We start from the raw sequence: 144,179 nt of genomic DNA, 5'->3' as shown, positions 1-144,179 counted from the left end.
TGTGCATGTTCCTGCTGCTAGACAACTCCCAGCTAAGTTGGACTTAGTCCTTGTTTGTTTTTGCATTTTGTTCCAGTTCACAGCTGTAGTTTCGTTTCTGTGTCTGGAAAGCTCTTGTGATCTGAAATTGCCACTCTGATGTTATGAGTTAATACTAGAGTCTTAAAGTAATTTCAGGATGGTATTTTGATAGGGTTTTCAGCTGACCATGAAAGTGCCCTTTCTGTCTTCCTGCTATTTAGTAAGCGGACCTCAATTTTGCTAAACCTATTTTCATACTACGTTTGTCATTTCATCTAAAATCACCGCCAATATTTGTGGGGGCCTCTGTCTGCCTTTCGGGGAAATTTCTCTAGAGGTGAGCCAGGACTATATTTTCCTCTGCCAGGATTAGTTAGTCCTCCGGCCGGCGCTGGGCGTCTAGGGATAAAACGCAGGCTACGCTACCCGGCTACTGTTAGTTGTGCGGCAGGTTTAGTTCATGGTCAGTTTAGTTTCCATCCTTCCAAGAGCTAGTTCGTATGTTTGCTGGGCTATGTTCTCTTGCCATTGAGAACCATAACAGTTTGACCGGCCTAAAAGGGTTAAATTAATTGACAGAGAAAGGAGAGGTAAGAGAAGTCTGCTGAAGATTTTTTATTTTTTTTTCCTCAGTTCTGAGTGTGCTTGTAATTGAATCTCTTGCAAGTCTGCCTATATTGCAACCTTTCTCTCTCTCTCTCCTTCTAATCCTGGAATGGCTCTGTGTTCACCTGTTTAAAATGGATATTCAGAGTTTAGCTGCAGGTTTGAATAATCTCACCACGAAAGTTCAAAACTTACAAGATTTTGTTGTTCATGTTCCTATATCTGAACCTAGAATTCCTTTGCCTGAATTTTTCTCGGGGAATAGATCTTGCTTTCAAAATTTCAAAAATAATTGCAAGTTGTTTTTGTCCCTGAAATCTCGCTCTGCTGGAGATCCTGCTCAGCAGGTCAGGATTGTGATTTCTTTGCTCCGGGGCGACCCTCAGGATTGGGCTTTTGCATTGGCTCCAGGGGATCCTGCGTTGCTCAATGTGGATGCGTTTTTTCTGGCCTTGGGGTTGCTTTATGAGGAACCTCAGTTAGAACTTCAGGCGGAAAAGGCCTTGATGTCCCTATCTCAGGGGCAAGACGAAGCTGAAATATACTGCCAGAAATTCCGTAAATGGGCTGTGCTTACTCAGTGGAATGAGTGCGCCCTGGCGGCGAATTTCAGAGAGGGTCTCTCTGATGCCATTAAGGATGTTATGGTGGGGTTCCCTGTGCCTGCGGGTCTGAATGAGTCCATGACAATGGCTATCCAGATCGATAGGCGTCTGCGGGAGCGCAAACCTGTGCACCATTTGGCGGTGTCTACTGAGAAGACGCCAGAGAATATGCAATGTGATAGAATTCTGTCCAGAAGTGAACGGCAGAATTTTAGACGAAAAAATGGGTTGTGCTTCTATTGCGGTGATTCAACTCATGTTATATCAGCATGCTCTAAGCGTACTAAGAAGCTTGATAAGTCTGTTTCAATTGGCACTTTACAGTCTAAGTTTATTCTATCTGTGACCCTGATTTGTTCTTTATCATCTATTACCGCGGATGCCTATGTCGACTCTGGCGCCGCTTTGAGTCTTATGGATTGGTCCTTTGCCAAACGCTGTGGGTATGATTTGGAGCCTCTTGAAACTCCTATACCCCTGAAGGGGATTGACTCCACCCCATTGGCTAGCAATAAACCACAATACTGGACACAAGTAACTATGCGGATTAATCCGGATCACCAGGAGATTATTCGCTTTCTTGTGCTGTATAACCTACATGATGTGTTGGTGCTTGGATTGCCATGGCTGCAATCTCATAACCCAGTCCTTGACTGGAAAGCTATGTCTGTGTTAAGCTGGGGATGTAAGGGGACGCATGGGGACGTACCTGTGGTTTCCATTTCATCATCTATTCCCTCTGAGATTCCTGAATTCTTGACTGAATATCGTGACGTTTTTGAAGAACCTAAGCTTGGTTCATTACCTCCGCACCGGGAGTGCGATTGTGCCATAGATTTGATTCCGGGTAGTAAATACCCTAAGGGTCGTTTATTTAATCTGTCTGTGCCTGAACATGCTGCTATGCGAGAATATATAAAGGAGTCCTTGGAAAAGGGACATATTCGTCCTTCGTCATCTCCCTTAGGAGCCGGTTTTTTCTTTGTGGCTAAGAAAGATGGCTCTTTGAGGCCGTGCATTGATTATCGGCTTTTGAATAAAATCATGGTTAAATATCAATATCCGTTGCCACTGCTGACTGATTTGTTTGCTCGCATAAAGGGGGCCAAGTGGTTCTCTAAGATAGATCTTCGTGGGGCGTATAATTTGGTGCGAATTAAGCAGGGGGATGAGTGGAAAACCGCATTTAATACGCCCGAGGGCCACTTTGAGTATTTGGTGATGCCTTTTGGTCTTTCAAATGCCCCTTCAGTCTTTCAGTCCTTTATGCATGACATTTTCCGTGATTATTTGGATAAATTTATGATTGTGTATCTGGATGATATTTTGATTTTTTCGGATGACTGGGACTCTCATGTCCAGCAGGTCAGGAGGGTTTTTCAGGTTTTGCGGTCTAATTCCTTGTGTGTGAAGGGTTCTAAGTGCGTTTTTGGGGTTCAAAAGATTTCCTTTTTGGGATATATTTTTTCCCCCTCTTCCATCGAGATGGATCCTGTCAAGGTTCAGGCTATTTGTGATTGGACGCAACCCTCTTCTCTTAAGAGTCTTCAGAAATTTTTGGGCTTTGCTAACTTTTATCGTCGATTTATTGCTGGTTTTTCTGATGTTGTTAAACCATTGACTGATTTGACTAAGAAGGGTGCTGATGTTGCTGATTGGTCCCCTGCTGCTGTGGAGGCCTTTCGGGAGCTTAAGCGCCGCTTTTCTTCCGCCCCTGTGTTGCGTCAGCCTGATGTTGCTCTTCCTTTTCAGGTTGAGGTCGACGCTTCTGAAATCGGAGCTGGGGCGGTTTTGTCGCAGAGAAGTTCCGATTGCTCCGTGATGAGACCTTGTGCTTTTTTCTCGCGTAAATTTTCGCCCGCCGAGCGGAATTATGATGTTGGGAATCGGGAGCTTTTGGCCATGAAGTGGGCTTTTGAGGAGTGGCGTCATTGGCTTGAGGGGGCTAGACATCAGGTGGTGGTATTGACTGACCACAAAAATCTAATTTATCTTGAGTCCGCCAGACGCCTGAATCCTAGACAGGCGCGCTGGTCGTTGTTTTTCTCTCGGTTTAATTTTGTGGTGTCCTACCTGCCGGGTTCTAAGAATGTTAAGGCGGATGCCCTTTCTAGGAGTTTTGAGCCTGACTCCCCTGGTAATTCTGAACCTACAGGTATCCTTAAGGATGGAGTGATATTGTCTGCCGTTTCTCCAGACCTGCGGCGGGCCTTGCAGGAGTTTCAGGCGGATAGACCTGATCGTTGCCCACCTGGTAGACTGTTTGTTCCTGATGATTGGACCAGTAAAGTCATTTCTGAGGTTCATTCTTCTGCATTGGCAGGTCATCCTGGAATCTTTGGTACCAGGGATTTGGTGGCAAGGTCCTTCTGGTGGCCTTCCCTGTCTCGAGATGTGCGAGGCTTCGTGCAGTCTTGTGACGTTTGTGCTCGGGCCAAGCCTTGTTGTTCTCGGGCTAGTGGATTGTTGTTGCCCTTGCCTATCCCGAAGAGGCCCTGGACGCACATCTCGATGGATTTTATTTCGGATCTTCCTGTTTCTCAGAAGATGTCTGTCATCTGGGTGGTGTGTGATCGTTTCTCTAAGATGGTCCATTTGGTTCCCCTGCCTAAGTTGCCTTCTTCTTCCGAGTTGGTTCCTCTGTTTTTTCAAAATGTGGTCCGTTTGCATGGTATTCCGGAGAATATCGTTTCTGACAGAGGTACCCAATTCGTGTCTAGATTTTGGCGAGCATTCTGTGCTAGGATGGGCATAGATTTGTCTTTCTCGTCTGCTTTCCATCCTCAGACTAATGGCCAGACCGAGCGGACGAATCAGACCTTGGAGACATATTTGAGGTGTTTTGTGTCTGCAGATCAGGATGATTGGGTTGCTTTTTTGCCTTTAGCGGAGTTTGCCCTCAATAATCGGGCCAGTTCTGCCACCTTGGTGTCTCCCTTTTTCTGTAATTCGGGGTTTCATCCTCGATTTTCTTCTGGTCAGGTGGAATCTTCGGATTGTCCTGGAGTGGATGCTGTGGTGGAGAGGTTGCATCAGATTTGGGGGCAGGTAGTGGACAATTTGAAGTTGTCCCAGGAGAAGACTCAGCTTTTTGCCAACCGCCGGCGTCGGGTTGGTCCTCGGCTTTGTGTTGGGGACTTGGTGTGGTTGTCTTCTCGTTTTGTCCCTATGAGGGTTTCTTCTCCCAAGTTTAAGCCTCGGTTCATCGGCCCGTACAAGATATTGGAGATTCTTAACCCTGTGTCCTTCCGTTTGGACCTCCCTGCATCTTTTTCTATTCATAATGTTTTTCATCGGTCATTATTGCGCAGGTATGAGGTACCGGTTGTGCCTTCCGTTGAGCCTCCTGCTCCGGTGTTGGTTGAGGGCGAGTTGGAGTACGTTGTGGAAAAAATCTTGGACTCCCGTGTTTCCAGACGGAAACTCCAGTATCTGGTCAAATGGAAGGGATACGGTCAGGAGGATAATTCTTGGGTGACTGCCTCTGATGTTCATGCCTCCGATTTGGTCCGTGCCTTTCATAGGGCTCATCCTGATCGCCCTGGTGGTTCTGGTGAGGGTTCGGTGCCCCCTCCTTGAGGGGGGGTACTGTTGTGAAATTGGATTTTGGGCTCCCCCGGTGGCCACTGGTGGAATTGAACTGGTGTGCATCATCCTCTCTGTTCACCTGTTTCCATCAGGATGTGGGAGTCGCTATTTAGCCTTGCTCCTCTGTCACTTCCATGCCGGTCAACATTGTAATCAGAAGCCTTTCTGTGCATGTTCCTGCTGCTAGACAACTCCCAGCTAAGTTGGACTTAGTCCTTGTTTGTTTTTGCATTTTGTTCCAGTTCACAGCTGTAGTTTCGTTTCTGTGTCTGGAAAGCTCTTGTGATCTGAAATTGCCACTCTGATGTTATGAGTTAATACTAGAGTCTTAAAGTAATTTCAGGATGGTATTTTGATAGGGTTTTCAGCTGACCATGAAAGTGCCCTTTCTGTCTTCCTGCTATTTAGTAAGCGGACCTCAATTTTGCTAAACCTATTTTCATACTACGTTTGTCATTTCATCTAAAATCACCGCCAATATTTGTGGGGGCCTCTGTCTGCCTTTCGGGGAAATTTCTCTAGAGGTGAGCCAGGACTATATTTTCCTCTGCCAGGATTAGTTAGTCCTCCGGCCGGCGCTGGGCGTCTAGGGATAAAACGCAGGCTACGCTACCCGGCTACTGTTAGTTGTGCGGCAGGTTTAGTTCATGGTCAGTTTAGTTTCCATCCTTCCAAGAGCTAGTTCGTATGTTTGCTGGGCTATGTTCTCTTGCCATTGAGAACCATAACACTTGTAGTCTTCTGCATCACTTTCCATTTCAGAATCAGAGTCAGCTAGTGAATGCATGTCAGATGACGGTGGGGATTTAGATGTAGAGGATTTTGCCCGCCTTTTGTTGAGAAATTTGTTCATGTCTATTTGAGTGAGAGAGGCATTGGTTCTAGGGGTTGCCCCTGAAGCTTTGTTGGCAATTTTGACCATTCTGAGGTGTTCAAGTTTAGCTTTAGAGGATAATTGTTAAGACACCAGATCTGCTCCCCAATGCATGGAAAAAAAGGAGAGAAAAGAAAGTAGTTACATCTTAAGATAATTTGCAGTCAAGTAGTTCCTTTTCTTATTTAGCAAGACTTATGGATGTAGATTTTTCGTGAGATCACTAGGTGTCACCCTTGTCTTGTTAATATAATTTGTGGCATGAAACCTTATGAGGAGTTCTTATATCCCTGTTTTGATGACACTGATACTTGTGTGGAAGTCTCTGGTCCCAAACTTCTTTATAACATGCAGGGTCCTCTCTCCTTGGGGGCAACTCCCCTTCCCCACCAGCTAAGCACCATACCAGTCACACAGTAATGGTCGATGACCGTGTTCCTCACCAATCTCCGACTAGGAGCAGGTCCCAAGACCGCAGCTCCGAACTCTCCGAGTGCCTCCCGGCTCCGCCTCCAAAATGTCACCAGCCGCGAGCAGGGACTCCAGAACACTGCAGCGGCTATCCCCACGCAGCAAGTTCAATCCGCGCTCCCCGGGAGTAAACGGAGGGAGGCATGGTGCTCTGCCGCAGTGCGCCGGGCTGTCACAGCTCTCAGGAAGGGAGGTGACAGGAGACGGCGGCACAGCTAGGTGTAACCGCTAGGGTTGAGCGAAACGGGTCGATCATTTTCAAAAGTCGCCGACTTTTGGCTAAGTCGGCGTCTCATGAAACCCGATCCGACCCCTGTGCTTGTCGGCCATGCGGTACGCGACTTTCGCGCCAAAGTCGCGTTTCAATGACGCGAAAAGCGCCATTTCTCAGCCAATGAAGGTGAACGCAGAGTGTGGGCAGCGTGATGACATAGATCCTGGTCCCCACCATCTTAGAGAAGGGCATTGCAGTGATTGGCTTGCTGTCTGCGGCGTCACAGGGGCTATAAAGGGGCGTTCCCGCCGACCGCCATCTTACTGCTGCTGATCTGAGCTTAGGGACAGGTTGCTGCCGCTTCGTCAGAAGCAGGGAGAGCGTTAGGCAGGGTCCACTAACCACCAAACCGCTTGTGCTGCAGCGATTTCCACTGTCCAACACCACCTTCGGTGTGCAGGGACTGTGGAAGCTATTTTTTTTTTTTTTTCCCCTCAGCGCTGTAGCTCATTGGGCTGCCCTAGAAGGCTCCGTGATAGCTGTATTGCTGTGTGTACGCCACTGTGGAAACCAACTGCTTTTTTCAAAGCACATATCCTCTTGTTCCTTCCTTTCTGCACAGCTATCTTTTTTGTTTGTCCACACTTTTTATTTAATTTGTGCATCAGTCCACTCCTATTGCTGCCTGCCATACCTGGCTTACATTACTGCAGGGAGATAGTAATTGTAGGACAGTCCCTGTTTTTTTTTTGTTTTTTTTGTGGGAGATTAAGATTGGCATTTCTGCTACAGTGCCATCCCTGTGTGTGCCATCTCTCACTGAGTGGGCCATAGAAAGCCTATTTATTTTTTCCGTGATTTGTGTTCTAAATTCTACCTCAACACAAAAACACTACATCAATCAGTGGGAGAAAAATATTGGCCTCAGTCAGGGCTTGTGTGCCACTGCTGTGTGTGCTATCTCTCATTCAGTGGGCTATAGCAAGCCTATTTTTTTTTTTTTTTTTTTTTTAATATTATTTGGTTTCTAAAGTCTCCCTGAAAAAAAAAAAAATACCTAAAAAAACAGTGGGAGAGTAATATTGCCCTTTCAGCTTGTGTGCCAGTCTTGACTCCTGGGTGTGCCACCTCTCTCCCTCTCATTCAGTGGGCCATAGAAAGCCTATTTATTTTTTTTTTTAAATATTATTGGGTTTCTAAAGTCTCCCTTAAAAAACAAAAAATACATAAAAAAACAGTGGGAGAGTAATATTGCCCTTTCAGCTTGTGTGCCAGGCTTGACTCCTGGGTGTGCCACCTCTCTCCCTCTCATTCAGTGGGCCATAGAAAGCCTATTTATTTTTTTTTTTAAATATTATTGGGTTTCTAAAGTCTCCCTTAAAAAACAAAAAATACATAAAAAAACAGTGGGAGAGTAATATTGCCCTTTCAGCTTGTGTGCCAGTCTTGACTCCTGGGTGTGCCACCTCTCTCCCTCTCATTCAGTGGGCCATAGAAAGCCTATTTATTTATTTTTTTAAATATTATTGGGTTTCTAAAGTCTCCCTTAAAAAAAAAAAAACATAAAAAAACAGTGGGAGAGTAATATTGCCCTTTCAGCTTGTGTGCCAGTCTTGACTCCTGGGTGTGCCACCTCTCTCTCATTCAGTGGGCCATAGAAAGCATTTTTTTTTTTTTTTCCTTGATTTGTGTTCTAAAATCTACCTCAACACAAAAACACTACATCAATCAGTGGGAGAAAAATATTGGCCTCAGTCAGGGCTTGTGTGCCACTGCTGTGTGTGCTATCTCTCATTCAGTGGGCTATAGAAAGCCTATTTTTTTTTTTTTTTTTTAATATTATTTGGTTTCTAAAGTCTCCCTGAAAAAAAAAAAAAACCTAAAAAAAAAAAACAGTGGGAGAGTAATATTGCCCTTTCAGCTTGTGTGCCAGTCTTGACTCCTGGGTGTGCCACCTCTCTCCCTCTCATTCAGTGGGCCATAGAAAGCCTATTTATTTATTTTTTAAAATATTATTGGGTTTCTAAAGTCTCCCTTAAAAAACAAAAAATACATAAAAAAACAGTGGGAGAGTAATATTGCCCTTTCAGCTTGTGTGCCAGGCTTGACTCCTGGGTGTGCCACCTCTCTCCCTCTCATTCAGTGGGCCATAGAAAGCCTATTTATTTTTTTTTTTAAATATTATTGGGTTTCTAAAGTCTCCCTTAAAAAACAAAAAATACATAAAAAAACAGTGGGAGAGTAATATTGCCCTTTCAGCTTGTGTGCCAGGCTTGACTCCTGGGTGTGCCACCTCTCTCCCTCTCATTCAGTGGGCCATAGAAAGCCTATTTATTTATTTTTTTAAATATTATTGGGTTTCTAAAGTCTCCCTGAAAAAAAAAAATACATAAAAAAACAGTGGGAGAGTAATATTGCCCTTTCAGCTTGTGTGCCAGTCTTGACTCCTGGGTGTGCCACCTCTCTCCCTCTCATTCAGTGGGCCATAGAAAGCCTATTTATTTTATTTTTTTAAATATTATTGGGTTTCTAAAGTCTCCCTGAAAAAAAAAAAATACATAAAAAAACAGTGGGAGAGTAATATTGCCCTTTCAGCTTGTGTGCCAGTCTTGACTCCTGGGTGTGCCACCTCTCTCCCTCTCATTCAGTGGGCCATAGAAAGCCTATTTATTTATTTTTTTAAAATATTATTGGGTTTCTAAAGTCTCCCTTAAAAAACAAAAAATACATAAAAAAACAGTGGGAGAGTAATATTGCCCTTTCAGCTTGTGTGCCAGTCTTGACTCCTGGGTGTGCCACCTCTCTCTCATTCAGTGGGCCATAGAAAGCATTTTTTTTTTTTTCCTTGATTTGTGTTCTAAAATCTACCTCAACACAAAAACACTACATCAATCAGTGGGAGAAAAATATTGGCCTCAGTCAGGGCTTGTGTGCCACTGCTGTGTGTGCTATCTCTCATTCAGTGGGCTATAGAAAGCCTATTTATTTATTTATTTTTTTTCTTATTATTTGGTTTCTAAAGTCTCCCTGAAAAAAAAAAAAAAAACATAAAAAAACAGTGGGAGAGTAATATTGCCCTTTCAGCTTGTGTGCCAGTCTTGACTCCTGGGTGTGCCACCTCTCTCTCTCATTCAGTGGGCTATAGAAAGCCTATATTTTTTTTTTTTATATTATTTGGTTTCTAAAGTCTCCCTGAAATAAAAAAAAAAACTTAAAAAAACAGTGGGAGAGTAATATTGCCCTTTCAGCTTGTGCGCCAGTCTTGACTCCTGGGTGTGCCACCTCTCTCTCTCTAATTGTGGGCCATAGAAAGCCTTTTTTTTTTTTTTTTTTTTTAATATTATTTGGTTTCTAAAGTCTCCCTGAGAAAAAAAAAAAAATAAATTAGGTGGGAGATTAATATTGACATTAGTGCTTGAGTGACAGTCCTGCGTGTGTGTCATCTCTGTGATTTTGTGCCACAGAAAACAGAGTGTGTAACATTGTGCCTGATTTTCCTTGTGGTCTCACCAACCTGTTAAGGGATATTGAAATCATACTGAAGTTATAGCTCACCGTGTAAGTTGTTTGACAGCAACAAATAAAGTTACTTTGGTTAAGATTTTAAAACAATGAGGAAGTCTGGTGCAAGAGGTCGTCGTGGGCGTTCATTGTCAGCTGGTAATGATGGTAGTGGTAGTGGAGCATCAGGTGGTCGTGGGGATAAAAATATTCCACCTAAGTCTGGAGCTGTGGAGCCAGTTTCGTCGTCAGGCTACACAAGGCCTCGAACGCTCTCTTTTCTGGGAGTAGGAAAACCGCTTTTAAAGGCGGAGCAGCAACAGCAAGTTTTGGCTTACATTGCAGACTCAGCCTCTAGCTCTTTTGCCTCCTCTTCCGAAACTGGTAAATGTAAAAGCAGCGCGTCGCTTGTGGATGTTCACGGTCAGGGACAAGTCGCTTCCTTGTCCTCCTCAGCAAAAACTACAACAAGAGAGAAGGATGCAGCAGGCGACACAACGGGTCACTCCATGGAGCTCTTTACACATACCGTCCCTGGCTTAGAAAGTGAAACATTTAACAGGCCATGCCCATTACAAGTATATTCTGACATGGAGTGCACTGATGCACAGCCACAGCCAGAGTACTATGCTGCTCCTTTGACTCAGACCACCACATTGCCCTCTCAGGGTACAGATCCACAATCAGACCCTGATGAGACTATGTTGCCCCGCCACGAACGCTATACCACCGACCGACACAGTGACACAGACGAAGTTGCACACGAGCTCGAAGAGGAGGTAATAGATGACCCAGTTATTGACCCCGATTGGCAGCCATTGGGGGAACAGGGTGCAGGCGGCAGTAGTTCAGAAGCGGAGGTGGAGGAGGGGCCGCAGCAGGAATCAACATCGCAACAGGTTCCATCTGCCGGGCCCGTATCTGGCCCAAAACGCGTGTCAAAGCCAAAACCTGTTGGAGCACAGCGTTGCCATCCGGTTAAAGCTCAGTCTGCAATCCCTGAAAAGGGATCCGAGTCTAGGAAGAGTGCAGTCTGGCATTTTTTTAAACAACATCCAACTGATCAGCGCAAAGTCATCTGTCAAAAATGTTCAACTAGCTTAAGCAGAGGTCAGAATCTGAAAAGTCTAAATACTAGTTGCATGCATAGACACTTAACCACCATGCATTTTCAAGCCTGGACTAACTACCAAACGTCCCTCAAGGTTGTAGCACCCTCGGCCAATGAAGCTAGTCAGCAACGCAACATCCCTTCCGTCACTGTAAGGCCACCATTTTCCGCACCACCGGCAGTATCTGTGCAGGTTTCTTTGCCAGCCAAAAGCAGTCAGGGTCAGGGAATCACCAGTTTTGTAGGAGGAAATATTGCATCTAGGGCACCGGCGGAAACAATACCGTCTCCAACCGTCTCTCAGTCTGCCATGTACACCGGCACACCCGAAAGTTCCACGATCTCCAGCTCTCCAGTCCAGCTCACCCTACATGAGACTCTGGTTAGAAAAAGGAAGTACTTATCCTCGCATCCGCGTACACAGTGTTTTAACGCCCACATAGCTAGACTAATCTCGTTAGAGATGATGCCCTACCGGTTAGTTGAAAGCGAAGCTTTCAAAGCCCTGATGGAGTACGCTGAACCACGATACGAGCTACCCAGTCGACACTTTTTTTCCAGAAAAGCCATCCCAGCCCTGCACCAGCATGTTAAACAGCGCATCGTCCATGCACTCAGGCAATCTGTGAGTACAAAGGTGCACCTGACTACAGATGCATGGACCAGTAGGCATGGCCAGGGACGTTATGTGTCCATCACGGCACACTGGGTGAATGTGGTGGATGCAGGGTCCACAGGCGACATCAATTTAGGGACAGTTGTGCCTAGCCCACGGTCTAGGAAACAGTTGGCTGTAGGCGTTCGCACCCCCTCCTCCTCCTCCTCCTCGTCCTCCTGCAGAAGCTACAGCTCTTCCACAGAACGCAGTCTGCCAACCACTCCATCGGCAGATGACACTGTTGCACACCAGTTGTCCCATTATGGGCCAGCTACTGCCAAGCGTCAGCAGGCTGTATTGGCTATGAAGTGCTTGGGCGACAACAGACACACCGCGGAAGTTCTGTCCGAGTTCTTGCAACAAGAAACACAGTCGTGGCTGGGCACAGTAGATCTTGAGGCAGGCAAGGTAGTGAGTGATAACGGAAGGAATTTCATGGCTGCCATCTCCCTTTCCCAACTGAAACACATTCCTTGCCTGGCTCACACCTTAAACCTGGTGGTGCAGTGCTTATTGAAAACTTATCCTGGGTTCTCCGACCTGCTCCTCAAAGTGCGTGCACTTTGCTCACATATCCGACGTTCGCCTGTACACGCCAGCCGTATGCAGACCTATCAGCGGTCTTTGAACCTTCCCCAGCATCGCCTAATCATAGACGTTGCAACAAGGTGGAACTCAACACTGCACATGCTTCAGAGACTGTGCGAACAGAGGCGTGCTGTTATTTATTTGTGGGAGGATACACGGGCAGGCAGTAGGATGGCAGACATGGAGTTGTCAGGTGTGCAGTGGTCTAAGATACAAGACATGTGTCAAGTCCTTCAGTGTTTTGAGGAATGCACACGGCTGGTTAGTGCAGACAACGCCGTAATAAGCATGAGCATCCCCCTAATGCGTCTGCTGATGCAAAGTTTGACGCACATAAAGGAGCAGGCGTCTGCACCAGAGGAAGAGGAAAGCCTTGATGACAGTCAGCCATTGTCTGGTCAGGGCAGTGTACAGGACGAGGTAGCGGGCGAAGAGGAGGTGGAGGACGAGGAGGATGATGGGGATGAGTATATTTTTAATGCCGAACCTTTCCCGGGGGCACAGGAAATTGGTTGCGTGTCACGGCCGGGTTCTGGTTTTTTGAGGGACACAAGTGACGTAGATTTGCCTGCAACTGCCCCTCAACCAATCACAACCGGAGATTTTACAACTGGAACTTTGGCCCACATGGCGGATTATGCCTTACGTATCCTAAAAAGGGACACACGCATTACGAAAATGATGAACGATGACGATTACTGGTTGGCCTGCCTCCTTGATCCACGCTATAAAGGCAAATTGCAAAATATTATGCCACATGAGAACTTGGAACTAATATTAGCAACCAAACAATCAACTCTTGTTGACCGTTTGCTTCAGGCATTCCCAGCACACAGCGCACGTGATCGTTCTCACACGAGCTCCAGGGGGCAGCAGACTAGGAGTGTTAGGGGTGCACACATCAGAAGTGGCGTTGGACAGAGGGGTTTTCTGACCAGGTTGTGGAGTGATTTTGCTATGACCGCAGACAGGACAGGTACTGCTGCATCAATTGAAAGTGACAGGAGACAACATTTGTCCAGTATGGTTACTAACTATTTTTCATCCCTTATCGATGTTCTCCCTCAACCGTCATTCCCATTTGATTACTGGGCCTCCAAATTAGACACCTGGCCAGAATTGGCAGAATATGCATTGCAGGAGCTTGCTTGCCCGGCAGCAAGTGTCCTATCAGAAAGAGTATTCAGTGCTGCAGGTTCAATATTAACCGAAAAAAGGACTCGTCTGGCTACCCAAAATGTTGACGATCTAACATTCATTAAAATGAACCACAACTGGATTTCGAAATCTTTTGCCCCACCTTGCCCGGCCGACACCTAGCTTTCCTATGAAAGGCTCTTGCCTGTGAATTACTTTTCTAATGTCTAATTTGCTGCAGCTGATTGTACAGCATACGACATGTTTACACCTCCCTAAATGGCCAAACTCCCCACACGGGGCCGTGGTATCGCGACTTGGCGCAAGCACCCGTGAGACTGCTGTTTGTCTGAAGAGGTGGGTGTGCTCGCTTTTGGTTGACGGCATTGCTACTGGGTCCCTCATAGTACAATGTAGTGTCTCTGGCGGTGGTGGTGCACACCCAACGTCAGACACACCGTTGTAACATGAGGGGCCCTGGGGCGGTCCCGCCGGCCTCTAGAGAGTTCCCCCCTACCCCAGCTCAAAATGTGCTCTACCACATGCAAAATTATGTCGCACAGCTCCACCAATCTTTAGTCTATTCGCTGACATCATTCAATGTCTGGCACTGACAATACAAATTTGTAGACATCTACGATGCAACTTAAAGTAGTCTGTGTCTGTGTCCTATATTGGCACCATTAAATAGTTACTGCCAAATTACTATGTCAGAAACTCAGCAGATGAGCCCACCCCTGTACCTAAGTATGCCACCTTTTTTTTTGTTTTGGTTGTTTTGCGAGACATTAACATCTATTTATATTTTGGGAGTACTGGGACAGACACTCCTTGCACTACTCCTCCACTCACCACCAAGCTGCCCGTGTATCCATGTAACCGCTGTAAAACTGCCATGAGCCTATTGTTTGTTATTTTAGGCCTTTGAAGCCTGTCTGCGGTCCCTCCTTCCACTAGTCCTCCACTGACCAGACCACTGCTGCCCGTGTACCCCTGGAACCAATTATAAAGTGCCTACAGCCAGCCCATTTTCTTATGTTAGGCCTTTGAAGCCTGTCTGCGGTCCCTCCTTCCACTAGTCCTCCACTGGCCAGACCACTGCTGCCCGTGTACCCCTGGAACCAATTATAAAGTGCCTACAGCCAGCCCATTTTCTTATGTTAGGCCTTTGAAGCCTGTCTGCGGTCCCTACTTTAAATACTCCTCCACTGACCACCAAGCTGCCTGCCCGTGTATCCATGTAACCGCTGTAAAACTGCAATGAGCCTATTGTTTGTTATTTTAGGCCTTTGATAGCCTGTCTGCGGCCCCTACTTGCAATACTCCTCCACTGACCACAATGCTGCCTGGAGTGCCTGCCTGTGTATCCATGTAACCGATGTAAAACTGCCATGACTGCCTACTGTTTGTTATTTTAGGCCTTTGATAGCCTGTCTGCAGCCCCTACTTGCAATACTCCTCCACTGACCACACCAATGCTGCCCGTGTACCCCTGGAACCTATTTAAAAGTTCATAGAGCCTAGTTATATATTTTATTTACTATTAATAAGGCCATGATGGACTACGCTGTACCACGGTACAAGCTAACCAGTCGACACTTCTTTTGCGAGAAAAGCCATCCCAACCCTCCACCAGCATGTAGAAGACCGCATTGTCCATGCACTCTGGCAATCTGTGAGTACAAAGGTGCACCTGACAACAGACGCATGGACCTGTAGGCATGGCCACGGAAGATTACGTGTCCATTACGGCGCAATGGGTTAATGTGGTGGATGCATGGTCCACAGGGGACAGCCTACTAAGTCTGTCTGCAGTCCCTAATTCAAATTGTCCTCCACTGTCTAAATCGGAGCTTCCACCTTCTGGCTTTCGGCCTATAGTATCAGAAATTAAACTGCATTTGGCCTTCAACTTTGGTTAGGGCCTACTAACGGCTTCTGCCCCTCCCTGGTGTTGCCCTCAACTAAATAAAGCTGAGCTTCAACCTTCCGGCTCTCATTAAGTGGTTTTAAAAAAAAAAAATGGTGGTTAGGGCCTACTAACGGCTTCTGCCCCTCCCTGGTGTTGCCCTCAACTAAATAAAGCTGAGCTTCAACCTTCTGCTCCAAATTACCATTTTAAAAAATGCAATAGGCTTTTCCGGCCTACTAAAGGTGTCTGTCTGTGTGCCCCTGCCTGGTGTTGTCCTCAACTAAATAAAGCTGAGCTTCAACCTTCTGCTCCAAATTACCATTTTAAAAAATGCAATAGGCTTTTCCGGCCTACTAAAGGTGTCTGTCTGTGTGCCCCTGCCTGGTGTTGTCCTCAACTAAATAAAGCTGAGCATCAACCTTCCGGCTCTCATTAAGTGGTTTAAAAAAAAAAAAATGGTGGTTAGGGCCTACTAACGGCTTCTGCCCCTCCCTGGTGTTGCCCTCAACTAAATAAAGCTGAGCTTCAACCTTCTGCTCCAAATTACCATTTTAAAAAATGCAATAGGCTTTTCCGGCCTACTAAAGGTGTCTGTCTGTGTGCCCCTGCCTGGTGTTGTCCTCAACTAAATAAAGCTGAGCTTCAACCTTCCGGCTCTCATTAAGTGGTTTTAAAAAAAAAAAAGGGTGGTTAGGGCCTACTAACGGCTTCTGCCCCTCCCTGGTGTTGCCCTAAACTAAATAAAGCTGAGCTTCAACCTTCTGCTCCAAATTACCATTTTAAAAAATGCAATAGGCTTTTCCGGCCTACTAAAGGTGTCTGTCTGTGTGCCCCTGCCTGGTGTTGTCCTCAACTAAATAAAGCTGAGCTTCAACCTTCCGGCTCTCATTAAGTGGTTTTAAAAAAAAAAAATGGTGGTTAGGGCCTACTAACGGCTTCTGCCCCTCCCTGGTGTTGCCCTCAACTAAATAAAGCTGAGCTTCAACCTTCTGCTCCAAATTACCATTTTAAAAAATGCAATAGGCTTTTCCGGCCTACTAAAGGTGTCTGTCTGTGTGCCCCTGCCTGGTGTTGTCCTCAACTAAATAAAGCTGAGCTTCAACCTTCTGCTCCAAATTACCATTTTAAAAAATGCAATAGGCTTTTCCGGCCTACTAAAGGTGTCTGTCTGTGTGCCCCTGCCTGGTGTTGTCCTCAACTAAATAAAGCTGAGCTTCAACCTTCCGGCTCTCATTAAGTGGTTTTAAAAAAAAAAAATGGTGGTTAGGGCCTACTAACGGCTTCTGCCCCTCCCTGGTGTTGCCCTCAACTAAATAAAGCTGAGTTTCAACCTTCTGCTCCAAATTACCATTTTAAAAAATGCAATAGGCTTTTCCGGCCTACTAAAGGTGTCTGTCTGTGTGCCCCTGCCTGGTGTTGTCCTCAACTAAATAAAGCTGAGCTTCAACCTTCTGCTCCAAATTACCATTTTAAAAAATGCAATAGGCTTTTCCGGCCTACTAAAGGTGTCTGTCTGTGTGCCCCTGCCTGGTGTTGTCCTCAACTAAATAAAGCTGAGCTTCAACCTTCTGCTCCAAATTACCATTTTAAAAAATGCAATAGGCTTTTCCGGCCTACTAAAGGTGTCTGTCTGTGTGCCCCTGCCTGGTGTTGTCCTCAACTAAATAAAGCTGAGCTTCAACCTTCTGCTCCAAATTACCATTTTAAAAAATGCAATAGGCTTTTCCGGCCTACTAAAGGTGTCTGTCTGTGTGCCCCTGCCTGGTGTTGTCCTCAACTAAATAAAGCTGAGCTTCAACCTTCTGCTCCAAATTACCATTTTAAAAAATGCAATAGGCTTTTCCGGCCTACTAAAGGTGTCTGTCTGTGTGCCCCTGCCTGGTGTTGTCCTCAACTAAATAAAGCTGAGCTTCAACCTTCTGCTCCAAATTACCATTTTAAAAAATGCAATAGGCTTTTCCGGCCTACTAAAGGTGTCTGTCTGTGTGCCCCTGCCTGGTGTTGTCCTCAACTAAATAAAGCTGAGCTTCAACCTTCTGCTCCAAATTACCATTTTAAAAAATGCAATAGGCTTTTCCGGCCTACTAAAGGTGTCTGTCTGTGTGCCCCTGCCTGGTGTTGTCCTCAACTAAATAAAGCTGAGCTTCAACCTTCCGGCTCTCATTAAGTGGTTTTAAAAAAAAAAAATGGTGGTTAGGGCCTACTAACGGCTTCTGCCCCTCCCTGGTGTTGCCCTCAACTAAATAAAGCTGAGCTTCAACCTTCTGCTCCAAATTACCATTTTAAAAAATGCAATAGGCTTTTCCGGCCTACTAAAGGTGTCTGTCTGTGTGCCCCTGCCTGGTGTTGTCCTCAACTAAATAAAGCTGAGCTTCAACCTTCTGCTCCAAATTACCATTTTAAAAAATGCAATAGGCTTTTCCGGCCTACTAAAGGTGTCTGTCTGTGTGCCCCTGCCTGGTGTTGTCCTCAACTAAATAAAGCTGAGCTTCAACCTTCCGGCTCTCATTAAGTGGTTTTAAAAAAAAAAAATGGTGGTTAGGGCCTACTAACGGCTTCTGCCCCTCCCTGGTGTTGCCCTCAACTAAATAAAGCTGAGCTTCAACCTTCTGCTCCAAATTACCATTTTAAAAAATGCAATAGGCTTTTCCGGCCTACTAAAGGTGTCTGTCTGTGTGCCCCTGCCTGGTGTTGTCCTCAACTAAATAAAGCTGAGCTTCAACCTTCTGCTCCAAATTACCATTTTAAAAAATGCAATAGGCTTTTCCGGCCTACTAAAGGTGTCTGTCTGTGTGCCCCTGCCTGGTGTTGTCCTCAACTAAATAAAGCTGAGCTTCAACCTTCCGGCTCTCATTAAGTGGTTTTAAAAAAAAAAAATGGTGGTTAGGGCCTACTAACGGCTTCTGCCCCTCCCTGGTGTTGCCCTCAACTAAATAAAGCTGAGCTTCAACCTTCTGCTCCAAATTACCATTTTAAAAAATGCAATAGGCTTTTCCGGCCTACTAAAGGTGTCTGTCTGTGTGCCCCTGCCTGGTGTTGTCCTCAACTAAATAAAGCTGAGCTTCAACCTTCCGGCTCTCATTAAGTGGTTTTAAAAAAAAAAAATGGTGGTTAGGGCCTACTAACGGCTTCTGCCCCTCCCTGGTGTTGCCCTCAACTAAATAAAGCTGAGCTTCAACCTTCTGCCCCAAATTACCATTTTAAAAAATGCAATAGGCTTTTCCGGCCTACTAAAGGTGTCTGTCTGTGTGCCCCTGCCTGGTGTTGTCCTCAACTAAATAAAGCTGAGCTTCAACCTTCCGGCTCTCATTAAGTGGTTTTAAAAAAAAAAAATGGTGGTTAGGGCCTACTAACGGCTTCTGCCCCTCCCTGGTGTTGCCCTCAACTAAATAAAGCTGAGCTTCAACCTTCTGCTCCAAATTACCATTTTAAAAAATGCAATAGGCTTTTCCGGCCTACTAAAGGTGTCTGCCCCTCCCTGGTGTTGTCCTCAACTGAACAAAGCTGAGCTTCCACATTCTGGCTTTCGCCCTATACTATCAGATATTAAACTGCATTTGGCCTACTAGTGTGGTTAGGCCCTTGAAACAGTGTCTGCTGCTCTTGGGTTTGCTACTCCACTGAACAAAGCAATGCCGCCTGTTTAGTCCTGTTACCAATTTTGAACTGCATGTAGCCTACTTTATTCTTTGGCCCTATATCTGTTTCCTCCTCATCCTGCCCATTGCCCAGCCACTGCTAAATGAGTCTGCTGGTACATTGACCTAGACCACTACATTCCCCTTGTACTCTACACAGCCAGAATCTGACCCTGCTGAAAGTAAGGTTCCCCTTCCCGCATGTTATACCACCTTACACAGGGACAAAGAGGAAGGTGCAGATGAAAGTGCAGGTTCCTTCATCAGGTGGGGGGGCATACTCGTTGGCGACGTCACTGGCACAGGGCCCCTCAGAGTACGCAAAAGTGTCGCTGCTGGTGGGAGGCGCCCCCGCCATGCAAACACACCGCCGTACTTTGAGGGGCCCTGTGCCAGTGGCAATGCGAACGAGTGGGCCCCCCCCTGCTTGCTCAGGATCACAGCACTTGCAACTTTTAAATACTTACCTTTCCCTGCAACACCGCCGTGACGTAGTCCGCATTTCCTGGGCCCACGAAAAACTTGAGCCAGCCCTACTCCCCCCACAACTTTCCCCCAATTCCCTATGCCCAACTATTATTATACAGTTAATTAAGATTGGCAAGCTTCAGAAACAAGAATGGATGTTTTTGGCATTAAAATGGGCACTGTAGGTGTTTTCCTGGCCTCCACTCACTGCCGACTATGCTTCCCCATTGACTTGCATTGGGTTTCGTGTTTCGGTCGATCCCCGACTTTTAGCGATAATCGGCCGACTGCACTCGACTCGACTCTGGACAAAATCGGGTTTCCCAAAACCCTACTCGATCTTAAAAAAATGAAAGTCGCTCAACCCTAGTAACCGCCGCAGCCACAGGAGCCCGTGGGTGGAAGGTGTGAGGAATACAGCCTGTCAGGAGCAGCGGGGGTCCAGGTTCCGCAAGGTAAACGAGTCCCCTGTACCTCAAGGTGATACAAGGCTGCAGCAGCGTCGACCTCTCAGGGAAGGTCAGGGCGGGAAGATAGCGTCTCTCTTCCTCGCTGGTTTCCCAGGATTTTGTGAGAGTGTTAGTTGTTACCCCTTTAACGCAAAAGATCAACCGGGTCACCCCCAGGGTGCCAGAGGGTCCACCAAGCCACTCCAGGTGAATATTTTATATAAAAGGGGCTTTTTCCTCCAGTTTTTTCCAAGTTAGGCAGGAGCCTCCAGGGCACATGTCCTCTCTCCACAGCAGTGAGGCCAAGCCCCAAACCTGCATCATTTACACTGCTCTTTTTAAGGGTTTGGACATCATCTATATTATTCTCATGTCACCCAATGATATACAGTTTATATCTAGAATTAGTCTACATGAAAAGTTAAACAGTTTTGTACATATATTGTTTCAATCATCGATTAATGTGCGTTCAAGGGTGGTCAGATCCAAAGCAAAAGCCATGGAAATGTCCCAGAAATATATTTGATTAATACGTATGTAATATGCAGCGCCCCAGAGTCCTGGTCGTTGCAGTACTGTGGCTCCGCCACTAAAGGGAGCCATGGTACGTCTGATGGCACTGAAGGAGTTCATCTGACCAGGTATCACAGACACCAATACATTTCACAGTCGGGCCTCCAGGGGGAGCTAAGGGTTCTATTCACTAGGCCACTCCTCACATACTGGTAAAACTGGGGGTCAGGCAGGAAGTTAGATTAGAAAGCTGACTGGGTTGGAACCAGGCAACACCTTGTGGCAGAGGGTGTTGTGGGGGAAGATTCGGTAGGGTCCCTGTCAGGGGTGGGATCCTGACAGAGGCCTGGCAACTTGAGAGAACGTCAAGGGACCGTGCCTGCTCAGCATAGCGGTGGTGCCCAAGGAAGGATTAGAAGCGAGATATATTGTGCTGAGTGAGAAACGAGATCAAAGCAACAAGAAGAATACCAGTAGGAGTCGTGCTGTGAGACCGAGGCAACATCCTACTGAGGCGTACAACCGGCGGCCGGAACGCCGAGGAAGTATTTATAAATCTAGCTTCAAGCAATACTTCAAACCAACGGCAGGACAGTCAGTCATAGGCGGGCTGTCTCACCTAAATCACCTACGAAGACATAGGGGGCAACCTGTGGAGAGGGGCGACTCTAGGGTCCCGGAAGAGCTCCGAGCCTACCCGTCATACGGGTGCGTCCCAACCGTAACATCAGGGAGGGACGAAAGATTAGCAGAACATCACCTAATCGAGTTGTGAGGGAACTTAAGAAACAGACACAACAGTTGTGGGGACTTTCCGTAAGCACAGCAGGGAAGGACCGCAACACATAGCGCTAGCAGGAAGGCACAGATTTCCACCTGCAACGAGAACTCTGGAGGTGCCATTGGACCGGCCGGACTTGCGCAGCCTGGTTATCCAGATTCCGGACTGAGGACCCAGAGATCTTCAGTAAAGAGGTAAAGAGACTGCAACCTGGTGTCCTCGTTATTTACTGTGACCGGCACTTCACAACTACATCATCATTCACCACTCTTTCACCGGACATCTCCCACTGACTGGCAGGGCCACGGACCGGGCCTAGCCACCCTAACCACATACCCCCAGAACAGAGACTCTGAGGCCCGGTACCGGGTACCCCTCGGCCCTGCGGCAGTGGGGGCGCTCCAACTTGGCGTCACGAACAGGATCTACTTAAGCCTGAAGAATCGGGTCATGTGTGCCTTGGAACTGTGATTTACTGTGCTTGGACTGTGCTTTATTGAGAGACTGTGTACTACTGCTTGCCGCCAGAAGTTACCGCCAAAACCGCCGCCATTGCAGCGCTGAGGAGAAGCGCAGAAGAAGAAGAGGGACGTGGAGTAGGTGTAGACAAGCTGGAAAGCGCGAAAGACAATGACCGCCCAGTCTAAATATTGCTGTGTCCTGAGGACGTGTCCGTCAGCAGTCGAGACCCGCCTTCTGATTTTCTATGCTGGGCGGAAACCGAAGAAACGAAACTATGACTCAGATGAGGTGGAACTGGAGACCAGGGAAGGCCTGCAGAAAAGAATGGCCCCGCATCGACCCCCGTCACCAGCGGATTATTCCGATATGCCCCCGCTGGAAGATTGGGATCCGTGGGAGCATCCTTTGCCTGCGCGGTCCTCAGTCCGTGTGCCTCCCCCAGGAGAATGGAGTGACGCCGGAGGAGCCACCCCAGGTAGGGGTACTGAGAGCTGCGACCCCCAGGGAGACCGCCTCACCTCTGCACCAGCCCCGGCCGCCGCTGCGGCCACTGGTGCCCGTGCATTCCCGCCGCCTGGTCCCAAAGAACCGGGGGGGCCGGACATGGGGCCCTTCCCCTGGGGAGAATACAGGAACCACCTGATTGCGGAGTTCCAGCGGGAAGTGGAGCGGGAGGCGCGAGGCGAGCTGCTAGAGGGCTCCCTGCCGAAGTGGGGCGTTGTCATCGTTTACCAGCCCCAGGAAGGGAAAGACTTTGTGCAGGAGATTGGAACAGCCCTGAGGGTCCGCATCACCCGGGAAGAAGTGGAGCCCTGCCTGTGTGGAGACGGCGCCAAGTCCTTCCTGAAACCGGGGTATGTGGTAACATATCGCCGGCACCTAAAGGGGAGCAGTTGGTGGGCCCGGGATATGCAGCGCTGCACAGCCGTTCTGGTGGTATCCCGAACCGAGGGGGAGGAGCTGGCCGCTGAAGCCGCTGCTGCTGCTGCCGCCGCTGCCAGCATCATCCATCGACCCACGCAGACACTCATCGCAGCGCACGACCTGGTCGTGCAGGAGACCCGAACCCACGGGGTGCACCTGGCCGCGGGAGTGAACTTGGAGTCCGACCTGCCTGGGCCGCAGAGGGCCACCTGCCAGGTGAAGCCTCGGTGGGGGCTACCAAAAAATGAGTAAGATACTGCATTATTTGTAAATAGTTCTTCAAACTGTTTGTTTCCTGATCTTTGCTGCTAAACCCGTTCAGGGTTAACTCTTAAAGGGATCCCTTTGTTGACCCGGGATCCCTATTGTTTTTGGTTATATTCTATTTTCTCCTTCGTTATCAAGAACTGCCGCAATCATGAACAGTGCATGATACAAACTTCTTGTAAATAGTTTGCACCTTCTTAAAGGTGCTCCCTACTGGTTTTACTTAAAGAAGGACTCTTTGCGAAGATACCGCACCGGAGCCTTTGCTGAGTACGGACTGGTAGCCTGAGAAGATATGCTACCTCATAAAGACTTGGTCCCCTCTTAAAGGGGATGTTCACGTGTTGCACTTAAAAAGTGGTATTGCTTTAAGACAGATAGCAATAATGTCTTGACAAAGAGAAAGTGATGATAACGCTTACATGTAAGAGTTATATGTATCCAACTAGTTGATTGTAAGAAATGTTTGATAATGTTGATAGAAGCATGAGGACGGAAAGTGGACCCATACGGGGTTAGTCAGTGAGTCCTCCTAAGAGTCATATGGGGATGGCTCAGTGATTTCAAAACTGAAAGTAATGTTATGTTCTATACTGTGTATAGTAGTTGAAAAGGCAGTAGGCCCGGGCTGAAAGGGGCGGTCCTGTAAAGAAAGGAGAGGCAGCAGGCCTGGAGCAGTTAGGACAGGCGGTCCTGCAGATTCAACGAAGGAGAATGAAAGAGAGAGAGTTAATTGATATTATAATGTTTTATAAGTAAGTCTTTAGTGGATAGGAAGTGTACGTCCTTAAAGACAATGCTAACTTATTGTTCAAAAGTTTGCATTAAGTAGAATACCCGGTTGGGTAACAGGAGTTATGTATGGCCTGTAATTTATAATGTTTAACCATGTTTGTAACGTTCAAGTGTCCTCACCTCCCATAAAGGGAAGCTCTGTTCAAGCTTACTTATTGCTATTGCATTTTCAAAATTGTATGTCTTTTGCTAACCTGTATTGTTGTTTTCTTCCCAGTCCAGGAGTACTGGATTTAACCGGGGGGGAGTGCAGCGCCCCAGAGTCCTGGTCGTTGCAGTACTGTGGCTCCGCCACTAAGAGGAGCCATGGTACGTCTGATGGCACTGAAGGAGTTCATCTGGCCAGGTATCACAGACACCAATACATTTCACAGTCGGGCCTCCAGGGGGAGTTAAGGGTTCTATTCACTAGGCCACTCCTCACATACTGGTAAAACTGGGGGTCAGGCAGGAAGTTAGATTAGAAAGCTGACTGGGTTGGAACCAGGCAACACCCTGTGGCAGAGGGTGTTGTGGGGGAAGATTCGGTAGGGTCCCTGTCAGGGGTGGGATCCTGACAGAGGCGTGGCAACTTGAGAGAACGTCAAGGGACCGTGCCTGCTCAGCATAGCGGCGGTGCCCAAGGAAGGATTAGAAGCGAGATATATTGTGCTGAGTGAGAAAAGAGATCAAAGCAACAAGGAGAATACCAGTAGGAGTCGTGCTGTGAGACCGAGGCAACATCCTACTGAGGCGCAGAACCGGCGGCCGGAACACCGAGGAAGTATTTATAAATCTAGCTTCAAGCAATACTTCAAACCAACGGCAGGACAGTCAGTCATAGGCGGGCTGTCTCACCTAAATCACCTACGAAGACATAGGGGGCAACCTGTGGAGAGGGGCGACTCTAGGGTCCCGGAAGAGCTCCGAGCCTACCCGTCATACGGGTGCCGTCCTAACCGTAACATCAGGGAGGGACGGAAGATTAGCAGAACATCACCTAATCGAGTTGTGAGGGAACTTAAGAAACAGACACAACAGTTGTGGGGACTTTCCGTAAGCACAGCAGGGAAGGACCGCAACACATAGCGCTAGCAGGAAGGCACAGATTTCCACCTGCAACGAGAACTCTGGAGGTGCCATTGGACCGGCCGGACTTGCGCAGCCTGGTTATCCGGACTGAGGACCCAGAGATCTTCAGTAAAGAGGTAAAGAGACTGCAACCTGGTGTCCTCGTTATTTACTGCGACCGGCACTTCACAACTACATCATCATTCACCACTCTTTCACCGGACGTCTCCCACTGACTGGCAGGGCCACGGACCGGGCCTAGCCACCATGACCACATACCCCCAGAACAGAGACTCTGAGGCCCGGTACCGGGTACCCCTCGGCCCTGCGGCAGTGGGGGCGCTCCAACTGCAAATATATCTTTTTATATGTTCTGATTCTCATTTATTCATTAAACTGTAACATAAATTCATCTAATAGTTTGTATCACTTCTTGGCCACTAGATGGCAGTACAGGAACAAGGTGTTGCAATATGTTAAGTGTCCACTAGACGGCAGAAAGTAGAAACTGGATTATTTACCATTTTAGGGCTTTGTCAGGACTCTGAACATTTTTTACCTTTTGTGCATTACTGCCCTTTTCCAACATGGCGTCTTTGGTCTCATGTGCACTTGTCTTCCTGCTATAAAACTCCACCCCAGACTTCAGTCTGTGCTAGATTATTCTGCTTTGCATCCAGCTCCTGATTACTCCCTGGCCTTGCATCTGCTCCTGTGAACCTGTGTTGGAGCTCCTGCCACTCTGCTCTGAGTTCCTGCTGCATACACCAGTGTTCAGTAATCCTCCTTCATCTGCTGCTCGTGTTACTTCCGTCTGCATTTGCTGGACATGTAAGCTGTTTCTGCTCTGCAAAACCTGAGACTATTAACCAGGCCTCCCTGGTTGAGCTAAGATATGATTTGAACTGCCTAATAGCATATCTATCTGTGTCTGGACTAAGTCAAGGATCTATTCGTGTCAAGTTTCCTCAAGAATAACTGTGCTTCATAGACTTTCTATTTGTTTGCATCTACCTCTGAAGTTTCCTATTGACTGCTAAGCTGCGTTTATTATTTGCACCAAGTATTGTGGACTTGAGTTTCTCTCTACACCTGCTTGAATCACCGTGTGATAATATAAACTTTACCACTTATAAAACTGTGTCCTGTTGTCTTGTTCCACGCAAAGAGTCTCCTGAATTATCCCCTATAATTATTACAGGCTTGTTCACACTGGCAGATAACATGGACAAGTGCTATCTGATGTTTTATCGGATTGCACTCAGCCCAATGTTATACTATGTGAAATGGGTGTGGTCAGAGGCGTGGCATAAAATTGGCTGCGGCGTACACCCTTTTTGCCTTCTTCATAAGTTGGGAGGTATGCCCATTGGACTCCAGTTACACCACTGTAAAAACATATCACACATTCTCAGCAAGAACACAAGGTGGTACAAGTGACAGAATCTCACTTTTCTGCGGTGCCTTCTGGGCTTCCAGGACCAGGTATCACTGCCAGCAGCACCCTGCTTTTGGTGGGCTCCCACTGAGATGATAATGTATTAGATGTGACCTGCAGTCCCATGTAACTCCACAGATAGTACAGTGATCCTTTTGTGAGCACTGGTAGCAGTGATGGCTCCTCGGCGGCCTCAAACGGGGTAGCGGGAGTTTGGGAGACGCAGACTGAGGAAAGATTAGGAGAGGATGGACCCCCGGGTGACGATGAGGTGACCTGAGGGGAGGCTAATGAGATGTGAGAGGGCACAGTTAACTTGGTTCTTTTTTAGCTTTTTACTCGCTATTTTTAAAAACTTTCCTGGGTCAGTCATTGTGGAGAGATAAGATTCCTCCTTGTATTGCCTCCCGGTACATCGGAGGATGTGTGCTTTATGGTAGCTTAAGGTACCTTCACACGAAGCGACGCTGCAGCGATAGCGACAACGATGCCAATCGCTGCAGCGTCGCTGTTTGATCGCTGGAGAGCTGTCACACAGACCGCTCTCCAGCGACCAACGATGCCGAGGTCCCCGGGTAACCAGGGTAAACATCGGGTTGCTAAGCGCAGGGCCGCGCATAGTAACCCGATGTTTACCCTGGTTACCAGCGTAAAAGTAAAAAAAACAAACAGTACATACTCACCTGCGCATCCCCCAGCGTCCGCTTCCTGACACTGACTGAGCTCCGGCCCTAACAGCACAGCGGTGACGTCACCGCTGTGCTTTTACTTTCACTTTAGGGCCGGCGCTCAGTAAGTGTCAGGAAGCAGACACTGGGGGACGCGCAGGTGAGTATGTACTGTTTGTTTTTTTTACTTTTATGCTGGTAACCAGGGTAAACATCGGGTTACTAAGCGCGGCCCTGCGCTTGGTAACCCGATGTTTACCCTGGTTACCAGTGTAAAACATCGCTGTTATCGTTGCTTTTGCTGTCAAACACAACGATACACGGCGATCGGATGACCAAATAAAGTTCTGAACTTTATTCAGCGACCAGCGACATCACAGCAGGATCCTGATCGCTGCTGCGTGTCAAACTAAACGATATAGCAGGACGCTGCAACGTCACGGATCGCTAGCAATATCGTTACAAAGTCGTTTCGTGTGAAGGTACCTTTAGATCGATGGCATCTCTTGTTTGGGAAGATCTCATATTCCAAAACACACAAAAAAACTTTAGGAACAGTTTTATTCTTCTCCCCTCCCTGGATCTTCTGGCAGACTGGGGTGGTCAAAGCCAAACCCTGCTCCCTATCACTGTGTTGTTTTAGAAGTGACAAGTAATGGAAAAACTCCAGCCATGATTAAAAATGTAAATGTAGCCTAGCTATGCTGTTTACTTAAATTCCTACCTCTTTTAGAGGATCTTAATTTATTTCTGTTAGGAAAACATATGATCACCTAAATACACAGACACCAGGTCAAACCATCTTTTTAGGACATATTGCACGTATCATAAGCAAGTATTTTGTGTTACATTTTTTCTATTTGCCACGACAGCTCCCACTGAGAGAGGGGATCCACCCCTAGGAGCAGGAAACCTACATTGAGATAAAAGGGGCGGCCCCCCTCGCTCCTCAGTTGGTTTCCTGTTCCTAGAAGGGAACCTACATTGAAGACTCTCTGAAGATTTTGTGAAGAGTAATACCCGCCTGGATTGCCGCCTGTGCAGTTTCTGGTGGAGCGGCAGGGGCTCCAGTGCGGGTGACAGGGTTGGGAGAATGTTCCTGCTGGCTCCCCCCTCCTCTGTGGTGCTGGAAGGATGTCCATATAATATAAAACAGTCTCCCTGCTGGGTCACTGTTTAGAGAAGCGCCTCTCCATTATGACCGAAACCTGCAGCGCTGGGAGGTAAGATCCTCCTGTGTCCATGCCACCGTCTGTGACTGCAGGTCTGGCTCTGGTGAACGCAGCCGCCTACCTGGATCAGAAGTCCAGTGAGAGACGCGGCCGTACAACGCTGAGGAAACAGCGTGGATGCACGCACGTGCGCAGTGATGGGAGCACCCCGGAAGTTGATGAGTATACGTCCGGGAGCACTGTGAGGAGTAAATGACGTACCTGCCGCAGCCGCTATTCTATAGGACAGAGCGCGGCGGTACCACAGAGAGCCTATCCGGTGAGCATTTCCATTAAAAAATAAAAGGGGAAATGGGGTGTGTATGTGTGGGTGTACGGATAAGCCTCCTCCGCTATATAAGTCAATAGGAAGCAGATGTGCGCCAAGATGTCATCCCCAAGTGATAATACTGTGTGCCCACTGGAGGAGCTAATGTCACCGATACGTGATAATAGCAAAAAGAGTTGTGGACACTCAAAATTGAGTGATTCCACAGAAAAATCGGGAAAGGACAGAAGATCAACCCGGTCCACACCCCAAGCTAAGCAGACGTCCCTATGTGACAGAAATATATATCATATAGACCTCACTTGCGTATATACTCCTATATAATCTATATATATAATTGTCTAAGGGTTTTTCCGTCTGTCTGTCTGTCTGTCTGTCCTGGAAATCCCACGTCTGATTAGTCGAGGCCGCCTGGGCCTCGACCAATCAGCGACGGGCACAGCATGGCAACGATGATGTCATAATGCAAATCCCGCGTCTCTGATTGGTCGAGGCCGCCAGGCCTCGACCAATCAGTGACGGGCACAGTATCGATGTAGATGTCATAATGGTTGCCATGGCGACGATGATGTCATAAAGGTTGCCTCGACCAATCAGCGACGGGCACGAATTCTGGAATCATCATTGTCCATATACCACGGGGACATGCATATTCTAGAATACCCGATGCATTAGAATCGGGCCACAGTCTAGTTATATATATTCATGTATACTCATATATCCACAGCTAATATATACACTATAATCAATTGCTTAAAATGGCTGACATAAACTGATATAAGCCAGACAGACTGTTTGGGGCTTTCCAGAGAAAAGCGAAACAGCACCAGATGTACTAAATGGTGATCAGATGTCTCAACTTTGTCCTAGATGCAGAAAGATGCAGACTGACATCACCATCTGCTGATAATGTACAACTTCAGCACTGGTCAGAGCTGCCTACATTCACACCAACATAGAACTATAAGCCTATGCTTCAGCAAGGGGGAGACATCCTCACACAAAAAGGCAACTTCCAAGTCCAAAATCAGCCAGTGTATGACCCCAGCACACGCTATCACAACTATTCCTCTGATGAAGATGAAGAGGGAACATCATACATGCTGCCCAGTACTAGGAAAAGAAACCCAGAGGCACCAAGAATGCAGGGGCAGATAGAAGCACCATCATTACACTATGTACACTTCACCCCAAGTCAGGTGACCAGCATTCTCAACAATCTTCCAGACCCAGAGATGCACCCCATGCCATTTTACCGAAGAACGTAGCAGAACCAGCGAACATATGCAGCCACCTGGAATGATCTCTGGGCCATAAATGGAAATAAAAGCAGGTGATGCACTCTGGCCAATCATGAAGGAACCATTCAGACTTCCGGCAGAATTAGATGCACATGCTTGGGAGTTAGGGCCACAGCTAATTGAACAGCTCAGACAGTGGGCCAAAGGCAGATTGGTAGGACAAGCCCTCAGCTTACATGACATGAGCCAAGACAAGACAGAGTCTGTAAAGAAGTTTCATGGCAGAGTAATGCAAGTATTCCAAGACTTGGGCTTCACCACTCATTACCAGATACACAGGCAAATGTTGGCACAGGCCTTTGTGCATGGACTGAGACAGCCAATCAGGAAACCACAGATAGTGACTAGGCCCGAGAACAGGTCAATAGCAGTGGACTGACCAAGCAAAACGGGTCATGTGCGCCTAAGAGACTGTTTATTGCCTATTGCCGCCAAAACTGCTGCCATTATAGCACCACGAAGAGCGCGAGGGAAGAAGAGGCTTACCTTCATGGGCGGAGCCAGCAGGAAAGAGCGTGAAGAAAGAAAAGGGTGCCACGCTGCTGAGAACGCCGGAAGGGGAGCCAGAAGTGAAGACACTGCAAAGTGCCGAGCGACACACCGGAAGAACCGATGCAGACTCCGGAGAGGATACACCGACCTCAATAAGGTTAGCAAAGGGGAGAAGCTATGTCAGACCAGGGGGAAGAAGTGGTGGCAGATGCAGCCGCAGCCCCTGTAATGCCGAAAGACCTCGGGTTGGATGCAGCTGCCGGTCTCATGGCACCCCCGGGCCTCGCCACGGACGCACCTGCAGGCCCCATCTTACCACAAGGTCCTGCAGCTTCAATCAGAAGGCTTGACCCCGCTGCCGCTACAGTGCCCATCATGTCGTTGTCCACAGTAGCCAAAGGGATTGAGTCCCAACTAGGAGTGCAGAAGATGGCCCCTCTCATGGTGACCACTGACCTTGAAGCGCAACCATCCTACAAAGACAGAAGAAGTGTCAAGTGTTACAACTGTCGCGAGTTTGGCCATTTCCGGAATCAGTGCAGAGCACCCATGCAACCCAAGAGTTGGTCCAGAGAAACAGGTCAAGGAAGAAGTACCCCGTCCATAGGACAGGGGCAAGCCAGGTCCGCAAGACACTACGCTCCTGACATGTAAAACCCCATCTGCAGGACCAATACCTCAAATTACCCTGAAAGTGGATGGAGTTGTCAGATCTTTTCTTCTGCACACCGGCGCAGCCAGAAGTGTGATGAGACATATGGAACTCCCCGATCCCACCTGGCTATCAGAATCCTCTGTGTCTTGCATGGGCATTGATGGACAAGTCAGACATTCTCAGCTTACAAAGCCTCTGAGCGTGTGCACTCAGCCAGGGCACTCTATCCTGTCCCAGTTTGCGGTGTCAGGGACCTGCCACTCAATCTGCTGGGAGCGGACCTACTGCAGAAGCTGAATGCGACCACAGTGTTCCAGGAAGATGGGATTGTGACACTTTCTTCATCCCTGACCCAGGAAGAATCATGCTGACGGCCCTACAAGAACCTCAAACAACCGACGGAGGCCTACCTAAGGAGGTACTGGACGTAGTACCAGAAAGTCTATGGTCTAAAGGACCCCAGGACATGGGAAAACCTCAAGTTGCCCCGGTATGGGTGTCACTCAAGCCAGGTACCCCGTAACCTCCTAGGGCCCAGTATCCCCTGTCCATCGCCTAGAGTCAAGCTGTCTCTGACCAACTGAAGGTCTACGTGGAAATAGGAATCATTGTTCCTTGCACATCGCCTTGCAATACCCTGCTTTTTCTTGTGTAAAAGGAGAGCCAGTCAAGTTCAGAATGCCACATGACCTGAGAGCTGTGAATGATTCCACAGTGTTTGAAACTCCAATTGTGCCGAATCCGCACACTCTGCTCTCAAATGTGCCTGCCACAGCAAAAGTGTTCACAGTGACCGACCTAGCAAATGTTTTCTTCAGTGTTCCCCTTCACCCAGATGACCAGTACTTGTTTGCCTTATTGCACCAGGGGGCACAGCACACATGGACAGTGATGCCACAGCGGGCCCAGAACAGCCCTTCACAGTTCACCAAAGCAATGTCCACAGTCCTCACCAACTGGGTCACAGAACATGCAGAAGTAACCCTGCTACAATATGTGGACGTTCTACTCCTTTGTGCAGTTGACTTTGACACGTGTAAAGCCCATTCCTTTTCTCTCCTACTCTACCTGGCGGAGCAGCACTGTAAAGTCTCAAAGAACAAAGTCCAGTGGTGTCTGCAGCGAGTTACGTTCCAGGGACACTGTATTGCTCACCAGATGAAACACCTGACAGATGACCGGAAGACTACAGTGGAAAAGATGGTTCCTCCAACAACTACAGGCCTTCCTTGGTCTAGATTCGAATTGCAGAGCCTGGATCCCTGATGCCTCAGTCCTAATGCAGCCTCTGTATGATTGCATCAACGTAACACCGTTCCTCCTGACAGATGCAGCCTTCAGCTCGTTCAAGAAGTTAAAAGACTCTGTAGTCTCAGCACCAGTACTAGGCCTACCTGACTACGAGAAGCCCTTCCGTCTTTACCTGATGGAAAAAGAAGGCCTTGCTACTGGAGTCCTGAAGCAGCTTCAGGGGGGAAAGCAGAGACCTTTAGGCTACTTTTCAGCTCGCATGGATCCAGTTGCAAGGAGAGCCCCCTCCTGCATGAGAGCAGCATTTGCAGCACACGCCCTCCTGGACAAGATTGCTGACATCATTCTTGGATATCCATTGGAAATCCTGGCTCCGCATGACATCTCAGCAATTCTCAACCAAACCCAGCCAAAACATCTCTCCACCGCCAGGCATCTTCGCCTCCAGTGCTCACTACTCCTGCCCGACAATGTCACCATCTAAAGATGCACAGTCCTCAACCCGTCCACTCTACTCCCACTCCCAAGGGGGATACAGATATGGACCCTCAGATCAAAATCTGCATGATACCTTCCGCAGGGATCTGGATTTGCTCCGGACGGATGACCATGATTGCTTCAGCATCATGCAACAGGAAACAGCAGGACTACCCAAGGTGGCAGAAGAGCCACTGACCAACCCAGAATTGATCCTCTACGTGGATGGTTCCAGATTTGCAGATGATGAAGGAAGATTCCTCACGGGATGTGCAGTGACCAGCAATCAAGAAATCCTGTGGTCCAGAAGTCTGCCGTCTAGCCTGTCAGCCCAGGAAGCAGAATTGATAGTGCTGACAAAGGCTTGCCAGATTGCAGAAGGCAAAACTACGAACATATACACTGATTCAAGGTACTCGCATGGCATAGCACACGACTTTGGACCCATCTGGGCTGCAAGGGACTTCAACACAGCAAGCGGAACAACCGTGAAGCATCATGGAGCCATCAAGGACCTGCTGGACGCACTCCAACTTCCAAAAATGGTGGCAGTACTAAAGGTCAAAGCACATGGAAAACTGAACACAGTAGAGGCACGGGGCAATAACATGGCGGATATGGCAGCCAAAGGAAGACAATATGGAGAAGTGGGCGAGGTCGTAGAGCTGGACGGCTACTACATGACGACTGAAGAGAAGAAACCAGATGACGTCCTGTCATCTGCTCAAAAAGTTGCAAGAGCAAGCCCCAAAGGACAAGGAGGAATGCTGGATGTGGAAGGGAGCAACACATGAAGAAGGAAGGGTATACGCAATGGACTACAAACCCTGTTTACCCCGAAGCATGTACCCTATGGTGGTCCAGTGGGCACATGGGCCCACACACAGATCAAAGACACAGATGAATGATCTGATTTGTGCTTACTGGTTTACTCCAGGGATCTCCACCTAACAGCCAAGTTCACTAGCAGCTGTTTGACCTGTGGCAAATGCAACCCTGGAAGAATGGAGAAAGTTCCCACACATCATCTTGCCAGACCACTGTTCCCCTTCCAGAGGATCCAGATGAACCACATCCAGACGTCGCCAAGTGGGGGATTCGAATATGCCCTGTTATGACCCCAATGGCGAGGGTCTCAGAAATATCAGCAAGTCTGCGAAGTACAAAAATCCAGCTCATAGGGCAGTGGTAACTGGGTTGACCATATATCTACTCCTAACGCCAACACTAGAAGTAGCCGGGGAACATGCCTACGTTGGTCGCTATATGTCTCGCGCCAGCCGGAGAGCTAACTACCCCTAGAAGAGGAAAACAAAGACCTCTCTTGCCTCCAGAGAAAGGACCCCAAAAGTAGGATACAAGCCCCCCACAAATAATAACGGTGAGGTAAGAGGAAATGACAAACACAGGGATGAACTAGGTTTAGCAAAGAGAGGCCCACTTACTAATAGCAGAATGTAGTAAGATAACTTATATGGTCAACAAAAACCCTATCAAAAATCCACACTGGAGATTCAAGAACCCTCGAACCGTCTAACGGCCCGGGGGGAGAACACCAGCCACCCTAGAGCTTCCAGCAAGGTCAGGATACAGATTATATACAAGCTGGACAGAAATGCAAACAAAAACAAAATAGCAAAAAGCAAGAAAGCGGACTTAGCTTAATAAACACAGGAACCAGGATCAGTAGACAAGAGCACTACAGATTAGCTCTGATATCAACGTTGCCAGGCATTGAACTGAAGGTCCAGGGAGCTTATATAGCAACACCCCTGACCTAACGACCCAGGTGAGCATACAAGGGATGAATGACATACCCAGAGTCAAATCACTAGTAGCCACTAGAGGGAGCCAAAAGGTAAATTCACAACAGTACCCCCCCCTTAGTGAGGGGTCACCGAACCCTCACCAAGACCACCAGGGCGATCAGGATGAGCGGCGTGAAAGGCACGAACTAAATCGGCCGCATGCACATCAGAGGCGACCACCCAGGAATTATCCTCCTGACCATAGCCCTTCCACTTGACCAGGTACTGAAGCCTCCGCCTGGAGAGACGAGAATCTAAGATCTTCTCCACCACGTACTCCAACTCGCCCTCAACCAACACCGGAGCAGGAGGCTCAGCAGAAGGAACCACAGGCACAACGTACCGCCGCAACAAGGACCTATGAAATACGTTGTGAATGGCAAACGACACCGGAAGATCCAGGCGAAAGGATACAGGATTAAGGATCTCCAATATCTTGTAAGGACCAATGAATCGAGGCTTAAATTTGGGAGAGGAGACCTTCATAGGAACAAATCGAGAAGACAGCCATACCAAATCCCCAACACGAAGTCGGGGACCCACACCGCGGCGGCGGTTGGCAAAACGCTGAGCCTTCTCCTGTGACAACTTCAGGTTGTCCACCACATGATTCCAGATCCGCTGCAACCTATCCACCACAGAATCCACTCCAGGACAGTCAGAAGGCTCCACATGTCCCGAGGAAAAACGAGGATGGAAACCAGAGTTGCAGAAAAATGGCGAAACCAAGGTGGCAGAACTAGCCCGGTTATTAAGGGCAAATTCAGCCAACGGCAAGAAGGTCACCCAATCATCCTGATCAGAAGAGACAAAACACCTCAAATACGCCTCCAGAGTCTGATTAGTTCGTTCCGTTTGTCCGTTAGTCTGTGGATGAAAAGCGGACGAAAACGACAAATCAATGCCCATCCTACCACAAAAGGATCGCCAGAACCTGGAAACAAACTGGGATCCTCTGTCCGACACAATATTCTCAGGAATGCCGTGCAAACGAACCACGTTCTGGAAGAACACAGGAACCAGATCAGAAGAGGAAGGCAGCTTAGGCAAAGGAACCAGATGGACCATCTTGGAGAAACGATCACATATCACCCAGATGACAGACATGCCCTGAGACACCGGAAGATCCGAAATGAAATCCATAGAGATGTGTGTCCAAGGTCTCTTCGGGACAGGCAAGGGCAAGAGCAACCCGCTGGCACGAGAACAGCAAGGCTTAGCTCGAGCACAAGTACCACAGGACTGCACAAATGACCGCACATCCCTTGACAAGGAAGGCCACCAAAAGGACCTGGCCACCAGATCTCTGGTGCCAAAAATTCCCGGGTGCCCTGCCAACACTGAGGAATGAACCTCGGAAATGACTCTGCTGGTCCATTTAGCAGGCACAAACAATCTGTCAGGTGGACAAGAGTCAGGCCTACCAGCCTGAAATCTCTGCAACACACGTCGCAGATCTGGAGAAATAGCTGACAAGATAACTCCTTCCTTAAGAATACCCACAGGTTCAGCGACTCCAGGAGCATCAGGCACAAAGCTCCTAGACAGAGCATCGGCCTTCACATTCTTAGAACCTGGTAAATACGAGACCACAAAGTCAAAACGGGAGAAAAACAATGACCAGCGGGCCTGTCTAGGATTAAGGCGTTTAGCAGACTCGAGATACATCAGATTTTTGTGATCAGTCAAGACCACCACACGATGCTTAGCACCCTCGAGCCAATGACGCCACTCCTCAAATGCCCACTTCATGGCCAACAACTCCCGATTGCCCACATCATAATTTCGCTCTGCCGGCGAAAACTTCCTAGAGAAAAAGGCACAAGGTCTCATAGGAGAGCAACCAGGGCCTCTCTGCGACAAAACGGCCCCTGCCCCAATCTCCGAAGCATCCACCTCAACCTGAAAGGGAAGTGAGACGTCAGGCTGGCACAAAACAGGCGCCGAAGTAAACCGGCGTTTCAACTCCTGGAAAGCCTCCACGGCAGCAGGAGCCCAGTTAGCTACATCAGAGCCTTTCTTGGTCATATCCGTCAGCGGTTTAACAACGCTAGAGAAATTTGCGATAAAACGACGGTAGAAGTTAGCAAAACCCAAGAACTTCTGAAGACTCTTAACTGACGAGGGTTGAGTCCAATCATGAATAGCTCGGACCTTGACTGGATCCATCTCCACAGCAGAAGGGGAAAAAATGAACCCCAAAAAGGGAACCTTCTGTACACCAAAGAGACACTTTGAGCCTTTTACAAACAAAGAATTTTCACGCAAAATCTCAAAAACCATCCTGACCTGCTCCACATGCGAGTCCCAATCATCAGAAAAAATCAGAATATCATCCAGATAAACAATCAAAAATTTATCCAGATACTTCCGGAAAATGTCATGCATGAAGGACTGAAAAACTGAAGGTGCATTAGAGAGCCCAAATGGCATCACCAAGTACTCAAAATGACCTTCGGGCGTATTGAATGCGGTTTTCCATTCATCGCCCTGCCTAATGCGCACAAGGTTGTACGCACCACGAAGGTCTATCTTGGTGAACCACTTGGCACCTTTAATCCGGGCAAATAAATCTGACAACAGCGGCAAAGGATACTGAAATTTGACAGTGATCTTATTTAAAAGCCGATAGTCAATACAAGGCCTCAAAGATCCGTCCTTTTTGGCCACAAAAAAGAATCCTGCACCAAGAGGGGAAGAAGAAGGACGGATATGCCCCTTCTCAAGAGACTCCTTGATATATGAACGCATCGCAGTATGTTCAGGTACCGACAGATTAAACAGTCTCCCCTTAGGAAACTTACTGCCAGGAATCAGATCAATTGCACAGTCACATTCTCTATGAGGAGGCAGTGCACTGGACTTAGACTCGCTGAAGACATCCTGATAATCAGACAAATACGCCGGAACTTCCGAAGGCGTAGAAGAAGCAATAGACAAGGGCAGGGAATCTCCATGAATTCCATGGCAGCCCCAACTAGACACTGACATAGCCTTCCAGTCCAAGACTGGATTATGGGTCTGTAACCATTGCAAACCCAAAACAACCAAATCATGCATTTTATGCAGAACAAGAAAACGTATTACCTCCCGATGTTCGGGAGTCATGCACATGGTAACCTGTGTCCAAAACTGCGGTTTATTTTTTGCCAATGGCGTAGAATCAATACCCCTAAGAGGGATAGGATTTTCCAATGGCTCAAGAACAAATCCGCAGCGCTTGGCAAATGACAGATCCATAAGGCTCAGGGCAGCACCTGAGTCCACAAACGCCATGACAGGATACGATGACAGTGAGCAAATCAAAGTTACAGATAGAATAAATTTAGGTTGCAAATTACCAATGGCGACCGGACTAACAACCATAGTAAGACGTTTAGAGCATGCTGAGATAACATGTGTAGAATCACCACAGTAGTAACACAAGCCATTCTGGCGTCTATGAATTTTCCGCTCACTTCTAGTCAGGATTCTATCACATTGCATTAAATCAGGTGCCTGTTCAGACAACACCATGAGGGAATTTGCGGTTTTGCGCTCCCGCAACCGCCGGTCAATTTGAATTGCCAGGGCCATGGAATCATTCAGACCTGTGGGAATGGGAAAACCCACCATCACATTCTTAATGGCTTCAGAAAGGCCATTTCTAAAATTTGCAGCCAATGCACACTCGTTCCACTGGGTCAGCACGGACCATTTCCGAAATTTTTGGCAATACACTTCAGCCTCGTCCTGGCCCTGAGACATAGCCAGCAAGGCTTTTTCTGCCTGAATCTCAAGATTGGGTTCCTCATAAAGCAAACCGAGCGCCAGAAAAAACGCATCAATATCAGCCAATGCCAGATCTCCTGGCGCCAGCGAGAAAGCCCAATCCTGAGGGTCGCCCCGTAAAAAAGAAATAACAATTTTCACTTGCTGAGCGGAGTCTCCAGAGGAACAGGGTCTCAGGGACAAAAACAATTTACAATTATTCCTGAAATTTCTAAACTTAAATCGGTCTCCGGAAAACAGTTCAGGAATCGGTATCTTAGGTTCTGACATAGGATTTCTGGTAACATAATCTTGTATGCCCTGCACACGAGCAGCAAGCTGGTCCACACTTGTAATCAAGGTCTGGACATTCATGTCTGCAGCAATCACAAGCCACTCAGAGGTAAAGGGGAAAAGAAAAAAAAATGAGAGAGAGAAAAAAAAACTCAGACCTTTCTTTCTTATAATCCCGCTTCTGCAATGCATTTAACATTTAATACTGGCCTGGCAAACTGTTATGCCCCCAATGGCGAGGGTCTCAGAAATATCAGCAAGTCTGCGAAGTACAAAAATCCAGCTCATAGGGCAGTGGTAACTGGGTTGACCATATATCTACTCCTAACGCCAACACTAGAAGTAGCCGGGGAACATGCCTACGTTGGTCGCTATATGTCTCGCGCCAGCCGGAGAGCTAACTACCCCTAGAAGAGGAAAACAAAGACCTCTCTTGCCTCCAGAGAAAGGACCCCAAAAGTAGGATACAAGCCCCCCACAAATAATAACGGTGAGGTAAGAGGAAATGACAAACACAGGGATGAACTAGGTTTAGCAAAGAGAGGCCCACTTACTAATAGCAGAATGTAGTAAGATAACTTATATGGTCAACAAAAACCCTATCAAAAATCCACACTGGAGATTCAAGAACCCCCGAACCGTCTAACGGCCCGGGGGGAGAACACCAGCCACCCTAGAGCTTCCAGCAAGGTCAGGATACAGATTATATACAAGCTGGACAGAAATGCAAACAAAAACAAAATAGCAAAAAGCAAGAAAGCGGACTTAGCTTAATAAACACAGGAACCAGGATCAGTAGACAAGAGCACTACAGATTAGCTCTGATATCAACGTTGCCAGGCATTGAACTGAAGGTCCAGGGAGCTTATATAGCAACACCCCTGACCTAACGACCCAGGTGAGCATACAAGGGATGAATGACATACCCAGAGTCAAATCACTAGTAGCCACTAGAGGGAGCCAAAAGGTAAATTCACAACAATGCCCTTGTGGTCATGGACATGTTCTCAGGATGGCCGGAAGTTTTCCCAGTGAGGAACCAGTCAGCAAAGACTACTGCAAAGAAGCTACTCTCAGAGATAGTATGCAGATATGGGGTCACAGAAGTGATAGTGACCAGGGACCCGCATTCACAGCAAATGTCACACGGGAGATCAGGTTAGCAGTAGGGTCAGATTTAGGCCTACGCACTCCCTACAATCCCCAGAGTAGCGACACTTAAGAACAGGATGTAGAAAGTTGCCCAAGAGACAAACAAACCATGGCAGGAGACACTCCCAATCACACTACTTAGTGTTTGACACACTCCCAGAGGCCCAGAATAGCTGTCACCATATGAAATATTGTTTGGGTCTAGTCCCAGGTTAGGGGTATTCTTCCCTCAGCAGCTGACTATGCAATATGATACTTTGCTTATGTAACTGAACTCACCAAGAAACTTGCTAATATCCATTCTCGAGTTTTTTCTTCTAGATCCAGATTCAGTGTCCAGTACGCACTCCTTGAAGACAGGAGACTGGGTGTTGGTGAAAGTTTGTAAGGAGAACACCACTCGATCCCAGATTTGATGGTCCTTTCCAAGTGCTGCTGATGACACCAACCTCTGTGAAGCTGGAGGGAAGACCCACTTGGATCCACACATCGCATGGCAAGAAAGCTCCCATACCAGAAGATACACCCAAGCCTGTTGTGAAATTGGATTTTGGGCTCCCCCGGTGGCCACTGGTGGAATTGAACTGGTGTGCATCATCCCCTCTGTTCACCTGTTTCCATCAGGATGTGGGAGTCGCTATTTAACCTTGCTCCTCTGTCACTTCCATGCCGGTCAACATTGTAATCAGAAGCCTTTCTGTGCATGTTCCTGCTGCTAGACAACTCCCAGCTAAGTTGGACTTTAGTCCTCGTTTGTTTTTGCATTTTGTTCCAGTTCACAGCTGTAGTTTCGTTTCTGTGTCTGGAAAGCTCTTGTGATCTGAAATTGCCACTCTGATGTTATGAGTTAATACTAGAGTCTTAAAGTAATTTCAGGATGGTATTTTGATAGGGTTTTCAGCTGACCATGAAAGTGCCCTTTCTGTCTTCCTGCTATCTAGTAAGCGGACCTCAATTTTGCTAAACCTATTTTCATACTACGTTTGTCATTTCATCTAAAATCACCGCCAATATATGTGGGGGCCTCTGTCTGCCTATCGGGGAAATTTCTCTAGAGGTGAGCCAGGACTATATTTTCCTCTGCCAGGATTAGTTAGTCCTCCGGCCGGCGCTGGGCGTCTAGGGATAAAAACGTAGGCAACGCTACCCGGCTACTGTTAGTTGTGCGGCAGGTTTAGTTCATGGTCAGTTTAGTTTCCATCCTTCCAAGAGCTAGTACTTATGTTTGCTGGGCTATGTTCTCTTGCCATTGAGAACCATAACAGTTTGACCGGCCCAAAAAGGGTTAAATTAATTGACAGAGAAAGGAGAGAAAAGAGAAGTCTGCTGAAGATTTTTTTTTTTTTTTTCCCCTTCCCTTCAGTTCTGAGTGTGCTTGTAATTGAATCTCTTGCAAGTCTGCCTATATTGCAGCCTTTCTCTCTCTCTCTCTCCTTCTAATCCTGGAATGGCTCTGTGTTCACCTGTTTAAAATGGATATTCAGAGTTTAGCTGCAGGTTTGAATAATCTCACCACGAAAGTTCAAAATTTACAAGATTTTGTTGTTCATGTTCCTATATCTGAACCTAGAATTCCTTTGCCTGAATTTTTCTCGGGGAATAGATCTTGCTTTCAAAATTTCAAAAATAATTGCAAGTTGTTTTTGTCCCTGAAATCTCGCTCTGCTGGAGATCCTGCTCAGCAGGTCAGGATTGTGATTTCCTTGCTCCGGGGCGACCCTCAGGATTGGGCTTTTGCATTGGCTCCAGGGGATCCTGCGTTGCTCAATGTGGATGCGTTTTTTCTGGCCTTGGGGTTGCTTTATGAGGAACCTTAGTTAGAGCTTCAGGCGGAAAAGGCCTTGATGTCCCTATCTCAGGGGCAAGACGAAGCTGAAATATACTGCCAGAAATTCCGTAAATGGGCTGTGCTTACTCAGTGGAATGAGTGCGCCCTGGCGGCGAATTTCAGAGAGGGTCTCTCTGATGCCATTAAGGATGTTATGGTGGGGTTCCCTGTGCCTGCGGGTCTGAATGAGTCCATGACAATGGCTATCCAGATCGATAGGCGTCTGCGGGAGCGCAAACCTGTGCACCATTTGGCGGTGTCTACTGAGAAGACGCCAGAGAATATGCAATGTGATAGAATTCTGTCCAGAAGTGAACGGCAGAATTTAAGACGAAAAAATGGGTTGTGCTTCTATTGCGGTGATTCAACTCATGTTATATCAGCATGCTCTAAGCGTACTAAGAAGCTTGATAAGTCTGTTTCAATTGGCACTTTACAGTCTAAGTTTATTCTGTCTGTGACCCTGATTTGTTCTTTATCATCTATTACCGCGGATGCCTATGTCGACTCTGGCGCCGCTTTGAGTCTTATGGATTGGTCCTTTGCCAAACGCTGTGGGTATGATTTGGAGCCTCTTGAAACTCCTATACCCCTGAAGGGGATTGACTCCACCCCATTGGCTAGTAATAAACCAAAATACTGGACACAAGTAACTATGCGGATTAATCCGGATCATCAGGAGATTATTCGCTTTCTTGTGCTGTATAACCTACATGATGTGTTGGTGCTTGGATTGCCATGGCTGCAATCTCATAACCCAGTCCTTGACTGGAAAGCTATGTCTGTGTTAAGCTGGGGATGTAAGGGGACGCATGGGGACGTACCTGTGGTTTCCATTTCATCATCTATTCCCTCTGAGATTCCTGAGTTCTTGGCTGAATATCGTGACGTTTTTGAAGAACCTAAGCTTGGTTCATTACCTCCGCACCGGGAGTGCGATTGTGCCATAGATTTGATTCCGGGTAGTAAATACCCTAAGGGTCGTTTATTTAATCTGTCTGTGCCTGAACATGCTGCTATGCGAGAATATATAAAGGAGTCCTTGGAAAAGGGACATATTCGTCCTTCGTCATCTCCCTTAGGAGCCGGTTTTTTCTTTGTGGCTAAGAAAGATGGCTCTTTGAGACCGTGTATTGATTATCGGCTTTTGAATAAAATCACGGTTAAATATCAATATCCGTTGCCACTGCTGACTGATTTGTTTGCTCGCATAAAGGGGGCCAAGTGGTTCTCTAAGATAGATCTCCGTGGGGCGTATAATTTGGTGCGAATTAAGCAGGGGGATGAGTGGAAGACCGCATTTAATACGCCCGAGGGCCACTTTGAGTATTTGGTGATGCCTTTTGGTCTTTCAAATGCCCCTTCAGTCTTTCAGTCCTTTATGCATGACATTTTCCGTGATTATTTGGATAGATTTATGATTGTGTATCTGGATGATATTTTGATTTTTTCGGATGACTGGGACTCTCATGTCCAGCAGGTCAGGAGGGTTTTTCAGGTTTTGCGGTCTAATTCCTTGTGTGTGAAGGGTTCTAAGTGCGTTTTTGGGGTTCAAAAGATTTCCTTTTTGGGATATATTTTTTCCCCCTCTTCCATCGAGATGGATCCTGTCAAGGTTCAGGCTATTTGTGATTGGACGCAACCCTCTTCTCTTAAGAGTCTTCAGAAATTTTTGGGCTTTGCTAACTTTTATCGTCGATTTATTGCTGGTTTTTCTGATGTTGTTAAACCATTGACTGATTTGACTAAGAAGGGTGCGGATGTTGCTGATTGGTCCCCTGCTGCTGTGGAGGCCTTTCGGGAGCTTAAGCGCCGCTTTTCTTCCGCCCCTGTGTTGCGTCAGCCTGATGTTGCTCTTCCTTTTCAGGTTGAGGTCGACGCTTCTGAAATCGGAGCTGGGGCAGTTTTGTCGCAGAGAAGTTCCGATTGTTCCGTGATGAGACCTTGTGCCTTTTTCTCGCGTAAATTTTCGCCCGCCGAGCGGAATTATGATGTTGGGAATCGGGAGCTTTTGGCCATGAAGTGGGCTTTTGAGGAGTGGCATCATTGGCTTGAGGGGGCTAGACATCAGGTGGTGGTATTGACTGACCACAAAAATCTAATTTATCTTGAGTCCGCCAGACGCCTGAATCCTAGACAGGCGCGCTGGTCGTTGTTTTTCTCTCGGTTTAATTTTGTGGTGTCCTACCTGCCGGGTTCTAAGAATGTTAAGGCGGATGCCCTTTCTAGGAGTTTTGAGCCTGACTCCCCTGGTAATTCTGAACCTACAGGTATCCTTAAGGATGGAGTGATATTGTCTGCCGTTTCTCCAGACCTGCGGCGGGCCTTGCAGGAGTTTCAGGCGGATAGACCTGATCGTTGCCCACCTGGTAGACTGTTTGTTCCTGATGATTGGACCAGTAAAGTCATTTCTGAGGTTCATTCTTCTGCGTTGACAGGTCATCCTGGAATCTTTGGTACCAGGGATTTGGTGGCAAGGTCCTTCTGGTGGCCTTCCCTGTCTCGAGATGTGCGAGCCTTTGTGCAGTCTTGTGACGTTTGTGCTCGGGCCAAGCCTTGTTGTTCTCGGGCTAGTGGATTGTTGTTGCCCTTGCCTATCCCGAAGAGGCCCTGGACGCACATCTCGATGGATTTTATTTCGGATCTTCCTGTTTCTCAGAAGATGTCTGTCATCTGGGTGGTGTGTGACCGTTTCTCTAAGATGGTCCATTTGGTTCCCCTGCCTAAGTTGCCTTCTTCTTCCGAGTTGGTTCCTCTGTTTTTTCAAAATGTGGTCCGTTTGCATGGTATTCCGGAGAATATCGTTTCTGACAGAGGAACCCAATTCGTGTCTAGATTTTGGCGAGCATTCTGTGCTAGGATGGGCATAGATTTGTCTTTCTCGTCTGCTTTCCATCCTCAGACAAATGGCCAGACCGAGCGGACGAATCAGACCTTGGAGACATATTTGAGGTGTTTTGTGTCTGCAGATCAGGATGATTGGGTTGCTTTTTTGCCTTTGGCGGAGTTTGCCCTCAATAATCGGGCCAGCTCTGCCACCTTGGTGTCTCCTTTTTTCTGTAATTCGGGGTTTCATCCTCGATTTTCTTCTGGTCAGGTGGAATCTTCGGATTGTCCTGGAGTGGATGCTGTGGTGGAGAGGTTGCATCAGATTTGGGGGCAGGTAGTGGACAATTTGAAGTTGTCCCAGGAGAAGACTCAGCTTTTTGCCAACCGCCGGCGTCGGGTTGGTCCTCGGCTTTGTGTTGGGGACTTGGTGTGGTTGTCTTCTCGTTTTGTCCCTATGAGGGTTTCTTCTCCTAAGTTTAAGCCTCGGTTCATCGGCCCATACAAGATATTGGAGATTCTTAACCCTGTGTCCTTCCGTTTGGACCTCCCTGCGTCTTTTTCTATTCATAATGTTTTTCATCGGTCATTGTTGCGCAGGTATGAGGTACCGGTTGTGCCTTCCGTTGAGCCTCCTGCTCCGGTGTTGGTTGAGGGCGAGTTGGAGTACGTTGTGGAAAAAATCTTGGACTCCCGTGTTTCCAGACGGAAACTCCAGTATCTGGTCAAATGGAAGGGATACGGTCAGGAGGATAATTCTTGGGTGACTGCCTCTGATGTTCATGCCTCCGATCTGGTCCGTGCCTTTCATAGGGCTCATCCTGATCGCCCTGGTGGTTCTGGTGAGGGTTCGGTGCCCCCTCCTTGAGGGGGGGGTACTGTTGTGAAATTGGATTTTGGGCTCCCCCGGTGGCCACTGGTGGAATTGAACTGGTGTGCATCATCCCCTCTGTTCACCTGTTTCCATCAGGATGTGGGAGTCGCTATTTAACCTTGCTCCTCTGTCACTTCCATGCCGGTCAACATTGTAATCAGAAGCCTTTCTGTGCATGTTCCTGCTGCTAGACAACTCCCAGCTAAGTTGGACTTTAGTCCTTGTTTGTTTTTGCATTTTGTTCCAGTTCACAGCTGTAGTTTCGTTTCTGTGTCTGGAAAGCTCTTGTGATCTGAAATTGCCACTCTGATGTTATGAGTTAATACTAGAGTCTTAAAGTAATTTCAGGATGGTATTTTGATAGGGTTTTCAGCTGACCATGAAAGTGCCCTTTCTGTCTTCCTGCTATCTAGTAAGCGGACCTCAATTTTGCTAAACCTATTTTCATACTACGTTTGTCATTTCATCTAAAATCACCGCCAATATATGTGGGGGCCTCTGTCTGCCTATCGGGGAAATTTCTCTAGAGGTGAGCCAGGACTATATTTTCCTCTGCCAGGATTAGTTAGTCCTCCGGCCGGCGCTGGGCGTCTAGGGATAAAAACGTAGGCAACGCTACCCGGCTACTGTTAGTTGTGCGGCAGGTTTAGTTCATGGTCAGTTTAGTTTCCATCCTTCCAAGAGCTAGTACTTATGTTTGCTGGGCTATGTTCTCTTGCCATTGAGAACCATAACACAAGCCAGAATGATGCTGTGGATGCCCTGCCTGACTGGATAGATGACACCGCTGACTACACATGCTGTTGACTAAGAGACTGATTGCAACGAACCCCCGTTAGGGACAGATCTCCTGACCGCCCATTTGCAAAAAGTCTGTACGGAGGGGGGTGTATGCGCTAGGCATGCATCAGCTCACCGGCAGCATAAAAGAGTTGCAGCGCTTTGGGACAGGAGGCTAGGATTAGGGCAAGTGGCATCTAAGGGGGGATTGTGATGGAAATATATATCATATAGATCTCAATTGCGTATATACTCCTGATAGGGAAATCAGGGACCACCTTAATGTGGTCTATAATTCACATATGGGATTCTTAGGCTGACAGAATATGTCTTGACATGTCTGAGGCTTTGCTAAGTCATACCTGCTGACTTCTGATTAAAGTTGTTGACGAGAGCTAGGTCTAATAAAGATAAGACTTAGACCCTTAGCCCCTGACATGGATAAACCTGAGTTACCCCTTATGTCATAGTCACCCTCTCAGAGATGTCCTTATTAGGAATTAGACCTGATAAATTATAGGATGATTTCATATGTAATAAACAGCTGATTGGTGGACATAATGTATACGCCTACTCAAACGTGTATATAACTGGATGTCCTTCCTGTAATAAATATGGCAATGTTCAGATACCACATCTGTCTATGTCCATCACTTTCTCCGGAGAATCGACTCATTTGGCAGCCATCCAATATTCCTGACTGGTCTGACTTGCAGACCACCCCAACACTCCTATATAATTATATATATTCATGTATACTCATATATCCACAGCTAATATATACACTATAATCAATTGCTTAACATGGCTGACATAAACTGATATACTTGCCAGAAACCAAGGAAAAAACGCGATCAAAAAACACCCAAAATAGTATATGTGTTATGATCTGGTGGCCTAGGAGCAGCATGGACGAGCTCTGGAGTAGGTGGCCTCTATACTGACCGCAGACCCTGAACTTAACACCGCAACTAGAAGTAGCCGTGGGATGTTCCTGTCACTCCCTAGACACCTCGTCACAGCCGGAGGACTAATTACGCCTAAAGAAAGAAACAGGAAAACTATCTTGCCTCAGAGAAAATTCCCAAAGGAAAGACAGCCCCCCACAAATATTGACTGTGAGAGGAGAGCGAAATTACAAACACAGACTGAAAACAGAATTTAGCAAAGGAGGCCACGCTACCTAGAAAGAAAAGACAGGACAGAGTACTGTGCGGTCAGTATTAAAATACTACAAAAAATCCACCACAGAGAATACAAAAATCTCCACACCTAACTAAAGGCATGGAGGGTAACTCTGCAACTCCAGAGCTTCCAGCTTGGCTGAATAAATCCTTACACAGACAAAGCTGGACAAGAAATTCATAGCAATTCACTGAACTATAAAGTCCACCGCATGTGGACTGCAAAAACAAAGCCAGGACTTATCTTTGATGATTTGGACAATCCAGCAGGAGAAACCAAGCAGAGATGTGAATTCTCCATAAAACAATGGACAACTGGCACTCACCAAAGGGTGAGGCCAGACTAAATAGCCCCGTCCAAAGTGGTCGCACATGATGACTGCTGTGAAGGACAAACAGCAGCACTACCACTTATAACCACAGGAGGGAGCCCAAGAGCAGAACCCACAACAGAATTCACAACAATATGTTATAAATATGAAAAAACTTTATTCAGATACTACCAGGGAAGGAAACATGGGAAAACAAGGTTCATGCCGTTAGACACATGTTGGAAACGCAAGGGTGCACAGCAGTGGGATGACAATGAATACATACATAAATTGTTCACCACCATCAAAATAATATTGGTGGTGTAGGTATAGCCATGTAACAAATATATACCGCCAATACCACACTATTAAGCATAGTCACAGGTACTGTTTTTTGTAATACCATCAATTATTTACAAGGGCCATCACGCCAAAACGCGCGTCGGGGAGGGTGCACGCTGTGGTGGTGTTGACTTTTCATCTGTCCAGGTAAACATTTATGGTGTACAATTTAGTTGCGATTATCCCAATATATTCCATGATATAGCCCATAATATAATGTGACATTTTTCTAAATATACTCTAATTTGATTGATTTGGGCATGTGTCTTGTGAAGCTGTTATGGTATAAACTGATATAAGCCAGACAAACTGTTTGGGGCTTTCCAGAGAAAAGCAGAACAGCACCAGATGTACTAAATGGTGATCAGATGTCTCAACTTTGTCTTAGATGCAGAAAGATGCAGACAGCTACATTTTAGTTGCTTAATCAGCTTTCATATGTGCATTACTCACAATATTCCATATATATTTAGATAACCAAAAACAGAGGAGCTAGACAATATGGTAATTAACTAACCACCTCCTTTCTATTTGCAATTATAAAACCATGTATGTACAATAAATCATCAGTATTGGTGGAATGTTTTTGTCACAATGGTGTGCAGTCTCATTCTTGAGCGCTCAAAATACTCAGTCTAATTGGGAATGGCTGCAGCACACACAGGGATATTTATCCAAACTAAATTTCCGTAACACCTACAGCCGGTATTTTCAGGGTCATTTGGCCGGGTGAGTTTTGTTTTTACACTGAGCTGATGGTCGCCTATTCTTTCTATTATTTTTATAGGCCAAAAAGACTGGGAAAACCAAGCATAAGCAGTGTGCGTTATGCTCTGAACCCCTGCCAGATACTTATACTATAAGATTATGCCAGTTTTGCATAGGTAGTACCTTACAGGAGGAGGGGTCAGTAAAGATGGAGGACATTCGCTTAATGATCCGGCAGGAACTACAGTCCTTTTGCGGACCTACTACTAATGTAGAAAGGAAATCCAGCAAGAAATTACCTTCACCCAGAGCAGACACATCTTCTGAGAGTGGGGAGACAGATTCAGATGTTTCACAGGCATCGGCATCCTCAGATGAGGAGGACTATGTATGCTTTCCAACAGATGGTGTTAATAATCTAATTAAATCTGTAAGGGACCCAATGGGTTTATCAGAATCCAAGGAGCCACAGACTCCGCAAGATGTCATGTTTGCGGGTCTCTCCCAGCGGAAGGGTCATGTGTTTCCGATAAATCAGACTATTCTGGTTAAAAAAGAGTGGAACAAATGGGCAAAAAGGGTTTGTGCCCATAGTTTGTAAAAGACGCTACCCATTTGATGATGAGGACCTAGCCACTTGGGCTAAAGTACCTAACGTAGATGCGGCTGTAGCCTCTACTTCTCGCCGCTCCTCCTTGCCAGTAGAAGATGCTGGAACCATGTCTGATCCAATGGATCGGAAATCGGATGCACTTTTGAAAGTCTTGGGAAGCTTGCATAACAGCATTCAAACCGGCAATTTCGGCCACATGCACAGGCAGATCCATGCTTGTGTGGCTAGATCAGCTGGACCAGAATATAAAAAATGGGATGTCTAGAGATAAATTACGTTCGGCTATTCCCTTGATTAAAGGTGCTGCGGCATTTTTGTCAGATGCCTCCATAGACTCTCCATTTAGCGGCCAGAATAGCAAATTTAACGAATACAGCTCGTAGAGCGTTATGGTTAAAAAATTGGAAAGGTGATGCCCAGTCAAGATATAAGCTTTGTGCAATACCCTGTCAGGGTGAGTACCTTTTTGGGTCTGTGCTAGATGATATTTTAACTAAAGGAGGTGAGAGTAAAAAAAAGGGTTCCCTTTGTGTTACTCTTCTCGAATTGTATATTATAAGGAAAAGTACTTTGATCATTGTCGTAGTTTTCGACTACTGTTTTTCTTGTAAAATTCTTTTCTCTTTAATAAAAATATATTTACCCCCCCCCAAAAAAAGGGTTCCCTAATCCATTCATTCCTACAGTAGGGCATTCAGGAAGCCGGAATTTGGCAGGAGGAAAGACTTTAAAGACCACTGGAACAATAAAGAAGTTAGGCAAAAGGGGAACCTATTTAACAGATGTCCCTTCAAACCGGCTGATAGATCCCGCTAGTTCTTCCCTGCCATTAAGGGGTAGATTGCTACATTTCTGTCACCAATGGAGGAAAATAACTACTAGTTCCGGGGCCATTAATATTGTAACATCGGGCCTGACTTTAGACCTTATCCGGAGACCTCTGGATACCTTTCTTTTGACTTCCTTAAGTTCTCGGTCACAGCAGGAAGCATTAGAACTGGAAATTAAGTCTCTTAGCTAAACAGGTGTTAATAGAAGTTCCGACATCCCAAAGAGGGAGAGGATTTTACTCTCCCTTTTTTCTCATTTCCAAACCTGATGGTTCATTCAGGATTATAATCAATGTAAGGAAATTAAATACCTTTTTAAAATCAAAAACCTTTAATGCGATGCGATAATGTCACTTCATATGAGCAGCAAAGTGTGAGCGCTTCCTCGGACTGTGCGGCGCTCGCTGATCCCGTGAGGCCCGGAGCTCACGCAGAATCCACGAGGAGCTGTGTGCAGAAGCCATGACGAGCAGCAGGATGAGGAGGCTCGGGGAGGCCGCGCTGGGGGTCGCGCTCATGTTCAGCATTTTCCAGTTTGGCAGCTGTGTATACTTTGATGTGAAGGATGACAGCACTAAAACCAGCTGTATATTGGCTGACCTGTCTGTTAACTTTACCGTTGATTATAAGCGTGGAGAAAAACAGGGTAAAGCGGAGTTTGTATTTCCTGACAATGCAATGACTGACCAGGCAAGTTCATGTAGCTAAAATGGCACACTGTTATGACCCCAATGGCAGAGGATCTCAGAGGTTACAACAAAGTCTGCAAACACAAAAAACCAGCTCATAGGGAAGTGGTAACTAGGCTGACCGTATACCTGATCCTTGCACAACAACTAGCAGTAGCCGGGGAACGTACCTACGTTGATTCTAGACGTCTCGCGCCAGCCGGAGAACTAACTAACCCTATAAGGGAAAATAAGACCTTTCTTGCCTCCAGAGAAAAGACCCCAAAGTTGGATACAAGCCCCCAACAAATAATAACGGTGAGGTAAGAAGAAAAGACAAACGTAAGAATGAACTAGGTTTTAGCAAAGAGAGGCCCACTGACTAATAGCAGAATATAGGAAGATGACTTATACGGTCAGCAAAAAACATTATCAAAATATCCACGCTGAATATTCAAGAACCCCCGAACCGACTAACGGTGTGGGGGGAGAATATCAGCCCCCTAGAGCGTCCAGCAATATCAGGAATCACATTTTGTACAAGCTGGACAAAAATAAGAACAATGCAAATAACCAAAAATAAGGAAGCAGGACTTAGTTTATCTTGCAAAGAACCAGGACCAGCAGACAGGAGCAAACAGAAATGAACTGATTACAACGATGCCAGGCACCAGACTGAGAATCCAGGAAGTTTAAATAGCAACACCCCTGGCCTAACGAACCAGGTGGGTACCAAGCTGGGGAAAGACAATCCCAGTGCCATACCACTAGTGACCACAAGAGAGAGCCAAGAAGTATAGTTCACAACAGCACACTACCTCTTTTGGTCGTTGCTTTTGGACTCGGCCACCACTCTCTCAGCATACAGTTTAATGAGTCTGACGCAGGATACCAAGTTGATAACCTTACATTTAGTTGCAATCTTTCCAATCCAGTTTATTTCCCAGATTCATCTGAAAATGCTACCAAGAAAGTGTCCTCAAACAAAGCGGAAATATCTGCAAAAACCAACCAGTTGTACCAGTGCTCCAATCCGCACCTTGTCGAAATGGACAATGTCAATGCATCATTTCATCATGTGAAGCCGCAGGCGTATCTAACCGGCAACAATTACAGCACCAATGCTGCTATTTGCAAAGAAGATGTTACTCCTACGGCTGCCCCCACTACTGCACTCACTAGTGCACCGCCAAACAACACAAAACTAGAGATTGGGAGTTATAATATTAATATTACTGGAAAGGCTGAGTATTGTTTGATGGCTAAGATGGGGTTGCGCCTAAATATCACCTACATGAAAAAGGATAACAAGACTACTTTTATGAGTTCAATATTGATCCAAAGAAAGTCATTCCTAGTGGAAACTGCTCTAATGATTCTGCAACCCTGATTCTTTCCTCTGTTCAAGCCAACATCTTGTTCAACTTTGTACTGAACGCCACAGAAGGCAAATTTTACCTTGGCCATGTCCATGTGAACAAAACGGTTGTTGATGCGAGAGAGTCCAACTTCAGTATAGATAGCGGCAATGTCTCCTTCCTGAAGACTACAACTCACAAATCCTACAAATGTAACGAGAATCAGACTCTGCAGATTACAGCCAATTTGTCCATTTTTCACCTACAGCCTTCAAGTTCAGCCATTTGATGTAGAGGGGGACAAATTTGGATCTGCGGTGGAGTGTGCAGAGGATCAGAATGGCATGTTGGTGCCCATTATCGTTGGAGCCGCGCTGGCTGGGCTTGTTCTAATTGTGCTAATTGACTTCCCAAAGAGGGAGAGGATTTTACTCTCCCTTGTTTCTTATTTCCAAACCTGATGGTTCATTCAGGATCATAATCAATTTAAGGAAATTAAATACCTTTTTAAAATTTAAAAGCTTTAAAATGGAATCCATACGTTCAGCTATTAAAATGCTATTTCCTGACTGTTATATGGCGGTTCTAGATCTTAAAGATGCGTATTACCATCTACCTATACATCAATCACATCAGCAGTTCCTTCGAGTAGCTGTTACTTTTGGAGGTCAGATTTGTCATCTACAATTTAGAGCTATGCCCTTTGGGTTGTCTATGGCTCCCCGAATTTTTACCAAGTTGTTATTAGAGGTAATGTCTTATCTTCGGGTTAAGGACACCCTAGTTATTCTGTACCTAGATGACCTCCTAATAGTAGGCAAATCCCCCCTTCAATGTCAGCAATGGTTAGGAGATGTTGCTTCTTCTTTGCAAACACTTTTCTGGATTAGGGAACAATTTGAAAAAAAATTTCTGTTGAGTTAGGTTTTTGAGCTGATTTATACTAAAATTGGCATGCTGATTCCAAAAATGTAGTCAGTTTTTTTCTAGCACGTCAAGTTTTTCCTCCACAACTTACCTGCCAGAGAAGCACAATTGCACTGATATCTGTAATAAGACTTGTTATCTGATTACAATTCGACTCATATAGAGCTACGTGGCAACTTGTAAGAGTAGTCACAACTGAGAAAGTGTGGTGAGAGGTGTGTGCAGCTCCCAATACGTCATAATTATCAATATCTTTACACAAAAAATGTATCATAGTAGGAATAAATAGGATTTGTGATAGCTTTTCTCTTTACATTGGCCGCTTAGTTGTAATTTATATATCTTTTATGATTTTTTTCTTTGTTAGTTTTCAAAGCTTGTAACTTTCCATCTCAGTGTTTTATTTACATATGTACAGTACATATTTCCTTTGTTTCAGATCATGTCTGCTCCTTCTTCCTCTCCTCGTAAATGCCTAAACAACCCTGACTCCTTCTGCTATATTTGTGGTGTTTTCACCATTCCAGTTCAAAGGGCAAACATCAGTGCATTTGTCAAACAAGCATATTTTGCATATTTTAAAGTAAAACTCGGTGATCAAGATAAGCCATGGGCCCCTCACATAGTGGGCAAGCAATGTGTCGAGAGTTTACGGATGTGGACCAAAGGAACACGTAAAAAGTTGGCATTTGGTATCCCCATGGTGTGGAGAGAGCAAAAAGGTCATTCCACAGACTGTTACTTCTGTTTAGTGAAAACATCAGGATTTAACAGGAAAAATAAAAGTAAAATAGAATATCCAAATCTACCGTCAGCTATCAGACCAATGCCTCATTCAGCTGAAATTCCAGTGCCAGTTTTCGAACAGCTACCATCTCTAGAAGTTCTGAGTGATGTTGACGAATACAGTGACAGCAATGATGCAGAATTTGAAATTCACAAGGATTCAGTTCGTAAGGGATTTGATCAGCACGATTTAAATGATTTAGCACGTGAGTTGGGCTTATCAAAAAAAGCTTCAGAATTACTAGCATCAAGGCTGAATGAGAAACAGTTACTTGAACAAGGAGCGAAGGTATCATACTTTCGTACTAGAGAAAGTACATTTTTGCAGTACTTTCGGTGTGACAGCGATTTTGTGTTTTGCCATAATATTCCTGGTTTACTACAAGAATTAGGGCTTTCAATGTACAATCCAAATGAATGGCGACTGTTTATTGATAGCTCAAAGCGGAGTCTTAAGTGTGTCCTTCTACACAATGGCAATTTATTTGGTGCAGTCCCTATTGGGCATTCTGTCTCTCTTCGTGAAGAACATGGAGATGTAAAGAGAGTTATTGAGTTATTGAAATATGACACACACAATTGGATCATCTGTGTTGACCTTAAAATGGTTTGCTTCCTTCTTGGTCAGCAACGTGGGTACACAAAGTATCCCTGCTTTCTCTGTATGTGGGATAGCAGAGCTCGAGAAAAGCATTGGGTTGAGTCGAATTGGCCTCCAAGATCTGGTCTTAAACCTGGAGATCCTAACATTCTACATCAGCCACTTGTTGACAGGAAGAATATACTATTCCCACCTCTGCACATAAAACTAGGTCTCATGAAGCAATTTGTAAAAGCATTGCCAACTGGCGGCGACTGTTTTAAGTACATCATGTTGGCACTTCCTGGACTGTCCATTGAAAAAATCAAGGCTGGTGTGTTTGATGGTCCACAAATTCGACAGCTCATCAAAGATGAACATTTCACCGGGACTATGTCAGATCTTTAGAAGAATGCTTGGTTATCATTCAAAGACGTCGTCAAGAACTTTCTTGGAAATACACATGCAAGTAATTACAAAGAAATTGTTCAGAAACTATTGGAGAGCTACAAAGCGCTTGGTTGCAACATGAGTATTAAACTACATTTTCTGCATTGCCATCTTGCCAACTTTCCGGAAAATCTTGGTGCTGTTAGCGATGAGCAAGGTGAACGATTTCACCAAGATTTGAAGGTTATGGAAGACCGTTTCCAGGGTAGATGGGATGTACATATGATAACTGACTATTGCTGGAGCATCAAACGTGATTGTCCTCAAGTTAAACACTCCAGAAAAAGCTATAAATGTACATTTTTACCTTAAATACTTGCATATATATATATATATATATATATATATCCTTTGTAAAAAAAACATGATAGTGTTAAAAAACATATTTGTCATGCCTATTTCTTATATATTTCATTTTTTGTTCATATTTGTACTATTTAAAAAAAACAAAACACTTTTTAGGTACAGTAGTTTACATATTTTTGAGAAGACAAAAATCCTTTAGTTCAAAAACTTGACGTGATAGAGAAAAACTGAAATCATTTCTGGATTCAGCATCCAAAAATTAATTAAGAACAGTTGTCTGACTTAACTCTTAAAAAATTGTGTTCCCCAGTGAATCAACTGGGAAAAGTCCAGACTCCAACCGGTAACGTGTCAAAGGTTCCTTGGACTTCTTCTAGACTCAGTAAGCCAGAGATGTCTGCTTCCTGAGGCAAAGAAGACATCCATAATTAATAAAGTAAGCCTAGCTGTGGACAGACGTAGTATGTTATTAAGGGAAGCAATGTGTAATACTATTGTAGGAACTCAAGGATTCAGATAGCGTGGGGCAATGAACAGACAGAGACGGGTTTCTTTAGTGCAAAAAGTGTGTTTGTACAACAGCAATAACACTCAAAACAATATACTGATAGCCCACAGTGTCCTGGAATGAAACAAGTCCTTGAAACATATACAGCAAATCGGCAGAGTTCTTAAGGCAGAGTCCTCAGCAAGGTGATCAAAAGGTGAGTGTGACAGGTGACGTGGTGCAGATCCAAACACTGTCGGTGCAGAAAGAGTCAAATCCAGGTATGAAGTAAACACAGGGAAGTCCAGAACAAGTCCACAAGTTCATCCCAGGTGTGGCATGAACACGGGTAAGTCCAGAAACTAGTTAACAAGTTGATCCCAGATGTGGCATAAATACGCGTAAGTTCAGAAACAGGTTCACATTTAAGTATTATACTGGTGTTGTTTCCAACAGCTCCCACCGGGGGGAGTAAATGAAGGATTAAGTAGCAACACAGTCCCGAAACAAAGTCCAAAAACATAGTTCCAAAAACACAGTTCTTACCAGGAGGAATGAACCAAGGGTTAAGTTCCAAGTCAGCAGACTAATGATAACATAGAGAGTGTAGCTTACATATGCAGGGAATGTCCAGAGCCAGAGGTAGAGACACACTCAGAACCAGCAGCTGAGATGAAGGAGAACAGAATCAGAATACTCCAGCAAAGAGGCTGACACCTGACCCGGGTTTTAAACAAACGAACAGGAAGTAGGGCAGACAAAAACAGCAAACTCCATATTAACAAAGGGCAAAATCATTCACAAGGTGACTTGGAAACCCGGAATACTGACACTATGTCTTTGTTAGGATCATTAACATAATGTATTCCTGCAGTACGGTGGGCACAACTACATACTTGGAAATTACAACAGTTGGTCTTAGAGGAAGATAGCAGGATGCAGGGACATTTAGAATGCAGATTATTCCTCCCATCAGATGTAGTTCACTCCCTTATGTGGTGGTTAGACCCAGAAAATCTCTCGGGTGGAGTTCCTTGGCTGGTGGTCCCTTCAAATATAATTACCACAGATGCTGGTCCTTGGGGCTGGGGTGCACACTTTAAAAAGGAAGTAGTTCAAGGTCAATGGTCTAGAGCAGAGACTAGGGACTCCTCAAATATGAAGGAATTGAGGGCAATACATTATGCCATACTTCACTTTCTTCCGCAGTTACGAGGTTCCCATACAAGAATTCTTTCCGACAATACTACCTCAGTAGATTACATAAACCGTCAAGGAGGTACACGGTCAGACAATCTCATGAGGGTTACAACAAGCATCATGGATCTAGCCGAGGAACATCTTTTGTACCTGTCAGCTGTACATATCAGGGGTATAGACAATATTCGGGCAGATTTTCTCAGCCGCCACACCCTTTATCAAGGAGAATGGATGCTCAGCAGACGGCTCTTCAGGATGATAACTACCAGATGGGGAGTACGTCAAATAGACTTATTCGCAACAAGATCCAACAGACAGGTCAGAACATTCGCCTCGTTGTGCAGGCAAGACAATCCGGATGTATTCGACGCCCTGCAAATTCCAGAGACGTTCACTCTGGCTTATGCCTTTCCCCCATGGAATCTTCTTCCTGTAGTCATTAGGAAGATAAGAGAGGAAGGAGCAAGAGTGATGTTGATAGCTCCATTTTGGCCCAAAAGGCTATGGATTCTTCTGCAGACCAGAGACCTACTCTCTCAGGGTCCCTTCTTCCACCCTCAGGTCAAGGGCATGAACTTGACAGTTTGGAATTTGAGAGGCAATTATTGAAACTTAGAGGATTCTCTGAGGGTTTAGTGTTATGATCCCAATGGTAGAGGATCTCAGGGTTTTCAGCAAAGTCTGCAAACATAAAAAACCAGCTCATAGGGAGGTGGTAACTGAGCTGACTGCATACCTAACCCACAACTAATAGCAGCCGGGGAACGTACCTACGTTGGTTCTAGACGTCTTGCGCCAGCCGGAGAACTAACTAACCCTTTCAGAGAAAATCAGACCTCACTTGCCTCAAGAGAAAGGTACCCCAAAGTAAAGATACGCCCCCAACAAATAATAATGGTGAGGTAAGAAGAAAGGACAAACATAAGTATGAACTAGATTCAGCAAAGAGAGGCCCACTATATAATAGCAGAAATATAGAAAGCGGACTTATGCGGTCAGCGAAAAACCCTACAAAAATATCCACGCTGAATATCCAAGAACCCCCGCACCGACTAACGGTGTGGGGGGAGAATATCAGCCCCCTTAGAGCTTCCAGCAAAATCAGGAATCACATTATGAACAAGCTGGACAAAAAACAAACAATACAAATGAACAAAAATAAGAAAGCAGGACTTAGCTTATCTTGCAAAAATCAGGACCAGAAGACAGGAGCAACCAGACAAGGACTGATTACATTAATGCCAGGCAATGGACTAAGAATCCAGGAAGTTTAAATAGGAACACCCAGGGTCTAACGAACCAGGTGACTACCAACCTGGGGAAAGACAATCCAAGGCCATACCGCTAGTGACCACAAGAGGGAGCCAAAAAGTATAGTTCACAACAGTTTAGTAAATACCCTGTTGTGAATTTTGCTCTTGGGCTCCCTCCGGTGGTTGTTTGTGATAGTGCAGTTGTCTCTGGGTTGTAATCCAGGGCAGGTGTTTCTGCTGATGGCAGCTCTATTAGGTATTTAGGTGTGCAGGATTCATTAGTCAGTGCCAGTTGTCCATTGTTCTTGGAGGGTTTACATCCCTGTCTGGTTCCTTCTGCTCTCCTGCCAATTCAGCCAAGATAAGTGTCCGGTTTATTTTCCTGCACCACACATGCTGTGTGCTTTTTAGTTCAGAACAATTCATTGTTTTGTTTTGTCCAGCTTAGACTGGTTTGGATTTTTTCAGTCATGCTGGATTCTCTGGAGATGCAGATATACATTCTATGTCTTTAGTTAGATGTGGAATTTTTGTATTTTCTGCTGTGGATATTTTCAGAGTTTTAATACTGACCGCTTAGTACCTTATCCTATCCTTTACTATTTAGCTAGAAGTGCCTCTTTTGCTAAATCCTGTTTTCAGCCTGTGTGTGTCTTTACTCTTATATTCACCGTCAATATTTGTGGGGGGCTGCCTATCCTTTGGGGTTTCTGCTCTGAGGCAAGATAGAATTCCCATTTCCATCTATAGGGTTATTTAGTCCTCCGGCTGTGTCGAGGTGTCTAGGATGTGTTAGGTACATCCCACGGCTACTTCTAGTTGCGGTGTCAGTTTAGGTTTGCGGTCTGTACAGGTACCACCTTCTCCAGAGAAGGTCTCATGCGGCTCCAAGGCCACCGGATCATAATAATACCCTCATGGAAAGTAGAAAACCATCCACTACAAAAATTTACGCTAGGGTCTGGGTTAAATTTCTTCAGTTTCATACTGCACATGTCACTACAGGCATACCTGTTGTGAATTCGGTTTGTGGGCTCCCCCGGTGGTCTGTTATGGTAGTGCCTCTTATGTGCCTTCCTCCATCTCTGATTACCTGTCGCCATCCTCTAGGGGAGTTTCCTATTTAAGGCTGCTTGGCTGTTAGTCATATGCCGGCCAACAATGTGCTAGTAGCATTCTGTTGCATTCACCTGCCTCAAGTTCCAGTTCAGCTAAGTTGAATTTTGTTTCTTGTTTTTGCTATTTTTGTCCAGCTATCTGCAATGTGACTCTTCAGTGCTGGAAGCTCTTGTGGACAGAAAATTACTACTCCAGTGGCATGAGTTGTCACTGGAGTTTAAAGTAATTTCTGGATGGTGTTTTTGAATAGTGATTTTTAGGTCGACCGTGAAGTAACACTTTCCTGTCCTTCTGCTATCTAGTAAGCGGACCTCACTGTGCTAAATCTGCTGTTCATCCTACGTATGTCATTTCCTCTGAACTCACCGTCAATATCTGTGGGGGCCTACTATCATCTTTTGGGGTTCCTCACTGGAGGTAAGGCAGGCCTGTATATTCCTCTTATAGGGGTAGTTAGATCTCCGGCTGGCGCGTGGTGTCTAGGGCATCGTAGGTACATCCCCCGGCTACTGTAAGTGTTGGGTCAGGTTCAGGTCACGGTCGACCTTAGTTTCCATCACCCGAGAGCTAGTCCGTTTTGTATTTTTATTCCCCTGGTCATTGGGGTAACCATAACAGTTTGGCCGGCCTGTAAAAAATCTATGTGTTAAAATATGCACTAAAGCAGGAAGGAGGAGAAAAGGTTTTTTTTTTTTTTTTTTTTTTTTTCTGTGTTTGAAAGTGCACCTTAGTTTGATCATTTGTATTCCTTGCTTAAACTGCAGTCTTCAGCCTTTTTTTTTTTCTCCTCTCCTCTTAACCTCTGAATGCTTGGGTTACACCCATTTGAATATGGATCCACAGAGTTTAGTTGCAGGTTTGAATAACCTTGCGACAAAAGTACAGAACCTACAAGATTTTGTTATACGTGCTCCAATGTCTGAACCTAAGATTCCTCTGCCTGAATACTTTACCGGAGACAGATCCCGGTTTTTGAGTTTCAGAGAAAATTGCAAATTGTTTTTGTCTCTGAGATCTCACTCTGCTGGTGATCATACTCAACAAGTTAAAATTGTTATCTCTCTATTGCGCGGCGACCCACAAAGTTGGGCATTTGCATTATCGCCAGGGGATCCTGCGTTGTTAAATGTAGATGCGTTTTTTCAGGCTTTGGGGTTGCTTTATGAAGAGCCTAATTTGGAGATTTTGGCTGAGAAAGCCTTGATAGCTCTTTCCCAAGGGCAAGATGAAGCTGAGATATACTGCCAGAAATTCCGTAAATGGTCGGTGCTTACTAGATGGAATGAGTGCGCTTTAGCAGCTAATTTCAGAGAAGGTCTCTCTGATGCCGTGAAGGATGTCATGGTGGGGTTCCCTGTGCCTGCAGGTCTGAATGATGCCATGAAATTGGCTATCCAGATTGATCGGCGTTTGCGGGAGCGCAAATCTGTGCACCATATGGCGGGGTCTTCTGAGGAAAAATCTGTGCACCATATGGCGGTATCTTCTGAGCAAAAACCTGTGCACCATATGGCGGTGTCTTCTGAGCAAAGACCTGTGCACCATTTGGCGGTGACCTCTGAAAAGGCATTAGAGCATATGCAATGCGATCGTGTTTTGTCTAGAGGCGAACGTCAAAATTACAGGCGCAAAAATGGATTGTGCTTCTACTGTGGAGATCCAGCTCATGTTATATCAGCATGCTCTAAACGTATAAATAAGGTTGATAAAAAGGTTGATAAATCTTTTTCTACAGGTACTTTGCAGTCAAAATTTCTTTTGTCCGTGACATTGATTTGTACCTTATCATCTGTTACTGTGAATGCTTATGTGGATTCTGGCGCCGCTCTGAGTCTCATGGATTGGTCCTTTGCCAAGCGTTGTGGGTTTGATTTGGAGCCATTGGAAGTTTCTATTCCCCTGAAGGGTATTGATTCTACACCTTTGGCTAGCAATAAACCACAATATTGGACACAAGTGACTATGCGTCTTACCCCAGACCATCAGGAGATTATTCGTTTCCTTGTATTATATAACCTACATGATGTCTTAGTGCTTGGATTACCATGGTTACAGATTCATAATCCCGTCTTGGACTGGAAATCTATGTCTGTGTTGAGCTGGGGATGTCGGGGTATTCATGGGGATGCACCTTTGGTTCCTATTTCTTCATCTACTCCCTCTGAGATCCCAGCATTTCTGTCAGATTTTTATGATGTCTTTCAAGAGCCTAAAGTTGATTCTCTCCCTCCTCACAGAGAGTGTGACTGCGCTATTGAATTGATCCCCGGTAGTAAGTTTCCTAAGGGTCGCTTGTTTAATTTGTCTGTGCCCGAACATACTGCTATGCGGGAGTATATCAGAGAATCCTTGGAAAAGGGTCATATTCGCCCCTCGTTGTCTCCACTAGGGGCAGGATTTTTCTTTGTAGGTAAAAAGGATGGTTCATTGAGACCTTGTATCGACTATCGACTTTTGAATAAGATTACAGTTAAATACCAGTACCCGTTACCTTTACTGACTGATCTGTTTGCTCGTATAAAGGGGGCTAAGTGGTTCACTAAGATCGATCTACGTGGTGCGTATAATTTGGTGCGGATTAAGCAGGGGGATGAGTGGAAGACCGCATTTAATACGCCTGAAGGCCATTTTGAGTATTTGGTAATGCCTTTCGGTCTCGCAAATGCCCCTTCCGTTTTTCAGTCCTTTATGCACGATATTTTCCGTGAATATCTGGATAAGTTTATGATTGTGTATTTGGATGATATTCTTGTTTTTTCGGAGGACTGGGAATCTCACGTTCAACAGGTCAGGAGAGTTTTTCAGGTTTTGCGAGCTAATTCTCTTTTTGTAAAGGGCTCAAAGTGTAGTTTTGGAGTTCAGAGAATTTCCTTTTTGGGATATATTTTTTCCCCTTCATCTATGGAGATGGACCCTGTCAAGTCCAGGCCATTTGTGATTGGATGCAACCTACTTCTTTGAAGAGTCTGCAAAAGTTCTTGGGTTTTGCTAATTTCTATCGCCGATTTATAGCGGGTTTTTCTGCCATTGCTAAACCTTTGACTGATTTGACCAAAAAGGGTGCTGATGTTGCTAATTGGTCCTCTGCGGCTGTGGAGGCCTTTCAAGAGCTTAAGCGCCGCTTTTCTTCCGCTCCTGTGTTGCGCCAACCTGATGTGTTACTTCCGTTCCAGGTTGAGGTGGATGCTTCGGAGATCGGAGCAGGTGCAGTTTTGTCGCAGAAAGATCCTGACTGCTCAGTAATGAGACCATGTGCGTTTTTCTCCCGAAAGTTTTCGCCCGCTGAGCGAAATTATGATGTGGGAAATCGGGAACTTCTGGCCATGAAGTGGGCGTTTGAGGAGTGGCGTCATTGGCTTGAGGGTGCTAGACACCAGGTGGTGGTCCTCACTGACCACAAGAATCTAATTTATCTTGAGTCGGCCAGGCGTCTGAATCCTAGACAGGCGCGCTGGTCGTTGTTTTTCTCCCGATTTAACTTTGTGGTGTCATATCTGCCTGGGTCCAAGAATGTGAAGGCGGATGCCCTCTCTAGGAGTTTTGAGCCTGACTCGCCTGGTGATTCCGAACCTACCGGCATCCTGAAGGATGGGGTGATATTGTCAGCTGTCTCCCCAGACCTGCGGCGTTCTTTGCAGGAGTTTCAGGTGGATAGGCCTGATCGCTGTCCGCCTGGTAGACTGTTTGTCCCTGATGATTGGACCAGTAGAGTTATCTCGGAGGTTCATTCTTCCGCGTTGACAGGTCATCCTGGAATTTTTGGCACCAGGGATTTGGTGTCTAGGTCCTTCTGGTGGCCTTCTTTGTCTCGAGATGTGCGCATGTTTGTGCAGTCTTGTGATGTTTGTGCTCGGGCCAAGCCCTGCTGTTCTAGGGCCAGTGGGTTGTTGTTGCCCTTGCCTATTCCTAAGAGGCCTTGGACGCACATCTCTATGGACTTTATTTCTGACCTTCCGGTTTCTCGTAGGATGTCTGTCATCTGGGTGATTTGTGACCGTTTTTCCAAGATGGTTCATTTGGTACCTTTACCCAAATTGCCCTCCTCCTCTGAGTTGGTTCCTCTATTTTTTCAGAATGTGGTGCGTTTGCATGGTATTCCTGAGAATATAGTGTCTGACAGGGGTACTCAGTTTGTGTCTAGATTTTGGCGGACGTTCTGTGCCAGGATGGGTATCGATTTGTCTTTTTCGTCTGCATTCCATCCTCAGACTAATGGCCAGACTGAGCGTACTAATCAGACCTTGGAGACTTACTTGAGGTGTTTTGTGTCCGCTGATCAGGATGATTGGCTTGACTTTTTGCCATTGGCAGAGTTTGCCCTTAACAATCGGGCCAGTTCTGCCACTTTGGTTTCTCCATTTTTTTGTAATTCAGGGTTTCACCCTCGGTTTTCGTCCGGTCAATTGGAGTCTTCGGATTGTCCTGGAGTGGATGCTGTGGTTGATAGGATGCATCGGATTTGGGGACAGGTTGTGGACAATCTGAAGTTGTCCCAGGAGAAGACTCAACAGTTCACTAATCGTCATCGGCGTATTGGTCCTCGTCTTTGTGTTGGGGACCTGGTGTGGCTGTCTTCTCGATTTGTTCCTATGAAGGTCTCGTCTCCTAAGTTTAAGCCTCGGTTTATCGGCCCTTATAGGATTCTGGAGGTTCTTAATCCTGTGTCCTTTCGTTTGGACCTCCCAGCATCTTTTAATATCCATAATGTTTTCCATCGGTCATTATTGCGGAGGTATGAGGTACCGGTTGTTCCTTCTGCTGATCCACCTGCTCCTGTGTTGGTTGAGGGTGAATTGGAGTATGTGGTGGAAAAGATCTTGGACTCCCGTGTTTCCAGACGGAAACTTCAGTATCTGGTTAAGTGGAAAGGTTATGGCCAGGAGGATAATTCTTGGGTGACAGCATCCGATGTTCATGCTCCTGATTTGGTTCGTGCATTTCATAGTGCTCATCCAGATCGCCCTGGTGGTTTTGGTGAGGGTTCGGTGCCCCCTCCTTAAGGGGGGGGTACTGTTGTGAATTCGGTTTGTGGGCTCCCCCGGTGGTCTGTTATGGTAGTGCCTCTTATGTGCCTTCCTCCATCTCTGATTACCTGTCGCCACCCTCTAGGGGAGTTTCCTATTTAAGGCTGCTTGGCTGTTAGTCATATGCCGGCCAACAATGTGCTAGTAGCATTCTGTTGCATTCACCTGCCTCAAGTTCCAGTTCAGCTAAGTTGAATTTTGTTTCTTGTTTTTGCTATTTTTGTCCAGCTATCTGCAATGTGACTCTTCAGTGCTGGAAGCTCTTGTGGACAGAAAATTACTACTCCAGTGGCATGAGTTGTCACTGGAGTTTAAAGTAATTTCTGGATGGTGCTTTTGAATAGTGATTTTTAGGTCGACCGTGAAGTAACACTTTCCTGTCCTTCTGCTATCTAGTAAGCGGACCTCACTGTGCTAAATCTGCTGTTCATCCTACGTATGTCATTTCCTCTGAACTCACCGTCAATATCTGTGGGGGCCTACTATCATCTTTTGGGGTTCCTCACTGGAGGTAAGGCAGGCCTGTATATTCCTCTTATAGGGGTAGTTAGATCTCCGGCTGGCGCGTGGTGTCTAGGGCATCGTAGGTACATCCCCCGGCTACTGTAAGTGTTGGGTCAGGTTCAGGTCACGGTCGACCTTAGTTTCCATCACCCGAGAGCTAGTCCGTTTTGTATTTTTATTCCCCTGGTCATTGGGGTAACCATAACACATACCTATATTTCCCATATTAGAGTTTCTGCAGAAAGGCCGTGAATTAGGTTTCTCAGTTAATACTCTTAAAGTTCAGATTTCAGCTCTAGGGGCTCTCTTTAATTATGACATTGCAGGTAATAGATGGGTATCTCGTTTTATATCAGCGTGTCAAAGGTCAAACCCTGTCCATATACCACAGGTCCCACCATGGGATTTAAATTTAGTTCTGGAAGCATTAACAGAAAGCCCTTTCGAGCCTCTTCAGACAGCCTCAATGAAATATAGCTCGTTAAAGACAATATTATTGGTAGCTTTGGTATCGGCTAGGAGAATGAGCGATCTACAGGCTTTGTCTATAGATTCACTTTTTTTTATCAATAAGACCTGATAGGATAATTTTAAAGACGGACCCTTCCTATCTTCCCAAAGTCGCTACTAAATTTCTTAGATCTCAAGAGATCTTTCTTCCTACTTTTTATGAGAACCATTCAATACCAGAGGAGGAAAGGCTTCATACCTTGGATGTAAAGAGGACTGTTTTGGCCTACTTAGACAGAACTAAGGCCTGGAGGCAGAGCAGGGTTCTCTTTGTGTTTTTCCAGGGTCACGAAGAATACGTTATCCCGCTGGACAAGAGATGCCATAATGCTGGCATATAAAGCCAAAGGAAAAGATCCACCAAGAAATGTGGGAGCACACTCTACAAGGGCTATGTCTGCTTCCTGGGTGGAAAAGGCGGATGTGCCAATAGATCTTATATGTAAGGCCGCAACCTGGTCTTCGCCTTCTACCTTTTATAGGCACTATAGGCTAGACCTCTCATCTTCTTCTGACTTAGCCTTTGGAGTATCAGTTCTTGACACGGTGGTCCCACCCAGGTGATAGTCTCTGTAAATCTCTCAGTGGGTGCTATTGTGGCGAATAGAAAAAACGGATTACTTACCGGTAATGCTCTTTTATAGAGCCCACGACAGCAGCCACTCACATCACTCCCTTTTTATAGTAACACGTGTTACTTTGGTGGTGAGGAGTTAATGATAGACTGTATATTATAAGATTGTAAATATGGATATATAAAATTGAGCTTTTTGACTAAAACCTGGTGGCGGTTCCTCCCATTCTCTGTAATACAACTGAGGAGCGAGGGGGAGCCGCCCCTTTTATCTCTCTGTAGGTTTCCTGTTCCTAGGGGCGGATCCCCTCTCTCAGTGGGTGCTGTCGTGGGCTCTATAAAAGAGCATTACCGGTAAGTAATCCGGCTTATCATGTGATATCTTTTTTTTATATACACTCGTTGTATGGCTAAGACATTGCAGCAATGGAACTTTCCAGGAATTGGTCATCTATGTCAGATTATTGGGCATCCAACTCCTGGCACACATCCCAATCTGCTGATTGAAGGTGCCATATTGTGTGAAGGCAATGAATGGCACTGCCAACTCTTTCCCATTCACTTTTGTGGGAGAAAATGTGCCGTACCATTTGTAGACGCTACACAATGTGCTAATTCTGATTGGCTGAACCCCTTTCAATCAGTTGATCAGTGGAGGTGCCATGAGTTGGATCCTCACCAATCTGATAATGACCTATCTATTCAAGTCCCAGAAACAATGAAAACTAGTTGTATGTACTAGACCATGTTATCTGTGTTATGCTTTTCTTATCTGCATAAGATATATCAGCACCTGAAGAGAGGACGGTCACCTACAGCAATCGTGTGGCAGATGCCAAGCTGGGGCTCTTCCCCAGGTTACTTCTCCGATGGCGAGGTAGTATCTACAAATTACTCTACCAAGAGTTCCTTATTTTTGTCGGCTTCTACTTCATGATCAGCATCACCTACAGGTACTACACTAGATAGTATGTATGACCTACTGTATATTAGTACTACTTATATTTATGGAGGAAAATGTATCCAGGGGCTAAGTCAATAGTTAATCCTGATTGTTTTTAAAGGTTTCATTTCATATCATTAACAGATCTCGCTAAATTTGGTGAAAAGGGAATATGAGGTCTGTGGTTGTCATATACACAGGAGTAGTAGCACGTGTTTCTAAAGGCCACTTACTCATTAGACTATCGTCAACCAAACCCACCGATATTCACGTGTTTAGCTGACGCTGACAAAACCAAACAAATGAGCAGGAATATATATTGGTATAAATGTAATGTGTAGGTTCACATTCACACTGTGGCCATGAACAGACAGAACCTAGGGCACTTAGCTGACACTATTTTGATCTAAAAAGCATAAAAGCCATCCCACCACGACAAGGTGTATCCAATCGGGATGGACCCTAACTCTTGTAGTTCACCTCACTATTTGTCAGCAGACGTCAAAATAGATGGGGGCAGAGGATGACCTAAAACCGACTATTCTGACACCTGGAAAGCCGACAGCTGATTGGCAGATCTAGCTATAAATTAGCTGGATCTGCCAGTGATCTGCAGAATAATTAATGTTTATGGCCAGCTTTAATTTTTAGACTCAACAGATCTTTTACCCAAAATCAGATCATAGTTTTCCTTCGTTTGTATGTTAACCTTTATGTAACGCTCGCGCTGAGACTGGTTGGCGCGGGCGTCTGGGGATGTGGCCCCACTGGACCACAGACCGAACTTCCCAGAAAGGGGCGTAACTAAGTAGCTTCCTAGGTGTTCGCTGGAGCCTCTGATGGTGAGGTCAGACTTGTGCAATAGGAAGCTACCAGGTACCACTCCAGGGTGGAGTCGGACTGTGAATGCTGATCCCACCGGGGACAAGACACAGGCAGGCACGGCTGTGACACTGGCTGACGGAGACACAGGCAGGCAGATGGGCACGGCTGGTACTGGCAGACTGGGCTGATACTCTGGTAGGAACAGGTATACAGACGGATGTATGGAAACAGGTAAGAACTAGTGTTGAGCGATACTGTCCGATACTTGAAAGTATCGGTATTGGAAAGTATCGGCCGATACCGGCAAAGTATCGGATCTAATCCGATACCGATACCCGATACCAATACAAGTCAATGGGACTCAAGTATCGGACGGTATCCCTGATGGTTCCCAGGGTCTGAAGGAGAGGAAACTCTCCTTCAGGCCCTGGGATCCATATCAATGTGTAAAATAAAGAATTAAAATAAAAAATATTGCTATACTCACCTCTCCGACGCAGCCTGGACCTCACCGAGGGAACCGGCAGCGTTCTTTGCTTAAAATGCGCGCGTTTACTGCTTTCTGTGACGTCACGGCTTGTGATTGGTCGTGTGCCGCCCATGTGGCCGCGACGCGACCAATCACAGCAAGCCGTGACGTAATTTTCAGGTCCTGAATGCCTAATTCTAGGCATTCAGGATTTTAAAATTACGTTACGGCTTGTGATTGGTCGCGTCGCGGTCACATGGGCGACGCGACCAATCACAAGCCGTGACGTCACGGGAGGCAGGAAACGCGCGCATTTTAAAATTACGTCACGGCTTGTGATTGGTTGCGTGCCGCCCATGTGACCGCGACGCGACCAATCACAGCAAGCCGTGACGTAATTTCAGGTCCTGAATGCAGAATTAGGCATTCAGGACCTGAAAATTACGTCACGGCTTGCTGTGATTGGTCGCGTCGCGGTCACATGGGCGGCACGCAACCAATCACAAGCCGTGACGTCACGGAAAGCAGTAAACGTGCGCATTTTAAGCAAAGAACGCTGCCGGTTCCCTCGGTGAGGTCCAGGCTGCGTCGGAGAGGTGAGTATAGCAATATTTTTTATTTTAATTCTTTATTTTACACATTAATGTTGTTTCGATACCGATACCCGATACCACAAAAGTATCGGATCTCGGTATCGGAATTCCGATACCCGCAAGTATCGGCCGATACCCGATACTTGCGGTATCGGAATGCTCAACACTAGTAAGAACCTGTTCAGAAGAGAGGTAAAGCAAGAGCGGATGCAAAGCAGAACCACAGGAGGTGGAGCAAGAGAAGAGAAGGAGGAGCAGAGGGAGAAGGTGGAACTAAGAGCAGAGAAGGAGAAGGCGGAGCTAAGAGCAGGAGGTGGAGCTAAGAGCAGAGACGCTGGAGGCGGAGCCAAGAGCGGAGACGCTGGAGGCGGAGGTACACTCAGCAGAGTGGGAAATGACAAATGACAAAGAAGGAACAGGAACGGACATAGACCAGAGTACAGACAGGAACGGACACGAATACACAAACAGAACACAGATGAAGGCCTGCTAATTGCAGTCCTCTGAGACAGGAAACAGAAACGACCTGGCAGCTCAGTAGCAAGTGCTAACTGAGGGAAATAGTTTGCTCAGGCATCCTCCAATGGGTGAGGATGCCTTAAGTATCAGAGGCCCCTAGGCCATTGGCCAGGGACACCTTAGGGAGGTGCACACAGTCTCAATAAGAATCCGGAGTGGCTGGCGCTGCCCCCTATGCACACAGCCAGGAAGTGTACACAGAGCAAGCGACCATGAAGCACATGGCATGGAGCCGGCAGCAGACAGATCTCACAGCATGGAACTGGGTGAGTGAGTTGATGTAACACACAGGTGTGGAATGGAAGGCCATGCAGTGATGCCGGCAGGGTTGTTACAGTACCCCCTCCTTTACGCCCCTTTTTCTTCAAACCCGCCAGAATAATATGTAGAAGATAGAAACCACTCACAGTCCAAGTCATCATAACATCTTCAAAGTAGGATAAGGCAAACGGGTCACCAGGAATCTCAGAAGACAAAGTCTCTTTGTGCTCAACAGGGTTAGCTTCATCAGAAATCTCAGATAGCAAAGTCTCTTTGCACCCAATGGGGTTAGCCTCCTCAATGGACTGGACCATTTCCTCTGGGTAGACAAGAAGCAGGGACTTGGATGCTACTAACTTGTTATCTTCACCAGCCGGCCACATGGAAGCCGAAGGAATACTCTCAGGATACATCTTCTGCCCGATATCCAGAGACAAGCTTTCAGGTAGCAGTGATGTTCTAGAGTACTGAACACAGGAAAAATCACTGGAGCTGAGGGTGGAGAACAACAACTCCACCGGATCAGGAAAAAACTGAGAGGAGAAAACTTCTGTTTTGGAATCTTCACCGACCGGCCATATGGACGATGAAGGTACCCACATAGGAACCATCTTCTGCCCGTTATCCAAAAGAAAACGTCCAAAAGGCGGGGATGTTTCCATGAACAGGTTACAGGTATAGTCATTAGAGTTGTGAGGAGAGATTGTCACCGCTTCCCCATCTTTGGTGACGTCAGCACACCTTGACTCGATGACTAACGGGTTACTAACTAACGGGTTACTGGTATAGTCACTGGAGATGTGTAGAGAAATAGTCACCGCTTCCCCATCTTTGGTGACGTCAGCACACCTTGACTCGACGACCAGCAGAAGAAGAAGACAACACAGTTGACTGTCCTTGACGCATGGGAACCAGACACCTCTCATGACTGGGTAAATTCAAACGAAGCATTTTGCAGGAACTCTTCACCAGAGCGGGTGGTAGAATCCGTTGCTCAGAATGACCCATGGGCATAACAGACAGCATATGGAAGACAAACTTCTTCGAGTATAAGACTCCAACCTGGAGCTGTAGTTGTCCTTGAAGGACTGGACTGCTCTTGAGTAGGGCTTGACCAACTTCAGACAACGCCCTCACCGGGTTCTGGAGCTGTATGACGGAGACCACACACCGACTCCGAATGGCAGGCAACTTTACCACACCAAAGCTCCCAGAAAACAGAGACACAGTCTTTGATTTCGATGGAGAGGAAGTACTCTCACCTAGGGTAGCCTCTCCTGCTGGCCCAGGGTTTTGCAGTTTTAGATCTACAGGGCAGAGACTGTTGTGAATTCCGTTCTCGAACTCACTCCGGTGGTCATGAATGGTACTTCGGCGAGTTCTGTCCGTGGACTCCCTCTGGTGGCTGTGAGTGGAGCTGCTGGTTCTGAGACTCCTTCCTCAGCTGTCCTCGTTTATGGCTAGGCTGGCTTCTCTATTTAACTCCACTCAGATCGTTACTTCATGCCAGCTGTCAATGTCTTAGCACTGGTTCAGATCTCTCCTGGATCTTTCTGATGACCTGTCTACTCCAGCAGAAGCTAAGTCCCTGCTAGTTAATTTGTTGCTTATTGTTTTCTTGTCCAGCTTGCTATCATGATTTTGCCTTGCTAGCTGGAAGCTCTGGGATGCAGAGTGGCACCTCCGCACCGTGAGTCGGTGCGGGGGTCTTTTTGCACACTCTGCGTGGTATTTTGTAGTTTTTTGTGCTGACCGCAAAGATATCTTTACTATCCTCTGTCTGTTTAGTAAGTCTGGCCTCCTTTGCTAAAACCTATCTCATTCCTGTGTTTGTGACTTCCATCTTAACTCAGTCAATATTTGTGGGGGGCTGCCTTTTCCTTTAGGGTATTTCTCTGAGGCAAGATAAGGCTTTATTTCCTATCTTTAGGGGTAGTTAGCTCTTAGGCTGTGAAGAGGCGTCTAGGCAGAGTTAGGTACGCTCCACGGCTATTTCTAGTGTGTGTGATAGGATTAGGGTTTGCGATCAGCAGAGCTCCCACTTCCCAGAGCTTGTCCTGTCTCATAGTTTAACTATCAGGTCATTCCGGGTGCTCCTAACCACCAGGTCCATAACAAGAGACTGTCTGGATGTTCCTTGCAACCGCAGCGATACTGCGTTCCCTTCTTGCGGCTGGATTCGGGCTGCTGCTTTGCCAGCCCACTTTTATCAGCCTTCTGGGGTTTTGCTTGGCTAGCTGCTGGGACAGGTAGAGGAACAGGCGGGTTTTGGACGGACTTGGTTAGACATGGTGGTTTCTTTGGGGGATTCGCTCGCCTAGACCGCCTCAGGGATCTGGTGAGGGAAGACTTTGCAGGAGGAGCTGGCTTAGGCGCTTTGAAGGCTTTAACAAAAGCTATCAGAAAGGCCTCAAGGTTTGAGAGGATAGGATCCCTTGCTTCCCAGAGAGGGTTCATCCAATTCAATGCATCTCCTGCTAGGTAGGTCAACATGAATCCTACCTTGGACCAAACAGAGGGAAATTCAGAAGCATTCGATTCCATGTACGTCAAACTACGCGCCAGGAACTCCATGCACTCCTCTGGATCTCCATAGTATCTTGGCGGAAGGAGTTTTTCTTTATTGGCAAGGTAATTATACAACTCATCTGAGACTATGAGTTGATCACCTGGAGTAGGTGTAGGCAGATCTTTCAACTGAGCATAAAAACCCTCCGAGGGCCAATACTGGCTAGAAGAGAGTTCATTTTGCTCTGAGAGCAGCGGCTCATGGGACTCAGCGGGGACCATGGCCTGAGCAATCTGTAACGCTCGCGCTGAGACTGGTTGGCGCGGGCATCTGGGGATGTGGCCCCACTGGACCACAGACCGAACTTCCCTGGAAGGGGCGTAACTAAGTAGCTTCCTAGGTGTTCGCTGGAGCCTCTGATGGTGAGGTCAGACTTGTGCAATAGGAAGCTACCAGGTACCACTCCAGGGTGGAGTCGGACTGTGGATGCTGATCCCACTGGGGACAAGACACAGGCAGGCAGGCAGGCACGGCTGTGACACTGGCTGACAGAGATACAGGCAGGCAGATGGGCACGGCTGGTACTGGCAGACTGGGCTGATACTCTGGTAGGAACAGGTATACAGACGGATGTATGGAAACAGGTAAGAACCTGTTCAGAAGAGAGGTAAAGCAAGAGTGGATGCAAAGCAGAACCACAGGAGGCGGAGCAAGAGAAGAGAAGGCGGAGCAGAGAGGGAGAAGGTGGAACTAAGAGCAGAGAAGGAGAAGGCGGAGCTAAGAGCAGGAGGTGGAGCTAAGAGCAGAGACGCTGGAGGCGGAGCCAAGAGCGGAGACGCTGGAGGCAGAGGTACACACAGCAGAGTGGGAAATGACAAAGAAGGAACAGAGTACCATAGACCAGAGTACAGCCAGGAACGGACATGGATACACAAACAGAACACAGATGAAGGCCTGCTAATTGCAGGCCTCTGAGACAGGAAACAGAAACGACCTGGCAGCTCAGTAGCAAGTGCTAACTGAGGGAAATAGTTTGCTCAGGCATCCTCCAATGGGTGAGGATGCCTTAAGTATCAGAGGCCCCTAGGCCATTGGCCAGGGACACCTTAGGGAGGTGCACACAGTCTCAATAAGAATCCGGAGTGGCTGGCGCCACCCCCCTATGCACACAGCCAGGAAGTGTACACAGAGCAAGCGGCCATGAAGCACATGGCATGGAGCCGGCAGCAGACAGATCTCACAGCATGGCACTGGGTGAGTGAGTTGATGTAACAGGCAGGTGGGGAATGGAAGGCCATGCAGTGATGCCGGCAGGGTTGTTACACTTTACATCTTCATAAATTAGTAGCTATGTAATAATTAGGATTAGTAACACAGAAAACAACAGATGACCAATTTATTCTAAACTTTGTAATCTCTAAAATTCAGTCAATGAGTCACCGTCAAGACACCGCTACATAGTTTACATCTGTATGTGGAAATGGACCATGAATTTCAACATTACTGTAAAGGGTGTACCATAGTAAAGCTAAAAAAGAACCTGTCGGCTCTCCTGTCTTGTGTGTTTCATATACATCACATGCAATAAATATTCGAGGGCTTCACTTTGTAGACCTGTGTGTTGTGCCATTCCTCTGGTATTCTTGATAGGGTGTTATTATTCTCCTTGTGTGGGTGTAAGGCTACGTTCACATTTGCGTAGTTGGGCGCAGCGTCGGCGACGCAACCAACAACGCATGTACACAACGCAGCGTTTTGCGACGCATGCGTTGTCATAAGATAGTAAAGATCAGGAATTTTGGCACAGGGAAAACGCTACAAGTAGCGTCCTCTGCGCCCTGTCTTGTGCGCCAATATGACGCATGCGTCGTAAAACGTATTACAACGCATACTGGCGCATGTCCATGCGCCCCCCATGTTAAAGATAGGGGCGCATGACGCATGCGTCGGTATCCGTCGACGACGCTGCGCCCAACAACGCAAATGTGAACATAGCCTAACCTACACACTGATACTTTCCAGTTGGATCTGACTGTGCCAAACTGTTTATGGACCCTTGAGAAAGGCTACACTGCTGAAACGCACGTCGGGGAGGACGCCCGTGGACATAACCCTGGATATTACGGGTAATACTTTCTAAACATGTAGCTACACTTTAGCTTTCCCTTGTATATATATATATATGCTGGGTGCTTTTTAGTATTGGCCGGGTAACAACTGTGCAATATATGTATCTATTTCCACCCGGCCTTCTGAGATTTTGTATGTTCCTATGGGCGTCTGTTTCAGACATGTGCTAGTGGGTGTACCCCTTCCCTTTCCTCATTGTCATTTTTACCTGTCTTGTTAATAAATTTATTATGGATTATTTAAAAACATATCTAGGAGTTGATGGTCGTGTTTTTTTCGTGTTATGTTTATGGACCTGTAGTATACATTTTATTCATTTAGATGCCAGGAAAAAACGATTTTGTTTGCAAATGAGGGGCTTTGGTGCACCCTAAATCTAGTTATACACATTAGATGGCTGTCGGCAATGCTTTGGCTGATCATTCGGCCAACAGCAATCTTGCTCATGCCTCCCAAACACAGGAGAACTTACTTGGCCTAGTGCTCCTGTGTTCTCTATGAGAAAACCATTTACTGACATGACAGTAGGTCAACAGTCTGAAATCAGACATGCCGATTGAGATGTTTCCCAACCATCAGTCGGCCGGTGTTGCATATACATCAGACTGTCAATCGAACCTGTCACTATCAGCAGGTTCAGCAGACATTAGTCTAATGTGTATTAGGGCTTTTAGAGTGGCCAAGAGCACAGTACATCGTACACCATTACACCCCATCAATTTGCATGCCGAACACTTGTCATATCTTAATTGACAGTGCTCAAGCGAGCCCCAACTGAACTCAACATGTGGCTGTGTACAACTGCATTACAAGGCAGGAGCCCAGCCATATTCACAGAGCATCATTGCAGCTCTCATCACTGGCTCCTGTCTACAGTAAAGTAACAAGTGTCAGCCACAGACAGAAAAAAGCAATGAAAGCGCGCATTGACACTGTGTGAGTGTGGCTGGTCTCCTATAGTGTCCATGCAAAAGTAAAGAGATGCTGATTGAGTTCAGGCAGCGTTCATTTGAGCACCGTCAACCAAAATACGACAAAGTGCTCAGTATGCAAATTGAGGGTGAGTAATGGGTCACGGAGCTCTTGGCCATGCCAAGGATGCACTGATCTCTTGACCATGCCATGGGTGCACCGAGTTCTTGACCATGCCAAAGGTGCACTGAGCTCTTGGCTATGCTAAGGATGCACTGAGCTTTTGCCCATGCCAAGGGTGCACTGAGCTTTTGCCCATGCCAAGGGTGTACTGAGCTCTTGCCCATGCCAAGGGTGTACTGAGCTCTTGCCCATGCCAAGGGTGCACTGAGCTCTTGCCCATGCCAAGGGTGCACTGAAGCCCCACACATTTACATATAAAATAAATATTTTTTTCATCAGACTAAAACACTAAAATCTATACTTTATAAGTATTTTTCCATACATACCTGTGTAAATGCTTTAATTAGCGCTTTGGGGGTGAGAGAATTTACTTTAGCACAGGCCAGTTTTTTCTATAAGCTGTAATTTCAGACTGTGATTAGGTTTAGTGTAGTGAAAGTTTATAATCCTTTAGATTTTGCTGGTTCTTTTTTTCCCATTGCTGATTAATGATTCCTAACTATAAAACCACCCAAATAGCTGTCTCCCTTATATCTGTCCTGCAGACTCCTTCTTAATGAGCAGCAGAGAATTCACTTTGGGAAGCTGGCCTTGTACTGTAACAACTACGCAGAGCTGATCCCAGTGCCATTCGTTCTAGGTAAAGGTACCGTCACATTAAGCGACGCTGCAGCGATATAGACAACGATGCCGATCGCTGCAGCGTCGCTGTTTTGTCGTTGTGTGGTCGCTGGAGAGCTGTCACACAGACAGCTCTCCAGCGACCAACGATGCCGAAGTCCCCGGGTAACCAGGGTAAACATCGGGTTACTAAGCGCAGGGCCGCGCTTAGTAACCCGATGTTTACCCTGGTTACCAGTTTAAATGTTAAAAAGAAAAAACACTACATACTTACATTCCGGTGTCTGTCGCGTCCCCCGGCGTCCGCTTCCCTGCACTGTGTAAGCGCCGGCCCTAAAGCAGAGCGGTGACGTCACCGCTGTGCTCTGCTTTACGGCCGGCTGGCGCTGACACAGTGCAGGGAAGCGGACGCCGGGGGACGTGACAGACATCAGAAGGTGCAGTGAAGACATCGCTGGATCGGTGTCACACACACCGATCCAGCGATGTCAGCGGGTGATCCAGCGACAAAATAAGGTGCTGGCCTTCTAGCTCCGACCAACGATATCACAGCAGGATCCTGATCGCTGCTGCGTGTCAAACACAACGATATCGCTATCCAGGACGCTACAACGTCATGGATCGCTATCGTTATCGTTGTTAAGTTGTTCAGTGTGAAGGTACCTTAAGACTAATGGGATTTTCAAATAATTAATCGTATAGCATAAGACCTAATGCAGATTATTTTAAAGATTGCTACATGCCAGAAATGTAACTGATTAACATTTGACAAATGACCAACTATTTTCCAGTGGAATTGTTCATTTTGGCTATTCATATAAATTTTTACTGACGAGCATCCGGGAGACTTGTGTGATTGCAGCATGCCAAGCAAGCCGAGGAAAACTTAGTATCTTGATGATGCCCCCCTCTTTTTCATGCCATGTCCTTCCCCCAATCTATGCCCCCCCTTACACGCCTTGGTACCCCTAGTGTAAGATCTGATGCAAACAATGACAAGGCTTCAGTGACAGCCCCAAATGCTGATCAGCATTGGATCCTAGAGCCAGACAATGATCAGCCATCAACTATTAAACATTTGTTTATTACCTTCCTTCAATATAATAAGGTACAAAATTAATTTTCATAATTACAATAATTTTAAAGTCTATAAGGCCAAAAACGTGGTCATCTTAACTTCTTAAATGGGAAGCTTGCAAAGTAATTGAAAAAGAAGTACAGTGTCTTGAAAAAGCATTCATACCCCATAAACTTTTAAACATTTCTCCACCTTACACCCAGAAACTTGTATTTTATTGGGATTTTATGTAATAGACCAACACAAAATAGCAATTATTTGTGAAGTGTAAAGGAAATGATATACGATTTTTTAAATATTTTAAAAGTGTAAATCTGAAAATTGTGACGTACATTTGCATTCAGCCCTCTGAGTTCAATATTCTGCAGGGTCACTTTTCACTATAATTACTGCTGCTGTCTTAGGGTATGTGCACACGTTCAGGATTTCTTGCAGAAATTTCCTGAAGAAAACCGGAAATTTTCTGCAAGAAATCCGCATTTTTTTTTTTGCGTTTTTTTTCCGTCTTTTTCGCGTTTTTTTAGCATTCTGCAAGCGTAATTAGCTTGCAGAATGCTAAAGTTTTCCAAGCGATCTGTAGCATCGCTTGGAAAACTGACTGACAGGTTGGTCACACTTGTCAAACATAGCGTTTGACAAGTGTGACCAACTTTTTACTATAGATGCAGCTTATGCAGCATCTATAGTAAAAGATAGAATGTTTAAAAAAAATAAAAAAAATAAAAAAATGCTTATACTCACCCAGACATCTCCTCACCGGCGTCCGGCTCCTCTTCCTATAGCTGGTCTGTGCGCACAGGACCTTCCGTGACGTCACGGTCACGTGAGCGGTCACATGACCGCTCACGACCAATCACAGGACAGTGACGTCATCGGCAGGTCTTTCGCCGCACACCAGCTACAGGAACCGAACGGCAGCGTGCAGTGGAGGCGGGAAGACATCGAGGGTGAGTATAGGACTGTTTTTTATTTTAATTCTTATTTTTTGACCACTTATATGGTGCCCAGTGCGTGGAGGAGAGTCTCCTCTCCTCCACCCTGGGTACCAACCGCACATAATCTGCTTACTTCCCGCATGGTGTGCACAGCCCCGTGCGGGAAGTAAGCAGATCAATGGACCCCTAGGTGTGCGGAATCCCATGCAATTCCGCATTTTAATGAACATGTTGCTTTTTCTTCCGCGATGCGATTTTTTCGCGGAAAAAAAGGCTACATTTGCCCAAAAAATGTGGAATACACTTAAAATAATAGGAGGCATATGTAAGCGTTTTTTTCGCGTTTTTATCACGTTTTAATAGCGAAAAAAACGCGAAAAAAATGCGAAAAATACTGAACGTGTGCACATGGCCTTAAGGGATTTATGTCTACCAGCTTTGCACATCTAGAGGCTGAAATGTTTGCTATTCTACTTTGCATGAGATTGGATGGAAGTGTCTGTGAACAGCAATTTCCAAGTCTTGCCACATAGTCTCAAGGGGATTTAGGTCTGCACTGTGACTGGACCATTCACACTCATGAATATGCTTTGATCTAAACCATCCATTATAGCTCTGGCAGTATGTCGTTGTCCTGCCGGAATGTGAACCTATGCTCTAGTCTCAAGTCTTTTGCAAACTCTAACAGGATTTCCTTCGAGATTGCTCTGTATTTAGCTCCATACATCTCAACATCAATTCTGACCAGCTTCCTTGTCCCTGCTGAAGAAAAGCTTCCTGACAGCATGATGCTGCACCACCATGTTTGACAGTGGGGATGGTGTTTTCAGTGTGATGTGCAATTATAGTTGTCTGCCCGTTTTGCGCAACTGCGCTTCCATGGGTCCTCCACGGGACCCGTGGAAGCGCATTTGCGTGAAACGGCCGTCGTCCGTTTGCAGTACACGTTCTCCCCTGTTACCCTGCTGCTGACTCTTATGTCACAATAAAGGATTGAAAAATTTTACGAATGGTGAGTGCTCTCAACTTTCTTCATTACTTCAGAAGAGTAAGCCTCTCCTTCCCCTAACAAGCAGGAACCTGGGAAGCAAGGAAGCAAAGAATCAGTGTACTTCCAAAGAATGAAAATTAGATGACCCCTTTATGGTTGACTTAAGACTAGAACTTCCTCATAAATTGCTGAAACTTGGAAACGATAATACTTTTGCTATAGATTTGAGCACTTGACTATACTAAAGCTGCCTGTTACATATGTGGAATGTAAACAGTACTCGCTTATTTTGTTGTACAAGTTTATAAGTAATCCTCGTGTTCACTATGATCCAATTATTGCTTTTCCATACATATTGAGCTCCCTTCTAACGCCACCATTACATGCATTATACTCATCACACAAGTAGAAGTCATTAAAAAGTTGCATAAACAAACTTTTATATATTTCCAAGTGGGTTCCTTGGAGAGTTCGGATGTGCGTCCTTCCTCTGGGTGCGGCCAAATACCTTCGCTTTGGTAAGGGGCCTTTCCAGGTCTTAATAATTGATTCCTCATCCTTAGTATAGGCTGTGAATGATCAGTAGGTTTCGACTCCTACCACTCTCATCGAGCAGTATAATATAAGGCTGGTGGTGCAAAATATAAGGGCGGTGGTACTACAGTGAGGCAGAGCAGTGAAGCAGAGCAGTGAGGCAGAGCAGTGAGGCACAGCAGCTCAGCTCCATGTATACATGTAGTCTTGGTACAAAAATCCTTTAAAACTATTTAAAAAATGTATTGACAAAATGTCATCTCTTTCGATTGCCTAATACACCATGTACTATGTATTTTAATATGACATGGATTGAGCCTGAGCCTCATTTTTTATTTCTACCTAAGTTTGGATCAATTCTGCTTTGTCTCCATTTTCTGTTAGGTATTTAGGTAATTCTGGTGGTCTCTCGTTGGTGGGCCCAGTATGAGAGTGTATCCTGGTTAGACCGTCTCATGTGCTTGGTGTCCAGTAATATTCATGGCACAGATGAACGAGGACGGATGATGCGTCGGACTCTCATGCGCTATGCCAGTCTTTCTGTGGTTCTTATTCTATGCTCAATTAGTATGTTTACAAGAGATTCCCCACCCTGCAGCACGTTGTTGATACTGGTCAGTATGAAACTGGAAAGATGTTTGTGAGAAGCTCGATAAACTGCAGGCTAACTGGCTCATACACAGTTCTATGGTTTATTTCACTTTTCATGGAGACATTCATGGACATAACAGTCCACCAAACTTCAGCCAAAGTGCCGTCCAACCACACAAAACTGTTCTTTCAAGATCTAGACCAGAAAATGACAGCTAGTGTCCATAATACAGACTTACAAGTCAGCAATGTCAGCAGCTAACGAGGGATATGTAAGTGCCAACACATAGCTTCCAAAATTCTAGAGGTTCCCACAATAAATGTAGGAAAGCAAAACTATACAGAAAACAAACAATGGTGGTTCTTGGTTACAACCCGAGGTCATCTGCTCCATACCAATATGAGGACCCTCTCTATGGTGGGTATTCCATTGGACAAAAGACACCCAGATAGTACATTTTTAGAAGCTCAAATACCCCTATAGCAGGAAACACAAAACGTTTCCTATAACTGTAGCTATGTTCTGTACTATGCAATCAGGTTTCAGTTGTCAGGTTCTAGTGTGAGTTAACAGGTTCTTCTCATCATCAGAAGTGAGTCAAATTGCAAAATGATTGTAAAAAAAACAAGCAACTTTGCAAGTTACTTGCTATGAAAAATACCCCCAATCTAAAAAATGGAGTGAATTTTAATTATATTGTTTACTACTTGCTGTCTAGGATACTGGCTACCACTTCAATCTATCTGCAGTTGCCAGTCTCCTAAGCAAGGAGCACAGCCCTTACAAGCTCTTTGCTATATAGCTTGTAAGCGCTGCTCTGACGTTGACTGTTATGACCCCAATGGCAGGGGGTCTCAGAGACAATAGCGAAGTCTGCAAACATAAAACCCAGCTCATAGGGCAGTGGTAACTGGGCTGACCATATACCTGAACCTAGCACACAAATAACAGCAGCCGGGGAACGTACCTACGTTGATTCTAGACGTCTCGCGCCAGCCGGAGAACTAACTAGCCCTAGCAGGGAAAAGAAAGACCTTTCTTGCCTCCAGAGGAAATACCCCAAAAAGTTGGATACAAGCCCCCAACAAATAATAACGGTGAGGTAAGAAGAAAAGACAAACGCAAGAAATGAACTAGGTTTTAGCAAAGAGAGGCCCGCTAACTAATAGCAGAATATAGGAAGATGACTTATATGGTCAGCAAAAACCCTCACAAAAACTCCACGTGGAATATTCAAGAACCCCCGAACCGTCTAGCGGCATGGGGGGAGAACATCCACCCCTAGAGCTTCCAGCAATATAAGGAATCACATTTAGTACAAGCTGGACAAAAATAAGAGCACAGAAAATAACCAAAAACAAGAAAGCAGAACTTAGCTTAATTTTGCAAAGAACCAGGACCAGCAGATAGGAGCAAACAGAAGGATCTGATTACAACGATGCCAGGCACCAGACTGAAAATCCAGGAAGTTCAAATAGCGACACCCCTGGACTAACGAGGCCAGGTGGGTACCAAGCAAGGGAAGGAATATCTAAGTGTCATATCACTAGTGACCACAAGAGGGAGTCAAAAAGTCAATTCACAACAGTTGACCACATTGGGGAATCCCCACTTCTCCGATATTGCGGAGGCAAAGCTGCTACTGCTTGCAGTATTGAAGAGGGCACGGATCTGGCCAACAGGGCAATTGTGCCACCGGTCCAAACTATCAATCAGTCAGGAGGGCACTATAACCAGGCAAACAGTTTGCCGGTAGGTAGAGGCATAGTGAAAAAAGGGTCAAGGTAAGTACTTCCAATCGGTGACACTAGCAAGAGTTTTTTCTCTCTTGGAAAGTGATCTAATAGTTATACATAGTTATTTACACAAATCCGTAAAACTCCAGACTTTAATGACCCACTCATTTACCGCCAGGTATAGCTTCACCTTGGTTGCATTGAGGAACTAGCGGATTAAACACAAGTCTTACAATGTTCCTCTTCGACCACAGCAGGCTTCATGACTCCAACTGAATATATGAAATTTGATGCTGCTTCTTCTCCAAGCAACAAATTCTGGATTCCTTGTGTTTGGTTGCAAACCTAGCAGTAACAGCCTGGACAGAGGGGCGGATACGTGACAACGCTATATTAACACTCATCCTCAAGGTAGGAGGTGAATTGTACACACATTACAGAAATCTTTTTATTTTTTGTTTTCAACATTAAGGCAAATATAAGACCCCCTTTAATGAAAATGAATTGAATCCAACTCTAAATTGTTTGTTGTGCTGCTGTACCGTGCAAAAGTTTTAGGCAGGTGTAAAAAAAAAAAAAAGCTACAGAGAATGTTTTGAAACGTAGAAGTGTTAGTTTATTTTTATCAACTAACAAAAGAGAACTGAATGAACAAAAGAGAAATCTAAGTCAAATCAATATTTTTATGACCATGCTTTACTTCCTAAACAGCATCAGTTTTTCTAGGAACTTGTCTTCTGTACACAGATTTTGGAGGAACTCAGCATGGAGATTGTTCCAAACATGTCGGAGAACTAACCACAGATCTCCTGTGTATGTCACTTGTGCAAAATCCTTCTATCTCTTCATGTAATCACAGACAGACCGGATGACGCTGAGATCAAGGCTCTGTGGGGATCATAAGATAACTTTCAGGACTCCTTGTTCTACTTTATGCTGAAGATAGTTCTTAATGACATTGGCTGTATGTTTGGGATCTTTCTACTGTTACAGAATAAATTTGGAGCCAATCAGACGCCTCCCTGATAGTATTACATGATGGGTAAGTACCTGCCTGTATTTCTCAGCCTTAAGGACACTAAGAAATGGCAAACATTGAGGACTGTGACAAAACACTCCGGGATCGCCTTTGCTGGGGTCAAAGGTCACGTGGTTTGTGCATTAAACTCTGAGGCGGACAGCAGGATTCTGAGCAGACTGACCGTAGGTCAGATTTATTAAAGTGAAAGCAATTATAACAAAAACAAACCATAAAAATAAATAAACTAACAAATAAAATAAAATAAAAACTAAACAAATACGATGCTATCTAACAACTGGGGGGCTTCTCCCACCCAGTTAACATTACACAGTTCATGAGCACAGCTCTCACTCACGTTTGTCCCACACAGACAGGCATTCTGTGTGCCCCAGGCTGACGCCCACAATCCCCAGCTGGTCATCTTTTATTCCTGCAGCTGTTAACCCATCAGTATCCTGGAGATACTGAGCGTCCTAATTCACATAGGACAAATACCTGGGCGAGATATACCTGCCCCCGACTACCAGGCCGACATGACTCTTACATATCCTCCCCCCCTGCTCAGACCACTCCGGTCGAGCAAAGACACTCCTGAAACAGTGCACTCGGGACAGGGCATCAGCGTTCCCCATCTGTATCCCGGGGCGGTACTCCACCGTGAAAGAATAGGCCTGCAGGGCAAGGAACCACCGGGTTACCCGACTATTATGGTCCTTGTGGAGGTGCATCCATTTGAGAGGGGCATGGTCCGTGACCAGCCTAAACTTCCTACCTGCCAGGTAATACTTGAGGGAGTCGAGAGCCCATTTAATGGCTAGGCACTCTTTTTCAACCACGGCATACCTCTGCTCATGTACATTTAGCTTCCGGCTGAGGTAGAGGACCGGGTGTTCCACTCCGTCTCTCACCTGGGAAAGTACAGCTCCGAGACCGGTATCAGAGGCATCAGTTTGCATCACAAACTCGCTGCTGAAATCAGGAGTCACTAGCACGGGCTGAGAGCACAAAGCCCGTTTCAGGCTATGGAAGCCCTCTTCGGCAGCTGAGGACCATTTTACCATGACGGAACCCTTCCCTTTGGTAAGATCCGTCAAGGGGGTAGCAGTAGCTGCAAAATTGGGTATGAACCGGCGATAATAGCCGGCAATTCCCAGGAAAGCCTGTACTTATTTTTTGTTTACTGGATGCGGCCAGCCCTGAATTGCCTGTATTTTATCGATCTGGGGTTTAACAACTCCTCTGCCAATCACGTAGCCCAAGTATCGGGCTTCTTCAAGCCCGATGTGACACTTCTTGGGGTTCGCTGTTAGGCCTGCGTCTCGCAGGTCATCAACCACCGCCTGCACCTTCTGGAGGTGAGTTTCCCAGTCCATGCTGTAAATTACGATGTCATCTAGATAGGCAGAAGCGTACTGCCTGTGGGGTCTCAAGACTCGGTCCATCAATCTCTGGAACGTTGCTGGAGCTCCGTGAAGTCCAAACGGCATGTAGACATACTGAAACAGACCTTCCGGTGTAGCAATTGCCGTCTTCTCTCTGGCCGCCTCGGCCAGGGGAATCTGCCAGTACCCCTTTGTTAGATCCAGGGTCGTAATGTATCGGGCTTTACCAAGCCGGTCGATCAACTCATCGACCCGGGGCATAGGGTACGCATCAAATTTAGAAACCGCGTTCAGTTTCCTAAAGTCATTGCAAAACCGTATGGAGCCATCCGGCTTAGGTATCAACACGATTGGACTGGACCAAGCGCTGTGCGACTCCTCAATGACTCCTAAGTCCAACATTGCCCTTACTTCCCGGGAGACGGCTTCACGGCGTGCTTCCGGAATCCGGTAAGGCTTCACATGGACTGTGACACCAGGCTCTGTGACAATCTCATGTTTCACCAGCTTAGTCTGGCCAGCTTTTTCCGAGAAAAACTGCCGGTTCTGTAACAAAAACTGCTTCACCTCAGATTTTTGTCATTCCGAGAGAGTCTCGGCAATCGGCACCTCCGGTATGGTAGGTGCGCAAACCGGAAGGGGCATATCCGCCATTAAGGCAGAGCGGTCTTTCCAGGGTTTTATCAGATTCACATGATAAATCTGTTCTGGCTTTCTCTTACCAGGCTGGTACACTTTATAGTTCACTTCACCAACTCTCTCCACGACCTCAAAGGGGCCCTGCCATTTCGCCAGAAATTTACTATCCACCGTAGGGATTAGGATCAACACCCTATCCCCGGATGCAAAGGTACGGACCTTAGCACCTCTATCATAGCTTTGCCTCTGGGCTCCCTGGGCCTGTAACATATGGTCCCTAACAATGGGCATGACCGCGGCAATACGGTCTTGCATTTGTGTTACATGGTCGATCACCGTTTTAAAGGGAGTGACTTGACCTTCCCAGGTTTCTTTTGCGACGTCCAACAGTCCACGGGGACGATGGGCGTACAATAGCTCGAAAGGCGAGAATCCTGTGGAAGACTGGGGAACTTCCCTAATGGCAAACAGCAAATAGGGTAACAAGTAATCCCAGTTCTTCCCATCTTTGTCTATCGCCTTCTGGAGCATCTGTTTTAAGGTTTTATTGAACCGCTCAACCAACCCATCTGTTTGAGGGTGATAGACAGACGTACGCAATGGGTCTATTTGCAAGAGCCTGCAGAGCTCCTTCATTACCCTCGACATAAAGGGAGTTCCCTGGTCGGTGAGTATCTGTTTTGGAATTCCCACCCGACTAAACACTTGTACCAATTCCTTGGCGATCGTTTTGGTAGCTGTGTTACGCAAAGGGATGGCTTCCGGGTAACGAGTGGCATAGTCCACGTTGACGAGAATATGTTGGTGCCCACGTGCGGACCGGGGAAGGGGCCCAACCAAATCCATCCCAATTCTCTCAAATGGGACTCCAATGACAGGGAGAGGTACCAAAGGGTTACGGAACCGAGGTTTAGGCGCGGAGATTTGGCACTCTGGACAGGACTCACAATAGTTACGCACATCACTATGTATGCCGGGCCACACAAAACAATGGGATATCCTTTCTGTGGTTTTCTGCACCCCCAGATGTCCCCCCATTATATGTCCGTGGGCCAGGTCCAGTACCTTCCGTCGATAAGGTTTGGGTACCACTAACTGTTGCATAGTGTCCTCCCCCTTTTTCTCTACCTGGTAGAGCAAATCATTTTCAAGAACCATATACGGGTATGCTAGCCTAGTGTCAGGTTCTACAGGTACCCCATCTATCATTTTTACATTTTTCCTAGCCGAAGCCAAAGTAGGATCTTTCATTTGCTCGCTGTGGAAGTCATCCACCTGGACTTCCAAATCTGGCAGGCAGGGGGCTGGATGGCTCTCTGCCTCCGGCTCTCGCTGAGTTTCCTCAGTTTCCCCCGCCATAACTGAGAAGGGGTACTGAAGGTTAGATTCAATAACCTCCCCAGCAGCATCTTCCTGTGGGGTCTCCTCCAGGAGCTCGGGACCTCCAGATAGCATGGGAGAAGATTCATGGTTACAGCTACCGTGAAGGAGCAACTGATTCTCCCACAACTGCCAGAAATGAGGAAAATCCCTGCCCAAGATTATATCCTGTAACAATGCGGGAACGAGTCCCACTTTGTGTTGCACCGACCCATAGGGAGTGGAGATACATATGACCGCTGTAGGATACGAGCAGGTGTCACCATGCACACACGTAACAGAAAACTTGTCAGACGGACCCGTTGGACGTGCTATCAGACTGGCTTTCACTAGAGTCACCACACTTCCAGAGTCTAGTAATGCCACAACATTTTTCCCATCTACAGACAGTTCACACAGATGTTTCACTGTATCATTTTGACCCGCATTCACACTTACTAGGCGTGTAACCAAAGACATGCGTTTTTTAGAGTCTGTAAAGTCGCACTGCATGTGTTCAGTGGTAACAGGACAGTTCGCAGCAACATGGCCCTTCTCATGGCAACGGAAACACCTAACAAGCCCCCTATTGAAACCAGAGTCCGACACCCTTGATCTCGGGGTGCGAGCAGTCCCGTGTTCCTCCCCCACAGTTTTTGGCAATTTTCCTTCCCCCGCAGTCCCTGGAACAGTCTTACCGGTTCCACGAGGAGGAGGTACAGTTCGGGTAGTGGCAGTACCATCAGGAAGTCCTTCCGCCACGGAATAACGCTCCACCAAGTCCACAAGTTGATCCGCTGTCGCGGGATTTCCTTGGCTCACCCACTTTTTCAGCGCTGGTGGTAGTACTCTCAGGTACTTGTCCATGATGACCCGCTGGATTATCTCCGGTGTTGTCAGTACCTCGGGTTGCAGCCATTTCTTTGTCAAGTAGATCAGGTCGAACATCTGAGACCGCGGCGGTTTATCTTGCTGATAGGTCCACTGATGTACCCTCTGTGCACGGACAGCCGTTGTCACACCCAGCCGGGCCAGGACCTCAGCTTTCAGCCTCTCAAAGTCCTGAGCGACTTCCGGGTCCAAGTCATGGTAAGCTTTTTGGGCCTCACCGGAGAGAAACGGAGCAATCAGATCGGCCCATCGTTCCTTCGGCCACTTCTCTCTCAACGCTGTCCGCTCAAACGTTGTCAGGTACGCCTCGACGTCATCTTCTGCGGTCAGCTTTTGCCAGTACCGACTCACATGGATCCTCCTGGACTCTGCTTCCGGGTTAGCCTCAGGCATGCTCACCAAGCGCTGCGCCACCTGTTGGAGAAGCTGGCGGTCTGCAGTCGTCACATCCACCAACTCCTTCAGCTGTGCGGCCATCAAGCGGTTAGCTTCCTGCTGTACGGCAGCGGACAGTACTAGGGCTTTCACCACGTCTTCCATACTGTCGCCTGTGCCACGGAGTGCCCGCGTTCTCCACCACAATGTGACAAAACACTCCGGGATCGCCTTTGCTGGGGTCAAAGGTCACGTGGTTTGTGCATTAAACTCTGAGGCGGACAGCAGGATTCTGAGCAGACTGACCGTAGGTCAGATTTATTAAAGTGAAAGCAATTATAACAAAAACAAACCATAAAAATAAATCCTTAGCCTGTCCGGCTCTAACTAAACAAATACGATGCTATCTAACAACTGGGGGGGCTTCTCCCACACAGCCAACATTACACAGTTCATGAGCACAGCTCTCACTCACGTTTGTCCCACACAGACAGGCATTCTGTGTGCCCCAGGCTGACGCCCACAATCCCCAGCTGGTCATCTTTTATTCCTGCAGCTGTTAACCCATCAGTATCCTGGAGATACTGAGCGTCCTAATTCACATAGGACAAATACCTGGGCGAGATATACCTGCCCCCGACTACCAGGCCGACATGACTCTTACAGGACCCTAAGATGCAGTGGTCGGCCAAGGTATCTTAGTGCAGCAGATGAAAGACACATCATGTTTACTTCTCTTCTAAATCGGAAAATGTCCAGCAGGTCCAGCAGCTCAGAACTGACAGCAACCAGTGGGACCCAGCTTCATAGAAGAATTGCAACCAAAAAGTCATACCTTCCACATGGAAACACAGATAAGTGACACAGCTATGGAAAAACAAACCTTTGTGATGGGGATGAAGAATAGTGTCAGCAAGTGCTCTAGACTTATGAGTAGTGTTGAGCATTCCGATACTGCAAGTATCGGGTATCGGCCGATACTTGCTGTATCGGAATTCCGATACCGAGATCCGATATTTTTGTGATATCGGGTATCGGTATCGAAACAACATTAATGTAAAAATGTGTAAAAGAGAGAATTAAAATAAAAAATATTGCTATACTCACCTCTCCGACGCAGCCTGCACCTTACCGAGGGAAGCGGCAGCGTTCTTTGTTTAAAATTCGCGCTTTTCTTTCCTTTACGTGAGTCCCGGCTTGTGATTGGTTGCGTGCCGCCCATGTGACCGGGACGCAACCAATCACAGCAAGCCGTGACGTAATTTCAGGTCCTTCAGGATTTTAAAATTACGTTCCGGCGTTGTGATTGGTTGCGTCGCAGTCACATGGGCGACGCAACCAATCACAGCAAGCCGTGACGTAATTTCAGGTCCTTAAGGACTTTAAAATTACGTCCCGGCTTTGTGATTGGTTGCGTCGCAGTCACATGGGAGACGCAACCAATCACAAGCCGTGACGTCACGGGAGGCTGGACACGCGCGCATTTTAAAATGGGCGCGTGTCCAGCCTCCCGTGACGTCCCGGCTTGTGATTGGTTGCGCCGCGGTCAACCAATCACAAGCCGGGAGGCTGGACACGCGCGCATTTTAAAATTTTAAAATGCGCGCGTGTCCAGCCTCCCGGCTTGTGATTGGTTGACCGCGGCGCAACCAATCACAAGCCGGGACGTCACGGGAGGCTGGACACACGCCCATTTTAAAAAGCGCGCGTGTCCAGCCTCCCGTGACGTCACGGCTTGTGATTGGTTAATGGCGGCCATGTTGCCGGGACGCGGACCAATCACAGCAAGCCGTGACGTAATTTCGTCACGGCTTGCTGTGATTGGTCCGCGTCCCGGCAACATGGCCGCCCTGACCAATCACAAGCCGGGACTTCACGTAACCAAGTAAAAGCGCGAATTTTAAACAAACAACGCTGCCGGTTCCCTCGCTGAGGTCCAGGCTGCGTCGGAGGGTGAGTATAGCGATATTTTTTATTTTAATTCTTTCTTTTACACATTTATATGGATCCCAGGGCCTGAAGGAGAGTTTCCTCTCCTTCAGACCCTGGGAACCATCAGGAATACCGTCCGATACTTGAGTCCCATTGACTTGTATTGGTATCGGGTATCGGTATCGGATTGGATCCGATACTTTGCCGGTATCGGCCGATACTTTCCGATACCGATACTTTCAAGTATCGGACGGTATCGCTCAACACTACTTATGAGTCAAAATGTGAAATACTAGGCTGTAACATAAGACAGTGTGTTCCTGAAGGACTGAAAAGTGGTGAAAAAATTAGTGTCTGAAAGCAACGGTAAGACATGGTGGAGACTCCTTGCAAGATTGGGACATATTTCATTTCAGTGTTATATAAAATGCACCCCAGATCACGGAATACTATCTAGGTGAGAAATGTATCCCAGCTAAATCTTTTAACGCTTTTTTGGAGTGATAGATATCACATTAATATATGGCAGACCACAAAATACTGTATGGGTGAGTAATGTAACCCAGGAATGTTTTCAAATGCTTTTTTGGAGAGATAGCTATCACATTAATGCACCCCAGACAATAGAATACTGTATGGATGAGAAATTTAACCTGAAACACATTTTTTATGCTTTTTTGAGTGTTATATATCACAATAATGTACCCCAGACATCTAAATTCTGTATGGGTGAAACATTTTTAAACACTTTTTTTGGAGTGTTAAATATCACAAAAATGTACCCCAGACCACAGAATACTGTATGGGTGAAAAATGAATCCCAACAAAATTTTTGAACGCTTTTTTGGAGTGATAGATACCACAGTAATGTACCCCATACTACAGACTATTATTGTATGAGTGAGTAATTTAACACAGCAAATTTTTTTTTACCTTTTTTGAAGTGTTACATTTCATAATAATGTACCCCAGATAATGAAATACTGTATTGTGTGAGAAATTTAACCCAGGAACATTTTTAAACAATATTTTGGAGAGATAGATATCACATAATGTACCACAGACCACGGAATGCTGTATGAGTGAGAAATTTAACACAGCACTTTTTTTACGCTTTTTTAGTGTTATTTATCACAAAAATGTACACAACTGAATACTGTATGGCTGAGAAATGTAACCCAACAAATTTTTTAAATGCTTTTTTGGAGTGTTATATATCACAAAAATGTACCACAAAGCACGTAATACTCGATGGACCACACAATATATTTAATTTTTTCACACACAAAAAATGCAGCTATATATTTTGCAAAGGACTGCATAGCCCTAATCCCTGTCTACAGACTGTATTCTGTCACTCTCCCTGCTCCTGCGACTCTCTCTCCCTCCCTAGGCTAAATGCAGATTGTATGCTTATACAAACAGCAAAGCACAATATTAGCCCTTAGAAGGGTTGTTAGTATGATGGCTCAGCTTCAGTACCAGTATCAACACTACAAACCTCTGATTCATTATACTGTGCACACACAGGCCTAGACAAGCACTCTCTCCCTCCAATACGAAGTGTCACAGAGATGTACAGTGGCGTCAGTGTGCCGAGCCAGGCAGCGCCTGTCCTTTTGTCACACGGCCAGCCAATCACAGTAATGCCACAACCAAGATGGCTACCAAAACCAACCAAAATCTAGTTTTTCATACAAGTCTTTTTTAATTTATGCAGATCAATCTATTGTCGAATCAGTTAATATTCATATAAAATTAATTAGAACATTGATTGACTATTCTGAGTGCTTCAGTGCATCTACAACAGTGGAAGCTCCAGTGAGATCACTTGTCCCCACACTATGTAGATGGCAGCAGCACTCGCGCCTTCTGCTGGGGACCCTGCCACATGGTGACCGCACTAGTCATATCTCATTCAAGATTGTACAAAACATATCTAGTATTCAAAGGCAGCACGAAAAAAAACCCGATATTAACCTGCAGATATGGGGTTACTCTGCATGTTAACAGCGTTTTTTTTCACTTGACAGGTTCCCTTTAAAGGGCACACCATACCTAGGTCCTGTAGGAATCAATTAGGAAAAGTCAACTACTCCTGGGATAACGGTACTGTCGATACATTAGGGACACTTGAAGGGTGCGTGTTAGTAATACTTCCATAATTGATGTATAAAGTGCCAACATATTCCGCAGAATACAGAGATTTTCATCACTCACAATTTCATCAGTATGTTTCTGACTATTCTAGTAGCAGGTTGTGTTCCTGCTGATATTATACATAAATTAGTCACAATCTCACTGCTTTTACATTTGTCATTCTTCATTCTTACAATTATCTGTTCCCTGTCTCAGGAACTGAATTCTCTGCGCACCCAATGAGGACGCTTGTTTGGATATGACTGGATCAGCATTCCTCTGGTCTACACTCAGGTTTTTCCCTTGACTTTGCCTCTACACTATGACCTCTCTGTTACATCAGTCTCTATATGGATTGTCCGGTGAAATCACGTCATCGCCTGTACTATGGATGTGTGATAGCTTACAGATAGGTGGAAGTCTGACCACTGGGACATGCACTAATCAGCAGAATGGAGAACTTTTATATTGTTTGAGATTTTCATCACTCACAATTTCATCAGTATGTTTCTGACTATTCTAGTAGCAGGTTGTGTTCCTGCTGATATTATACATAAATTAGTCACAATCTCACTGCTTTTACATTTGTCATTCTTCATTCTTACAATTATCTGTTCCCTGTCTCAGGAACTGAATTCTCTGCGCACCCAATGAGGACGCTTGTTTGGATATGACTGGATCAGCATTCCTCTGGTCTACACTCAGGTTTTTCCCTTGACTTTGCCTCTACACTATGACCTCTCTGTTACATCAGTCTCTATATGGATTGTCCGGTGAAATCACGTCATCGCCTGTACTATGGATGTGTGATAGCTTACAGATAGGTGGAAGTCTGACCACTGGGACATGCACTAATCAGCAGAATGGAGAACTTTTATATTGTTTGAGATTTTCATCACTCACAATTTCATCAGTATGTTTCTGACTATTCTAGTAGCAGGTTGTGTTCCTGCTGATATTATACATAAATTAGTCACAATCTCACTGCTTTTACATTTGTCATTCTTCATTCTTACAATTATCTGTTCCCTGTCTCAGGAACTGAATTCTCTGCGCACCCAATGAGGACGCTTGTTTGGATATGACTGGATCAGCATTCCTCTGGTCTACACTCAGGTTTTTCCCTTGACTTTGCCTCTACACTATGACCTCTCTGTTACATCAGTCTCTATATGGATTGTCCGGTGAAATCACGTCATCGCCTGTACTATGGATGTGTGATACCTTACAGATCGGTGGAAGTCTGACCACTGGGACATGCACTAATCAGCAGAATGGAGAACTTTTATATTGTTTCCAAATGGATCGGCAGGTTGGATGCCCGACCTTTGCTTCACACATTCCCTATGGGGCTGCTGGAATAACCCGAGCACACCACTCTGTAGTCCTATAGAGAATGGATGGGGCAGCCTTCGAGCATGGATAAAAGATACGCGTTCTGCCTGTCAGTGCGGGGTCCAGCAGTCAGACCCCCTCCAAATAATAAGATATCGCCCTTCTTTTAGATAAGTCAACATAAAATTTCATTTATTTCTTTAGTTGCAAAATTTAACTATTTCTGGAAGTAACCATGTATTTCTAATCATTTAAATACCCCTTTAAAAGCAATATGTCAACAGTTTTTACCTCCCTCATCTGAGAGCAGCATACTGTAGAGGCAGAGATCCTGATTCCAATTATGTGTCCCTTGCTGAACTGCTTGCTGTAGTTTTGCTAAAATCCCTGCTTTATCTGTTGCAGATCTAGCAGTTCTCTAAGTGCTGAGCACTGTATAATCCTGCCCACACCACTGATTGGTGGATTTCTGTGTACACTGTGCATAGGCAGAAAGCTGCCAGTCAGTGGTGGGCGCTACATTGGACTACATGGCAGCAGGTTTACTAGTCCTCTAGTGATAATCTCCTGCTGATAAAATTGTGATTTCATCAAAACTACAGCAGGCAGCCCAATAAGAGACACATCACTGGAATGGAGGTCTCTGTGTCTACTTTATGCTGCTCTCAGAATAGATGGCAAAAACCTGGTAACAGATTCCCTGTAATTTATCTCCATACTCATTCGAAGCTTGTTTTTTCTTTTTTCTCCTTGGGTGGCCACAGTGGCCGTATACAGTTTTTTTCTGGCATGCCTTATTGGCCGTCAGTTCCTGGAACCCCAGAGGGGATACCCTGGACATGATCTAGACCTCTACATCCCAGTGTTTACCCTTTTACAGTTCTTTTTCTATGCTGGCTGGTTAAAAGTGAGTGTTTTGTAGTCTGTATTAGTTCCACAAATAGAAAATGGCCCTCACAAATCTCACTTTTCTTACTGTATTACATGACTATAATCACCTTTATATATCCTCCAGGTGGCCGAGCAGTTAATTAACCCCTTAGGACAAGACAATGACCAAAATTTTCAGGCAACAATTGTTAAGATGAGTCTATTGTAAAAGTCATTGGGTAGAAAACATAAATGAGTAATCTGACCACTGACCATATACAGTGCATTGGATGCCCCCAAGTTTAGGCAGTTTACATTCCCATTAGGAGAACAGGGGTGACACAAACCTATTTTGCCAAACAAAATGTCTGAAGACTGCTGAAAATTAAAGAGAAATTGGAAAGATCAAGCCGGGAGTCTAATCACAGAAGCACAGCAATGGTTCTAACATGTCCTTAAAGAGAATCCGTCAGTAGGATCAGCCCTAAGCCATCTGTAGGGGCATGCAGATTACAGGAAGCTGAATAACATCATACCCTCATATCTGTGATGTGATGTCTTATTCCAGAGATATTCACATCTTTTATGTAACTGAGCTGTGAATATCTATGGGCCTTATAATAATAATAATAATATTGTTTATTTATATAGCGCCAACATATTCCGCAGCGCTTTACAACTTATAGAGGGGACTTGTACAGACAATAGACATTACAGCATAACATAAATCACAGTTCAAAATAGATACCAGGAGGAATGAGGGCCCTGCTGCTCGTAAGCTTACAAACTATGAGGAAAAGGGGAGACACGAGAGGTGGATGGTAACAATTGCTTTAGTTATTTGGACCAGCCATAGTGTAAGGCTCGGGTGTTTATGTAAAGCTGCAGGAACCAGTTAACCTAAGTATGTAGCAGTACAGACACAGAGGGCTATTAACTGCATAAAGTGTATGAAAACATGATACGAGGAACCTGATTATGTTTTTTTTTTTTTTTTTTTTAAATAGGCCACACAGGGATAGTTAGGTTAATGCGTTGAGGCGGTAGGCCAATCTGAACAAATTAGTTTTTAGGACACGCTTAAAACTGTGGGGATTGGGGATTAATCGTATTAACCTGGGTAGTGCATTCCAAAGAATCGGCGCAGCATGTGTAAAGTCTTGGAGACGGGAGTGGGAGGTTCTGATTACAGTATACAAAGAGAAGAGGAGGGGGCCTAGGACTGATCCTTGAGGAACCCCAACAGTAAGGGGAAGGTGAGAGGAGGAGGAACCAGCAAAACATACAGTGAAGGATCGGTCAGAGAGATAGGAGGAGAACCAGGAGAGAACGGTGTCCTTGAGGCCGATGGAGCGGAGCATAGTGAGGAGGAGCTGATGATCCACAGTGTCGAATGCTGCGGAGAGATCCAAGAGAATTAGCATGGAGTAGTGACCATTAGATTTAGCTGTTAATAGGTCATTAGAGACTTTAGTGAGGTCAGTTTCAGTAGAGTGTAAAGAGCGGAAGCCAGATTGAAGAGGGTCGAGAAGAGAGTTATCTGAGAGATAGCGGGTAAGACGGGAGTGGACCAGGCGTTCCAGGAGTTTGGAGATGAAGGGAAGGTAAGAGACAGGTCTATAATTAGCGGCACAGTTTTGGTCGAGGGAGGGTTTTTTAAGTAATGGATGTATGATGGCATGCTTAAATGAGGAGGGAAAAATACCGGAAGTGAGAGAAAGGTTGAATATTTTTGTTAGGTGAGAGGTGACAGCCGATGAAAGGGACTGGAGCAGGTGTGACGGAATGGGGTCACTGGTGCAAGTGGTCGGGCGAGAAGATGCAAGGAGCCTGATTACTTCTTCTGTAACTGGTTCAATGGCAGAGAGTGAACTAGATGCAGTGGGGCAGGGAGGACAGTGCATGGTATGAAGAGATTGGGAGATGATTTCCTGTCGAATGTGGTCAATTTTTTCTTTGAAGTAATTGGCCAGATCGTCAGCGCGGAGATCCGTGGTTGGGGCCTGCTCTCTTGGGTTGAGTAGGGACTGGAAAGTGTCAAAGAGACGTTTAGGGTTATTTGACAGTGAGGTGATGAGGGTGTTGAAATAGTTTTGTTTGGAGAGGTGAAGGGCAGAGTTGTATGTTTTAAGAATGAACTTATAATGGATGAAATCTTCGGGTAGATTAGTGTTGTGAATTCTGCTCTTGGGCTCCCTCCGGTGGTTATAAGTGGTAGCGCTGCTGTCTTTGGATCGCAGCATTCTTCAGGTGTTTCCATTTCGTGCAATTCTGACTGGGCTATTTAGTCTGGCTTGACCCTTTAGTCAGTGCCAGTTGTTCATTGTTTCTGGAGGATTCACATCCTTTCCTGGTCTCTCCTGCTTGCTGTTCATTTCAACAAAGATAAGTTCTGCTTGTTTTTGCAGCCCACATGTTGTGGGCCTTATTTGTTGTGAACTCTATTTTTGGGCTCCCTCTAGTGGTCACAAGCGGTACTGTGTAGTGTTGTCTTTCTGCAGGTTGGCTCATCAGCTGGTTCGTTATCCTTGGTTGGTTTCCTATTTAGCTCACCTGGATACTCAGTTCCTTGCCTGCTATCAATGTATTCAGTGCTCTTCAGATTCCTTGTGACTACCTTGCTCCCAGTCTCTCCAAGACAAGCTAAGTCCTTGTTTGTTCATTTTCTGATTATCAGCGTTCATCATGTTTTTTGTCCAGCTTGCTAAAATGTGATTTCTTTGCTTGCTGGTTGCTCTAGGGGACTGAGTTTCTCCCCCCACACCGTTAGTTGGTGCGGGGGTTCTTGAAATCTCAGTGTGGATATTTTGTAAGGGTTTTTTACTGACCGCATAGATCCCTTTTCTATTTTCTGCTATCTAGTATTAGCGGGCCTCATTTGCTGAATCTGTTTTCACCCCTGTGTATGTGCCTTCCTCTTACCTAACCGTTATTATTTGTTGGGGGCTTCTATATCTTTGGGGATTATTTCTCTGGAGGCAAGAGAGGTCTTTCTTTCTCTCTAGGGGTAGTTAGTTCCTCAGGCTGGCTCGAGACGTCTAGGATTTTAGGCACGTTCACCGGCTACCTCTAGTGTGTTTGGATAGGTTCAGATTTGCGGTCAGTCCAGTTTACCACCTCCCTAGAGCTTGTCCTATGTTCGTTACTTAGTTGGAGTAATTTGTGATCCTCAACCACTAAGGATCATAACAGTATAGCAGGCCGAAAAGTGTTTTATGCATCGCAGAAATGGGATAAAAAGACCTGAGTACATTTTTTTTTCCCCTCCCGCTTTTCCTTGCTGCAGTTTGTCTAGCTTCTTTCATCCCCTTGAACTCTGAGTGGTTTTGAGCTCAGCTGCAGACATGAATATTCAGACTCTGACTTCTAGTGTGGATCATCTTACTGCACGGGTGCAAAGTATTCAGGATTTTGTTATTCATAGCCCAATGTCAGAACCAAAGATACCCATTCCTGAGTTGTTTTCTGGAGATAGATCTAGGTTTCTGAATTTTAAGAAAAATTGTAAGTTATTTCTATCTCTGAGACCTCGTTCCTCTGGTGATTCCGCTCAGCAAGTTAAAATTGTTATCTCCTTGTTGCGTGGCGACCCTCAGGATTGGGCTTTCTCTCTGGCGCCAGGAGATCCTGCATTGCTTAATGTGGATGCGTTTTTTCTGGCTCTTGGACTGCTTTATGAGGAGCCTAATCTTGAGAATTAGGCAGAAAAAGCGTTGCTGGCCCTCTCTCAAGGTCAGGATGAAGCAGAGGTGTATTGTCAAAAATTTCGGAAATGGTCGGTGCTTACTCAATGGAATGAGTGTGCCCTGGCTGCAAATTTCAGGGAAGGTCTTTCTGAAGCCATTAAGAATGTTATGGTGGGGTTTCCCACCCCTACAAGTCTGAGTGATTCTATGGCTTTAGCCATTCAGGTTGATCGGCGTTTGCGGGAGCGCAAATCTGCTCATCCTTTGGCGTTTTTTTCTGAACAGAGACCTGAGTCTATGCAATGTGATCGAACTCTGACCAGAATTGAGCGACAAAGTCATAGACGTCAAAATGGGTTGTGCTTTTACTGTGGTGATTCTACTCATGTTATCTCAGCATGCTCTAAACGCTTAAAAAAAATCGCTAAACCTGTCACCATTGGTACTATACAGCCTAAATTTATTTTGTCTGTTACTTTGATTTGTTCTTTGTCGTCCTACTCGGTTATGGCTTTTGTGGATTCGGGTGCTGCCCTGAATCTGATGGATTTGTCGTTTGCCAGGCGCTGTGGTTTTGTCCTGGAGCCTTTGGAATTTCCTATTCCTCTGAGGGGAATTGATGCTACGCCATTGGCTGAGAATAAACCTCAGTATTGGATGCAAATGACCATGTGCATGACTCCCGTACATCAGGAGGTGATTCGCTTTCTTGTTCTGCATAATTTGCATGATGTTGTCGTTTTGGGTCTGCCATGGCTGCAGGCTCATAATCCAGTTTTAGATTGGAAAGCTATGTCTGTGTCAAGTTGGGGTTGTCAGGGAATTCATGGCGATACTCCGTTGGTGTCTATTGCTTCTTCCACTCCTTCTGAGGTCCCTGAGTTTTTGTCTGACTACCAGGATGTATTTGATGAGCCCAGGTCCAGTGCCCTGCCCCCTCATAGGGATTGTAACTGTGCTATAAATTTAATTCCTGGTAGTAAATTCCCTAAGGGACGACTTTTTAATTTGTCTATACCAGAGCATGCCGCGATGTGGAGTTATATAAAGGAGTCTTTGGAGAAGGGACATATTCGCCCATCCTCTTCCCCTCTTGGTGCAGGATTTTTTTTTTTGTGGCCAAGAAGGACGGTTCTTTGAGACCTTGTATAGATTATCGTCTTCTGAATAAAATCACAGTCAAATTTCAGTATCCTTTGCCACTATTGTCTGATTTGTTTGCTCGGATTAAGGGTGCCAGTTGGTTCACCAAGATAGATCTCCGTGGTGCGTATAACCTTGTGCGCATTAAGCAGGGAGATGAATGGAAAACAGCATTTAATACGCCCGAAGGCCATTTTGAGTACTTGGTGATGCCTTTTGGACTCTCTAATGCTCCTTCTGTGTTTCAGTCCTTCATGCATGACATCTTCCGAGAATATCTGGATAAATTTATGATTGGGAGTCCCATGTGAAGCAGGTCAGGATGGTGTTTCAGGTCCTGCGTGCTAATGCTTTATTTGTGAAGGGCTCAAAATGCCTCTTCGGAGTACAGAAGGTCTCCTTTTTGGGGTTTATTTTTTCTCCTTCTACTGTGGAGATGGACCCAGTCAAGGTCCAGGCTATTCATGACTGGACTCAGACCACGTCTGTTAAGAGTCTTCAGAAGTTCTTGGGTTTTGCTAATTTTTACCGTCGTTTCATCGCTAATTTTTCTAGCGTGGTTAAACCTTTGATGGATTTGACCAAGAAGGGTTCTGATGTGACTAATTGGTCTCCTGCGGCCGTGGAGGCCTTTCGGGAGCTGAAGCACCGGTTTTCTTCAGCTCCGGTCTTATGTCAGCCAGATGTCTCTCTCCCCTTCCAGGTCGAGGTTGATGCTTCTGAGATTGGAGCAGGGGCTGTTTTGTCGCAGAGAAGCTCTGATGGCTGTGATGAAGCCATGTGCTTTCTTTTCAAGAAAATTTTCGCCTGCCGAGCGGAATTATGATGTTGGTAATCGGGAGTTGTTGGCTATGAAGTGGGCATTTGAGGAGTGGCGACATTGGCTCGAAGGAGCTAAACATCGTGTGGTGGTCCTGACTGATCACAAAAATCTGATTTACCTCAAGTCTGCTAAGCGCCTGAATCCTAGACAGGCTCGTTGGTCGTTGTTTTTCTCCCGTTTCAACTTCGTGGTCTCATACCTGCCTGGTTCGAAGAACGTGAAAGCTGATGCACTTTCTAGGAGTTTTGTGCCTGACTCTCCGGGAGTTTCTGAGCCGGCTGGTATTCTCAGAGAGGGAGTGATTTTGTCTACCATTTCCCCAGATTTGCGACGAGTGCTGCAGAAATTTCAGGCGGATAGACCTGACCGTTGTCCACCAGAGAGACTCTTTGTCCCGGATAGATGGACCAGCAGAGTTATTTCCGAGGTTCATTCTTCGGTGTTGGCGGGTCATCCAGGGATTTTTGGTACCAGAGATTTGGTGGCTAGGTCCTTCTGGTGGCCTTCCTTGTCGCGGGATGTGCGTTCCTTTGTGCAGTCTTGTGGGATTTGTGCTCGGGCTAAGCCTTGCTGTTCTCGTGCCAGAGGGTTGCTTTTGCCTTTGCCTGTCCCGAAAAGGCCTTGGACGCACATTTCCATGGATTTTATTTCGGATCTTCCAGTATCTCAGAAAATGTCTGTCATCTGGGTGGTGTGTGATCGTTTTTCCAAGATGGTCCATTTGGTGCCCTAGCCTAAGTTGCCTTCCTCCTCCGATTTGGTTCCTCTATTTTTTCAGAATGTGGTTCGCTTGCACGGCATTCCTGAAAATATTGTGTCTGATAGAGGATCCCAGTTTGTGTCCAGGTTTTGGCGAACTTTTTGTGCTAAGATGGGCATTGATTTGTCTTTTTTGTCGGCCTTCTATCCTCAGACTAATGGCCAAACCGAGCGAACTAATCAGACGTTGGAAACTTATTTGAGATGTTTTGTTTCTGCTGATCAGGATGATTGGGTGACTTTTTTGCCATTGGCCGAGTTTGCCCTTAATAATCGGGCTAGTTCTGCTACCTTGGTTTTGCCTTTTTTCTGCAATTCTGGTTTCCATCCTCATTTTTCCTCGGGTCAGGTTGAGTCTTCTGACTGTCCTGGGGTGGATTCTGTGGTGGATAGGTTGCAGCAGATTTGGAACCATGTGGTGGACAATCTGAAGTTGTCACAGGAGAAGGCTCAGCGCTTTGCCAACCGCCGCCGCGGTGTGGGTCCCCGACTTCGTGTTGGGGATTTGGTGTGGCTGTCTTCTCGGTATGTTCCTATGAAGGTCTCCTCTCCTAAATTCAAGCCTCGCTTCATCGGTCCTTATAAGATCTTGGAAATCCTTAACCCGGTGTCGTTTCGTTTGGATCTCCCAGCATCGTTTGCCATTCATAATGTGTTCCATAGGTCTTTGTTGCGGAGGTATGTGGTACCTGTGGTTCCTTCTGTTGAGCCTCCTGCTCCGGTGCTGGTCTAGGGCGAATTGGAGTACGTGGTGGAGAAGATTTTGGATTCTCGTATCTCTAGACGGAGGCTTCAGTATTTAGTTAAGTGGAAGGGCTATGGTCAGGAGGATAATTCCTGGGTTGTCGCCTCTGATGTTCATGCGGCCGATTTGGTTCGTGCCTTTCACGCGGCTCATCCTGATCGCCCTGGGGGTCTTGATGAGGGTTCTGTGACCCCTCCTCAAGGGGAGGTACTGTTGTGAACTCTATTTTTGGGCTCCCTCTAGTGGTCACAAGCGGTACTGTGTAGTGTTGTCTTTCTGCAGGTTGGCTCATCAGCTGGTTCGTTATCCTTGGTTGACAAGCTAAGTCCTTGTTTGTTCATTTTCTGATTATCAGCATTCATCATGTTTTTTGTCCAGCTTGCTAAAATGTGATTTCTTTGCTTGCTGGTTGCTCTAGGGGACTGAGTTTCTCCCCCCACACCGTTAGTTGGTGCGGGGGTTCTTGAAATCTCAGTGTGGATATTTTGTAAGGGTTTTTTACTGACCGCATAGATCCCTTTTCTATTTTCTGCTATCTCGTATTAGCGGGCCTCATTTGCTGAATCTGTTTTCACCCCTGTGTATGTGCCTTCCTCTTACCTAACCATTATTATTTGTTGGGGGCTTCTATATCTTTGGGGATTATTTCTCTGGAGGCAAGAGAGGTCTTTCTTTCTCTCTAGGGGTAGTTAGTTCCTCAGGCTGGCTCGAGACGTCTAGGATTTTAGGCACGTTCACCGGCTACCTCTAGTGTGTTTGGATAGGTTCAGATTTGCGGTCAGTCCAGTTTACCGCCTCCCTAGAGCTTGTCCTATGTTCGTTACTTAGTTGGAGTAATTTGTGATCCTCAACCACTAAGGATCATAACACTTATTGTTCTGTGCATTTCATGTTTTTTCTCGTCCAGCTTAATCTGTGTAAGGATTTATGCAGCCAAGCTGGAATCTCTGGAGAGGCAGATATACCCTTTAGTTAGATGTGGAGTTTTTGTATTTTCTGTGGTGGATATTTTCTAGTGTTTTAATACTGACCACATAGTTCTCCGTCCTATCCTTCCTATTTAGCTAGATTGGCCTCCTTTGCTAAACCCTGTTTTCAGTCTGTGTATGTTTTTTCCTCTCCTCTCACAGTCAATATTTGTGGGGGGCTGTCTATCCTCTGGGGATTTTCTCTGAGGCAAGATAGTTTTCCCTTTTCTATCTATAGGGTTAATTAGTCCTCCGGCTGTGTCGAGGTGTCTAGGATTGGTAGGTACATCCCACGGCTACTTCTAGTTGCGGTGTTAAGTTCAGGGTCTGCGGTCAGTACAGATACCACCTTCTCCAGAGTACGTCTCATGCTGCTCCTAGGCCACCAGATCATAACAGATTAGATTTTCTTCACAGACGTTTGGCGCACCTGGAGCACCGCTGCAGGAAACGTGTTTGCAGCGTGTGCCACGGTTGTCGCCGTCTGTGCTGAGTTGTTCTATGTATAGGAGGTGCAGCTTCATCCAGGGCACTTTGCAGAGTTTCATTGTAATGCTTCAGAGCAGAATCAGGACATGAGATGGAGGATATTGGGGCCAATGAGGACTGCAAGTTCTTCATAAGTTTCTGGGTGTTAATGGCCTGTATGTTTCTGTAAGTGTGGAAAGTGGGGGTGACCTGAGCGGGATGGCAGTTCTTGATAGAGAATGAAAGAAGGTTGTGGTCAGAGAGCGGGAGAGGGGAGTTTGTGAAATCGTCCACTGAGCAAAGCCGGGTGAAGACCAAGTCAAGGGAGTTTCCATCTTCATGCGTTGGAGAGTTAGTATGCTGCGAGAGGCCGAAAGAGGAGGTTAGAGATAAAAGGTGAGAAGCAGATGGGGAGAAGCAATGGGGATGTTGAAATCACCCATGATAAGGGTGGGGGTGTCACAGGAGAGAGAGTGTGGAAGCCAGGTGGCAAAGTGATCCAGGAACTGATGAGAGGGGCCGGGAGGATGATACACCACCGCTACTCGCATGGAGAAGGGGACGTAGAGTCTGACAGCATGGACCTCAAAGGAAGGGAATACAAGTGAGGGTACTTGGGGAATAACTTGGAAGGTACATTTGGGTGAAAGGAGCAGACAAACGCCTCCACCTGCTCTGTTGTCTGATCTTGGGGTATGAGAAAAGTGTAGTCCATCATATGAAAGAGCAGCAGCAGCGGTGGTGTCTGACTGCTGGATCCAGGTTTCAGTAAGAGCCAGGAGATTGAGAGACTTAGAAATGAAAAAGTCATGACTGAAGGAGAGTTTATTACATACAGAGCGAGAACTCCAAAGGGCACAATTGAAACAGACAGAAGGCATGCATGGAATAATAATAAGGTTAGAGGAGTTTTTGGGTGTAGCAATTGGGAGGTTTGACTGGTTATAACATGGGGGGGCTGGGGTTTGGAGAGATGTCTCAAGCAACTAGAAGGAGGATAGAAAGAGTGAGCAGACGGTTAAGTGATTTCTGAGAGCGTCTCTTGTGTTGGATGGTGGGACTGGATGGATCTGTACTGTTAAGCAATGTGAACAGAGCATGAGTGCTATACATAGGAGAGGCAAGAACAGAGGGGCCGATATGGATGGAGTGTAAAGAGTTTATGCAAGGGCGGTGAATGTGAGTGAATGCAGCAGCCAGGATATAGATTATACAAATACATATGGTGAGTATTTGTTCTGTTCCAAATGAATAGTGAATAGATTTAGATTGTCTTACCTGTCTCCTGCCCTGTCTAACTGCCATGTTATAACTGCCGAGTACTTAGAAAAAGTACTTTGAATAAATGTACACGAATAATAGTGCACGAATGCTCCCCTGCACGAATGCATCCCCAAAGTATGTCTACATTTATAAAAGGCTAGCTCTTAGATCTCTTTTTTTTCCCCTCTTGTTACCAATCAATCTAACTCAGTTGAGACAGCAGGACACAATAAATGTAGTGATCAGATAAACAAATGTCCAGGTCTACATGGATCATAAACCGCTTTGAAACAGTTACAGTATGTGATCTCTCTGCATGAGAACAAGCAGAAGTGAGATAAATATCTATAAACATAAATTGCTATCTATAAACACAAACAATTGCATAATAAGATGGCTAACATATATAGATATATGCAGGATTCAATGCTGAAGACTGACTCAGATACCATTCAGGCTGCTTGCTGTCAGTGAGTGGAGCAATAGACATGCAGGATATTTCAGTTCAGAGAATGAATGATAAGTTTAAGACGCGTTAGACAAGTAATGACTGACAGTCTGCTCTCCTTATCTACATGTCTCACGCTGGTAACTCTCCCTTTTATTTATAAGCTCTGGAGGCAGATTCTCAGGGAGAGCTATGTCTGGCACACAGATCTTAACAGCTCATTTACATATTAAAAAAACGTTGATTTTCCTGGAATAAGACATCGATTGGATCACAGGTATCAAGGTGTCTGTCACGGTTAAGCTGCAGCCTCAGAAGCGGCCCAGCCCATAGACACCCCCAAGCCGACCAACCTCAGAAGATGTGGGGCGCGCGTCCCCCGGGGACGAAATACGGACCCTTTAAACCTCAGAGGGGAACCCGGGCCTACTCGAACTAGGTGAGGGCAGAGACTGGGGTTCTGTGGCAGCTGAGCATGTGGACAAAGAAAGAGACACGTAGGACTTGATTACACCGCACAACTTTAGGTATAGAGAAAGTAAAGTTTACTAAAGTAAAGTCACACAGTACATAAACGAAACATGACGATGTCAGGCTCCCGAATCTACACCTCCAGAAGGGTACCACCCAGTGGACCCCAAGGCACCAACGGATCACCAAGGCACACATAGTTGGGACATCGGGACCAGGCAGGACATCAGGGTACACGAGGACATCAGCGTACAGGCAAGACATCGGGATACAGACAGGACATCAGAACATCTGGACTCAGGAAAGACCTCAGGACATCAGGACACAGGAATACCAGATAAACATCTGGGACACTGGTGTGGCAGCCCAGGTCATCAGCTGGGACACTGGCGTGGCAGCCCAGGTCATCAGTTACATCAGGACATAGGAATGACATCAGGGAACACAAGGTCATCAGGATGCAGGTAAGACATCAGGACACACACACGAGAACATCAGGACATCAGGGTCCATGAGGTCATCAGGACACAGGCAGGACATCAGGGTACAGACAGGACATTAGGACATCTGGACCCAGGGTCACCGAAAGACATCAGACAGGAATCGTTCGTTTCCGTACATCTGACACGACCTACAGGCACCACCAGTCATCAGGCTCCAAGCTCCAGGCAGCGGTCATCAGGTTCCAGACTGCGGTCGTCAGGCTCCGGGCATCAGACCTAGGAAGGAACTCAAGCGTGATGGTGCAAGCACCGCCATACTGGACGTGAGCCAGACGGGGTTAACACCGCATGGTAGTCAGAGCACAGAGTAGTAGATGCTCAGCAGAAACAACGGTTTCAAGAGACTCAAAGTCACAGGGAGTGAGGCTCCAGATGCAGAGGGATTCTAGGACATAATCACAGCAGACCGTTCAGACAGGTACAGGACAGATACAGGATCAGAAGAATTATACTACATTTCTAATTGAAGATATTTTCTAATATTATACCTGTTACATATTGGGATATGGTCTCTGAGATGGGCTCAATATTAAGTGATACAACATTAATATAAAGTAATTATGATTAATATGTTAATAATAATATTGAGCAGAATTAATTTCAGCTTATTAATTCGGCCTCCACAATAGTCACACAACAGTCACGGTCTGTCATGTGAAAATTAATTGCCCACCCCTGCTCTAGACTAACTGTGTAATTTGAGGGCCACACCTAGGATGAATTCAGATTTTATTATGCACATAATAATTAATTCTTTGAGTGCTTTTCTGGTGTATAAGTAAAATAGAGAAAAAAAGAACAACTGCAGAACTGAAATAGTACACCAATTATTGAGAAGAGATTAGTTATATATTAAAAATTAATTTTATTTTCATCGTTAAAACATCTCTTAACTATTTATCCGTAAAATGCATTCTTTGTCTAATAAGGAAAGAGAACATTTGCTAATGCATATTTGATCATATACATATAAAAGGAATAAAAATCTTCACAATGCTTCCCTGTGTATGTTAATATAAATAACAATGTCAAACTGGAGATTCAAGATCGCCGCTGATGAAGCAGGACGCACATTACAGGGCTCCTGCTTCGTCTGAAGCATTTTATAATAACCTGCTCCGGACGCACACCTAAAAGCCACCGGAGGCTTTCAAGTCCATCAAGGCACTTTTCAACCGATTTCCAGCAGGATCCACCCCTCAAGGAGGCTTTGTTCTCTGGCGGCCTTGTGGACGATGAGGCCTGGAGAGATACACGAGGTCCGGCATGACCCATCCCCCTCCCGGGACAAAGGAGGCGCCGATGTCAAGCAAGCTGCAGGGACAGAGCCAGAGAGCTGCGAGAGTCTTCCCCCCGACCAGGAAGGCTTTCCCGTGAAGGAAGAAGCTCCAGCTCTGGCACCACCTGGCATCGGGTGAGCAGATACTTACCGCTCTTACTCCCCAGGGAGTCGCGCACGATACTTGCAGGGCGGCAGATGCGGGAACTCCAGAGCTGAGATCTATAGGACAAGCGAGAGCGGCGGTGTGACAAAGCGAGAACCAGAGGGGAACGGGGAAGGTGCCACCGAGCGAGAACCAGAGGGGAACGGGGAAGGTGCCACCGAGTGAGAACCAGAGGGGAACGGGGAAGGTGCCACCACGCGAGAACCAGAGGGGAACGGGGAAGGTGCCACCGATCGAGAACCAGAGGGGAACGGGGAAGGTGCCACCGATCGAGAACCAGAGGGGAACGGGGAAGGTGCCACCGAGCGAGAACCAGAGGGGAACGGGGAAGGTGCCACCGAGCGAGAACCAGAGGGGAACGGGGAAGGTGCCACCGTGCGAGAACCAGAGGGGAACGGGGAAGGTGCCACCGATCGAGAACCAGAGGGGAATGGGGAAGGTGCCACCGATCGAGAACCAGAGGGGAACGTGGAAGGTGCCACCGAGCGAGAACCAGAGGGGAACGGGGAAGGTGCCACCGAGCGAGAACCAGAGGGGAACGGGGAAGGTGCCGCGGACCGAAGATCCTGGTGTTAGAGACAGGCCTACCTTGGGGAAGCCGCAGCCAGAATCTAAGGCTGCAAGGTAAGACGCCCAAGCGTCATTTCAAGTTCAAAAGCTGCAGAACATCATAGCTAGCAGGAAGGGGGGTTACTTCTGAGAAGCGGTGAAGGTATTGTTTATCCCCACTTCCCTCTAAAAGCCTCCTATAGAGACATTTAAACCCAAAAGTGAACCCCCATTGAGGCTGAATAAAAACAGACTCCCTTACACTTTACCTAAATGCAAATGTGGAATCCTGCATTTGATGGATGTGATAATGTTCTGAGTAGAACACAATTGTACCTAACAGGAGTACTATACATATGGCTCATCTGGCATGCAACATCTTGGAGTCTTTCATGTGATTATATTATTGGAAACCTAAAGCCCTATATTATGAACACTACATATCAAATCATCAGTAAGGGCTATGATAAACACGAGTTGTTAATCAGCAATAAAACCGTTATATTCTGAATCCATTACAGTTGAGAAAAAAATAGATCAAGAGCGCCACCCAGTGGTGAATGAGCTTTCAACAAAGAGATACTGTCTATGATTGAATAATTAATATTCCCCTGTTCTGGCTTTTTCCACATATCTTGAACTCCGGGTTGTCAATTTCAGCTGAGACACAATTTAAATAAACTACAATACCTTGTAAGAAGGACTATGGTCAAAATTGGAAGCTCTATGCCCAATCGCAGTGGTCCACCACCAAACAAAAATATGGAAAAATTCATCACAAAACCAGGTGGCTCAAAACAAAATTTACCACGCAGCAGAGACATTTCTGATGACACAGAGTCCAGGGTTTGGGAAGGGGACCCCTCTGCCTCTGAGACTCTGATAAACCCATCTCTAGAGGTTTTAATAAAAACATTTTATCTTCTGCTTTGGCGCCCCTAGCAAAAGATCTCGCGGAGATCAAGAAAGATATCCAACATATAGGCAACAGGGTGGATGAGTTGGAGGGGACTCAATCTAAACTGACAGCATATGCTAGCTCTCTATCAACTGGTCTACAAATAACATGAAGACCATCTCAATACCATGTATACTACACTGGAGGACATGGAAAATAAGAACAGGAGAAATAACCTGAGAGTTCCTGGCATGCCTGAAGCTCCTGACCAAGAGGACGTAACAGATGTATTAAAAGATCTCTTCCTCTTCCTTCCATTGCTGGATCTAAGCGAAGGGGAAGTCCTAATACTAGAAAGAGCGCATAGAGCATTGAAACCCAAACCTAAACTAACAGAACGTCCAAGAGATATTATTTGTCAAATTTTAGACTTCCGAATGAAGGAAAAAATCTTCAAGAAGGCAAGATCTCTAAAACCCTGAAGTACAAAAGTGCATCAATTCAGATATCCAAGATCTCGCACCCTCAACTCTTGCCAAAAGATATCTATTGAGACCCCTCACAGATGTCCTCAAGGAAAGGCGTTTCCTTTTTCGATGGCTATTTCCATTCGGACTACTCATCACCGCTAATGGCAGAAGATTAACAATTAAGATGTCCTCGGACATTAGAAAAGTCTGTGAAGATCTAAACATCCACCTAGATCAACTTTCAGACCTGAGCTCAGTCCATACTAATCTCCAACTCCCTAATCTTCCTGAACAGGAACCTAGGAAAACTGCAGGGGACCCCAGGGAACAAAGAACCAAGAGACGACAAACCAAAGTTCAACGTTGAACTCTTGCAGCAATTAGATAATATCCCACTTTCTGACCCCAGGATTAAGAACTTTGAGAGATGATAGGATACCCCAGAAATTTGAGAATCGAGTTTGACTTGCTATTACATATTGTTATGTTTATATTACATTAAAAAAACAAAAAAACTGGGAATCCACATTTTTCTCTTACTGTTAGGTCTTTAGATTGCTTTTCTATAACAGTTTTAGAAAATATTCTACATAGAATTTCTCGTGCATTGACAGATTGTCAATATGATGTATTAGTTTTTCTATAATCCACTCCTAGTTGGGTATAACTTTGAAAACCAAATGGTTACAATACTCGAGTTTGGGCGACATGCCCTTATTATTGTTTTTTTGTTAATGTCTTCCTATCTTATCTTCCTGTTTTTCACCCTTCCCCCTTGCCTGTCCCTTAAGGTACCTTCACACTTAACGATTTTGCAACGATATCGCTAGCGATCCGTGACGTTGCAGCGTCCTGGCTAGCGATATCGTTGTGTTTGACAGGCAGCAGCGATCAGGATCCTGCTGTGCCATCTTTGGTCGGAGAAGAAAGGCCAGAACTTTATTTCGTCGCTGAATCTCCCGTAGACATCGCTGGGTCGGTGTGTGTGACACCGATCCAGCAATGTCTTCACTGGTAACCAGGGTAAGCATCGGGTTACTAAGCGCAGGGCCGCGCTTAGTAACCCGATGTTTACCCTGGTTACCAGCGTAAACGTAAAAAAAACCAAACAGTACATACTCACATTCCGGTGTCCGTCAGGTCCCTTGCCGTCTGCTTCCCGCACTGACTGTGAGTGCCGGCCGTAAAGTAAAAGCAGAGCACAGCGGTGACGTCACCGCTGTGCTATGCCTTACGGCTGGCACCGCACAGTCCGGGAAGCGAAGCGGACGCCGGGGGACCTGACGGACACCGGAATGTGAGTATGTACTTTGTTTTTTTTTACATTTACGCTGGTAACCAGGGTAAACATCGGGTTACTAAGCGCGGCCCTGCGCTTAGTAACCCGCTGTTTACCCTGGTTACCAGGGGACTTCGGCATCGTTGGTCGCTGGAGAGCTGTCTGTGTGACAGCTCCCCAGCGACCACACAACGACTTACCAACGATCACGGCCAGGTCGTATCGCTGGTCGTGCGAGGAACACATAATAGGCCACACAGGGATAGTTAGGTTAATGCGTTGAGGCGGTAGGCCAATCTAAACAAATGAGTTTTTAGGGCACGCTTAAAACTGTGGGGATTGGGGATTAATCGTATTAACCTAGGTAATGCATTCCAAAGAATCGGCGCAGCACGTGTAAAGTTTTGGAGACGGGAGTGGGAGGTTCTGATTATTGAGGATGCTAACCTGAGGTCATTAGCAGAGCGGAGGCCATGGGTAGGGTGGTAGACTGAGACCAGAGAGGAGATGTAGGGTGGTGCTGAGCCATGGAGAGCTTTCTGGATGAGGGTAGTAGTTTTGTACTGGATTCTGGAGTCTTCTACAAATCAAGAGGAGTGGATGAGGGTAGTAGTTTTGTACTGGATTCTGGAGTCTTCTACAAAATCGAGAGGAGTGGCGATAGCAATCTCCAAACGAACCCCTTTTCAAGTCTTAGACACACTTAGTGACAAGGAGGGCAGGTTCATCTTTGTAAAGGGTAAAATTGCACATCTTCTTGCTACAATAGGCAACATTTATACACCCAATATAAAACAAGACACTTGGTCATCCAAAACAATGAGGCATGTAGATAGATTTGTGGAGGGCAAGCTAATCATGGGAGGTGACTTAAATATACCTTTAGAACCTGCACTTGATTCGTCTACGGGGAGGTCCAACATCCCCAAGAAAGCAATCAAACGCATTCGTTCAATTCCCATTAAAACATTCCTAAATTCTTTAAAATTACCAACCCTTAGCGAGGACCAACAAAATGAGTTAGTTGCCCCTTTCACATCAGGCGAACTTCGGTCCACCCTGTCGAACAGCCCAATGGGAAAAAGCCCAGGTACGGATGGCCTTCCAACCTCTTACTACAAAACCTTCCAGGAAACTCTTTGTCCCCTGCTCCTTAGGTTGTTTAATGAAACGTTAATGGAAGCTCCCTTCTCGTCGCAGACGTTGGAAGCACATATTTCTTTAATCCACAAAGAAGGTAAAGACCCCGAGATATGTAGCAATTATAGGCCAATTTCACTTTTGAATAATGACCTTAAATTGTTTGCAAAAATGATTGCCCAAAGGGTCAATTCTGTACTGGACACATTGATGTCACCGGAGCAGGTGGGATTTGTGAGGGGTAGAGAGGGGAGAGATAACTCTTTAAAAATACTATACTTGATGCAATATGCTCTCACCCACCATAGACCCCTAGTCCTGATGGGCACTGACGCTGAGAAGGCGTTCGACAGGGTGAATTGGACTTTCATGCAGGAGACCCTTGGGGGATTCGGGTTTCCCTTGAAATGAATAAACGCTATTTTTCAAATGTATAGAGCTCCAATTGCAAAAGTAAGCGTGAACAGAAACCTCTCCTCTCCCTTTGAAATTAAAAACGGAACGTGACAGGGTTGTCCCCTCTCACCAGCCTTATTTATTCTATCTATCGAAACTTTGATTCAAGGTTTTAGACAGCAACCAGAAATAGAGGGAGTTCAGATTAAAAGGCCTTCCCATATAGTTGCAGCTTTTGCGGACGACTTATTACTAACACTAACGGACCCCAAAAAAGAAATCCCCGCAGTAGGGTTGAGCGACTTTCATTTTTTTAAGATCGAGTCGGGTTTTGTGAAACCCGACTTTGTCCAGAGTCGAGTCGAGTGCAGTCAGCCGATTATCGCTAAAAGTCGGGGATCGACCGAAACACGAAACCCAATGCAAGTCAATGGGGAAGCATAGTCGGCAGTGAGTGGAGGCCAGGAAAACACCTACAGTGCCCATTTTAATGCCAAAAATATCCATTCTTGTTTCTGAAGCTTGTCAATCTTAATTAACTTTATAATAATAGTTGGGCATAGGAAATTGGGGGTCATTTGGCTAAAGTTGTGGGGGGAGTAGGGCTGGCTCAAGTTTTTCGTGGGCCCAGGAAATGCGGACTACGTCACGGTGGTGGAGCAGGGAGAGGTAAGTATTTCAACGTTGCAAGTGCTGTGATCCTGAGCAAGCAGGGGGGGCCCACTTGTTCGCATTGGCACTGGCACAGGGCCCCTCAAAGTACGGCGGTGTGTTTGCATGGCGGGGGCGCCTCCCACCAGCAGCGACACTTTTGCGTACTCTGAGGGGCCCTGTGCCAGTGACGTCGCCAACGAGTATGCCCCCCCCACCTGATGAAGGAACCTGCACTTTCATCTGCACCTTCCTCTTTGTCCCTGTGTAAGGTGGTATAACATGCGGGAAGGGGAACCTTACTTTCAGCAGGGTCAGATTCTGGCTGTGTAGAGTACAAGGGGAATGTAGTGGTCTAGGTCAATGTACCAGCAGACTCATCTAGCAGTGGCTGGGCAATGGGTAGGATGAGGAGGAAACAGATATAGGGCCAAAGAATAAAGTAGGCTAAATGCAGTTCAAAATTGGTAACAGGACTAAACAGGCGGCATTGCTTTGTTCAGTGGAGTAGCAAACCCAAGAGCAGAAGACACTGTTTCAAGGGCCTAACCACACTAGTAGGCCAAATGCAGTTTAATATCTGATAGTATAGGCCGAAAGCCAGAATGTGGAAGCCCAGCTTTATTCAGTTGAGGACAACACCAGGCAGGGGCAGACACCGTTAGTAGGCCGGAACAGCCAATTTTTAATAAAACAGCAGTTAATAAGAGCCAGAAGGTAGAAGCTCAGCTTTATTCAGTTGAGGACAACACCAGGCAGGGGCAGACACCGTTAGTAGGCCGGAACAGCCAATTTTTAAAAAAACAGCAGTTAATCAGAGCCAGAAGGTAGAAGCGCAGCTTTATTCAGTTGAGGACAACACCAGGGAGGGGCAGACAACGTTAGTAGGCCCTAAACACCCAATTTCTTTTTTAAAAATCTTAATTTGGAACAGAAGGTTGAAGCACAGCTTTATTCAGTGGAGGACAACACCAGGCAGGGGCAGACACCGTTAGTAGGCCGGAACAGCCAATTTTTTAAAAAAACAGCAGTTAATAAGAGCCAGAAGGTAGAAGCTCAGCTTTATTCAGTTGAGGACAACACCAGGGAGGGGCAGACACCGTTAGTAGGCCGGAACAGCCAATTTTTAAAAAAACAGCAGTTAATCAGAGCCAGAAGGTGGAAGCCCAGCTTTATTCAGTTGAGGACAACACCAGGCAGGGGCAGACACCGTTAGTAGGCCGGAACAGCCAATTTTTAATAAAACAGCAGTTAATAAGAGCCAGAAGGTAGAAGCTCAGCTTTATTCAGTTGAGGACAACACCAGGCAGGGGCAGACACCGTTAGTAGGCCGGAACAGCCAATTTTTAAAAAAACAGCAGTTAATCAGAGCCAGAAGGTGGAAGCTCAGCTTTATTCAGTTGAGGACAACACCAGGCAGGGGCAGACACCGTTAGTAGGCCGGAACCAAAGTTGAAGGCCAAATGCAGTTTAATATCTGATACTATAGGCCGAAAGCCATAAGGTTGAAGCACAGCTTTATTCAGTTGCAGCTTCTTGGCAATAATATAAAGAAGACGCGACAGGACAACACTCGGTGGATGCCATATCTGTGTTTTCAACTGAAAAAAACCTTTCAGTTAACTACTTGCAGGAGAAAGTTTTTGTAGCTGGTGGCCAATTTTTGTACTGTACCAGTTTTTTGTTGTATGTGTTTTTGTTTTTAATGTTAAAATGTCTGCATTTGATATCTCTCCAGTATTTTCTTTTTTATAAGCAAAATACTTATTTTTATATTTTCTGATGTTTTATACCGGAGTGTTCCTCGGGACACGCTTATAAAGTGTCTTATATATGTGTTTCTAATGAGTCACATTATATATTTTTTGTAATTGTGGCTCTAAGAGATCTCAAAGATTTCATGGTTTGGAAATGATTGTTATGCCTTTACTGTTATATATAATAAAAACTGAATGGACACTTGTCAGCTCTTCTCAGGTGAAATGTTATCAAGTTCCGTCTGTTGGGCCATTATTCTAGGTCATACCCCCAGATCTGTGAACTGAGCAGTAAGGAAAATTAGCTGGTCTAAGAAGCATATCCATCTTTCCTACTTAAACACTTTCTTCATTGCTACTTAACGTGTTATATTTTAAAGCCATTGCAAGATTTTATAGAAGGAACTGATTGTAATTATCACCATAGGTATCATCACCTTTTAAGGACAGCGGGCAATCATTCAGCACTTTTTTGTAGGCATACATCCTCTCCCCAGCAACCTGTATGCATTTGACATGACATTATTTGTTCCTTTTATTGCATTACTTTCTTCATTGATTCCTTTTGCATAATTTATATGTAGTTTTAGTGCTGGTTTTGTACTCTGAGCTTGTTGCCCTGTGCACAATATTTTAAGACAGACTTAAATGTCAAGTTTGTTCTGTCAAAAGCAGTAGTGTTTCAAAATAGATAAAAAACAACATAAAGACAACATTCTAGAGCTGCTGTTATACTTATAAAGACAGTAAAATGTGATAACAACTATTAGCAGGTCATCTTTAGTATGTAGGTTTGATGAATCGGTGAGTGGTTGTATTGTATTGTGTGTGGTATTGTTATTAGTATTGTGAATTTTATTAAAATGTTTGCCTTCTGATTCAGTGTTTACTTTTCTTAATTTCCAAAATGCATGATTTCTTTGAAGGTTGTGTCTTCTGTCTTTACACACTTCTTTCTTAACCCCTTCCCAACATGCGCCATATATGTACAGTGCTGTGGGATCATATGAGCTCACACAAAGCACCGTCACGATCAAATGTGGGTGTCAACTCAATATGAGAGGTGACGCCCTGCTAGCATTGATCGTGGGCGTTTAGCCCCTCTGATGCTGCTGTCAATATGGGGAGAACTACGTCCATGCATAGACTACTGGGGTCTTAACGCCATCACTTAAGAATAAGTATCCTTTGCCCTTGATATCTGAGCTCTTTGATAGACTCTGTAATGCCCCAGCCGTTTTCCAAGACTTTGTGAACGACATCTTCCGGGTGATGCTCACCACCTCGGTCGTAGTCTATCTGGATGATATTCTCATCTACTCTCCAGATATTGACTCCAATCAGAGAGATGTTTGCAAAGTTTTTGACCTCTTACGGGCAAACTGAACTGTGTGTTTGAGCAGGAGTCTTTGCCTTTCCTTGGCTATATCATCTCTGACCAGGGATTGGCTATGGATCCTGCCAAGCTACAGGCTGTAATGGACTGGCAAGAACCCCATTCTCTTAAAGCAGTGCAGCGCTTTATGGGGTTCATTAATTACTATCGCCAGTTCATCCCACACTTCTCATCTTTGGTAGCTCCCTTGGTTGCCCTCACCAAGAAGGGAGCAAATCCCAAGTTGTGGTCGGAGGAGGTCTCCAAGGCCCTACTCACTATTAAGTCACACTTCGCTAGCGCTCCCATCCTACATCGCCCCGATGTAGATAAGGCATTTATAATAGAGGTGGATGCCTCATCCGTTGGTGCTGGAGCAGTCCTCTTCCAAAAGGATGCTCAAGGTCGGAAGCATCCTTGCTTCTTCTCCAAGACCTTCTCACCAGCGGAGAGGAATTATTCCATCGTGGACAGGGAGTTGCTAGCCATGAAGTTGGCTTTCTCAGAGTGGAGACATCTCCTAAAGTTTTTACAGACCAAAAAATTTTTGTGTACTAACAGACAGTCCAGCGGCAAAATTCTCGCCAGGCCAGATGGTCCCTGTTCTTCTCCCGGTTCCATTTCACCCTAACTTTTTTCTCCAGGTTGAAGAACCTTCGTGCCGACGCTCTCTCCCGCTCCGTAGTGTCATCAGAGGAGGAGGAGCCTTGGCTTATTGTCCCTTCTGAGAGCCTGAGAACCGTGGCTCCGGATTCACTAGAGTCTGTTCCCCTGGGCAAGCCTTTTGTACCATCAAATTTGCGACCGGAGTTTCTCTGTTGGGCTCCTTTGTCCAAGGAGGGTACACATTTCGGGATCAAGAGGACATTTGAGCTTCTGGCGAGAACATACTGGTGGCCGCATATGGCTCGTGACGTCGGGGATAATATTCGGGCATGTGTCTCCTGCGCCAAGAATCGGTCTACTCAGCAACGGCCTGCTGGGCTACTTTACCCCCTGCCAGTGGCAGACAGGCCCTGGGAGATGGTTGGGATGGACTTCGTGGTGGGCTTACTGAAGTGTCGTAGCTGCACCGTTATCTGGGTAGTCACCGATCAAAGTACAGCGGTGTGTTTGCACGGCGGGGGCACCTCCCACCGGTAGCAACACTTTTGCGTACTATGAGGGGCCCTGTGGCAGTGACGTCGCCAACGAGTATTCCTCCCCCCACCTGATGAAGGAACCTGCACCTTCATCTGCACCCTCCTCTTTGTCCCCGTGTAAGGTGGTATTTTATGCGGGAAGGGGGACCTGACTTTCAGCAGGGTCACAATCTCGCAGTGTAGCGTGCACGGGGAATGTTGCATTATGGGTCAATGTACCAGCAGACTCATCTATCACTGGCTGGGCAATGGGCAGGATGAGGGGGAAACAGATATGGGCCCAAAGAATAAAGTGGGCTAAATGCAGTTCAAAATTGGTAACAGGACTAAACAGGCGGCATTGCTTTGTTCAGTGGAGTAGCAAACCCAGGAGCAGCAGACACTGTTTTAAGGGCCCAACCACACTAGTAGGCCAAATGCAGTTTAATATCTGCTACTATAGGCCAAAAGCCTAAAGACTGAAGCTCAGCTTTATACAGTTGAGGACAACACCAGGGAGCGGCAGAAACCGTTAGTAGGCCCTAAACACCATTTTGTTTTTTAAAAAAACACCAGTTAATGAGAGGCAGAAGGTTGAAGCTCAGCTGTATTCAGTTGAGGGCAACACCAGGGAGGGGCAGAAACCGTTAGTAGGCCCTAAACACCATTTTTTTTTAAAAAAAAAACAGCAGTTAATGAGAGGCAGAAGGTAGAAGCTCAGCTTTATTCATTTGAGGACAACTTGAATTAGGGACTGCAGACAGGCTTCCTAGGCCTAAAATACCTAAAAATAGGCTTATGGCAGTTTTACATCGGTTACATGGATACACAGGCAGCTTGGTGGTCAGTGGAGGAGTATTTAAAGTAGGGACAGCAGACAGGCTATCAAAGGCCTAAAATAACAAAACATAGGCTCATGGCAGTTTTACGTCGGTTACATGGATACACAGGCAGCATTGTTGTCAATGGAGGAGTATTTAAAGTAGGGACCGCAGACAGGCTATCAAAGGCCTAAAATAACAAAACAGGCTCATGGCAGTTTTACGTCGGTTACATGGATACACAGGCAGCATTGTTGTCAATGGAGGAGTATTTAAAGTAGGGACCGCAGACAGGCTATCAAAGGCCTAAAATAACAAAACATAGGCTCATGGCAGTTTTACGTCGGTTACATGGATACACAGGCAGCATTGTTGTCAATGGAGGAGTATTTAAAGTAGGGACCGCAGACAGGCTATCAAAGGCCTAAAATAGCAAACAATAGGCTCATGGCAGTTTTACATCGGTTACATGGATACACAGGCAGCTTGGTGGTCAGTGGAGGAGTATTTAAAGTAGGGACCGCAGACAGGCTATCAAAGGCCTAAAATAACAAAACATAGGCTCAAGGCAGTTTAAAATAGGTTACATGGATACACAGGCAGCTTGGTGGTCAGCGGAAGAGGAGTATTGCAAGTAGGGACCGCAGACAGGCTATCAAAGGCCTAAAATAACAAAACATAGGCTCAAGGCAGTTTTACATCAGTTACATGGATACACAGGCAGGCAGCATTGTGGTCAGTGGAGGAGTATTGCAAGGAGTGTCTGTCCCAGTACTCCCAAAATATAAATAGATGTTAATGTCTCGCAAAACAACCCAAAAAAAAAAAAAAAAAAAAAGGTGGCATACTTAGGTACAGGGGTGGGCTCATCTGCTGAGTTTCTGACATAGTAATTTGGCAGTAACTATTTAATGGTGCCAATATAGGACACTGACACAGACTACTTTAAGTAGCATCATAGATGTCTACAAATTTGTATTGTCAGTGCCAGACATTGAATGATGTCAGCGAATAGACTAAACATTGGTGGAGCTGTGCGACATAATTTTGCACGTGGTAGAGCACAGTTTGAGCTGGGGGAGGGGGGAACTCTCTTGTGGCCGGCGGGACCGCCCCAGGGCCCCTCATGTTACAACGGTGTGTCTGACGTTGGGTGCGCACCACCACCGCCAGAGACACTACATTGTACTATGAGGGACCCAGTAGCAATGCCGTCAACCAAAAGCGAGCACACCCACCTCTTCAGACAAACAGCAGTCTCACGGGTGCTTGCGCCAAGTCGCGATACCACGGCCCCGTGTGGTGAGTTTGGCCATTTATGGAGGTGTAAACATGTCGTATGCTGTACAATCAGCTGCAGCAAATTAGACATTAGAAAAGTAATTCACAGGCAAGAGCTTTTCATAGGAAAGCTAGGTGTCGGCCGGGCAAGGTGGGGCAAAAGATTTTGAAATCCAGTTGTGGTTCATTTTAATGAATGTTAGATCGTCAACATTTTGGGTAGCCAGACGAGTCCTTTTTTCGGTTAATATTGAACCTGCAGCACTGAATACTCTTTCTGATAGGACACTTGCTGCCGGGCAAGCAAGCTCCTGCAATGCATATTCTGCCAATTCTGGCCAGGTGTCTAAATTTGATGCCCAGTAATCAAATGGGAATGACGGTTGAGGGAGAACATCGATAAGGGATGAAAAATAGTTAGTAACCATACTGGACAAATGTTGTCTCCTGTCACTTTCAATTGATGCAGCAGTACCTGTCCTGTCTGCGGTCATAGCAAAATCACTCAACAACCTGGTCAGAAAACCCCTCTGTCCAACGCCACTTCTGATGTGTGCACCCCTAACACTCCTAGTCTGCTGCCCCCTGGAGCTCGTGTGAGAACGATCACGTGCGCTGTGTGCTGGGAATGCCTGAAGCAAACGGTCAACAAGAGTTGATTGTTTGGTTGCTAATATTAGTTCCAAGTTCTCATGTGGCATTATATTTTGCAATTTGCCTTTATAGCGTGGATCAAGGAGGCAGGCCAACCAGTAATCGTCATCGTTCATCATTTTCGTAATGCGTGTGTCCCTTTTTAGGATACGTAAGGCATAATCCGCCATGTGGGCCAAAGTTCCAGATGTCAAATTGTGATAGAAATATATATATCATGTAGATCTCACTTGCATGTATACTCCTCTATAATCAAATATATACTTATATGCTCACAGCTAATATATACATTATAATAAATGGTTTAAAATGGCTGACACAAACTGAACTGATATAAGCCTGATATAACCCAGACAGATCATATGGGGTTTTCCACCCCTAAAAGCAGAAGAGGGTCAGATGTTTGGTGACTGCTGATCAAATGTCATCTTTGTCCTACAGACAGAGAACTCGAGTTTAGTTGCTTGATCAGCAGTCATATGAGCATTAATCACAATATTCCATATATGTTTAGATAACCAATGACAGAGGAGCTAGACAATATGGTAATTAACTAACCACCCCTGACAACCCCTAACCACTCCTTTCTATGTGAAAATATAAAACTATGTATGTACAATAAAGTATCAGTATTGATGGAATGTTGTTCTGTCACAGTTGTGTACAGTCCATTCTTGATGAGCGCTCAAAATACTCAGTCTAATTGGGAGCGGCCACAGCACACACAGGGATATATTTATCCAACCCTAATATTTCCATAACAGAATGGCGCCCAACGGCTCGGATGAAACGCACACGTGGACCCACTACTGACCGGAACCGAAGTTATGGCCGTGGCTTTGGCACAGGGGCAGGAGACTGCGCAGCTCCATAAGTAAGGTAAGAAAATGTTATCATCTTACCTGAAAGTCCCCTGTGCCCAGTCCTTGTCTATGCTTCTTGCCGGTAAGATGTGGTCACAAATTCCCAGGTAGTGTAAAAAATCCGTAGCCACGAATCCACCCTGGGAGGTGTCTGCTGTGGACCGTGTATGTGTTTGTGTAAAATCCGAGAGAGGAAGGAAAAAGTGACTTTTGTTTGTGGTTGCTGAGAAACAGACCGCAGGAGTTCAAATCGCTCGATAAGTTATTGCAGGATTCCCGTGCATAGGAGGAACACGCAGAGTTCCGGGGCAGGTGGTCCCATGATCCAGGCACGGGTAGTGATAACTTAAGAGGGCTACTGCAGATTCCCGTAGTGCCGGCGATCCAGTCAGGACGTCCGGACCGGGGTGGTAGAACCCGGGCGCAGGTGCGTCCAGTGCGATTGGCAGTAGTCTGTTCCCAGCGCAACCTGCATGTGTCACAGAATTTAAAAGGGCATCTCTCGGATCGTCTATCTGTCTGTTTGTGTCATGTACTATTGCCGCTTTAAGAAGCAGAAATAGTTCTCTTGTCCGAACTTCCTCTTTCTCCGTGCTGTTTAGCAGAGAGATATGCATTGTAAATCAAACTGTCACATTTTTTTCCCCGGACTGTTTTCAGCTGCAGTGCTGGGTATGTGTAGTTTTTTTTGTGAAGAAGTGAAATTTAAATTGTATCTATCATTTTTTGATGTGACCTAAAGAGATTCTAAAGGAAAAAAAAAAAAAAAAAAGAGAAAAGCCGTTTTCATTTTTAATTTTTTTTACTCTCTTAAAGGGTCTTTTTCTTTTTGCGGCATTTTAAAGTTTTTTAATTAAGTTTTCCTCAATCTTCAATCTCTTTACCTTTTTATTTTTTATTTATTTATTTTTGAAAAAAGTTTTTTTTTTTTTACTCTTGTATCAAAGTTTTGAGTTTTTGGTTGTGAACTAAGTTTTTGAAGGTTTTTCTTATCGTTTTGAGTTTTTTCTTAGTGTTTTATATACTCATTTTTAGAAGTTTTTTTTAGTACTGTTTTCTTTTCTCATTTTTGTGTGTTTTTCATTTTCATTTTTTTTGCTTTTGCTATGGGGAATAGAGTGGCCGAGCAACAGGAAAGTCAGTAGATAGTGACAGAATACGAAGGTGTTAAGTATGTGAAGATTTTTGGAAGGTATAAAGTACGTGAAATTCATTAGAATGGCAGATTTCAAGCTGCAGAGTGGCATGACGTAGAAAGGAAAATAAGGGAAGTTAGCTGATGTTAGATTGCTGAATACTAATACATGGTATGAAGTGGCAGCAGAGCTTACATCGTTTAGATGGTACAGAAAGTTATGTGAGCAAATCAGGAAGTGATTTTTGTGGGTATGAGACAGGAGAATCTGCGCAGTCTGCTTTTAGCAGAATCCATGGTATAGGTAGTTATTTTTGCACAGTATGTGGTGCGCCCCGTCTCTCCCTACAGGGAGAAGGCATAATTGCTCCTCTCTATTATTCTTGTTGTTCTAATCTATCCTCTTTTTCCTCTGAGTCTTTTCTCTCCGCACTCTCTCTCTCTCTCTCTCTCTCTCTCTCTCTCCTTTCCTCTTCCTCCACATTTTTTCTCTTCTCTCTCTTCCCCTCTTTCTCCACTCCTCTCTTCTCCTCTCCTCCCATCTTCTCCTCCCTCCTTATCCACTCCCCCACCACACCTTTCTTCTCTCTCTCTCCACATTCTCTCTCCCCTCCTACTATTCCTTTGTCTCACTCCTCAACCCCTCCTCCTTCTTCTTCCTCTTTTTTTTTTTTTTTCCTCCGTGTTGCCGGCTGGGCCAACGCCCAATTCAAACAATATGGTGCTTACAGCACAAGGTGTCCCTGGCACAGTCCAGCCATTGCCAGTTGTGATATCGGGGAGAGAAGGTGAAAGCCCCCCCTACAGTGGGCAGCTCCAGACACGTCAGGCAGCAGTCAGCTCAGCCCTGGGTGCAGAGGGGGGAGGAGTGATATCAGAACGAGCTCACTGACAGATCCTCCGTTACCTCATTTCACAGTCAACAATATTGTAACCCTTAAGGTTTTACATGAACTTTGATATCACCATGTATTGATAATGTACAGCTTCAGCACCGGTCAGAGCTGCCTACATCCACATTCACACCAACATGAAACTATAATCCTAATCCATCATAGCTTCAGCAAGGGGGGAGACATCCTCACACAAAAAAGCAACTTCTAAGTCCAAAATCAGTCAGTGTATGACCCCAGTACAAGCTGTCACAACTATTCTTCTGATGAAGATGAAGAGGGAACATCATACATGCTGTCCAGTACTAGAAAAGAAGCCCACAGGCACCAAGAATGCAGGGGCAGATAGAGGCACCACCATTACACTATGTGCACTGCACTTCAAGTCAGGTGACAATTTTCCAGACCCAGGGATGCATCCCATGCCATTTTACCGAAGAATGTAGCAGAAGCAGTAAACATATGCAGCCAGCTGGAATGATCTCTGGGCCATGAATGAAAATAGAAGCAGGTGATGCACTCTGGCCAATCATGGAGCAATTCAAACTTCCAGCAGAATCAGACATACACGCTTGGAAGTCAGGGCCACAGCTAATTGAACAGCTCAGAGAGTGAGCCATGACATGAGCCAAGAAAAGACAGAGTCTGTAAAGAAGTTTCATTGCAGAGTAATGCAAGTATTCCAAGACTTGGGCTTCACCATTCATGACCAGATACACAGGCCTTTGGGCATGGACTGAGACAGCCAATCAGGAAACCACTGATAGTGGCTAGGCCTAGGAACAGGTCAATAGCAGTGGACTGACCCAGAAAAAATGTTTTATGTGCGCCTAGGAGACTGTTTATTGCCGATTGTCACCAAAACTGCCGCCATTATAGCACCACAAAGAGCGCAAAGAAGGAAACGGGTGCCATGCTGCTGAGAACGCTCGAAGGGGAGCCAGAGGTGAAGACGCTGCAAAGTGCCGACCAACACACCACCAGAAGAACCGCTGCAGACTCCAGAGAGGAGACACCGACCTCAATAAGGTTAGCAAAGGGGAGAAGCTATGTCGGAGCAGGAGGAAGAAGTGATGGCAGATGCAGCCACAGCCCCTGTAACGCCCCAAGACCTTGGGTTGGATGCAGCCGCCGGTCTCATGGCACCCCGGGCCTCGCCACGAATGCACCTGCAGGCCCCGTCTTACCACCGCAGCTTCAATCAGCAGGCCGGACCCCGCTGCCGCTACAGTACCCATCATGCCGTTGTCCACAGTAGCCAAAGGGATTGAGTCCCAACCAGGGGTGCAGAAGACAGCCCCTCTCATGGTGACCACTGACCTGAAAGCGCAACCACCCTACAAAGACAGAAAAAGTGTCAAGTGTTACATCTGTAGCAAGTTTGGCCATTTCCAGAACCAGTGCAAAGCACTCACGCCCCCGAAGAGACTGGACCCATGCAATCCAAGAGTTGGTCCAGAGAAACAGGTCAAGGAGGAAGTGCAGAAAGCAGTGAAGTACCCCGTCCATAGGACAGAGGCAAGCAAGCCAGGTCTGCAAGACACTACGCTCCTGACATGTAAAACTTCATCTGCAAGACCAGTACCTCAAATTACCCTTAAAATGGATGGCGTTGTCAGATCCAAAGTGGTGCAGCCAGAAGTGTGATGACACCTGTGGAACTCGCTGATCCCACCTGCCTATCAGAATCCTCTGTGTCTCGCATGGGCATTGGTGGTCAAGTCAGACATTCTCAGCTTACAAAGCCACTGAGCGTGTGCACTCAGCCAGGACACTCTATCCTGTCCCAGTTTGTGGTGTAAAGGACCTGCCACTCAACCTGCTGGGAGCGAACCTACTGCAGAAGCTGAAGGCAACCACAGTGTTCCAGGAAGATGGGACAGTGACATTTTCTTCATCCCTGACCCGAGAAGAGTCATGCTGGCAGCGCTACAAGAACATTAAACAATCGATGAGGCCTACCCAAGGAGGGACTGGATGTAGTACCAGAAAGTCTATGGTCTAAGGGACCCCAGCACGTGAGAAAAACCTCAAGTTGCCCCAGTACGGGTGTCACTCAAGCCATGTACCCCGTACCCTCGTAAGGCCCAGGCCAGGCCTAGAGTCAAGCTGCCTCTGACCAACTGAAGGTCTACCTGGAAATAGGAATCATTGTTCCTCGCAAATCGCCTTGCAATACCCCGCTTTTCCCCGTCAAGAAAAAGACTGTAAAAGGAGAGCCAGCCAAGTTCAGAATGGTATATAACCTGAGAGCTGTGAATGACACCACAGTGTTTGAAACTGCAATTATGCCGAATCCGCACACTCTGCTCTCGAATGTGCCTGCCACAGCAAAAGTGTTCACAGTGACCGACCTGGCTAAGGTTTTCTTCAGTGTTCCCCCTCATCCGGAAGACCAGTTCCTGTTTGCCTTAATGCACCAGGGGGGACACCACACATGGACAGTGATGCCACAGTGGGCCCAGAACAGCCCTTCACAGTTCACCAAAGCAATGTCCACAGTTCTCACCAACTGAGTCACAGAACAAGCAGAAGTAACCCTGCTACAATACATGGACAATCTACTCCTTTGTGCAATTGACTTTGACATGTGTAAAGCCCATTCCTTGTATCTCCTACTCTACCTGGCGGAGCAGCACTGCAAGATCTCAAAGAACGAAGTCCAGTGGTGTCTGAAGCAAGTTACATTCCAGAGACACTGTATTGCTCGCCAGGCGAAACACCTGACAGATGACCGGAAGACCACAGTGGAGAAGATGGTCCTACAGGTCTTCCTTGGCCCCGTTCCTCCTGACTGATGCAGTCTTCAGCTCGTTCAATAAGTTAAAAGGCACAGTAGTCTCAGCACCAGCACTAGGCCCATCTGACTACGAGAAGCCATTCCATCTCTACTTGATGAGAAAAGAAGGCCTTGCTACTGGAGTCCTGACACAGCTTCAGGGGGGAAAGCAGAGACTTTCGGACTACTTTTCAGCTTGCCTGGATCCAGTTGCAAGGGAAGCCTCTTCCTCCCGCATGAAGGCAGCAGTTGCAGCACACGCCCTCCTGGACAGGACTACTGACATCAGTGGAAAAACCATTGGAAATCCTGGCTCTGCATGACATCTCAGCAATCCTCAACCAAACCCAGCTAAAACATCTCTCCACCGCCAGGCATCTTCGCCTTCAGTGCTCTCTACTCCTGCCCAACAATGTCACCATCTCCAGATGCACAGTCCTCAATCCGCCCACTCTACTCCCACTCCCAAGGGGGGATACAGATACGGATCCTCAGATAAAAAGTCTGATCAAAATCTGCATGATACCTTCTGCAGGGATCTGAATTTGCTCCGGACGGATGACCATGATTGCTTCAGCATCATGCAACAGGAAACAGCAGGACTACCCAAGGTGGCAGAAGAGCCACTGACCAACCCAGAGTTGATCCTCTATGTGGATGGCTCCAGATTTGCAGATGATGAAAAAAGATTCCACACGGGAGGTGCAGCGACCAGCAATTAAGAGATCCTGTGGTCCAGAAGTCTGCCGCCCAGTCTGTCAGCCCAGGAAGCAGAACTGATAGCGCTGATGAAGGCCTACCAGATGGCAGAAGACAAGACTGAGAAAATGTTTACCGATTCAAGGTACTTGCATGGCATAGCACATGACTTCGGACCCATCTGGGCTGCAAGGGACTTCCTCACAGCAAGCGGAACAACCGTGAAGCATCAATGGAGCCATTAAGGACCTGCTGAACACACTTCAACTTCCAAAAGTGGTGACAATGCTAAAAGTCAAAGCGCATGGAAAACTGAACACAGTAGGGGCACGAGGCAACAACATGGCGGATATGGCAGCCAAAGAAACAGTCAAGGAAAGACAATATGGACAAGTGGAAGAGGTCGTAGAGCCGGACGGCTACTACAGGACGGCTGAAGACAGGAAACCTGACAAGATGACATCCTGGGATCTGCTCAAAAAAGTTGCAAGAGCAAGCCCCAAAGGACAAGATGGAATGTTGGATGCAGAAGAGAGCAACACATGAAGAAGGAAGGGTATACTCAATGGACTACAAACCCTGTTTACCCCGAAGCATGTACCCTATGGTGGTCCAGTGGGCACATGGGCACACACACAGATTAAAGACACAGATGAATGATCCGATTGGTGCTTACTGGTTCGCTCCAGAAATCTCCAATCTAACAGCCAAGTTCATAAACAGCTGTCTGACCTGTGGCAAATGCAACCCTGGAAGAATGAAGAAAGTTCCCACACATCGTCTTGCCAGACCACTGTACCCCTTCCAGAGGATCCAGATAGACCACATCCAGATGCCGCCAAGTGGAGGATTCGAATATGTCCTTGTGGTCGTGGACGTGTTCTCAGGATGGCCAGAAGCTTTCCCAGTGAGGAACCAGTCAGCAAAGACTACTGCAAAGAAGCTACTCTCAGAGATGAGATATGCAGCCATGGGGTCACAGAAGTGATAGAGAGTGACCAGGGACCTGCATTCACAGCAAACCTCACATGAGAGATCTAGTCAGCAGTAGGGTCAGACTTAGGCCTACACACTCCCAATCACACTACTCAGTGTTCAGGCACACTCCCAGAGGCCCAGGAAAGCTGTCACCATATGAAATTTTGTTTGTGTCTAGTCCCAGGTTAGGGGTATCCTTTCCCTTAGCAGCTGATTATGCAATATGATACTTTGTCTGCTTATGTAATTGAACTCACCAAGAAACTTGCTAACATCCATTCTCGAGTTTTTTTCTTCATTGCCAGATCCAGATTCAGTGTCCGGTATGCACTCCTAGAAGCCAGGAGACTGGGTGTTGGTGAAAAAGCTTGTAAGGAGAACACCACTCGATCCCAGATTTGATGGTCCTGCTCAAGTGCTGCTGATGACACCAAACTCTGTGAAACTGGAGGGAAGACTCGCTTGGATCCACTCATCGCATGGCAAGAAAGCTCCCCTACCAGAAGATGACACCCAAGCCAGAATGATGTCGTGGATGCCCTGCCTGACCGAACAGATGACCTACCTGATAAAGACTGCACATCGCTCACTACACATGCTATTGACTAAGAGACTGATTGCAACGAACCCCCGTTAGGGACAGATCTCCTGACCGCCCATTTGCGAAAAGTCTGTATGGAGTGGGGCACAGGCGTTAGGCTTGTGTCAGTTCGCCAACAGCACAAAAGAGTTGCAGCGCTTTGGGACAGGAGGCTAGGATTAGGGCAAGTGATATCTAAGGGGGGCTTGTGATAGAAATATATATATCATGTAGATCTCACTTGCATGTATACTCCTCTATAATCAAATATATACTTATATGCTCACAGCTAATATATACATTATAATAAATGGTTTAAAATGGCTGACACAAACTGAACTGATATAAGCCTGATATAACCCAGACAGATCATATGGGGTTTTCCACCCCTAAAAGCAGAAGAGGGTCAGATGTTTGGTGACTGCTGATCAAATGTCATCTTTGTCCTACAGACAGAGAACTCGAGTTTAGTTGCTTGATCAGCAGTCATATGAGCATTAATCACAATATTCCATATATGTTTAGATAACCAATGACAGAGGAGCTAGACAATATGGTAATTAACTAACCACCCCTGACAACCCCTAACCACTCCTTTCTATGTGAAAATATAAAACTATGTATGTACAATAAAGTATCAGTATTGATGGAATGTTGTTCTGTCACAGTTGTGTACAGTCCATTCTTGATGAGCGCTCAAAATACTCAGTCTAATTGGGAGCGGCCACAGCACACACAGGGATATATTTATCCAACCCTAATATTTCCATAACAAAATCTCCGGTTGTGATTGGTTGAGGGGCAGTTTCAGGCAAATCTACGTCACTTGTGTCCCTCAAAAAACCAGAACCCGGCCTTGCCACGCAACCAATTTCCAGTGCCCCCGGGAAAGCTTCCGCATTAAAAATATACTCATCCCCATCATCCTCCTCATCCTCCACCTCCTCTTCGCCCGCTACCTCGTCCTGTACACTGCCCTGACCAGACAATGGCTGACTGTCATCAAGGCTTTCCTCTTCCTCTGGTGCAGACGCCTGATCCTTTATGTGCGTCAAACTTTGCATCAGCAGATGCATTAGGGGGATGCTCATGCTTATTACGGCGTTGTCTGCACTAACCAGCCGTGTGCATTCCTCAAAACACTGAAGGACTTGACACATGTCTTGTATCTTGGACCACTGCACACCTGACAACTCCATGTCTGCCATCCTACTGCCTGCCCGTGTATGTGTATCCTCCCACAAAAACATAACAGCCCGCCTCTGTTGGCACAGTCTCTGAAGCATGTGCAGTGTTGAGTTCCACCTTGTTGCAACGTCTATGATTAGGCGATGCTGGGGAAGGTTCAAAGACCGCTGATAGGTCTGCATACGGCTGGAGTGTACAGGCGAACGTCAGATATGTGAGCAAAGTCCACGCACTTTGAGGAGCAGGTCGGAGAACCCAGGATAAGTTTTCAATAAGCACTGCACCACCAGGTTTAAGGTGTGAGCCAGGCAAGGAATGTGTTTCAGTTGGGAAAGGGAGATGGCAGCCATGAAATTCCTTCCGTTATCACTCACTACCTTGCCTGCCTCAAGATCTACTGTGCCCAGCCACGACTGCGTTTCTTGTTGCAAGAACTCGGACAGAACTTCCGCGGTGTGTCTGTTGTCGCCCAAACACTTCATAGCCAATACAGCCTGCTGACGCTTGCCAGTAGCTGGCCCATAATGGGACAACTGGTGTGCAACAGTGTCATCTGCCGATGGAGTGGTTGGCCGACTGCGGTCTGTGGAAGAGCTGTAGCTTCTGCAGGAGGACGAGGAGGAGGAGGGGGTGCGAACGCCTACAGCCAACTGTTTCCTAGACCGTGGGCTAGGCACAACTGTCCCGAAATTGATGTCCCCTGTGGACCCTGCATCCACCACATTCACCCAGTGTGCCGTGATGGACACATAACGTCCCTGGCCATGCCTACTGGTCCATGCATCTGTAGTCAGGTGCACCTTTGTACTCACAGATTGCCTGAGTGCATGGACGATGCGCTGTTTAACATGCTGGTGCAGGGCTGGGATGGCTTTTCTTGAAAAAAAGTGTCGACTGGGTAGCTCGTATCGTGGTTCAGCGTACTCCATCAGGGCTTTGAAAGCTTTGCTTTCAACTAACCGGTAGGGCATCATCTCTAACGAGATTAGTCTAGCTATGTGGGCGTTAAAACCCTGTGTATGCGGATGCGAGGATAAGTACTTCCTTTTCCTAACCAGAGTCTCATGTAGTGTGAGCTGAACTGGAGAGATGGAGAACGCGGAACTTGCGGGTGTGCCGGTGGACATGGCAGACTGAGAGACGGTTGGAGACGGTATTGTTTCCGCCGGTGCCCTAGATGCAATATTTCCTCCTACAAAACTGGTGATTCCCTGACCCTGACTGCTTTTGGCTGGCAAAGAAACCTGCACAGATACTGCCGGTGGTGCGGAAAATGGTGGCCTTACAGTGACGGAAGGGATGTTGCGTTGCTGACTAGCTTCATTGGCCGAGGGTGCTACAACCTTAAGGGACGTTTGGTAGTTAGTCCAGGCTTGAAAATGCATGGTGGTTAAGTGTCTATGCATGCAACTAGTATTGAGACTTTTCAGATTCTGACCTCTGCTTAAGCTAGTTGAACATTTTTGACAGATGACTTTGCGCTGATCAATTGGATGTTGTTTCAAAAAATGCCAGACTGCACTCTTCCTAGCATCGGATCCCTTTTCAGGGATTGCAGACTGAGCTTTAACCGGATGGCCACGCTGTCCTCCAACAGGTTTTGGCTTTGACACGCGTTTTGGGCCAGATACGGGCCCGGCAGATGGAACCTGTTGCGATGTTGATGCCTGCTGCGGCCCCTCCTCCACCTCCGCTTCTGAACTACTGCCGCCTGCACTCTGTTCCCCCAATGGCTGCCAATCGGGGTCAACAACTGGGTCATCTATTACCTCCTCTTCGAGCTCGTGTGCAACTTCGTCTGTGTCACCGTGTCGGTCGGTGGTATAGCGTTCGTGGCGGGGCAACATAGTCTCATCAGGGTCTGATTGCGGATCAGTACCCTGAGAGGGCAATGTTGTGGTCTGAGTCAAAGGAGCAGCATAGTACTATGGCTGTGGCTGTGCATCAGTGCACTCCATGTCAGAATCTACTTGTAATGGGCATGGCCTGTTAAGTGTTTCACTTTCTAAGCCAGGGACGGTATGTGTAAAGAGCTCCATGGAGTAACCCGTTGTGTCGCCTGCTGCATCCTTCTCTCTTGTTGTTGTTTTTGCTGAAGAGGACAAGGAAGTGACTTGTCCCTGACCGTGAACATCCACAAGCGACGCGCTGCTTTTACATTTACCAGTTTCAGAAGAGGAGGCAAAAGAGCTAGAGGCTGAGTCTGCAATGTAAGCCAAAACTTGCTGTTGCTGCTCCGGCTTTAAAAGCGGTTTTCCTACTCCCAGAAAAGAGAGCTTTCGAGGCCTTGTGTAGCCAGACGACGAAACTGGCTCCACAGCTCCAGACTTAGGTGGAATATTTTTATCCCCACGCCCACCTGATGCTCCACTACCACTACCATCATTACCAGCTGACAATGAACGCCCACGGCCACGACCTCTTGCACCAGACTTCCTCATTGTTTTAAAAACGTAACCAAAGTAACTTTATTTGTTGCTGTCAAACAACTTACACGGTGAGCTATAACTTCAGTATGATTTCAATATCCCTTAACAGGTTGTTGAGACCACAAGGAAAATCAGGCACAATGTTACACACACTGTTTTCTGTGGCACCAAATCACAGAGATGCCACACACGCAGGACTGTCACTCAAGCACAAATGTCAATATTAATCTCACACCTTTTTTTTTTTTTTTTTTCCTCAGGGAGACTTTAGAAACCAAATAAGATCAAATGATTTCTTTCAGGGACAATTTAGAAACCAAATACTAAAAAAATAAAAAGACTTTCTAGGGCCCACTGAGTGAGAGATGGCACACACAGGAGTCAGGAGTGGCACACAAGCCCTGAGGCCAATATTAATCTCCCACTGATTGATGTTTTAATTTTTTTTCTGGTAGATTTTAGAACCCAAATCAAGCAAAAAAATAAATAGGCTTTCTATGGCCCACTGAGTGAGAGATGGCACACACAGGAGTCAGGAGTGGCACACAAGCCCTGACTGAGGCCAATATTTTTCTACCACTGATTGATGTAGTGTTTTTTTTAAGGTAGATATTAGAACCCAAATCAAGGAAAAAAATAAATAGGCTTTCTATGGCCCACAATTTGAGAGAGAGAGGTGGCACACCCAGGAGTCAAGACTGGCACACAAGCTGAAAGGGCAATATTAATCTCCCACTGTTTTTTTTTTTTTTTTTTTCAGGGAGACTTTAGAAACCAAATAATAATAAAAAAAAATAAATAGGCTTTCTATGGCCCACTGAGTGAGAGATGGCACACACAGGAGTCAGGAGTGGCACACAAGCCCTGACTGAGGCCAATATTTTTCTCCCACTGATTGATGTAGTGATTTTTTTAAAGGTAGATTTTAGAACCCAAATCAAGCAAAAAAATAAATAGGCTTTCTATGGCCCACTGAGTGAGAGATGGCACACACAGGAGTCAGGAGTGGCACACAAGCCCTGACTGAGGCCAATATTTTTCTACCACTGATTGATGTAGTGTTTTTTTTAAGGTAGATTTTAGAACCCAAATCAAGGAAAAAAATAAATAGGCTTTCTATGGCCCACTGAGTGAGAGATGGCACACACAGGAGTCAGGAGTGGCACACAAGCCCTGACTGAGGCCAATATTTTTCTACCACTGATTGATGTAGTGTTTTTTTTAAGGTAGATTTTAGAACCCAAATCAAGGAAAAAAATAAATAGGCTTTCTATGGCCCACTGAGTGAGAGATGGCACACACAGGAGTCAGGAGTGGCACACAAGCCCTGAGGCCAATATTAATCTCCCACTGATTGATGTTTTTATTTTTTTTTCTGGTAGATTTTAGAACCCAAATCAAGCAAAAAGATAAATAGGCTTTCTATGGCCCACTGAGTGAGAGATAGCACACACAGGAGTCAGGAGTGGCACACAAGCCCTGAGGCCAATATTAATCTCCCACTGATTGATGTTTTAATTTTTTTTCTGGTAGATTTTAGAACCCAAATCAAGGAAAAAAATAAATAGGCTTTCTATGGCCCACTGAGTGAGAGATGGCACACACAGGAGTCAGGAGTGGCACACAAGCCCTGACTGAGGCCAATATTTTTCTACCACTGATTGATGTAGTGTTTTTTTTAAGGTAGATTTTAGAACCCAAATCAAGGAAAAAAATAAATAGGCTTTCTATGGCCCACTGAGTGAGAGATGGCACACACAGGAGTCAGGAGTGGCACACAAGCCCTGACTGAGGCCAATATTTTTCTCACACTGATTGATGTAGTGATTTTTTTAAAGGTAGATTTTAGAACCCAAATCAAGCAAAAAAATAAATAGGCTTTCTATGGCCCACTGAGTGAGAGATGGCACACACAGGAGTCAGGAGTGGCACACAAGCCCTGACTGAGGCCAATATTTTTCTCACACTGATTGATGTAGTGTTTTTTTAAGGTAGATTTTAGAACCCAAATCAAGGAAAAAAATAGATAGGCTTTATATGGCCCACAATTTGAGAGAGAGAGGTGGCACACCCAGGAGTCAAGACTGGCACACAAGCTGAAAGGGCAATATTAATCTCCCACAGTTTTTTTTTTTTCAGGGAGACTTTAGAAACCAAATAATAAAAAAATAAAATAAATAGGCTTTCTATGGCCCACTGAGTGAGAGATGGCACACAAAGGAGTCAGGAGTGGCACACAAGCCCTGACTGAGGCCAATATTTTTCTCCCACTGATTGATGTAGTGATTTTTTTAAAGGTAGATTTTAGAACCCAAATCAAGCAAAAAAATAAATAGGCTTTCTATGGCCCACTGAGTGAGAGATAGCACACACAGGAGTCAGGAGTGGCACACAAGCCCTGAGGCCAATATTAATCTCCCACTGATTGATGTTTTAATTTTTTTTCTGGTAGATTTTAGAACCCAAATCAAGCAAAAAAATAAATAGGCTTTCTATGGCCCACTGAGTGAGAGATGGCACACACAGGAGTCAGGAGTGGCACACAAGCCCTGACTGAGGCCAATATTTTTCTCCCACTGATTGATGTAGTGATTTTTGTAAAGGTAGATTTTAGAACCCAAATCAAGCAAAAAAATAAATAGGCTTTCTATGGCCCACTGAGTGAGAGATGGCTCACACAGGAGTCAGGAGTGGCACACAAGCCCTGAGGCCAATATTAATCTCCCACTGATTGATGTTTTTATTTTTTTTCTGGTAGATTTTAGAACCCAAATCAAGCAAAAAAATAAATAGGCTTTCTATGGCCCACTGAGTGAGAGATAGCACACACAGGAGTCAGGAGTGGCACACAAGCCCTGAGGCCAATATTAATCTCCCACTGATTGATGTTTTATTTTTTTTTCTGGTAGATTTTAGAACCCAAATCAAGCAAAAAAATAAATAGGCTTTCTATGGCCCACTGAGTGAGAGATAGCACACACAGGAGTCAGGAGTGGCACACAAGCCCTGAGGCCAATATTAATCTCCCACTGATTGATGTTTTAATTTTTTTTCTGGTAGATTTTAGAACCCAAATCAAGCAAAAAAATAAATAGGCTTTCTATGGCCCACTGAGTGAGAGATGGCACACACAGGAGTCAGGAGTGGCACACAAGCCCTGACTGAGGCCAATATTTTTCTCCCACTGATTGATGTAGTGATTTTTTTAAAGGTAGATTTTAGAACCCAAATCAAGCAAAAAAATAAATAGGCTTTCTATGGCCCACTGAGTGAGAGATGGCACACACAGGAGTCAGGAGTGGCACACAAGCCCTGAGGCCAATATTAATCTCCCACTGATTGATGTTTTTATTTTTTTTTCTGGTAGATTTTAGAACCCAAATCAAGCAAAAAAATAAATAGGCTTTCTATGGCCCACTGAGTGAGAGATAGCACACACAGGAGTCAGGAGTGGCACACAAGCCCTGAGGCCAATATTAATCTCCCACTGATTGATGTTTTATTTTTTTTTCTGGTAGATTTTAGAACCCAAATCAAGCAAAAAAATAAATAGGCTTTCTATGGCCCACTGAGTGAGAGATGGCACACACAGGAGTCAGGAGTGGCACACAAGCCCTGACTGAGGCCAATATTTTTCTACCACTGATTGATGTAGTGTTTTTTTTTAAGGTAGATTTTAGAACCCAAATCAAGGAAAAAAATAAATAGGCTTTCTATGGCCCACTGAGTGAGAGATGGCACACACAGGAGTCAGGAGTGGCACACAAGCCCTGACTGAGGCCAATATTTTTCTCACACTGATTGATGTAGTGATTTTTTTAAAGGTAGATTTTAGAACCCAAATCAAGCAAAAAAATAAATAGGCTTTCTATGGCCCACTGAGTGAGAGATGGCACACACAGGAGTCAGGAGTGGCACACAAGCCCTGACTGAGGCCAATATTTTTCTACCACTGATTGATGTAGTGTTTGTTTAAGGTAGATTTTAGAACCCAAATCAAGGAAAAAAATAAATAGGCTTTCTATGGCCCACAATTTGAGAGAGAGAGGTGGCACACCCAGGAGTCAAGACTGGCACACAAGCTGAAAGGGCAATATTAATCTCCCACTGTTTTTTTTTTGCGTTTTTTTTCCGTTTTTTTCAGCATTCTGCAAGCGTAATTAGCTTGCAGAATGCTAAAGTTTTCCAAGCGATCTGTAGCATCGCTTGGAAAACTGACTGACAGGTTGGTCACACTTGTCAAACATAGCGTTTGACAAGTGTGACCATCTTTTTACTAAAGATGCAGCTTATGCAGCATCTATAGTAAAAGATAGAATGTTTAAAAATAATAAAAAAAATTAAAAAAATGCTTATACTCACCCGCAGACAGCTGATCTCACCGGCGTCCGTTCCGTATAGATGGTGTGTGCGCGCAGGACCTTCCATGATGTCGCGGTCACGTGAGCGGTCACATGACCGGTCTCGACCAATCACAGGACCGTGACGTCATCGCAGGTCCTTCACCGCACACCAGCTACAGGAACCGAAGCGGCAGCGTGCAGTGAAGAGGCGGGAAGACATCGAAGGTGAGTATATCACTATTTTTTATTTTAATTCTTTTTTTTTGACCAATTATATGGTGCCCAGTGCGTGGAGGAGAGTCTCCTATCCTCCACCCTGGGTACCAACCGCACATAATCTGCTTACTTCCCGCATGGTGGGCACAGCCCCGTGCGGGAAGTAAGCAGATCAATGCACTCCTAGGTGTGCGGAATCCCCTGCAATTCCGCATTTTAATGAACATGTTGCTTTTTTTTCCGCGATGCGATTTTTTCGTGGAAAAAAAGGCTACATTTGCACAAAAAATGCGGAATACACTGAAAATAATGGGAGGCATATGTTAGCGTTTTTTTCGCGTTTTTATCACGTTTTTATAGCGAAAAAACGCGAAAAAAACGCGAAAAATACTGAACGTGTGCACATGGCCTAAAGGTTTCATGCTTCTTAAGTTTAGCTACATTTCAAGAATTCTGCCCATAGCCATCCCCAATACATTTTTCCAAAAGGTCTGCTCTATCTTTGGAAGACATATTTGGAGAGACTCTAAACCTAGACTCAACTATAATACACTCTCACTTCCTAAATCCAAAGGGGGTATGGGAGCTCCAGACCCACAGAAATACCACATTGTGGCGACGCTATCTCTTATAGTCGACTGGTGGAGAGAAAACCCACATAAGCTCTGGACACAGATTGCAGACACATCAATTCCAGTACCTTTCTCCACAATACTTCACCCCTCTAAAGAGTTTATTTACAACCTAAAAATCTGAAATGCAATTTCCAAAAACATAATTCGGATATGATCGAAATATTTACAATTATTAATGCCCCTACCGTCCCCTTTAACCAGAGTGATGGACCTTCCAGGACTTTGCTTAGATCGTTCCATAATCATAGATTCTGACTCTCTGCAGGATTAGGGATAATCTGGAGTGTTCTATGACAGATGGGGCTCTACTCCCATTGACAGAGTTGCAAACAAAATTCCCTCACTATCACTTTAATTTTCTCCACTACAATAGACTTAAGAACTCCATCAAATCCTACCTTGGTTTGGGAATCCTGCAGAGAGTTGAAGACTTTTGAAAAACTTTTAGCTCAGCATAAACCACCAAGAGGAGTCCTAATCAAACTCTACCAAGAGATTCTAATTAATACAATCCCCGTCAAGCGAGCCTTTATCTCTAATTGGGGAAAAGATTTGGGTATTAAACTACAAGACTGGGAAGTAGATAGAACTTCAAAAAAGGATGATCGTAAGGCAATTATATTTATATAAAAACCATAATTTTATTCAGCATTAAATCATTTAAAATCATACTGCCAACCGATATATCTCACACCATCACTAGTGCTGACGCACAGAGCCAAATGACAGGCAGCTTCCTCCCATAATGGGTATTAGTGGGGAAATGGTATTAACCACAATAAACAGATAGATAGAAATATAGTTTTAAAGTGCATATCCATACATAAATTAACCCTATATACCACCACTATTAATCAGTCACATTAGACTGCCTCTCCATTCAATAGCCCCCATCCAGACCACATTAGGCCTATAATAATTGGGATGGTATAATTACCTTAGATGGATGGAGTGTACACCGCTACTGCCACCGGGCTTCGTGCTTCCGCCCCGACGCGCGTTTCGGACACCTTTCTCAAGGGGCCTGATGAATGCATATGTCTCAATCATTTTATAGTTCCGGGATGCAGCGTGGTACCCCGCAAAACCAGATGTAATGTATCCTTCCCCCGGATATGACGCGCGCTGTTGCTAGGTCACAAGCGACGCCGGAAGGCGTCGGCGTCATAGTGTGGGCGGAGCCGGGGCGGGCCCCAACCACGTCACCAGACGCCGAAAGCCAGCAGGCGTGGCCAGGAGCGAGCCTCATGCGCGTGCAGGGGAAGGAACGCTGAGACTAAGCATACATGTAAATAGAGTACACACAACGAAACAAAACATTTAGATCACCGTGACCCATATTACTAGATGTATATTGCCGGGCACAGCTGACATTAAAATACATGAACACATATGGCATCAATTGAAAATACAAAGCACCAAATAACCCAATATATCTTTATTACAAGCATATAATGCTAATTAGCATACAATTGTACTACTATCATTCAGGTTACATGATAATCTCTAGTTGGAGTCCATTTCCTGCTTTTTCAGCCATATTTCAGTTCATATTCTGCCACGGCAAATTTCCATCAAGCTGACAATCAATGTGAAGGACGTAATGACCATTGAGTTCTTGGATGTATTTTTACATAAGGACGACAAAGGAGAAATACAGACGAATATTTTTCGTAAACCAACCTCCACGAACATGCTGCATGCGACTTCGTCCAATCCGGGACATATGATCCAGTCGGTTCCTACCGGGCAATTTTTACGTCTCCGTAGATTGTATTCTACACAGGCCATTACACAGTACACAGCAGGGGCACATTTATCTGACCGTACAGGAACATGGTCTGATCATACCACAGCTCCTGGGCAGGGGGGAAGCAAAAAAGTATACAGACAGGACAGCATGAGATTGCAGATTATTCTTTTTGTGAGGTAAAGCATTTTTTAAAATGTTTTACGTCAAATAAACAATTATTTGTGGTCCCATGCTGTAATGTCTGTATACTCTTTTGCTTTCCCCCTGCCCAGGAGCTGTGGTATGATCAGACCATATTCCTGTACGGTCAGACACGGCCATTACACAGTAAGGACACATTTATAAGATTATTTCAGCACGGGAACATTTTATTTAAACACATTTAATTGTGAAATTTATTATTAGCCCAAGTTATATTGATTAAAATTAACTGTGTTCATGGGAAAACCCTTTAAGTCAGGACACATGTAAAGGCAACTTATCAAAATAGAAAAAGCACATCTAGTGTCTAGCGTAGACCATACTGACTGCATGATGTGCTGGGCATCATAACAATGTTGATCTGGGTATATTGCACTAGGCACTAGTCCGGTCTTCCTTGGCAGACAAAACTGGGCAGTCTTCACTTCTGTGGTCGGTATCCTCAGCCTGGCATCTTGGGCGCATCTTGCATTTACTAGTCACTAGTGGTCATGCAATGTCATGACGTGAATTTTCTTGGTCCAGCTGCCATAGAGGAGTGGACTGGACAATGGAAATTAGCAGCCCAAATCTTTTTGCATCACTCAAAAGGCTGAGAAAACGATATGTTCTCCATCCAAGAAAACCGGGCTGATTACACTAATCACACTCTGATAAAACTCCGAGTGTGATCAGCATGTGATCTAATTTTCTTGGATGTGGAGAATTAAAGTTTCTCCATCTTCTCCATCCAATCTGTCCATGAAAATTGGACCCCACTCAGATGTCATCCGAGAGTGTTCCAATGTTTTTCACAGACCCATAGACATGAGTGTGCGAGTGTAATCGGATTATTGGAGGCAAATCATGCATGCTGTGATCTTTTTCCCCGGTCTACATGCTCAGAGCAAACAACTGGACATGTGCATGGCCTCACTGAATACCATTGATCTGAGTGTGATCCTATGTTGTGATGGATCGCACTAGGATCAACACTACAGTTGTCTGAAAAAGCCCTAACCACCATCTATGAAATGTCATGTTTTCCCAATTTCCGATCTTAAGAACTATAGTAATCAGTAATGTGACCCTCCTAAACAATCTGGTTCCTATTCTAACAATCTTAACAGCAGTCATAAGATGACACTTTATCGCTGATCTTCCCACACACTAGGCAGTATAAACATACTTTTAGTCAGCAACTACTAGCTGTTATTTCTTCCATTATACAAATCAAAGTTGTAGCATTTAATAGAAATTTTATAATTATTCACTATCCCAACTTTCTATTCTACCATGCAACCTTCCAACATGCAAGGAATCTTCTAAAAAAAAAGACTACCCCTATATCTAGTTTAATTTTTGTTTCATCATGTACCATGCTGATCACCATTTGTCTGGTCAGCTCCATCATAAATGCCGGTTTGGTATACCTTTTTGAAAGAACCTCCCCTCTAGAAGACCATTTTTAATGAAATTTAGGGTGGTCAGCTCAAACAGATTTTATTGTATGGTATACTGACCCAACACAGAGCTGTGGCATTACAGAAATACAAGCACACAATTAAAACATTGTATTATGATTTACAGTATTTTACAGGACAATTTATTGTTCCATTTTTACCTTCCAGTTTGCAAAAGGAGGATTTGGAGTTTCCTCCTCTTGAGCAGATAAATGAGAATGAAGAGGCCAATCACTCTACCCCATTGATTGGACCACTTGGGCGTCTACTGGGAGTTCATTCCCCAAGTCCACCTCGTTCTAACTCACGACAGAGCTTGTTAATGAGAAGACAGAGCGGCATACCTCTAGGACTCCCACACTTTACACACCGAGACGTGGGAAACAGGGGTGGAAAGACCCTACGTGATCAAAATGTATTCATGTCTACCCCTTTCGATGAGAGGTCAGGATCTTAAAAGGAAGGTGCTACGTTTTAATATTGTAAAAAAAATAAAAATGTTAAATTCCTTAAGTTATAAAAATATTTTCAAGTGCATCGTATTTATTGTTTTTCTATTAATTTTCTTTCAGCCACTGGGTGCTGCCATTTTGCTTTGCAGGAGTGTAAGTGTAGCTGCACGACACTTAAACTCTGCAAATACGGCTGCCCTGGGCATAGGAATCACACTGCTGCTGGTTCTGCCTGTGCTGCTGTTTTGGGCTGGTGGGAGGAGTAAGGCAGAATCAGTGAGAGATGAGAGCAGACTAGATCTATCTATTGCTGATAATGACAGACTGCTACAAACCACAGATCTTCATCAGTTTTGCACTAGGTCAACTGTAAATCACAAGTTGATCGCATATCATGTGAACATCCTCACCTCTCACCTCAGATATCATAGATCTGAAACTTTGTGATGCTGCAATTGGCAATTTTCCGTGTGGGCATTTTTCCTGTACGGATTTTTCAGGGAACCACGGTCTTCATGAACAACTGCGCTTCATTTCCTATTTATAAGAATATGTGGTCTCTGGAGTGATTTTTAATTTGTAGTCCCCTTTTCTATTTTTGTCATTTTACTTATTTTGCATTGTGCACACTGCTAAAGTTAATATTGATGATACTAGACTATGTCAAATCTTTATAAATGTCTTCCATTTGTTTGTGGAATATGTGTGCAATGTTAAATATCTGCCGTTTTCTGCTCATACCTAATATGGTACCCATGTTATTGGATAGGCGCTTCCTGTATTTCTGGACAGGAAATTATCTGTGCGCATGTCTCCGACGTCTTTAAAACCGGTGCATCCATAGCAGCACCTGATTATGACACGTGCAAGTCAATAAAGTCATTGGGAGTTCCCCGTGACCCGCATCGTCATGGGCGGCCAGATGGGATGCAACTTCCATGGTGGAATATGTGACACATGCGCCGCAAGTAAGATCAATAGTTTGCACACCTGTGATTGGAATTATATAAAGAATAGCTGAGACACACTTCCATCTATGGCCACCTGAGGAAGCCAATGCGAAACGCATGTTGGGGCTATTGGCGTGTTGTCGCGTTTGGGGAACAATGGGTACGAGCCTTTTGTATATGTATTCATGGATGCAATTGTTATAATTAGGATATATCCTTTAGATTTACAGCTATAATGGCTACTCTAAAAGAGTAGATATAATGCCATGAAACCTTTTGCATCCTCATACATTCTTATATGTAAGGCACTGAACCACTAGCACTTTACATTGATATATACTATCTGCTGCTGCTCTTCCTGCCCCTTTACCACATGTGACATTCACTCTTTTCTACCTGACACGCGTCAATAATGACTTTACATTGCTACATGTTCTTTTACCTCTATATATACCTTTGTATGTTTAATAAAGATATTTTTTTGAATACTAGGGAATATACTCAATGATAATTGTATTCATGATAGCAGGGATTAATAGGATTCCATTATTGGTAGAGCCAGAGGTTATTGTTAGGTCTCGGCTTGTCATGATAGCCATCAGCACCCCGTGATTGCAAGAGGGTGCTAATGAAAATACAGAGGAAGCATCTTCCCTCTCCCTCTGTCCCCCATCTAGATGTGGCGGTCTCTATTGACCACTGCGTCTAAAGGGTTAAACTGTTGGGATTGGTGCCAGCACTGAGCTTGGCAGTGACAGGCTGATACTCACTTCTTGAAGCACGGGCTCATCTGCTAAGCCTGCATAGCCCTATTTCCATAATAACAGCACAGTTCATGTTAAATTCCACGTGCCCATAAAGTAATAGTATATGTCATGGGCAGTAAGGTGTTATTTTTTTTTTTCTGTATGTACTTTCCATTTACCATAATGAAGGACTAACCACATATGTGGGCGCAGGACATGTAATGTAATGTGTGGACCTGGGGTGGAATCATGGACCATATCTGAGGCTCTTATAATTTGTTGTATCAAACTCGTTATATATCTTTATATTCTCACAATACCTTATTTTGTGCACTGTTAAATATTAATTAATAATTGAATTATTCTTATTCTCAATTCTGTTCTGAGCACATTGTCTTTCGCTGACATTACAAAAGCTATTCCTGTATATATAGCTCAGAGTATAAGTTAACACCATATAGAGAGAACACGTGGTCTGTGGGACACATTTATAATTACAGCTCTTAGGAGGAGGGGGTTGTCACGTGGGGGTCACCTCCTGCCTGCTTCTCCATCATTCTCCACGGACTTCAGACAACTCATAGAAGGAATGAACAACTGGTAGCCATGATGACTTCTATTCTACGACAGAAAGACAGACGCTTTTTACCATCTCAGGAAAGATGAGGAACAAATGGACAATCTGTTTGTAACTATTTTACCCATTTTATATTTTGCTGCAATGTGGTTTTTCTGAGGACATTTCAATAAACCACTACATTTTAATGAAAATATCATGACATTTTTTCTTTAAGAGTAACGCATCTGGTAAAGAGTCCTGATTAAGTAAATGTGCAAAGTAAGCATATTTAACATTGGCCAAGCCAGCCAGATTTGATTTTTTTGGGCTATTTTTGCGTGGATTTCCTTCTCCTTGCACACGGGGGACGAGAGCTTCGCTAAACTTCAATTTTGCAAGTTTTCAGGAATTCCACTACAAAACTTCAAGTCACAAGAATCACACAGAGAACATATGAATAAGGGCTAACAGGTGCCAGATGGATTGACAAGTAGTAGCATTACAAATGCCAGACGTGCTGAGACCAGAGCCTAGCGTTGTCCAACAAAGGAACTACAAGCTGAGATATTTCAATATCTAATATCCAGAGAAAAAGAGAAACTGAAAAATATTTTACATTTGGTTGACGTAGTTCATAAGTTTGTTTCAGAGAAATCCAAAAAAGACTGTGTAGAAAGAATTTCTAAGGAAATTAGTGATGTTCCCAAGATTGACTGTAATGTGGAGAGTGAACAAGATGTGAGGCACGTGTCTGTAATGGCCACTCAAGGTGACCTTGTGTCTCATGATGAAAAACAAGATGGAGGAAATGTAGGAGACATGAGTACTGACAAAGATGATGTGTAAGGAGTTTGTATGTTCTCCCCATGTTTGCGTGGGTTTCCTCTGTGTACGCCGGTTTCCTCCCACATACCAAAGACATACTGATAGGGAATTTAGATTGTGAGCCCCATTGGGGACAGTGATGATAATGTGTGCAAATTGTAAAGCGCTGCAGAATATGTTAGCACTATATAAAAATAAAGATTATTATTTATTATTATGTACAAGGAACAGATGTAAGGGCCACTAAAAATAGAAGACGACTCAGAGGCCCAACTCCAAATTACAGTTAGGAAAAACTTGTTAAAATTATGCAAAATCATTCCTGCACATGATGACAAAATCCATGTGTGCAGAAATTCAGAGATATTTGAGAGTTTTGCTGATAAGTTTGATTTGACTAATGAGAAAAATCAGTTGTTTAAAATGTGGCTTCCAGTAACTTTTTCCAGGCAGTTCTCATTAAAAATGCAGAATGATGAGTTCCAAGAAGAAATAACCGATATAGGAAGATTACAAATTTTGATAATCTGTGGATTAAAAGAAAATTATCCAGATATTGATATTCTTCTAAAATTAAGGATTGGCCGGAAAGAATATACTTTTACATTCATGTCCAAATTTGAAAGGTTGGAAACAAATTTGGATTCCTTAGGCTACGTTCACATTTGCGGCCAGCGCCGCAGCGTCGGGCGCCGCAGCGGCGCCGCATGCGTCATGCGCCCCTATATTTAACATGGGGGCGCATGGACATGCGGCGCACTTGCGTTTTGCGCCGCATGCGTCGCTGCGGCGCCCGCGTCGGGGCGCAGAGGACGCAGCAAGTTGCATTTTTGCTGCGTCCAAATTCAATGAAAAAAACGACGCATGCGGCGCAAAACGCAGCGTTGTGCATGCGTTTTGCTGCGTTTTTGTTTGCGTTGTGCGCTGCGGCGCCGACGCTGCGGCGCACAACGCAAATGTGAACGTAGCCTAAATTCTGCGTCTCGTGTTATTGCATCACAAAAAGATTCTTTATTTGAATGTGCGCAATCCCTTGATTTTTCTAGAAAACATGACAATCTTGAAAGGAAAATAAATCGTTCTAAGTTTTTGAAAACAGACAGAATTAAATCTTATCAGAAGCCAAAATCAAAATCTCCAAAACTGAGTTATCCCCAAAATCTATGAAGTACAAAGAAAATTACATATTTGTTACAAGCCTTATCAAAAGATCAAAGAATCCACAAAAGTAGTTACATTGAAAGAGTTAAAAATTCAAGGTTTACATATTTCTGTAAAGTGAAAAATGGCAGAAATTAATACGCAGGAGCAGGTGTTTTCACAGAGCCACATTATGGAAGGTAAGCTGAAGACTCCATTATCAGAGCTTTTCTCAGAATCGATAAATCTAAAAATTACAATTTTCAATAGAGTTTTTCAAGAAATGATCGACAAGGAGTTAGGTATTGGCTAAAAATGTAATTATATTATGTGATGTGTCATACAATGTATTATTTAGTAATTTGTAATTATTTTAAACAGTATAATTCTGCAGTTATATATATTTATATAGTATACAGTAAATACTGTAGCATATTTGTATAACTAGAGATTGCATTTTTATATGTATAGTGAAATAATTAAAATTTACTCCAGTAATAATACTTAGAATTACATTAAATACATATACTAAATATATACATATGTACATACATATTTAAATTGTTTTGTTTCTGTATGAATTTGCTATTTAAATTTTATCTTTTATTTCTCCTTAGAATTTTCATTTCAAAGCAGGAATTGAACAAAAAAACCTCTTACATGGATTTATGTCTTTATTTACACAGGAAGTTATAATAACTGCATGATATTATATATTTAACACTTAAAAGCAAAAAGACATAACTAACAATTTAAAATTTGTGTACTGTAAATTTTTTTTCTGTAACAATCTAAAACTTGTTTTTTTCTTTGCATGGTAATATATATATTTACTGCATGGCTTGATATGTCACAACAGGTGTTTCAGTTTAAAATTTGTAACCTTGGAATACTGGTAATAATAACACACCTTCAGTAGCAAAAATATTAATAATCAGTAAATGAAACCTTGCACATATGCCTTCGATCATCTAATGTGTTGTTTTAGAACATTCCCTATGAGATCTTGGATGATTCAATATCC

The 144,179-nt window shown here is 45.5% G+C and overlaps 2 pseudogenes; both read left to right on the top strand.

Moving 5' to 3' along the window:
* The first annotated feature begins 50,177 nt into the window (after positions 1–50,177).
* On the top strand, positions 50,178–52,202 carry LOC143803842 (lysosome-associated membrane glycoprotein 1-like; annotated as a pseudogene).
* A 4,502-nt stretch (positions 52,203–56,704) lies between these two features.
* LOC143803841 (bestrophin-1-like) lies at positions 56,705–138,940 on the top strand (annotated as a pseudogene).
* Positions 138,941–144,179: the final 5,239 nt, after the last annotated feature.

Source organism: Ranitomeya variabilis, chromosome 2, assembly GCF_051348905.1.
Source record: "Ranitomeya variabilis isolate aRanVar5 chromosome 2, aRanVar5.hap1, whole genome shotgun sequence".
Lineage (NCBI taxonomy): Eukaryota > Metazoa > Chordata > Amphibia > Anura > Dendrobatidae > Ranitomeya > Ranitomeya variabilis.
Note: the sequence above shows the minus strand (reverse complement) of the source record. Positions and strands in the feature narration are given on the sequence as shown.